This window comes from Carcharhinus amblyrhynchos, chromosome 20, assembly GCF_965287045.1.
Source record: "Carcharhinus amblyrhynchos chromosome 20, sCarAmb.v2.hapA, whole genome shotgun sequence".
Taxonomy (NCBI): domain Eukaryota; kingdom Metazoa; phylum Chordata; class Chondrichthyes; order Carcharhiniformes; family Carcharhinidae; genus Carcharhinus; species Carcharhinus amblyrhynchos.
In genome coordinates this window covers 14,972,071-15,116,249 of record NC_137343.1, presented here as the reverse complement: position 1 = coordinate 15,116,249, position 144,179 = coordinate 14,972,071, and the positions used below count along the sequence as shown (strand labels likewise).

At 43.7% G+C, this 144,179-nt stretch overlaps 1 protein-coding gene across 1 annotated transcript; it reads right to left on the bottom strand.

The window, feature by feature from the left end:
* Positions 1-67,297: 67,297 nt before the first annotated feature.
* On the bottom strand, positions 67,298-134,505 carry ptpn11a (protein tyrosine phosphatase non-receptor type 11a). Its single transcript, XM_080208130.1, has 16 exons — positions 134,260-134,505; positions 127,685-127,807; positions 118,917-119,111; positions 115,805-115,997; positions 112,572-112,688; positions 108,327-108,440; positions 106,740-106,836; positions 103,176-103,255; positions 100,242-100,400; positions 92,349-92,480; positions 92,084-92,238; positions 82,258-82,325; positions 81,321-81,472; positions 78,639-78,754; positions 73,445-73,545; positions 67,298-70,948 (listed from the first exon to the last, which is right to left on the bottom strand). The coding sequence occupies exons 1-15, from the start codon at positions 134,271-134,273 to the stop codon at positions 73,476-73,478; spliced, it is 1,785 nt and encodes a 594-aa protein (XP_080064256.1). The 5' UTR covers positions 134,274-134,505; the 3' UTR covers positions 67,298-70,948; positions 73,445-73,475.
* Positions 134,506-144,179: the final 9,674 nt, after the last annotated feature.

Sequence of the window (144,179 nt, the reverse complement as noted above, 5' to 3'; positions counted from 1 at the left end):
CCTTATGTGCAATTGCATCAATACTCAGGTTAATACTGCCTCCCGCATTATTTTATATAATCCCACCATCTCGTTACTGTATGTCATTGCTCCCAGCTTTCCACTCATTATTCAGTATAATTGCTCCCTGCCTCCTCATACTCAGTACCAATACTCTCTCATTCTCCCCCTCTCCTATAAAAATAACTTGCAGAGCAAAATGTCTAAAGGCTTTGCAGGGGAAATATTATCAAACAAAATTTGACCCTGAGCCACAGAAGGAGGTATTAGCACATTTGATTAAAAGTTTAAAGTTTTAAGTTTTTATTTATTAGTCACAAGTAGGCTTATATTCACACCGCGATGAAAATCCCCTAGCCACTACACTCCAGCATCTGTTTGGGTGCACTGAGAGAGAATTTAGCATGGGCCAGGCATCTAATCTGCACATCTTTGGACTGTGGAAGGAAACTGGAGCACCTGGAGGAAACCCTCGCAGAGATGGGGAGAACACACAAACTCCACACAGACAGTGGTTCAAGCTGGGAATCGAACCCGCTGGACCCCTGGCACAGTGAGACAGGCTTTAAGGAGAAAAAGGTTATAAAATTGGAGGATTTCAATAAATTATTCATTCTAGAGCCCAAGTAGCTGAAGGTATGGCTGCCAATGATGAAATGCTGAATTAAATTCTCTGTATGACAGCCCCTGCCTCTTCTGTGTTCAGCGTGATCCCCTCTGAGTGAAATGGTTCTCTGTTTGATATTGGTTATAATCTCCTTTAGAAAGACAAAAGACAAAGGTATACCAGACTAGAAAATTGGAGTCAGCTTTGCCCAGTTTATTAATTACATAGTAGAAACATAGAATATCTACAGTGCAGAAGGAGGCCATTCAGCCGATAGGGCCTGCACCAACAACAATTTCACCTAGGCCCCATCCTTGTAACCTGATGTACTTAACCTGCTAACCCCCTGACATTAAGGGGCAATTCAGCATGGCCAATCCATGTAACCTGCACATCTTTGGAGTGGGAAGAAACCGGAGCACCTGGGAGGAAACCCTCGCAGACACAGGGAGAATGTGCAAACTCCACACAGACAGTGACTCAAGCTGGGAATCAAACCAGGCTCCCTGGCACAGTACTAACCACTGTGCCACCATGCTGCCCAAGTGTTGTTTAACACAGCGTGAATACACATTGAACACACTGATGTGATACACAGTTTGCACCTTTGATTATGATTTTCTCTCCCTCCTGCCCGTTGATAACATCCAGCTTTGTCCCTGTGTTTGGGTAAAGGGAAAAGACAGGTAGAATGGGTGACAGGTACCAAGTACAGCCCAGGACACATTGTACAAAACTGAAGTGATGGAACAAGAAAATCCAATTACCTGCTGCGGACAATCAATTCCTGGCAGCTCCTGGCATCAAATGAAGTTTAACTGGATGATGTCCAGCACAAGGTGATGTAGGGCAGATCAGGAGAGGTGCAAGGTTAAGTAAAGTTGTAATAACAACTAAATGAAAAATTGCTTCATTCCTCAAAGAAGGAATAAGATGTCACAAACTATGCAATGGACTGAAGAATGTGGAAGAATTTCCTGCTCACAAACTCTAGTTATGCAACACCACTTCCTGACGTTTGAAGTTTTATTTGTGAAGAGAACTCGCTCCACTGAATAAGCTGAGGACTGCAGTACAGCCTCTGCAGCAAATGAAAAATACATGATTAGAATTTTCTATTTTCCACGGAAAGTGAGTTTTTTTTAAAAAAGGAGTCTCATTGATACAACAGTCACACAACAAAGCTTCTCCCTGACACTTGTACCAGTCATTGCAAAGCAGCTAGTCTAATCAAATAGACTACAAAGACAACTTCTGAGTGAGCACGAATAAGGGGAGAGAAATAGACATGTGCCTCAGTATCTTGAAGTTCAAGTGTGAATGGCGGGGGGCACCAGCTGATGGGGGGGGGGGCAGCCAAATCAGACAGCATTTCTGCTCTTCATCAGTAGTCAGGGTTGGCTGTGAAGATTGAGTCTGGCTGTGACATTGATGTGGTAGAATAGTCTGTAAATACTGACTGGGGAGTCTGAAAAACAGGCCACAATCCCAGAATAAGGTGTTGCCCATCTACAGCAAGGATAAGGAAAAATTCCTTCATGCCGATGGTTGTGAATCTTTGAGATTCTCAGGGAGCTGCGGATCCTCAGTCAGGGAGTATATTCAAGACAGACTTTTGGGTACCAAGTGATAAAAGAATAGTGCAGGAAGGTGGAGTAGAGGTTAGAAAATCAGGCATGATCTTATCGAATGGCAGAGCGGGCTTGAAGTTCAAAATGGCCAACTCCTGCTCTTTTGTCCTCATGCAATTCGGTTGTCAGCTCTCTGAATCAAAGTCAGTTCAGTTCCTTCACTACATTTTGCTCCCAGTCGTTTGCCCCTCACACATGGTATTGAGAAGGACGGTACATTCTGAGGCAGCAACTGGAGCCCAAATGGCAAAAGGACTTCATCGAGAAGGAGAAGGGGATATTGGGGAGAATGGCAGTCGACCACAATCAGTGGCAGTTCAGCTGAATGGACCTAAAGGATGGGTCAGCACCAGAAGGAGAAAATACTGGAGAACTTTGCCATCCCTCTCCTTTGCAGTGTCTAACCTAAAGGATGGAATTGTATTGCAGATCACTTGCATTCTGGTGATATTAGCCAGCGAACTTATGAGTTTCAACCACAATATTCACCATTTTGCCCTCTAGAATAGAATCACACAGCACAAAAAGCAGCTATTTGGCCCACCAGGTCTATATTGGCTCATTGAAAACAGCTATGCAATTAGTCCCACTTACCCCTTCTCTTTCTTCACTGCCCTGTTTTCCCTTTTCAAGCACTTATTCAATTACCTTCAGAAAATTACATTTCAATCAGTTACTACTACTCCTACAAGCAGTGAATTCATATTTGTACAGACTAGATATCCTGTTGACATCATGGAGATGATTAATTACCTTGTCAAAATTATTTAGCATTTACCTGGAGTAAGTTTGAAGGTTGAATTCCACATAGCCCTCCAGCCCAATGGTCTTTTGATACTTGGAATTCTCCCAATAACCTCATGTACAATGTAAAATCATGTGTTCAATATAACTGTTACAAAAATTATGGATAGAGACTCGAGTGCAGGGTAAAATCTATATTGCACCTCAGACCTGTCTTAGCGTGAATAATCAGTCAGTGTGGTGAGCTGCTACACTTTGCAGTGACTCTCAAGTAAATATAGATGGTTTGCATTTATGTAATGCCTTTCACAACTACTGGACACCCCAAAGCATCTTACAGCCAATGGGGTAGTTTAAAGTGTAGTCATTGTTGTGATGTTGGATATGTGGTAGCCAGCTTGCACACAGCAAGCTCCCTAAACAGTGAGGTAAGAATGGCCAGATTGTAATGACATTCCTCAAAGAATAGGGGCAGCAGGAAGGAAAGTGGAGTTGAGGTGGCCACAGTGGATTAAATAGCAGAGCAGACTCGAGGGGCTGCATGGTCAACTCTTGCTTCTATTTCTTATCTTCTCATTTGTTTGGCAAATCAGGATAGATACCTTTTAAAATTGATCCCGATGTTGCAGGAAGTGCAGGAAAACTGGTGGAATTACGTAGGGTAGCAACAGACAATGAATTGCTCTCGGCTGCATTTTTCATCAATTTACAAGCTATGACTCATTCCACATTTAACCTTCTCCATACAAGTGACAGATTTTCACAAACTCCAGAAGGAAAGTTCCACACTAAGGACACGGTGCGCATGAAACTTTCGCTGCTGATGTTCTGTGGGGACTATCATCTGTCGTCGGGACAGTTTGCTCATTACCTTCACAGCAAGGTTATTAATAAACCTTGTGGATAGAAAAAAGTTCCAGAACAGATCCGTGTGGGGACTCTACTAGTCAACGCTGCATCAAAAATTTGTCATTTCACAGAATCGTTACAGTGCAGGAGGTTATTTGGCCCATCGAGTCTACACTGGCTCTCCAAGAGGGCATTATAACTTAGTGCCATTTCCTTGCCTTTTGCTTGTACTCTTACACATTGTTTCTATTCAAATAATTATCTAATTTCCTCTTCAATGCCTCAATGGAACCTACCTCCACTACATTTCCAGGCAGCACATTCCAGACCCTAACCACTCATGTGAAAAGGTTTATTTCTCACATCACGTTTCTTTTGCAAACCACCTTAAATCTGTGCCCTCTTGTTCTTGATCCTTTTATGAGTGGGAACAGTTTCTCCCTATTTACTCAGCCCAGCCCTCTCATGGTTTTGAACACAACAAGCAATGATAGCTTTATGGTCTGTGAAGTTGTACGAATGAAGTAGTGGCATGATGGGAAAATTGGTCAAGTATTTGGTACAAGATAAGGAAAACTGACTCTGTATAACCTAAGACATGAATAAGACCAGAGAAGGTCAAGACCTTATAAAGCAGACTCCGCAAAACCTAGGGCTGTATGAGTAAGACAAGGTCAGGGATAAAGGAGTCACTGAACTTCTGTTCTATCAAAGGACAAGCTAAAGGTATGACTGATAAGACAAAGAGTTCTAGGAGGTTTGCAAGTTATACCATGATTTATGATATTGCTTATGACACTATTACTGATCGAATTTCTGAATAAGCTCTGGTCACACAAACTGATAATGATTATGTATAAATGCTGAACTGATTCTTTATGTTAGTGCGGACTTGAGGAAGAATCAGCAAGTCATAACAATGGCTCTCTGGACTCGTTTTTGCCAATACTGCATGCAGTGTTTTGTAAATAAAGACAAGTTATTTTGTTGGAACGAACTTTGTTGAGTCTTTCTACCACAGTCAAGAAGCAGGGAAATTTCCACTCCAACAGGTCGTTACTGAGACTAATTTTCAATTCCAACTTTCATTAATTGAGTTTTAATTCCACCAGCTGCTATTAGTCTGCACCTCTGGATTACCAGTTCAGTGACATGACTGTTATGCCACCATCTCTCTTGTGCCAGATTTTCTTTTGTCAAATCAATTCCCTGCCCAATTTACAACGACACCATTGAGCCGTTGTTTTGGCTATGACTCTGTGAGAAATCTTAGCAAATACTCCCTGAATAGGAAAATCCATCAGTTACCATCATCCACCAGGGCAGTGACATCTTCAATGATAAAGGACATTCTTTGTTCATTACATCCTTCCATATTCACTCTTATTACCTCTGCCCCGCTGCATGATTGTAATTAACTTCATTTGTGACAGATCCCCTGGTTTTTCCTGTACTGATCCTAATCTCATGTTTCCCAGAATCATCATCATAGAATCTTTACAGTGCAGAAGGAGGTCGTTCGGCCCATCAAGTCTACACTGACAACAATCCCACTCAGGCCCTATCCCCATGACCATCTTTATTTACCTTACCGATCCCTCTGACACTAATGGGCAATTCAGCCATTAAATTGCCCATTAGGCCAATCAACCTATCTCACACATCTTTGGAGTCTGGGAGGAAACTGGGGAACCCAGAGGAAACCCATGTAGACAAGGGGAGAACGTGCAACCTCTACGCAGACAGTGACCCGAGCTGGGAATCAAACCGGGTCCCTAGTGCTGTGAGACATTAATGCTAACCAATGTGCTGCCTCCAACCAATCCTGGAAATTGAAATCACGCCGGACATTTTACTGTGTCTGCTATAACAAAGAAGTTGGCAAGCTTTTAGCTGAACCCTTTCTCCCCTTTATTTCTGGGTCTTCTCAGATGTATTCCTTGGGAGCTCTTGTCCTTATGGTCTTGAATTCTCCAAACGTGAATGTGCATCTCTTTTGAGTTTGCTCAAAAGAGCTGGGACAACAGTCGGCATTTGTCTTAGCACGCTGGGGAGGGCTCACAATTAAATCAGCACTGAGTCTTGTGCATATTTGTGGGTGTCAGGTAAAGAGAGGGTTCTCTGGCTGGGCTCTGAAACCCTGCAGCATTGAATATTGTGTTGACATTCTCTGCAGAAAGTCACAGGTGAAGACTATCCACTTGGGGCAGGTATGTAAGGGAAGCTGTTTCCCAGTGGAATGGATCCCATCAGACAATCCAACAACTTTAAGGAAGGCTGCATAGGGACAAACTGCAGAGAAAGGTAAAGTCTAGTGTTAGTACCAGAATAGGAGCTCCTGTGTACATCAGGGATATCTTGAGATGTGCAACTTCACAGGTGTATGTACATCTGATAATTAACAAGCTTGCGTCCGATATCCTACATTCAATTCCTCAGAGAACGATATGGTACTCCTGATTTTGGGGAGTGTTTGGAGTGTCTCCAAAAATACACAAAAATCCTTCAAAACCATTAATTTTATGGAAGCAATTTAAATTTGATTTGCTTTCTTCCAATTTTTTTACTGATTACACCAGGATCTGTGCGCTCTGATAGGAGCCCCTGCTGATTCTGTGATTTTCAATGGAATTTTTTTTTTCAAACAGATTTCATTAATCCTCAAGGAGTCAATGCCTTTAAGCAAATTAGCCCTGAATCAGCAACTTGGGCTTTTCTGAGATACTCCGAATATTACACGGCCTCTTGGTAAAACTGATTTATCTGCAGCTGAGGCAGTTAGGCAGACATCAATAGCTAACACTGCTCTTCTTACTGATCTGAGCAGTATGGTTAGTTTTTCCCCTGCATTAAGCAAGGAACACAGTCACAGAGGCTGCCCAATCCCAAACAGCAGCAGATGAGCAGTGCGTTACACAGGAGTACACAGCCAATCTTTCTGGCCTGGATTTAGCCCCAGTCCATTACTGTACAGGGCTTGGAAATATTCAGTTCTCACCTATGCCTATATATCTTATTGATAAAGTTATTGTGCTTTTTCAACTCCAGACTTCCCAATCTATAACACCAGTCACCTCTGCAGTGGAGACATTGACAGGAATGGCATTGCCATGTCCACAGACATTGCACCATGGCCAACATGTTTCTTCTCTCATCTTGAACTCATAAAATGATTACAGCACAGTTCAAGACTATTTGGTCCATCATATCTGTGCTAGCTCACTTCAAGAGCAATTCACTTCCCTCCCTGCCCTTTATGCTGTAGCCTTGTAATGTTCTTCCTGATAATTCATAGAATCCCTACAATGCAGAAGGAGGCCATTCAGCCCATCGATTCTGCACCAACCACAATCCTAGGCCCCATACCCATAACCCCATGCATTTACCCTAGCTAGTCCCTCTGACACTAAGGGGCAATTTAGCACGGCCAATCTAGCTAGCCTGCAGATCTTTGGACTGTGGGAAGAAACCGGAGCACCCAGAGGAAACCTATGCAGACACGGGAAGGACATGTAAACTCCAACAGACAGTGACCCAAACTGGAATTGAACTCGGGTCCCTGCACTGTGAGGCAACAGTGCTGACCACTATGCCACCATGCCACCCCATTGAATTATCCAATTCAGTAGCATATTTTTAAGTCTGAAGTGATGTAGTCGAAAATGAGTCTTTGTGAAATCGATTTCGCTTTGCCCTATTCCCATCAGTACTGTCTCCCACCCAGGGATTCCTTGCGGGCTCAAAGCTCCACGGTCACACTCAGGATTCTTTCCGACCCCGAATCCACCCAGCCATAACTCTTCCCCAAGCCAGTCGACACTGTATAACACACAAGACCCGTTGTGTAGAGGGGGGTTTAAAATTCAGGTCAGGGTGTGAATAAAGGTACCCAGATATGTAAATATTATTGACACACTCCTTTCAAAACCCACGAGTTGAAATAGCAGCTCAGGCAAAACTCAAATGTGAATGGGCAGGTTTTTCCCTCATTTCAAGCACCCCATTTTCATCAGGCTCAGGGTGGGTTAAAATCAGGGTGAATGCATTTTCCAACCTGCTTCAGGAAGGCTTCTTGTTTTAAATGGTGATTAACATGTCAAAACATCCTTTCCTGTGAGGATATTCAAGGAATTACAGATTTGCTGACTAAATGCTCAAGGGGAAGGGATTATTACAACTCCCTGTCACATTGCTCCTGGATAGCCAGCATTATCTAAATCATGGCTTTTCCCTATTGTAAGAAGTCTCACAATACCAAGTTACCTCATACTCGCTATTGCACAGTGCACACTGGAAACCTCACCCACCACCATGGCTGTCATTGAAATAATGCACAATGGGCATTCAAGGAAAACTAGGTAAGTACATGAGGGAAAAAGTACAGGAGTTAAATGGGAAGAGGTTGATGTGGAGCATAAACATGGGCATGATGAGCTGAATGGTGTTGACATGCTGTAACCAATTTAATGCAATGTTCAAACCAGCTTTACAGATACACGGGTGGCATCAGTGGCAACCTGCACTTCAGGGAATTGAGATGAGTTGCTTTTGGAGGGTCTGCAGGTGATCAGTGCGGGAGGATGGGGGCAATGGAGGCCCACACTTTAATTCTGAGGCCCAGATGAGCATTGTCGGCTCTTCCTGGCCAACAAGGAGACCAGATTTTATTTTAAAACAACATCTGTGATTGGGCCTCCACTAACCCTGAGGCATGTCCCAGAATGCTGGGCCTGGTGGAAAAGGCATCACATCTCAGCCACTCAGGCTGACCTCACAGGGCACAGAGTAAAACTACTGCTACAAGACCACCAGGCCTGGATACCACCAGGCTCTCATCTCCATATTAACCATTGCAAACTGGTTAGAATCCAGTCCGGCTGAAGGTCACACAATCCTGGAGGTTATTTTAACTATAGCAATCCCCACTGTGCACCGCCTCCGCCCCCCACTTTCAGCTAAAAATACACACACACACACACACACACATAAGGGAAGTTCAATCTCAGGTGGGAAGTTGGGGGAGGGGTGATGACATGCCTCCATAGAAGCCCCCTTCTGATGGTTGCCCTGCCCTTAAGACCCAGTGATGCCTGGACCTCCCTATCCCTTCAGCCTTAGATCACTCCCCTCATGAACTCCCAGATGTTCCCAATCCTCCCCACCCTGGTACTCCTGGAGATAGGAATAATGGAGATATTTGTCTCTTTGACAGCCCATCCCAAATTAACCCTGCAATACTTATCTGTCCTCGAGTTCCCTGGACTTAGTGCCAGGCAGCTCCCTGTAGTGCCTCTTCTAGCCACTGCAGCACTGTGCCTGGAGGGACTAGAGAACTTACGCCACTGAGCTTATGAGCATCCATTTTTGACCATCCTTCAGACACTCTGGCAGGTTTCTGTTGGCCGGGGGGCAGGGGGGGGGGGTAGAGATTTTCCTTTCCTAAGAATTGCCATTTCAATGTGACCTTGCCCTGACCCTGAGCTGCCTACTGGCAGTGTGCTGTGCACAAAGACGAACACAGGACACGGTGGACAGAGTACCCTTCGTCATCCGGCACTTCCCTGGAGCGGAGAAGCTATGACATCTTCTCTGGACATGTCATTGATAAAGATGCACATCTTGCCAAGGCCATCCGCACACCTGCACTTCTTGCCTTCAAACAACTGCACAAACAGGCCATTGTTCGGAGCAAACTACCCAGCCTTCAGGAGAACAGTGACCATGACACCACACAACCCTGCCACAGCAACCTCTTCAAGACATGCCAGATCATCGACACGGATGCCATCATCTCACGTGAGAACACCATCCACCAGGTACATGGTACATGATACATACACTTGAAACTTGGCCAACATTGGCCAAGCGTTTCCTTATACGCTGCAGGAAAGGATGTCTCGAGTCATGGTACATTGCAGAGACCATGCAGACGCTACGACAACAGATGAATGAACACCACTCGGCAATCACCAAGCAGGAGTGTTCCCTTCTAGTCAGGGAATGCTTCAGCAATCACAGGCATTTAGCCTCTGATCTTCGGGTAAGCGTTTTCCAAGGCGGCCTTCACCGCACACGACAATGCAGTATCGCTGAGTAGAAACTGATAGCCAAGTTCCGTACATGAGGACGGCCTCAACCAGGATCTTGGCTTCATGTCACACCATCTGTAACCCCCATGACTTGTCTGGGCTTGCAAAATCTCACTAACTGTCCTGTCTGGAGACAATACACATCTCTTTAACCTGTTGCTTAACCCTCTCTCACACTGTCTGCACCTTTAAGACTTAATTACCTGTAAAAACTCTCATTCCGACCATTATTTTGTAAATTGAGTTTGTGTCTTATATGCCCTGTTTGTGAACACAACTCCCACTCACCTGATGAAGGGACAGCGCTGCAAAAACTTGTGCTGCCAAATAAACCTGTTGGACTTTAAACTGGTGTTGTGAGACTTCTTACTGTGTTTTATTTGAAGTGAACATCCTTAATCTTGCAGAACAAAGTGAATTAAACATTTGGCCATAGCTGGAATTACAATTTATTTTCCACACTCCAATGGGCATAACACAGCATCAGACCACAGTTTCTGCTAGGGGTGGGGGTCAGGATTCTCCCCTATATAAACTGGTGACTTTCAGAGTTGATGTGGGAATACTAAGAGAGACCTGAGAGGTGGGATTAACAATTGTTGATGAAGGGCCTGGGATTGTCCACACTTCCACCTTCACTGCAGTGTGGCACAGCTCACTAAGAAGTTTCACAACATCAGGTTAAAGTCCAACAGATTTATTTGGTAGCAAAACCCACTAGCAGGTACACAACGTTGGCCGAGTTGCAAGTGTATGTACCGTGTACCTGGTAGATGGTGTTCTCACGTGAGATGATGGCATCTGTGTCAATGATCCAGCATGTCTTGCAGAGGTTACTGTGGCAGGGTTGTGTGGTGTCGTGGCCACTGTTAAAGCACCATAGGGTTGTTGGGACTTGTGAAACTATAGTTAAAAACAGTTAAAAACTGCAAATGCTGGTGGGGAAATTAAGCTACAACAACAATGGCAGGCAATTGTGTCAGCAAAAATGGAAACAAGGCCTCATTGAGGTCAGTGGTTGCCCATTCAGGAAAGAGACTAATCTAACCTTGTGTCAGTTTCATAAACACTGCATCCCCAGTCTTGGCCACAGAATGAAACAAAGACAAGTTATCGTGACAAATACCAAAAAACAAGATATGTTGACATATTAAGCTAATTAAGGAGATGTTTTCTATTGAATAAGAAAGGGCAAAAAACTATGCTATGATTGGTGGACTATATATGCAAATGGAGGATTAGAAAGTTGCTTGTTTCTCATTTGCTGTTAATTATCTGTATGAATCAACAGAACATCATAGTGAAAATCACTGTGTCTATTACTGGTGGGTAATAAAAGCTGAGGAGATTGACCACTCAGCCTGTGTTGTCTGGTTAATCCTCAACAGGAACATACCACAGCATCAGTCCTCCTGGGGTTGGCAGGAATGTGTTCCCTACTGACTCTTTAGATGGCAGGAATTGAGCACCCATCATCCTGAAAATTCAGGCCACAGTTTCTGCTAGGGGTAAGGGTTAGGATTCTCCCCCATGTAAAGTGGTGACTTTCAGAGCTGATTCAATACTGAGGGAGACCTGAGAGGTGGGATTAGCAATTGTTGATGAAGGGCCTGGACTGTCCACACTTCCACCTTCACCGCAATGTGGCACAGCACACTGGCAGTGGATAGCTCAGGATCAAGGCAAGGTCACAGGGCAGATTGAAATGACCATTTTTAGGAAAGGAAAACCTCTACTACAACCTCACATTCCCCGCACCCACCCTCCAGGCCCCCAGTACCTGCCAGACCATTTGAGGAATGGTCAAAAATGGATGCTCAGAAAAATCTCAGCTTGTGTCGAGTGGTGAGAGAATCTACAGCTTCTAATCTTTCATTCTGACTCTTTGCTCAGACCAGTCCCTCTCTCCCATAGGGCAAGAGTGGCCAATCATTTGTCTTTGTGAATACATGGCACCTTGGGGCTGCATATAAACTTCAAGCCCATGTTCCCATTAATTGGCCTATTTCTCAGGTTGCTAATAGTGACAGCTCTTGGTGATCTGATTAAAGGTTCATCCATCAAGGAGACAACAGTGCTTAAAATATCTCTCTCTAAACCACTAGATCCCACAGAGGGTCAACTGGCAAACAAGCTCAGCTAGGAGGTCCAAGCATACCTCAAGGGCCAGAATGCTAGGGTTCAGAAGTCATTGACATATTCCCCATCATTAGCCAACTGCCTAGAAACATTCCTCTCCCTGAGTTTGGGAAGAAGGGTTTCCAGTATCTCCCACTCTCCTTGTTGTTCTTCTGGATCTTTGCACAGTGCAGCACTCTCACAGTGTGCCTGAGAGAGGAAGTTTACTTATTTACTTATTTATTTGTCATACGTAGACATTCATTCACATTGTAATGAAGTTACTGTGAAAATCCCTTAGTCATCACACTCTGGCGCCTGTTTGGGTACATTGAGGGAGAATTTTTAGGTGCACATCTTTGGACAGTGAGAGGAAACCGGGGCACCTGGAAGAAACCCACACAGACACGGGGATAATGTGCAAGATTCACACAGACAGTGACCCGAGGGAGGTCGGAATTGAACCCGGGTCCCTGGTGATGTAAGGCAGCAGCGCTAACCACTGTGCTACCGTGCTGCCCCATGAAAGTGGGCTGTCTTATGGTTGTCCGACACAGGATGGAGTTCTCATAGAAGAAAACTACATACCATAACGGCGAGAATAATGGAGCGATCGCGTGCCTGACACCCCGTCCCACCCCGCCATCCGTTTTTGGACAGTTTGAAGTTTCACATCAATACTAGCGGGAATGGGACCTAAACATGAAGTGAGTCCAGCTGCAGAGCACCCGGGTGCAGGGGAGGCCTGTTTTCCCTCCCCACCATGGACAACGGGACCCCTCCCCTCACTGGCAGCAACATGTGCCCCCACCCGCTCCCCGACACGGCTTACCGGCATTGGGGCCCTCCCAATGGGTCCCTCATCATGATCCACCCCTGCGTGATCCATCTGCATTGCCAGCCCCGCCATCATTGGCCCACCCTCTTGCCACTAATGGCACACTGGTGGTGTCTAACTGGCACCATCGGGGTGTCCAATGGCCATCCAGGGTGTCTGCTGGGCCCTGTCTGGGGGGCACTGTCCAATAAGCACTCGACTACCTGGGGCTACAAGTGCCTCTGAGGCTCCTGGATTGACCACCGTGCCAGCTCTCCGCTGTTGGACGGCAGTGGCAATTATTGCGCCGCACCCGAAGGCCAGAAAATTCCGTGTGCTGGGTGTTGAATGGACTGTGAATATTCAAATGCTACATTGAATATGCTAATTGGCCGCGCAGCTTTCTGGGTCTATACCATTAGAAAGGGGCCAGGAGAGTCGCAAACTGTTTGGTGCCGGGTACAAAACCAATCTTCAGGCCTGTGCACTATTCTCCAGGATTGATGTGGAGAGGCCAGGGAATCACCCCAATGAGTTACCACAATTTGCTGTGGTAGTTCCCATCAGAAATTCAGCCAATTACCACTAATCTCGTGAAAACCCTTTCTCACATAATCTTGAATCCGTGTCCCTTCATCCAAAGAACACTGTTCTATTATTACAATATGATGTAGGAACGACATTGTTATGTGCGTGTATACATGTTTGTCTAGACTGCTACATTATTCATTAAGATGTTATAGTAAAGAAAATTCATCAATGCCTGTACTTTATCAGGCATCGAAGGAAAATTGGCATGTCTGCTGCAACTCTCACCAACTTCTACAGATGCACCACAGAAAGCAGCCTTTCTGGTTGTATCTCAGCTTGGCATGGCTTCTGCTTTGACCAAGACTGTAAGAAAGTGTTGTGAACGAACCCCAGCCCATCACTAGGTCCAGCATTTGGACAGCTTCAGATTCAGTCAGTCCCAGCGCTCGGTCAGTCCCAGCGGTCGGACAGTCCCAGCGGTCGGACAGTCCCAGCGCTCGGACAGTCCCAGCGCTCGGTCAGACCCAGCGCTCGGTCAGACCCAGCGCTCGGACAGTCCCAGCGCTCGGTCAGACCCAGCGCTCGGTCAGACCCAGCGCTCGGACAGTCCCAGCGCTCGGGCAGTCCCAGCGCTCGGTCAGTCCCAGCGCTCGGGCAGTCCCAGCGCTCGGACAGTCCCAGCGCTCGGACAGTCCCAGCGCTCGGACAGTCCCAGCGCTCGGTCAGTCCCAGCGCTCGATCAGTCCCAGCGCTCGGACAGTCCCAGCGCTCGATCAGTCCCAGCGCTCGGACAGTCCCAGCGCTCGGACAGTCCCAGCGCTCGGTCAGACCCAGCGCTCGGACAGTCCCAGCGCTCGGACAGTCCCAGCGCTCGGTCAGTCCCAGCGCTCGGTCAGTCCCAGCGCTCGGACAGTCCCAGCGCTCGGTCAGTCCCAGCGCTCGGTCAGACCCAGCGCTCGGACAGACCCAGCGCTCGATCAATCCCAGCGCTCGGACAGTCCCAGCGCTCGGACAGTGCCAGCGCTCGGTCAGTCCCAGCGCTCGGTCAGTCCCAGCGCTCGATCAATCCCAGCGCTCGGACAGTCCCAGCGCTCGGTCAGTCCCAGCGCTCGGTCAGTCCCAGCGCTCGGACAGTGCCAGCGCTCGGACAGTCCCAGCGCTCGGTCAGACCCAGCGCTCGGTCAGTCCCAGCGCTCGGACAGACCCAGCGCTCGGACAGTCCCAGCGCTCGGACAGTCCCAGCGCTCGGACAGTCCCAGCGCTCGGTCAGACCCAGCGCTCGGTCAGTCCCAGCGCTCGGTCAGACCCAGCGCTCGGACAGTCCCAGCGCTCGGACAGTCCCAGCGCTCGGACAGTCCCAGCGCTCGGTCAGTCCCAGCGCTCGGGCAGTCCCAGCGCTCGGACTGTCCCAGCGCTCGGTCAGTCCCAGCGCTCGGTCAGTCCCAGCGCTCGGTCAGACCCAGCGCTCGGATAGTCCCAGCGCTCGGACAGTCCCAGCGCTCGGACAGTCCCAGCGCTCGGTCAGACCCAGCGCTCGGTCAGTCCCAGCGCTCGGTCAGACCCAGCGCTCGGTCAGTCCCAGCGCTCGGTCAGTCCCAGCGCTCGGACAGTCCCAGCGCTCGGACAGTCCCAGCGCTCGGTCAGTCCCAGCGCTCGGCCAGTCCCAGCGCTCGGTCAGTCCCAGCGCTCGGTCAGACCCAGCGCTCGGATAGTCCCAGCGCTCGGTCAGACCCAGCGCTCGGTCAGACCCAGCGCTCGGTCAGTCCCAGTGCTCGGACAGTCCCAGCGCTCGGTCAGACCCAGCGCTCGGACAGTCCCAGCGCTCGGACAGTCCCAGCGCTCGGTCAGACCCAGCGCTCGGTCAGTCCCAGCGCTCGGACAGTCCCAGCGCTCGGTCAGACCCAGCGCTCGGTCAGACCCAGCGCTCGGACAGTCCCAGCGCTCGGACAGTCCCAGCGCTCGGTCAGACCCAGCGCTCGGACAGTCCCAGCGCTCGGTCAGTCCCAGCGCTCGGACAGTCCCAGCGCTCGGTCAGTCCCAGCGCTCGGACAGTCCCAGCGCTCGATCAATCCCAGCGCTCGGACAGTCCCAGCGCTCGGTCAGTCCCAGCGCTCGGACAGACCCAGCGCTCGATCAATCCCAGCGCTCGGACAGTGCCAACGCTCGGACAGTCCCAGCGCTCGGTCAGTCCCAGCGCTCGGTCAGTCCCAGCGCTCGGTCAGTCCCAGCGCTCGGACAGTCCCAGCGCTCGGACAGTCCCAGCGCTCGGACAGTCCCAGCGCTCGGTCAGACCCAGCGCTCGGACAGTCCCAGCGCTCGGTCAGTCCCAGCGCTCGGGCAGTCCCAGCGCTCGGTCAGTCCCAGCGCTCGGTCAGCCCCAGCGCTCGGACAGTCCCAGCGCTCGGACAGTCCCAGCGCTCGGTCAGTCTCAGCGCTCAGACAGTCCCAGCGCTCGGACAGCCCCAGCAGTTGGTCACTTCCAGCAGTTGGTCAGTCCCAGCGCTCGGTCAGTCCTGGCACCCGGTCCAGTGCTTGGTCCAGAGCTCGGTCAATCCCGGCACTTGGTCAGACCCAGCACTCGGTCAGTGCCAGTACACGGTCAGTCCCAGCGCTCGGACAGTCCCAGCATTCAGTCTGGCACTCGGTCAGCCCTAGCATTCGGTCAGTCCCAGTGCTCGGCCAGCCCCAGCGCTCGGTCACTTCCAGCAGTTGGTCAGTCCTGGCGCCCGGTCAATCCTGGCACCCGGTCCAGTGCTTGGTCCAGAGCTCGGTCAATCCCGGCACTAGGTCAGACCCAGCACTCGGTCAGTTCCAGCACGCGGTCAGTCCCGGCACCCGGGCAGTGCCGGCACCCGGTCCAGTGCTTGGTCCAGAGCTCGGTCAGTCCCAGCACCTGGTCAGCCTCAGCACTCGGTCAGGCCCAGCACTCGGTCAGTCCCAGCCCTGGGTCAGTCCCAGCCCTGGGTCAGTCCCAGCCCTGGGTCAGTCCCGACACTCGGTCCAGTGCTCGGTCAGTCCCAACACTCAGTCAATCCTGGCACTTGGTCAATCTCGGCACTTGGTCAGTCCTGGCACTCGATTAATCCCGGCATGCGGTCAGCCTTGGCGCTCGGTCAGTCCCGGTGCTCGGTCAGTCCCGGTGCTCGGTCAGTCCCAGCACGCGGTCAGCTCAAGTACTTTGTGTCTAAAAGTGTGATGATTTCAATCTGCTGGGAACCACATGACATTAAGCACAGTCCATCACCCTGGGAGATTGGAGACTGGAGTGTACTGCTCCAACTCCTGCCTCAATCGACTGAAAAACATAAAAATCTGAGAGCATGATGGAGTTAAATTCAATTGTAGTTTTCAATTGAAAATCTAAAGCAAAGGAGAAACATTTGCAGGGCTACGGGGAAAAGGCAATGAGTGGGATGAGGTGAATTGCTCTTACAGAAGGTAGGCACAGACAGAATGGACCATCCTACATGTATAGAAAATAGGAGGAGTGGCCATTCCACATCCAATGCTTCTCCCTGGTCAATACTATTAGTTATATCTTCAAAGAATTCTGATAGATTGATCAAGCATGATTTCCCTGTTGTAAATCCATGCTGAGTTTGTTCTGATTATACCTCTGCTTTCCAAATGTTGAGCTATGAAATCCTTGATAATGGACTCTAGTAATTTCCCAGAGATAAACCCCCTGATATTTACAAAGTGCTGACTGGTAAGGGCTGGATCAACCGATGCAGCAGACAAGATGCCGAGAGTCTTCAACACATTGGTCAGAACTGAAGGTTCTATTCAACTGTGAATCCACCAAATTGTCACCAACTCCACTAATACCAATTTCCTCAGCTCTTCATTCTATGGTTCTACAAAACCATTTCAGCTGTACTGACTTCATCAGGCTGTGTTTTCCCTTAAGCCAGTGTTTGATTTGATTTGATTTTTATTGTAACATATATAATCACACAGTGGAAAGTATTGTTTCTTACGTGCTCTACAGACAAAACATACCATTCATAGAGAAAGAAACAAGAGAGTGCAAAATGTCGTGTTACAGTCATAGCTAGGGTATAGCAAAAGAACAACTTACCACAAGATAAGTCCATTCAAAAGTCTGACAGCAGCATGGAAGAAGCTGTTCTTGAGTCGGTTGGCACGTGACCTCAGACTTTTGTATCTTTCTCCCAAAGGAAGAAGGTGGAACAGAGAATGTCTGGGCTGCGTGGCGTCCTTAATTATGCTGCTGCTTTGTCACGGCAGCAGGAAACGTAGACAGAGTCAATGGATGGGAGATCGGTTTGCGTGATTGGGCTACATTCACAACCTTTTGTAGATCCTTGCAGTCTTGGCCACAGCAGGAGCCATACCAAGCTGTGATACAACCAGAAAGGATGCTTTCTATGGTGCATCTGTAAATGTTGGTGAGAGTTGTAGCTGACATGCCAAATTTCCTTAGTCTTCTGAGAAAGTAGAGGTGTTGGTGAGCTTTCTTAACTATAGTGTCAGCATGGGGGGGACCAGGACAGGTTGTTGGTGATCTGGACGCCTAAAAACTTGAAGCTCTCAACCCTTTCTACTTTGTCTCCACTAATGTAGACAGGGACAGTTTTCTTTGCTCCCCAGTGATGCACGTCATTGACGTTGAAGGGAGCAGAGACCAGACCAGCTCTGGGAGGCCTCAGCTATTACTCCAGCTTTGTACACTCTGGTGTCTCCTGTAAATAGCACACTTAAGATTCGGGCCTGAGCCTCTCAGATGCTGAAGCTGCATTAGTGTTATTAACATTTCACTACTTTTTGCCACCGGACTGATTTACAATTTTACACATTTGTAATTTTTTTTTGTTTCCTCCATTGTATACTTCCCCCAGACCAACAGAACATTCAAGACAAAGGGGTATTATCTGACTGATAATCTTGTGCCCCTCTGCATCTCCATCTCCATTCTGCACATGTCATGTGTGATCAGGGGCTCAGTGTCTCTACATACTGAAAAAGCTACCCCACAGCTAAGCCACCACACTGAAATACCACTTTGTGCTTTGCAAGTTTTAATATTTCACCAAAGCCTTTAGAAAAAAAAAATCAATAGGAGAGAAATGAATCCCCTGGTATTTACAAAGTGATGACTGGTAGGGGCTGGATCAGCGGGTGCAGCAGACAAGATGCCAAGAGTCTTCAACACATTGTTTGGAACTGAAGGTTCTGTTCAACTGTGAATCCACCGAATTGTCACCAACCACTCTGATTTACTAAGATCTTTCAGGAATTGCTTGAGCAAACCCACATGTGATATGCGGCACTTGTAAAACATCTCTCCTTAAACACCATGTCACCAGCCCCGTTTCCTTTTGCATAGCAGAAAAGAGAAAGCTTTACAAAATGAGTCGCTAATTAAAAGAGCATTTTAGTCCTGAGTCAGACTCTATTTGATAACGAGTTGCCCTTTTTATCACAGTATAAAGCTCATTCCTCTGCCTGTGGAATGATGTATGGCATTTTGTAATGTGACTATGATCGTTTGGCAAAAATCTGGTCCTTTCAGCTGCATCTGGGCTGATGAATCAATGTTGGACATTTCCATTTCCATTAGTCCTAAAGGTTCAAATCTCTTTATAGATGGGGGAAGGGGTGGTGGGGCCGGGAGGGGGGTTGCCACCTGCTGTTGATTTAAAGGGACTACCCACTCACTTAATTTGCAAAGCCAGTGAAAGCATTCCGCAGTCCAGTCTGGATGCCAGGTTTATTCCCACCAATATGCTCAACGGGTTTGGAAGCCAGCAGACGCACATAGAAGCGCAGTTCATGCACATATGACTGCTCTGAACTTTGCAATGCTGGTCAGATATTCCTTGGAGAACAGAACCAAAGAGCTGCCCAATGACTAGCACTGAAGGTGTTGACTAGTTATGACAGCTGTGCCACGGACAGAATTTACGGTCAGAATCTTAACGCCATTCATGCTGGCGGGATTTTTTCATCTTACTGCAGAGATTTGGCTCAGTGCCAAATTCTCCGACCTCGCTTCAGTGGGAGTGTGGCATGAATGGCTGGTAAGATTGCACCCAAAGTGTTTTCTTACGCCCTGACTTGATTTGATTTTTGTCACATGTATTAACAATACAAAAGTATTGTTCCTTGCAGGCTATACAGACAAAATATACCATTCATAGAGAAGGAAACGAGAGAGCACAGAATGTAGTGATACAGTCATAGCTAGGGTGTAGAGAAAGATCAACTTAATACAAGGTAGATCCACTCAGAAGTCTGATGGCAGCAGAGAAGAAACTGATCTTGAGTCAGTTGGTATGTGACCCCAGATTGCTGTTATCTTTTTGCCAATGAAAGAACTGGAAGAGAGTATGTCCGGGGTGCGTGGAGTCTTTAATTATGCTGGCTGCTTTGCCGAGGCAGCAGGAAGTGTAGACAGAGTCAATGGATGCGATGCTGGTTTGCGTGATGGACTAGGCTACATTCACGATCTTTTGCAGTTCCTTGAAGTCTTGGGCAGAGCAGGAGCCATACCAAGCTGTGATATAACCAGAAAAGGATGCTTTCAATGGTGCATCTGTAAAAGTTGGTGAGGGTCATAGCCAACATGCCAGATTTCCTTAGTCGTCAGTGGGTTTTCTTAACTATAGTGTTGGCATGGGGGGGGAGCCAGGACGGGTTGTCGGTGAGTAATAAATAGTGATCAAAATGGTCTTGTGTGTGAGGTGGATGTGATTGTCCCAATGTAAATAAATCCAGCAGCAAGCTTTTGTGTGAGTTTTAAAATAACAAAGGTTACTTACCATCCTCCATCTTTAAAAATGCAACATTGCACTCACTGGACTCACATGCTCTGTCACTCACACAAAGATTAGATACAGGTGAAAAAATCCAACATGATTACGGTGTATTATAGTCTCAGACTCTCTTTCATGACAGGCCTGTTGTTCCTTAGCTGAGCTGATGCTTTTAGCTGAAGTGAAGGTCTTATAAGCAGAGGTTTCCCAGTAAGCTGTGACTCTTCTAGTCATTGAATTCCAGGTGGTTGGTTCTCAGGTGAACTTGAGATTGGAACAGGTTGGAGAGAGTCCTTCCACTTGCCCTTGCTGTTTATTACCATGACTGTTTCACTGACAGCAGCTCGATCAATGGTTTTCCGAGAGTCTCTCTAACTCTGCAGAACTGATTCAAATCACAGAGAACCAACATGGCGGCTAAACAATGCAACCTGCTCTGGAGTTCAAAATCCTTTTCCAAATAAGCCAGGTCGATAGACATCCTTTTGTGAGCCTTTTGACAATCAGGGGCTGGAGAAGCTACCATCATAAAACAATGGGTGGTCGATGGGAACTCATTCATATTCATCAAACACACACTGAGTTTTGATGTGTCTATAGTGGAGCAGAAAGACCAATCAACTAGATTGCTACAGCAATTTTGTCAATGCTTTACCTTTAAACAAAGGGATATGTGAATTTCCCACATGGCTGTAAATGTCCATATTTAATTAAGTACTTGCTTGAATCTCAGGACTATTTGGCGTTGATTATATCCAAATTTCATGTGATTTGTAGTGGCTCTTTTAACATTAAGTTTTTGTTCAAAGTTGCATAGTATTGTCTGAAAGTGAATACACACTGGAGTATGACTCCTGCCAGTAATGTGTTATATTATGGAGTCAGTGAATCAAATAGGAAGCAAGATGCTGTTCTTCACCTACAAATGCATGTTTGCTATCTTGGTTCTGTGGGTGTGCTCCTGGTGCAGAATCATGAATAATAGATTCAAGCTCCAAGCCAGGATTGAAATATATAAGAACATAAGAACTAGGAGCAGCAGCAGGCAATTCAGCCCCTCAAGCCTGCTCCGCTATTCAATGTGGTCATGGCTGATCTCAACTCAGCCTCAAGTCCCTTTACCTGCCCATTCACCATAACTCTTCAACCCATCACTAATTATAAATCTGTCCATCATAACTGACGTTCTGTGCAGTACCAAGAGAATGCTACACTTTAGTACATCCTGTCATTTGGATAGAATACCAAACACAGAATTCATCTACCTGTACCTATAGATAACACAAATCCCAAGGCTCAATTTCAAGAGCAGTAGGATGACCTCCTAATGTCAGGTCTCACCTTCTGTCACAATGAGCAATACCTGAAACACTCCCTCAATTTCCCCCTTCCCCAGAATTTTGGCAGCATTTTCTGTTTTTGTTTCAGATTTCCAGCAGCTTACTTTATTTTCTTTTGCAGTTTTTCCACTGTCCTGGCCAACATTCATCCCCCAGTGAACTTCATCTTAAACTGAAAAAGACAAAAGCAGACAAGGTAAGGCGCCATCCGTGGCGACAGAAGCAGAGTTAATGAATGGAATACTCCCAAGCACCTGCCGGCGTGTTTGATAGCAGGCATTTTGGGAGAATATGGTGGGAGGATGAGAAATTGGTGTCATGTTGGCGTAAACTTACAGTAGGATTTTCCATTGGCGCTAGCCATGGCATATTTGAAAACCCATCAGAAGATGGCGTGAAACTCATTAGCATCCCGTTAATGGGATCAACCCCGCTGCTGCCACCACACCCCACCTCCCCCCAGCACCATCGTGCCACATTCTCCACAATACTAATGGGAAAGCACAGCTTGAAACATGTCTATACAACATGGCGGCACTCAGTGAACAATGCCCATGGCTGTCTCCGGAGTTGGCCATTGAGGCCACCCGTACCCCTGGACCACCTTAGCAGTGGGTCGGGTGAGCATCTGCAAAATCAGTGTCTTGGAGATGGTCCATCAACGAGCCTGAGGATGTTTCTGGAGATCTGCCTCCATCCTCAGGAGGTCCATCTTCTGGTCTCAGAGTGTTCCCGGTGATCTATCTTAATTTTCCGTCAGACCACTGTCTTTCTTCAATAGAGGGCCAGCCTCCACAGCAGGAAACTGTCCACGTTCTCGCCCCTGTCCAGGCACTTGGTCTCACAATGGCGGAATTCCACCCTGTGTTTCAAGTCAATAATCTGTCACCAGAACTGGTTCACTTGACTTTACTGGTCATTTATTTCATTGTTGATTTGTCTACACAGCAGTGATGACACTTCCATTGGCTGTAAAGCAATTTGAGGTGTCCAATGGGGGTGAAAGGGGTGAGATAAATGCATGATTCTTCCTTTAAATGAACCTGTTTGTGTAACATTCAGGATTAAACAATAAATTTAATGTGAACATCTGTTATGATGGCCACGAAAGCCTCAAGGGACCATGGATCGATTTTCTCCTGGGCTTCATGGAGTACGAGCTTCCTATTGAGCGAGTGAAGGTTTGCCCAATAGGAACTGTCAATGGGGGTTTTTAAATCTGCTGTTCAATCCAGACGGGCATTGTAGGTCCCAGGGTGTAGACTGTCCAGCTGTCAGCCACAGGTTCAACCCTTCTGTTTGCTACACAGTGAAGTGTCCTTGGTGATGGGAAACTGCCATTCAGCTGAATTACTACATTGGTGACAAGGAGAAGACTTTTTTCTCCATCTCTCCCTACAGACAGTCTCCGTAAGTCAAGGATTCTCTCTGGGAAGAAATGGCCATTATACCTCTTTTCAAGAAACCCTATGACACCAGTGGGGAAGATTGGGCCCAATATGCAGAGCGCACGCGTTGCTTACTTTGTCCTAACAACATTGAAGGAGATGAAAATGAAAGGTGATGACATGCAGGCCTCTGACATTCAGGGCCCAATTTTGCCATCAAGTGGCGTCTGTATTTGGGCACGAAAACTTGGTAAAGTTGGGCGTGAGACAAGTACCGCGATCCATGCCCACCTCCACACAGGTTCCCCCTTTACCAAGGCCTGAAAATGGCTGCGATCAGGACTGCGCCCGAAATGGGAACAAAGGCCATTTAAATACATTTGCATGTATTTAAATTCACTTAATGGGCTGTGCACCCAACCTTATCGGCGCTTCCCCCTTTACCACCGCTTTCACCCATCCAGAATCAGCGCAATACTAACATGCAGTCTAATTCGAGTATACCAGTTAGTGAGGAGGTAAGTGCTGAATGTTCAACGGTGCTCTGCTTGAGATCGGTGGTGGGAGGTGGAAGATGGGTCCAACGGCTCTCTGCTTGAGATCAATGGGAGGGGTGGGGGGGGGGGTAAGGTGGGATCCGCTGCCACTCTGCCTGAGATGAGTGGGGAGGGAAGGGAGGAGGAACCCGTAGTCATTCTGGGTGGAGGGAGTGGGGGGGATAAGGGGGTCAGTAATGTTGTGGGAGTGGGGCAATGTCTATGGGTGCACTATCTGGCCTGGGAGTGAAATGGCAGAGGAGCCACATTCCATCATTTTTTTCTGCGCATGCGCAGTTAGAGGTGTCAATCGGAGCTGCAGGATTTTGGATGTGTTAAGTCTCGCCCACAGGCTTCTGCAGTGCTATTTGGAATCGCTGATGTTTTTTCAGGCAGAGTGCGTATGGGGATGCCTGTGAATGGGTTTAAAAGTCAGATCTGAAACACTTCCAGTTTCAAGTCCACCCAGCACTTAGAATCAAAATGGTAAAATATGGCCCTCAATGTGATAAAAAGTTGATCTTTCCAGATGCCCCAACTCAAAAACTTTTAAATGAGCAGTGGCAGTTGTTTAAGGAGCTATTCCTCAAACAACTAAAATATATCCTAGTGAGGGAGAAAGATTGGTGGGGGGGGGGAGGCGTTGGTGGTGGGGGATGTGTAAAAAAAAAATCCATGGCTAAATAAGAGGTCAAGGACAATATAAAGACAAAAATTAATATACCATATTGCAAAGGCCAATGGCAGGCTGGAAGATTGGGAAACTTTCAAACATACACATTGGGATACTCAGAAAGTAATTAAAAAAAGCTAAGGTAAATTACAAAAGAAAACTAGCCAAAATATCAAGAAGCGTAGTAAAATCTTCTTTAGGCATATAAAAGGGAAGAGAGTCACTAGAGTGAATATTGGTCCGTTAGAAGATGAAACCGGAGAGTTAATAGTAGGGAACACTGAAATGGCAGAGATGCTAAATCAATACTTTGCCTCAGTTTTCACAGTGCAGCACACTGGTACCATTCCTATAGGAACAGGCAAGTCACAGATAACAGAAAGGGTAGAACTTGGAGCAAACATCATCAATAGGGAAAAGGTACTCAGCAAACTATTGGGATTCAGGCCAGATAAGTCCCCTGGGCGTGATGGTCTACGTCCTTGGGTATGAGAGGAAGTGGCAATGGAGATAGTGGATCCATTTCAAAATTCCCTGGACACAGGAAAGGTTCCTATGGATTTGAAAAATGCTAATGTAACATCCTTATTCAAAATGGGCGGGAGGCAAAATGTGGGAAATTACAGACCAGTTAGTTTAACATCTGTTGTTGGTAAAGTGTTAGAATCAATTATCAAGGAAGCAATATCAGGACATTTGGAAAGTCAAACACTATCTATCAGAGTCGGCTTGGTTTTATGAAAGGCAAATCATGTTTGACTAATTATCTAAATGGGGAGAGACTTCGAGGTGCTCTGATGCAGAGGGATCTGTGTCCTTGTTCATGAGTAACAGAAAACCAGCATGCGAGTACAGCAGGTAATAAAGAAAGCAAATGGAATATTGGCATTTATAACTAAAGAAACAGAATATAAAGGTAAAGAAGTATTGTTGCAGCTAAACAAGGCATTGGTGAGGCTGCTCCTGGAGTATTGTGCACAGTTTTGGTCCTCTTATATGAGGAAAGATGTAGTGACATTGGTGGCAGTTCAGAGGAAGTTCACTGGATTGATTGCAGAGATGAGGGGTTTGTCATAAGAGAGATTAAACAGTTCAGGCCAATACTCTCTGGAAGGTAGAAGAATGAGGGAAGATCAAATTGAGATATACATGATGATAAATGATATAGATAAAGTAGATGTGGAGCAGATGCTTCCACTGGTGGGATATCCTAGGACAAAAGGTCATAGTTTTATGAAAAGGGGTAGCAAATTTAAAACAGAGTGAAGGAGAAACTTCTCCCAAAGGGTTGAAAATCTGTGGAATTCACTACCCCAAAGTGCTCTGGATGCTGGGACAGTGAGTAAATTTAAGGAGGAGTTGGACACATTTTTAATTAAAAGCTTTTTTAAAAAAAGCTTTTTTAAATTAGTGCCATAAATAGGCTTACATTAACACCATGATACTGTGAAAATCCCCTAGTTGCAGCACTCCAGCGCCTATTTGGGTACACTGAGGGAGAAGTTAGCATGGCCAATGCACCTAGCCAGTATATCTTTGGGACTGTGGGAGGAAACTCACGCAGACACAGGGAGAAGGTGCAGACTCCGCATAGACAGTGATCCAAGCTGGAATTGAACCTGGGTCCCTGCAGCTGTGAGGCAGCAGTTTGAATCACTGTTCTAGCGTGCCACCCACAATTGGTAATGGGTTGAAAGGTTATAGAGAGAAGGCATGAAAATGGGGATGAGGGGGATATCAGCCATGATCAAATGGTAGAGCAGACTCAATGGGCCGAATGGCCTAATTCTGCTCAAGTTACTTCTGCTCAAGCTAATTCTGCTCTTATGAGCTTATGAACTTAATAGACCTGGTGAAAAACCAATACAAACACCAATACAATCTGAAGCCCTTTGTAGTCCTCCAGAGATATCTCGGGAAGAGATGGCTGGAAGAACTCCTGGGGACCAGTCAGTGAGATCTTGGCTAGGTTGTGGACATTGGTAGAATATTGCAAATTTGGAGCTCCTCTCAATGTAATGTTGCGAGACAGATTGGTATGTGGCATAAACGACCTAATCATCAAAAAGAAGCTGTTGTCAGAACACAATTTGGATTTTAAAAAACCCATTGAAATAGGCTGATCACTTGAGAACGCAGAAAAAAGGGCTCAGGAACTATAAACTGTAAAGGCAGTAATGCCCTCCAACTAGGGGGAGGGTCCTCCTGTCATCAGTCCTCAATGATGAGTTCTTGTGTAAATCAGGTATTAAAGGGCCCCTTTTGACAAAGGAACCCTAATGTCACCAACAGACAGTCAAGGAAAGGCAGTGGCAACCCTGAGTGTATTAGAGAACATAATCCAGAAAGGTGATGTTGCCAGATGACAGACGATTGCAAGCACCGTCAAAGGACGTAGCGAAGGCCAAATTTCAGAAACAGGCAAAATACGTGCTGCCTTGTGAAAAAGCTGAGGCCAGTATCTGAACATACCACACAGGTATCCCCTCTTCCAGAGACAGGGACAATACAACTCAATCGTATCATCACAACATAGCTGCCCGTAATGGTATAATTAATGGTAAATGGCCATTCTTTGAGGATGGAGATGGAGACAAGACTTTTATTCTCCGCTTTCGGAGAGCAGACATGTAAGCTTCTCCAATCTGGCATCCAGCTCCTGAGGTTGGAAGATACGAAGGCCAGACTAGCCACCTACATGGGGGGACCTTTACAAATAAAAAGCCCTAGTAACTTACAGGCAGCAATCAGCTCATCTCCCATTCATTGTTGTACTGGGGCAAGGACCAAGCCTTATGGGGAGAGATTGGCTCCAGTTAGACATGGGGAGGCTGTATGAGGTTATTAGTAGATACCCTAGAAATTTCCAAGAGGTCCTGGGAAAAGTAAAAGGGGTCAAGGCCAAGAATTACACTGACCGCAACACAATACCTAGGGTATTTCAGAGCCAAACCGGTTCCATATTCCATGCTGGAGAAGGTGGAGTCTTGAAAATTTAGCCCATGCAATTTGCAGAATGGGCTGCACCTGTATTCCCTGTTCTTAAGCTCGATAACTCAGATATCTTTGTGGAGAATGTAAACTAACAGTCAATCAAGAGACCATGCCCGAGCAAGTATTACTACCAGCTATGAAGATAGACGCTGCCAGTGTCAGCATTCATCTCAAAGCTGACTCCACGTTAACGCCTTTGGATAGTGGATATGCAGACTCAGAGATGGAGGCAGAAGAAGTGGGCCTCCGGGCTGTAACAGGACCTGAGGAGGAATCCGCATTGGTAATCTGCAACGCTCCCTCTGGAAACAAAGGTTCCCTGTTCAGTTTCCTCCACCTCACTCAGCCCAGCCTTCTACAGACGTCAGACCGACTGCTAAGCTGTGGAAAGGACCTTCTTGCAATGGGGATGCTGGGTGAGACACGGATCTAAGGAGGAAAGGATGTTGAAATGGCTACGAGGGCCACAGGAATCATCGACAGATCGCCATGCAGGCTTCATGAAGTATGAGCTTCCTTATTGAGTGAGTGGAGACTTGTCCAATGAGAAGTGGTCAGTGAGAGTTTTTAAACCTGCTGAACCTAGATCAGGATTGTGTGTCCCAAGGCGTAGACCGTCTACCTGTAAGCCTGAGGCACAGCTTTTCTCCTCATTACATACTGATGGTGTTTGGTGATGGGAAACTGGCATTTGACGGCATTACAACAACATTCTTAATAGATGTCTGACAAATATTCTACGGAGGCAGAGCTTACAGCTCGAGGAAATCTGTCCAACATAATTCAAAAATGATTAATGTTCATACTGGATTTATGATTCTAAATTTATGTGAATCCAGTCAGTTTGCTGGTAGAATATTAAATAAGTATTATGGAAGAAATAGGCTGAATATTAGAGCAGTGTTACAGGGTTATAGGGATAACATGAATATTAAAGCAAGGGAGATAGGAGAAAGTTGGGTACCATGTGGAGATTAAAATCTATTAATGGGTGAAATGGGGTCCAGTGTGAATGTTAAATTTCTGTTAATGGGATAAAGCAGAGTACAGTTTAATGGCCAGCCCTGACAGCCCTCCCACCATGGCCAGCCCCAATTGCCCTCCTCCCTCCTTCCCCCACTGATCCCACTTGCAGACTGGGAGGAGGTTCCCACCCAGCCCCCCACTGATCATCCCCTCAAATAGGCCCTGTCCTCCCAGTATGCCCAGCCCTTTGGCCCCTCACCCTTGGCATTGCCCAGTGCCTGGTGGGTGGGGCCAGGCAGGAGGCACCACCCAGGGGCACCCCCCAGAGTCCACAATGGCCTCTGTCCCCACCAGAGGGGCGAGGATGCCTGTTCCTCCAGGAGAAAGTGGAGTACAATGTGAATATTAAATCACTGTTACTGGGAGAAAATGGGGTAAAGTGTGAATACTAAATCTATGTCAATGGGAGAAAGTGGGGTGCAGTGTGAATATTGAATCTACATCAATGATAGAAAGTGGGGTACAGTGTGAATATTGAATCTACGTCAATGAGAGAAAAAGTGAGGTACAGTGTGAATATTAAATCACTGTTACTGGCAGAAAGTGGGGTTCAATGTGAATATTAAATCACTGTTACTGGTAGAGAGTTGGGTACAGTGTGAATATCAATTCACTGTTAATGAGAGAAAGTGGGGTACAGTATGAATATTAAATCTATGTCAATGGGAGAATGTGGGGTACAATGTGAATATTAAATCACTGTTACTGGGAGAAAGTGGGGTACAGTGTGAATATTAAATCACTGTTACTGGGAGAAAGTGGGGTACAATGTGAATATTAAATCACTGTTACTGGGAGAAAGTGGGGTACAGTGTGAATATTAAATCACTGTAACTGGGAGAAAGTGGGGTACAGTGTGAATATTAAATCACTGTTACTGGGAGAAAGTGGGGTACAATGTGAATATTAAATCACTGTTACTGGGAGAAAGTGGGGTACAGTGTGAATATTAAATCACTGTAACTGGGAGAAAGTGGGGTACAGTGTGAATATTAAATCACTGTTACTGGGAGAAAGTGGGGTACAGTGTGAATATTAAATCACTGTTACTGGGAGAAAGTGGGGTACAGTGTGAATATTAGATCACTGTTACTGGGAGAAAGTGGGGTACAGTGTGAATATTAAATCACTGTTACTGGGAGAAAGTGGGGTACAGTGTGAATATTAAATCGCTGTTACTGGGAGAAAGTGGGGTACAGTGTGAATATTAAATCACTGTTACTGGGAGAAAGTGGGGTACAGTGTGAATATTAAATCACTGTTACTGGGAGAAAGTGGGGTACAGTGTGAATATTAAATCACTGTTACTGGGAGAAAGTGGGGTACAGTGTGAATATTAAATCTATGTCAATGGGAGAAAGTGGAGTACAATGTGAATAATAATTCAATGTTACTGGGAGAAAGTGGGGTACAATGTGAATATTAAATCACTATTACTGGGAGAAAGTGGGGTACAGTGTGAATACTAAATCTATGTCAATGGGAGAAAGTGGGGTGCAGTGTGAATATTAAATCACTGTCAATGGGAGAAAGTGAGTTACAGTATGAATATTCAATCAATGTTACTGGGAGAAAGTGAGTTAAAGTGTGAATATTAAATCACTGTTACTGGGAGAAAATGGGGCACAGTGTGAATATGAATTCTCTTTCTGGGAGAAAGTGGGGTACAGTGCAAATATTAAATCATTGTCAATGGGAGAAAGTGGGGTACAGTGTGAATATTAAATCTGTTGCTGGGAGAAAATGGGGTACAGTGTGAATATTAAGTCTGTTACTGGGAGAGTGGGGTACAATGCGAATATAAAATCAATGTTAATGGGAATAAGTGGGGTACAGTGCAAATATTAAATCAATGTTACTGGGAGAAAGTGGGGTACAATGTGAAAATTAAATCAATGTTACTGCGGGACAGTGACGTACAGTGTGAATGTTAAATTTGTTACTGGGAGAAAGTGGGGTGCAGTGTGAATATTAAATCACTGTTAATGGGAGAAAGTGGGGTATATTGTGAGTATTAAAATCAATATTAGTGGGAGAAAGTGGGATACATTGTGAATATTAAATCACTATTAATGGGAGAAAATGGGGTACAATGTGAATATTAAATTCATATTAGTGGGAGCAAGTGGGGTACAGTGTGAATATTAAATCACTGGTAATGGAGAAAGTGGAGTACAGTGTGAATATTAAATCACTGGTAATGGGAGAATGTGGGGTACAGTGTGAATATTAAATCAATATTTTTTGGTGATGCAGGTAAAAATTATTAGGCACCAAGGAAGCTGTATAATTGCTCCAGTTACTCTGAGTTCTCAATCTGAACGATCTTAGCATCTTCGCCCGATTTTGATAATGGGAGAGAAATCCGTTTCATCTTGCTTATACAGCACAGTTTGTACCGAGCAAAATGTTTACCAATTCGGACAGTGGAATTGCCCATCAAACACTGGGTTCAGATGTTATGCACAACAAGGGAAGGCTTTGAGTTCAGAAATAGGGCTGCTAAATGTTTTGGACAATTCATCAATTAATTATTAAGCCTGACCTATTAAGGCATGATCAAGTAATGCGTTGTGTGCAGCTACCTGAAGTTGACAGTGATTTATTACATGTTGAATGCAATGGATTAGTGTCCCTTCATCTGAATCAATGGGGATTCACTGAAGACCTGGAGCAATAACGCCCACAAACTCCACAATGCCAATCCAGCAAACACCGATAAAGAAAAATTTTCAGCTTTTAAAATCCGCTGCCCACTCCTAGTTAGGGGTGGCACACAGTGATTAGCACTGTTGCCTCATAGTGCCAGGGATCCGGGCTCGATTCCCAGCTTGGGTCACGACTGTATGGAGTCTGCATGTGCTCTCTGTGTCTGCGTGGGTTTCCTCCCGGTGCTCCGGTTTTCTCCCACAGTCTGAAAGACATGCTGGTTAGGTTGATTGGCTATGCTGATTTCTCCCTCAGTGTACTCGAACAGGCGCGGAGTGTGGCAACTAGGGGATTTTCACAGTAATTTCATTGCAGTGTTAATGTAAGCCTACTTGTGACTAATAAATAAACTTTAGTTGGTCAATCACTTTGCATAATTCAGTAAGTAGTTACAGTGCTTGAACATCTTGTCCAAGTCGCTATATTTGAGCATTGCCTATGAGTGCAATGAGATTTTTATTTATCAAGGGGAGTTATAGTAAGTCTGATGCAGGGCCTCACCCAATCTTATACAACAAATCCCAGTTGGTCTAACTGGAGAGCAATTAGGAGCAGGAATTTTATCTAGTGCACAATGGATTCAGGATAGAGATTACCCACAATCAAGTTGTGGGGCAGAGCAAGTGGTGGGGCTGAATGGTCACTCCTCTTCGTAATGTTCATATAGATTCTCCTCTTGCCAATCAGAGAAACAGACTAGCTGCAGCACCCCCAGTGCTGTAGCTAGAGGGGGAGGAGAGGGAGCGACTGCTCCCCCGAGCACATTCTTCAAAAGTGGCGCCTTTTCACTGGGGTGTTCCACACAAGCCCCTCAGATCCCCTCCCGAGATCTGAAGTCCTCGATCCGTGTACTGCAATCGTGGGATGCGATATAGATGCAAGGACTTCAGGCAGCGAGGAAGGCGTGCAATCTCCTGAGAGGGCATGCAAACACGAGGACAATTGCAGAGGCCGCGAAGGACATAAATATGCAGCACCGCGACAAAAAAGGCTGTTGTAGTTGCTTCATACCTTTCTCATATTGATTCGTTTTGTTTTCATTTTACATTTAAAATGTAAAATAATTAAATAACACACGTTTTTATTATGTTTTGATTTTAAATACAAAATAAAAATGTATAATGAATTTAAAATTATTTGACATGCGTCGTGGCGCCTTTTTTATGTGCTCGCTCGCTCCCCCTAACTTTACAACCTGGCTATGCCCCTGGCAGCACCCCAACTGTAACTTGAAAGACCGCAACTGAGCATAAATCAAACGCCTCACAGGGCACCTTACTCATCTCCAGTCTATCACATTCAGTAAAGTTTATCTATTATTGTCACAAGTAGGCTGACATTAACATTGCAATGAAGTCCACAGCATTTTACCAGCTGCTACATGTGGTATATTTACCCTGACAGGAATGCCTCTCCTTCCCTGAAGACTAATCCATCTTCCATAAAACAGAGCTTTCAGAATATTGAGAGAGCAGTGCCGATATGTAGGAGCTGCTGTGGTTTTTTTTTTAAATTCATTCATGGGACTTGGGCGTCACTGGCTGGCCAGCATTTATTGCCCATCCCTAGCTCTCTTTGAGAAGGTGGTGGTGAGCTGCCTTCCTGAAATGCTGCAGTCCATGTGCTGTGCGTTAGGGAGTACCGTTAGGGAGGGGATTCCAGGATTTCTACCAGGTGACTGTGAAGGAACGATGATATTTTTCCAAGTCAGGATGGTGAGCAGCTTGGAAGGGAACTTGTGAAAATCCCCTAGTCACCACAGTCCGGCACCTGTTCAAGCTAATGAACCTACCCAGATTGTGGAAGGAATTCGGAGCACCCAGAGGAAACCCACACAGACATGGGAGGGCAGGTGCAAACTCCACACAGAGAGCGCGGGGAGCAGGCACAGGAGAGAGCATGGGGAGGTGTTGGAAATGTAATCTGTGCAGTCATTCGCTGACCTAACTTGCCTACTTTCCTGCTGTGGTTTTTTTTTGGTATACAGTTACCTGTCTCAGTGTTTAAGTTGCTAGTATATTGCGTGTCAAACACAAAGAGATCACACCCAGTTTCTATTGCATTCCCTAAATCTGAAGTCAAGTCCGCCAGTTGGTTGATTTTCTCTGAGTTGTCAGGGGTAAACTGTTAGTGAGAAGATTCTATTCCCTAACCCTTCAAAAAGACAGATTCGCTTCGATATAATGAGTGGAAAGTACTGGATCTAATGCTGCAACTGAGATGCAGTAAATTATTGAAAATATTTTCAATGAGGTGCTGTCAGAGTGTCTGCTTTATTTGATAGAACTTTAATCCTTTAAGCATCTTTCCCGATTATCCTCAGTGTTTTCTTTTTCAGTGACTTTACTGATTATTCTGCCTTTATAATTCCATGGTGCAGTGATTAATTGGCAGAATCCCAAACTGCACTGTAGGTGGTTTCTGTAATGTTCAGTCATGTCCTTTTGGAAGGAGTTTGATTCCCCTGACCTGCTGCTGTCTATAAGTGATTCCAGACCCCTCACAATGTGGTTGACTCTGAACCGAAATGGCTGAGTTGGTGCTCAGTTGAGGCAAACGGCTACCAAAAGACATATGAAGAATATAAGCAGATTGGTTGGATCACCCCACTTTGACCTTGGCCTCACTTTCAGACATGTCAAAGGCACATCCAGCAGAGGCAATACTGTGGAGGCTTCCTCACGAACAGCTGGAGACGTGTCAAAATTGGGAGTGTTTTCTCACAAAAGAATGGAGCACTAGTACCTTTCAGTCAATGTCCCAAACTTCTCTATATCTTGCACTGGCAGGGCAGACCCTCCAGTGGTATACAGTCAGTAGGCTGTGGCTCTGGGGGATCCTCAACATTCACTCCAGATCCCATGAAGTCTCATGGCATCAGGTCACACATGTGGGCAAAAAAATTCTCTTGCTGGTGATGACCTACTACTCTCCCGCAGCTGATGAATCAGTATTCATCCATAGAGTGATAGATAGAGTCATAGAGATTTACAGCATGGAAACAGGCCCTTCGGCCCCACTTGTTCATGTCGCCTTTTTTTTAAAACTCCTAAGCTAATCTCAATTGCCCACATTTGGTCCATATGTCTCTATACCCATCTTAACCATGTAACTATCTAGATGCTTTTTAAAAGACAAAATTGTACCCATCTCTTTTACGACCTCTGGCAGCTTGTTCCAGACACTCACTACCCTCTGTGTGAAAAAACTGCCCCTCTGGACACTTTTGTATCCCTCTCCTCTCACCTTAAACCTATGTCCTCTAGTTTTAGACTCCCCTACTTTTGGGAAAAGATATTGACTATCTAGCTGATCTGTGCCCCTCATTATCTTATAGACCTCTATAAGATCACCCCTCAGCCTCCTACATTCCAGAGAAAAAAGTCTATTCAGCCTCTCCTTATAACCCAAACCATCAAGTCTTGGTAGCATCCTAGTAAATCTTTCCTGCACTCTTGCTAGTTTAATAATATCCTTTCTATAATAGGGTGACCAGAACTGCACACAGTATTCCAAGTGAGGTCTTACCAATGTCTTGTACAACTTCAACAAGATGTCCCAACTCCTGTATTCAATGTTCTGACTGATGAAACCAAGCATGTCGAATGCCTTCTTCACCACTCTGTCCACCTGTGACTCCATTTTCAAGGAGCTATGAACATGTACGCCTAGATCTCTTTGTTCTGTAACTCTCTCCAATGCCCTACCATTAACTGAGTAAGTCCTGCCTTGGTTCCATTTAGCAAAATGCATCACCTCGCATTTGTCTAAATTAAACTCCATCTGCTATATGTCAGCCCACTGGCCCAATTGACCAAGATCCCATTGCAATTGGAGATAACTTTCTTCACTATCCACAATGCCACCAATGTTGGTGTCATCTGCAAACTTACTAACCATCTCCCCTTTATTCTCATCCAAATTATTAATATAAATGACAAGTAACAGTGGGCCCAGCACTGATCCCTGAGGCACACCACTGGTCACAGGCTTCCAGTTTGAAAAACAACTCACTATAACCACCCTCTGGCTTCTAATGAGAAGCCAATTTGGTATCCATTTAGATACTTCACCCTGGATCCCATGAGATTTAATCCATGTTGGGCACCACTTTGACAAAGCACGAAACATACTCAGAATGGGGGAACTGTTTCCCACCCTGCTTATCTGGCGCCTGCCTTTGTAACATTTCTTCTGCCCTCCATGCAAGCACCTTCCCAAAAAGGAGTTGCTTGGGTATGCGCTCATCTGGCATATGGATGACATCACCTGCCCACCGGGTCTGCGTTCTCATCAGCAGTGTGTGGACTGATGGTAGACTTGCTCTAGAGAGAACTTCAGTGTCTGGTACTTTGTCTTGCCATCTGATGCGTAATAATCTGCAAAGACAAATCATGTGGAAATGACACTCAAGGCCTCCCTGAAGTTGCTTGACATAGACACGACCACCTGGGAAACGCTGGCACAACACCGCCCTACCTGGCGCTGCCTCATCCACAAAGGCTGTCAAGCTTACGAAGCAAGGTGCATTGCTGAAGCACAACTTAAGCACGAGGTGTGCAAGTCCAGAGCCACCAACGCAACAACTATTGTGCCTACACAAGTCTGTCCAATATGTGCTAGGACATTCTGTGCCTGAACTGGCCTGATCGGTCATCTTCGGACACACCGCACCCAGCCTCAAAATGACTAATGGTGTCAAGGTCCTCATTGATGACGATGGACAAACAACATCCGGTGCCTGCCAGCCTGACCACTGAGGCTGAGCACGGGAAGGCCATTAAGTGGCCACTTAAGGGCATTAACCGGGGCAAGGGTGAGCTTCCTGTGTGAAGCCCTGTCCAACCCACTTAGAAATCGCATCTGAATTGGGGGCAGGCTGATCCCAGAGGGAATCCCATGCATGCAATTTCAAGCTCCCCCAATCTGCCGGGAGAGGATGGGACAGGGAATAAGATTGTCTTGCACACTCTTAAATTTTCTTGTGTTGGATCAATATTTGGTTTCCTTTAACCTACTCTTCTCCAGAACATTCAATTTGTAGAACTCCTGACTTCGATCACTCTTCCCTCACCCTTACAATAGATAAATTTTTAATATCTAAGTCTGTAATTCCCTCATCACTTCCTCTTCATTTTGCCTTCCCTTATATTTTTGTTTGAATTCCTTCATGGGATTTGGGCATTTCTGAAAATATGCTCCCCATCCCCAAGTGCCCACTGAGAAGGTGTGGGTAAGCTACGCTTGTCCATGTTATTATAGTTTTCTGCAGCAGTTTGCAAAGGTTGAGTGGGTTGCTAGGCCATGTAAGAAGGCAGTTAAGAGGCAACAACAATTGCTATGGAATCACATATATTCCAGAGTGTGTAAAAGGACATTTGTGAACCAGATGGGCTTTTATGACAATCCAACAGTTTCATGGTTGCCATTACCTCTAACTAGCTTTTAATTTCAGATTTATCTCATTTGCTGAATTCAAATTCCCTGACCCCTGCGGTGAAATGTGAACACGTCTCCAGATCATTTGCCCAAGCTTCCGGATTAGGACAAAAAAAGTACTGCAGATGCTGGAAATTTGAAAGGGGTGCAGAAAATGCTGGAAACACTCAGCCTGTCAGACAGCCTCTATGAAACAAGAAAGAGTTAACAAAAACAGAAAATGCTGGAAAATCTCAGCAGATCTGAGAGCATTTGTGAAGAGAGAATAGAGCCAACATTTCGTGTCTGGATGACCCTTCGTCAGAGCTAAAGATGAAGAAAATAGGACAAGATTTATACTATGTATTTCTCAGGTTGCCCTCCTGCACCCTTGTTCTGCCATTCACACATTCCGATCTCTCGATGGGGTGGCAAGGTGGCACAGTGGTTAGCATTGCTGCCTCACAGCACCAGGGTCCCAGGTTCAATTCCAGCCTCAGATCACTGTCTGTGTGGAGTTTGTATGTTCTCCCCTGTGTCTGTGTACGTTTCCTCCAGGTGCTCTGGTTTCCTCCCACAGTCCAAATATGTGTGGGTTAGGTGGATTGGCCATGATAAATTAACCCTAGTGGTGTTGTCAGGTGGATTAGCAGGGTAAATGCATGGGGTTACGGGAATAGGGCCTGGGTAGGGCTGTAGTCAGTACAGACTCGGTGAGCTGAATGGCCTCTTTTTGTACTGTAATGATTCTATGAATGGATGCTCTTAGCACCTTTATCATTGCCATTAACAGTCCCTTTATCCAACTGCAGCCCCAAATCCACCCCTCCCCCCAAATCCCACCCAAACCCCCCACCCCCCCAACATCTTCACAGTATAAATCTTGTCCGATTTGTCTTTAGCTCTGACGGAGGGTCATCCAGACAGATGCTGTCAGACTTACTTAACTTTTTTCCAGCATCTTCTATTTTTGTTTCGGATTCCAGCATCCACAGTATTTTACCTTCAACAGAGTTAACAGTTCAGTTCAAAGCCCCTTCATTAGAACTGGATTACACGTGCATTAACATAACCTACGTGCTACTGTAACTCTCCCTTTGGGTGGAATCCTGTTCTGCAGGACTTGGCCTTTCATGTAGGCTCTTTATTGTAGAATCCAAACGCTTATTCAGCACTTTGAAAAAGACAATTTGCATTTTGAAATCCTACCGTGGTATCTCTTTTTACATGCATTGTTTAAAATATAATTGACTACGATTTCTACATCCTTATTTTGATGTTGGAAGGAGAATGCTAGACAATAAAAATAAGTGTTCATTGGTGACAATATCTGAAAGGGTCATGTCGCGTGTCCGCAGTGAGATCCCATGCAAAACATTGTTAAAGTATAAAATTTTAGTAACCCAACATTGCATTTCAGAGAGACCAGAAAAACTGCCAGAAAAAGAAGTACTGATTAATCTTTTAGTTTAAGATTCCTTGGCCCTCGCTACAAAAAACCTGCTTGCTAAACAGATAGAATCGATATCCAGCGTAAAAAAGCTACTCTCCTCTTAGACATACTTCGATTTATTTATACTTCTGGTAGTTGAAGGGAGCAAATTTATTTAGTATAAGTGCCAATTTTTTTGAAGGATTGTACCATTATTCTGGTTCGCAGCATCTTGCTTGGAGTGGGTCAGGAAAACTACCTCATTTATTTTCCAGGCATCGTTCAAAAAACACTTACTTCACCGCGCCCGAGCAGATGTCTTCCTAATTTCAATGACAATGTGCATCCCTCCCCTACCCTCAAAGATAAGGTAATTAGGCACATTCCGCAAGGCAGCAGAGACAGGCGGTTACGTAGCTTGGTGGGGTGGGGGGGGAATCACCATGGGTGACCGACCTCCATGAATTCAATCGGCACAGAGACAGAACGCACGCCGCTGGTGTCATTCTGCACCATAGCCTAGCCACTTAATCCCTGTCACAACTCCCAAAATTCCTTTGTACCAGCACAGCCTGTGATCCCATTCCAGATCAGACAGGGTAAAGGAGATCTGATTCCCAAAGGACATTTAAGTGCCAATAATACAGTCGTGACCACGCACCTCCAGTGTCCACATGAATTGTTATCACCCCATAATTTGGAGTTAGCTCATATCCAGACCTTGATGATGCTGCTGGTACAGATTACATGACCCAAAGGGGGTGCTGCATGGGGTCAGTAGCCAAAGTGTTCAGTTGGTGCTGAGTGACATACACCCCTCAGAGAAAGAGTGCACCTCAGGCCTCTACTCAGTTGCTTCACCAGCAATTAATTGCACATTGACCTCAGGTTCCCTGTACATCCACGTTACTCTAATCAATTATTACAATACGAATACTATCCCAGAGAACAAATGGGCAGAGTGTTCATATTGCAGGGGTTAACCTGCCAGGATATAAAGGAAAATCTAATACTCATGATTCCTATTCTTGATTCTTTTTGTTCTCTCTTGCGGGTGACTCATGAATGTAAGAAGCCAAAGATTTTCAGGGATTTTCTTTCCTCCCCTCTGGAAATAGCCGATAATCCAATTTACTCACCAAAGGTTTCATATCCTCAAGTTTCATCTCATTTCCACCTCAAAGATGCACAGTCTCTCTCTCTCATTCGCTCACTCACAGTCTAGGCACATTCTGTTTCTCTCTGTCTCTAAATCAATGCCAATGATAATTATATTCCAGGTCCGTCCTAATTCCAAATAAAGCAAAAGAGTTGTCTTATGAGGAAAGATTATCATACATCCTACAGTGCAGACGGAGGTCATTCAGCCCATCAAGTCTGGACCGACCACAAACCCAACCAGGCCCTAACCCCATTTACCCTGCTAGACCCACTGACACTAAGGGGCAATTTAGCATGGCCAATCCACCTAACCTGAACATCTTTGAAGTGTGGGAAGAAACCGGAGCACCTGTGCAAACTCCCCACAGACAGTGACCCAAGCCAAGAATTGAACCGGGGTCCTTGACACTGTGAGGCAGCAGTGCTAACCACTGTGCCACCGTGCCGCCCACACTCAGCTTATACTGAGTTTAGAAGAATGAGAGGTGATATTAAAATATATTGGATTTTGAAGGGATTTGATATTGAGAGGATGTTCCTCTTGTGATAGAATCTAGAAAAAGGAAGCATAATGTAAAGATAAGGGTCTCTCATTTAAGATGGAGATGCAGGGGAATTTTTCTCTCAGACGGTTGTTAGTTTTCGGAATTCTCTTCCACAGAGAGCAGTGGAGGCTGGGCCATTCAATATATTCAAGGCTGATTTTTCATTAGGGAGTCTAAGGGATATGGGGAACAAGCAAGAAATTATGTTGTGTTAAGGCCACAATTGTACTAGCTATAATCTTATTGAATGGCAGAGAGTGACCAATGGGCTGAATGGCCGACTCCTGACCTGATTCTGATCATCTTATTATGATTTTAAATTTCAGCTTTTTAATATAAAAATAAGCCCCGTAAATCAAACCTGGCTGTTGATTCAGATTCCACAGACAGACCCACTGTGTAAATATACTCTCCCAGTGTCAGACTGGAGCATGGCAGCGTCCTGTTTTATTCTGTCACCAGTTCCTTGCTTATCACAAGGGGGAGGCTGAATTTTATTACCTTGCATCATTCCCTCTGCCTCTTTCCCAACTCAATGGTTGGCCGACCATTCTAATTCCCTCAAGTCATGAGCGCAAGAGCCCATTTCATTTAAATCATCACAGCAAAGGAGCCATTAACCCTTTGCAGGACACTGCTTATTTACGGTATTACTGTGTTTCTGGACAGGCTAAGAATCATTTTAATTTAGCCCTATGTTGAGAAAGTGATGGGGATCAGGGTCAACACTCATCTAACCGCCTCTCCCCCACCACCACCACCCACCCTTGATGACGCTAATGATGAATAATGTTTGTTGGACCATAAACCTGTGTATTTCTGCCTGCCCCCATGTACTTGTTAACCGACCTAGCCACTCAGTAACAAACGACTACAAGGTCTAAAAGGAATGAAACCAGACAAGCCACCAAACAGCGATCTTGACAGTGGACATTCCTACAACACATGGACTGCAGCAGTTCAAGAAGGCAGCTTACCATCCTCTAGGGTCTATTAGGGATGGGCAATGAATGCTGGCCTAGCCAACACCACCCACATCTCGTGAACAAATAAAACAAGACCTTGCCACCCAGCAAATTAGGTTATAGAATCCTGATAGTGCAGAAGGAGGCTATCCAGCCCATCAAGTCTGCACCGACCACAATCCCACCCAGCTCCTATCCCTGTATCTCCATGTATTTATCCTAGCTAGTCTCCCTGATAGTAATTAGCAATTTAGCATGGCCAATCAACCTGACCTGTGCATCTTTGGTCAGTGGGAGGAAACTGGAGCACCCGGAGGAAACCCATGCAGACATGGGGAGAATGTGCAGACTCCGCACAGACAGCGACCCAAGCTAGGAATTGAACCCATGTCCCTGGCGCTGTGAGGCAGCAGTGCTAACCACTGTGCTACCCGTGATTAAATTTCTGAAACGGCCAAATGAGCTGATGCTGCAAATCTCAGTTCCAGTATCTGCCCACTGCATAAATTCACACTACAGCGAATTCTCCCACAACAGACATTGGCCATTGTTATTTTAAATGCTTCTGCTAATCCCGATTTGCTGAAAGCACCTTGGCTTTGGTTCTGTAGCAGCTGGTGTCTCTGGTGGCTGGGCTTCAGGTTCTGAAGTCCAAACTGACATCCTCATATACCAGAAGGCGTCACTGCATGCACCATGAACCATGGCTTATATTCTCCATGGCTACATAAAGCTTCCCAGTGAAAGCTGTTGAATCAGCCACTATTTGAGGTTAAAAGTTGATCAAACTTGAGGTTCATCATTGAACAATCAGAAAAGCTCACAGATGAATGTTTAACATTCTGCATTTATCCAGGCACTACGTTAGAGCAGCTGTTAATATATTTATTCCAAATAGGTTAATATTTGCTTAAATACAGCATTAAAAACATGCAGCACGAACATGAAAATTAACTCTTAGAGTCACTGAGATATACAGCACGGAAACAGAACCTCTGGCCCAACTCATCCATGCTGACCAGGCTTCTTGAACAGAACTAGTCCCATTTGCCTGCATTTGGCCCATATCCCTCTAAACCGACTCCCCAATTCCTCCCCCCTTCATTCTAGCGGGGGCTACCACTAGCTCCCGAAACGTGGGGATCCCCGTCGGAATGAAGTACTCCTGGTGCGATGGGAGATTTGATCGGCACCTAAAAGGTCCTGATGATTAAATCATTTACATACTTGAAATAGATTTTAAAAAGATTTAAATTACTCACCTGCCTTCCCGCCGGTTTCCAACGTGGCCTGGTGGGCGACTTCTGGCTGGTTCTGGGAGATATGCGTACGTTCCCCACACAAGTGCAAATCCCATCAAGACCGCAGATGAGCGTCGCCCACCAGACCAGCCAGAAAAGTGGCGAGTGTGGATGGGAGAATCGTGGTCCACGTGGGTTTGAAGACTTCCCTGGCCAATGACACTGAAGGTGATGGCAGCGCTCAATTTCTTTGCTCCCTCGAGCCTTTTCAGGGAGTGACTAGGAACTTACGCAATATTTCAGTTAGCAATACATCAGCACATCCAGAGGGTGACCAATGGGGGAGACATGATGGCACAGTGATTAGCACTGCTGCCTTACAGCACCAGGGACCTGGGTTCAATTTTGGCCTTGGGGAGACTGTGCAAATTCCACACAGACAGTCTCCTTGTGTCTGCATGGGTTTGCTCTGGTTTCCTCCCACAGTCCAAAGATATGTGGGTTAGGTTGATTGGCCATGATAAATTGCCCCTTAGGGTCAGGCGATTAGGAGTATAAATATTTGGGGTTACGGGGATGGAACCTTGGTGGGATTGTCAGTGCAGGCTTGATGGACCAAATGACTTCCTTCTGTACAATAGATTTTATGATTCTATGCCCTCTATAGGACAGCCCATCATTATGTGAATGCAGCCTGTCAAAGGGTGGAAAAGCGGCAAAGGCCATCATGAACTGTTCAGTGGCACTGGTTGGTGCTGTGACTGACAGGAGAATAGCCAGGCTCAGAGAATCACAGACTTCTCGGGGTTCCTGAAAGCTCAGGGAGCAACAGACTGTACTTATGTTGTCAATGCATCAACAATTGCATACTTTGGCAATTACAGTATTGATCCAATTGCATTATTAAAAGCAGATAATGATCAGTAACGAGCAGAAATGAACAAAGCTGGAAGAACCATAACGAGTTTGGAACTCCACTGAGCTGTATGAAGAATAAACTTTGCTGAAGCAAGCTTCAGTAAGGTCTATGACGTGATCCCTCATGGCAGACTGGTGCAGAAGGTGAAGTCACATGGGATCAGAAGTGAGCCGGCAAGGTGGATACAAAACTGGCTCGGGCAACGAAGACAGAGGGTAGCAGTGGGAGAGTGCGTTTCTGAATGGAGGGCTGTGTCAAGTGGTGTTCCTCAGGGATCAGTGCTGGGACCTTTGCTGTTTGTAATATATATAAATGATTTGGAGGAAAATGTAACTGGATTGATTAGTAAGTTTGTGGATGACACAGAGGTTGGTGGATTTGGATAGTGACGAGGATCATCAGATACAGATCAGTTGGAGACTTGGGTTGAGAGATGGCAGATGGAGTTTAATGCAGACAAATGTGAGGTAATGCATTTTGGAAAGTCTAATACAGATAGGAAATATGTATTAAATGGCAGAGCCCTTAAGAGTATTGATAGGCAAAGGGATCTGGGTGTGTAGGTCACAGGTCACTGAAAGTGGCAATGCAGGTGGAAAATGTAATCAAGAAGGCATATGGCATGCTTGCCTTCATCAGCTGGGGTATTGAGTTTAAAAATTGGCAAGATTAAGAGAACCTTAGTTAGGCCGCATTTGGAATATAGTGCTCAATTGTGGTTGCCACACTACCAGAAGGATGTGGAGGCTTTGGAGAGGGTACAGAGAAGATTTATCAGGATGTTGCCTGGTATGAAGGGTATTAGCTATGAGGAGAGGTTGGAGAAACTTGGTTTGTTCTCACTGGAGCAACGGGGATTGAGGGGAGACCTGGTAGAAATCTACAAGATTATAAGAGGCATGAACAGAGTAGATAGTCAGAAGCTTTTTCCCAGGGCATAAGAGTCAATTACTAGGGGGCATAGGTTTAAGGTGCGAGGTGCAAGGTTTAAAGAAGATGTATGAGACAGATTTTTTACAAAGTAGTGGGTGCCTGGAGCTCATTGCTGGGGAAGATAGTGGAAGCGGATGCAGTAGTAACTTTTAAGGTATGTCTTGACAAGTACATGAATGGGATGAGAATGGAGGGATATGATCCCTGGAAGCGTAGGGAGTTTTGGGTGGTGCAGGCTTGGAGGGCCAAAGGGCTTGTTCCTGTGCGGTAGTTTTCTTTGTTCTTTGTTCTAAACATTTCCCATCCACCTCACTGTCCAAATGTTGTAACTGTACCTGCCTCTACCACCTCCCCGGCAGCTCATTCCATATATGCTCTCTGATGTTTAACAACTTCCTCCCTCCATCTGAAATGAAAATATTTCTCCCCCTCCAGGGAATGACAATTGCGACTGCTGCCAGTTTGAAAACCAACTCCCAAAAGTTTGCAGGACCAATAACTTGGATGACCATTTGTATGGCTTCTCTCCAACACTATAACATACACCAATTACTTGATCAGATTCCCCTCTGAACTGGCTCACACTAACCTGCTCTCCTGTCCTCAATCCAGCAGAACCTGTTTAGAACAGCAAACTGTTTTTCTTCCCTTTCCCCAGTCTGTCTACTCTGGTTACAGAGATTGACTCAGAAACTATTTACTGGTGCGCATTTTATCTATTGAGAGTTTAGAAAACCGATTGGTTCTCTCCCCTCCAACCCACACGCACACACACTTTTATTTCCTTCTGCTGAAGCCATTCCCAGACTCCTGAATCTTGCCTCCTCAACCAAGTGCTTCGTTCCCAATATCAGTTTGATGTCTCATCATTGCATTGTGCTGGGTACAATGACTAAAACTGTATACAATACTCTATTAAAGGCTCACCACTGCACATATATAGACTCAGAAAGCCCCACACAGAAACCTCTAGTGTGTGTTAAGTTGGTTGATGTCAGCCATTGTGGTAAAAGAGTTACCATTGGTATTGGCACCCTTGGTCAGAGAAGTTGAATACGTTTCAGTCAGTGTCATTGCTGCTGATCTTAGAATCATAGAATGTACAGTGCAGAAGGAGGCCATTTGGTCCATCGAGCCTGCACTGACAAGAATCTGCATCTTATTCCATAACCGCATATATTTACCCTCCTAATCCCCCTGATACTAAGGGACAATTTAGCGTGGCCAATCCACCAACCTGCACATCTTTGGAGTGTGGGAGGAAACCAGAGCAGCCAGAGGAAATCCATGCAGGCACAGGGACAATGTGCAAACTCCACACAGACAGTGACATGAGGCTGGAATTGAACCTGGGTCCTGGCGCAGTGAGGCAGCAATGCTAGCCACTGTGCCATCCCATGACTCCTGCAGAGATGGCACGCTCCGACTCTCTCTCTTTCCCTCTCCCCATGAGGACAGTAGTGCTTTATTAAATATATATTTCCTTTGAAGGTCTTTCCATTTTTACAAACACGCAACAAATCCTCAAAGATTGTTCGAGTACAACATTATCATTGTTCCACATTATATGCACAGAAAAAGCACCAACACAGAGGGTTTGGATACTTCATTACGAATGGTGCCTCCAAAGATATAAACAATGAAAGGATATTTCAGCAGTTGAGGGAAAAACAGGATAACAAGATAAAGTCATGAGTAAATGACATAACGGTGCACGCCCGCACTTGCCCCTGCTGGGTGGCATGATGGCATAGTGGTTAGCACTGCTGCCTCACAGTGCCAGAGACCTGGGTTCAATTCCTGGCTTGGGTTACTGTCTGTGTGGAGTTTCTATGTTCTCCCTGTGGGTTTCCTCTGGGTGCTCCAGTTTCCTCCCACAGTCTGAAAGACGTGCATTGTTCTGAACAGGCGTCAGAGTGTGGCCACTAGGGGAATTTTGTGTAACTTTATTGCAGTGTTAATGCCAGCCTTGCTTATGACTAATAAATAAACTGTACTTTAGTTTGTTTACAGGATATTAAAGACAGAGCCACAGAACTTATATTTCAAGATTTTTAAAGTAGCTCCTGCAATTGTATATTCAGCCAAGGAGAATATAGGATATTGGCACAGGCATAGAAAAGGCTGATCAGACGAAGATTCTTGCACCATTCCCAGGCATGAACCAAAGCAGACTTTCCCCATCTCCAGCTATATCTGGGGTGCCATTAGAGTCATAGGGATATAAAGCATGGAAACATGAAGCCCAACTTGCCCATGCCTACCAGGTTTCCTAAGTCATTGATACAAAACAATGTCTTTTCCCAGGATATGTGCTCAGTCTGGAAGGTCTCACCACCAACCAATGGTGAGCTGCCTCTGTCGCTGGATAACACGCCATGACAGGACCATAAAATTCCATCCATTGTGTCCATCCCAGTCTCCAAATGTAACATCTTATTAACTGGGGTGGCACATGCTCTACCCAGTGTAGACAGGACACATTTTCTGCAGAGAGTTGTTGTCTTCCTTGAAAATGGCGCTGGTAAGCGTTCTGCTCACCCAGAATCCTGTGTTAAAGAAATTCGCCACAAATATTCTCTGCTAGTACAAATGAATAAGGACTTAAGTTCAAAGTTCTAGCATGTGTTAAGGTTAAAATTTATTTATTAATCACAAGTAGTTACTGTGAAAATCCCCTAGTCGCCAAATTCCGGCACCTATTCAAAGTACCCTGACGGAGAATTTACAACAGCCAATGCACCTAACTTGCATATATTTTGGACTGTGAAAGGAAACCAAAGCACCTGGAGGAAACCCACATAGGCACAAGAAGAACGCGCAGACTCTGCAGGACAGCAACCCAAACCAGGAATTGAACCCGGGTCCCTGGCACTGTGAGGCAGCACTGCTAACTACTGTGCCACCATGTTGAGTTAGCTACTTGTGGCTGGGCATTGATTAGGTCATTAAATTTGACCCTAGCATCCCTGAGCTGGAGAGGGGGGACAAAGTCCATGACACTTCTGTCACTATCCTGACATCCTAGCGGGAAAAAACACGTGGGGATCAGACGATGCCCCCAGTCAGTGAAAACATCGGCAAATATTACAGTCTAAAAGGTGATCAGGTGGGTGAGGGAATAGCACAGCCTGTCAGGATCCTGCCCCAGCCTGGAGGGAGAGCACTTTCAGGAGGAGACGGGCAATCCAAAACCCTCCAAACAGGTGGACAGACCAAATTGAGGCTTCAAATTTCAACACCCCAGTCACCAGCAGAAACTACAGGTCACGGAAAATAACTGGGCAGAAATTAATCAACAGATTATTTACTAATTAGAACTCAAAGTACAATGCACAGCATCAATTAACTGGCAGCCGTATCAAACCAACCGGCTGCTTTTCAATTTCTAACACAGAAATACATCAAGATTCACTCCCAATAATCCCCATAGCTTTGAAAATCAAAGTACTTTCTATTAATTGTATATTTAACTGCTCTCTGTGTCTATCTGATACAGTATCAGGTAAACTATTTCCCTGCGTTTTCCATTGATCTGTGGTTTAAGCACTCACAAACATTTCAGTGATTTGTTAGTTGTGTGAAATTTATATCCTTTGTGTTGTTGAGTAAATTAATTCCCCCCTCAAAAATTGCAATCGTTTGAAAAAGATAGAAGGTGCAGTCTCCTCCTGGCCTGAGCACTGTCTGCTGCAATTATCGACTGCAGCAGTGGCAGGGAGGGGCGAGCTGCACAGGGTCAGTGCTCACCAGCAGTGGCTGCTCCTGGCTCCAGGAGAATTGCTTCAGTAAAGAGACTGCAGCACTCACCAGTGACAGCATTGCTACAATTAATGCTCCGTCAATCACTGAGCCCCGCCAGCCTGTAATGATATCAATGAGATTCATTTACCACAGGAACAACACAGGGGTCAGCATGTGGTGTGGGAGGGGGGAGGAAGCACACAGCACTAGGTGGAAAGGTGCCATGTGGGGCAGGCACGTGATGTGGGAGGGGAAGAGGCACACAACGCGATGGGAGGCTCATAACGGGATGGGGCTTGTGATGGGAGGAGGGGCTGGCGAGGGGGAGCACATGTCGTGAGGGGGCACATGGTGTGGGAGTGGAAGGAGGCACAAGGGTAAGGCACATGGTGGGGGCACAATGCAGAGGGAGGCACAGGGTACCAGTGGCTTCGTCAAGCCAGGGAACCAACCCCGGTTCAATGAGGAGAATACGCTGGGATGAACACCTGGCAAAATTAAAAATGAGGTGCAAACCTGGTAAAGCTGCAACATGGGACAATAGGAATGGTAAACAGTGGAAGCATATCAGTTCAGAAAGAGCAAAACGATTCCAGAATCAGTGGATCAGACCTAAGCTATGCAGCCCTGTGGCATCCAGTCCTCAATAAATGGTGGACAATTGAAAAACTAACAGGAGGAGGAAGCTCCACAAATATCGCCATCCTCATGGGGGAGCCTAGCAAGCAAGTGCAAAAGACAAAGCTGAAGCACTTGCAACCACCTTCACCAGAAGTGCCGAGTGGATGATCCATTCTGCCCTCCACCCAAGGTTCCCAGAATCAGAGATACCCGTCTACAGCTTATTAAATCGAGTGTGATGGAACAGCAAATGTTATGACACCTGACAACATTCCAGCAATAAAGCAATAATACAGAATAATTGTGCTCTAGAACTCGCCATGTCCCTAGTCAAGGCTTCCATTATAACTGCAGCACTGGCATCTAGCCAGCAGTGTGGAAAATTGTCCTGTCCACAAAAAACAGGTCAAATGAAAATTGACCACTTACCACCCCATCAATCTACTCTCAATCATCAACAAAATGGTGGTAAGTATTGTCAAGTTAATGCAGCAATAACATCTGTCTGACACTCAGTTTCGGTTGCACTAGGACCACTCAGATATGCTGACCTTATTACAACCTTAGTCCAAACATGAACAAAAAAGCTGAACTCCAGAGGTGAGGTGGGAGTGATGGCCCTTGACATCAAAGCAGCGCTTGACCAAGTATTTCACTGAAAAGCCCTAGCAAAATGGGAGTCAGTGGAAATTGGAGAAAAGCTCTCCACGGGTTGGAGCACAAAGGAAGATGGCTGTGGTTCTTGAAGGTCGGTCACCTCAATCCCAGGGCATCAGTGCAGGAGGTCCTCAGGGTAATGTCCAAGGCCCAGCACCATTAGCTGCTTCATCAGTGACCTTCTTTCCATCATAAAATGTGAAATGGGGATATTTGCTGATGATTGCACAGCACTCTGTTCCATTCACAGCTGCTCAGATAACAATATAGCAAGAGCTGGACACCAAACTTAGACTGATTAGTGACATTGGCATCAAACAAGTACCAGGTAATAGCCATTTCCAACAGGAGAGAATCCAACCACCTCCCCTTGACATTCAATGGCATCCCTGGGTCCACCACCACCAACATCCTGGGGCTTACAATGGACCAGAAACAGGACCAGCCAAATAAATACTGTGGCTACAAGAGCAGGTCAGAAGTTGAGAATTCTGTGGTGAGTAATTTGGCTCCTGACTCTTAGAGCTTTTCCATCATTTAGAACACAAAGATCAAGAATGTAATGAAACATTCTCCTCTTGCCAACCATCAAGGAGCTCAACACCATTCAGGGAAAAGCAACCTGCTTGACTGGCACGCAATCCATCACCTTAAACATTCAAGTCCTCCATCACTGGCACACTGCAGCATGTGCCACCTACAAGATGCACTGCCGCAATCTAAAGCAATTTTCTCAACAGCGCATTCCAAACTCATGATTCATTTTATCTAGAAGGATAGCAGTTTTTTGGGAATACCAACACCTACAAATTCATCTCAAAAATCACACACTTGGAACTATACCACCAATTCTTCACGCTTGCTTTGTAAAAGCCTGGAGCTCTCTTCCTACAGCAATGTGGGTGGTTCTACACCAAAGGCAATTATGGATAGACCATAGATGATGGTTTTGCTAGTGACACCCACATCCTGTGAATGAATAGAAAATAAGAGAGCTCAAGATGAATTACAGAATGCACTCTGAATTCAGAGGTACACAGCACAGCACTCGAGGTACATAATACTCAAGTGGAGGAAAGGGTTCCAGAATGACATCTGTGTGGCTGCCTTCCTCCAACCTCTCAGAAGGAAAAGAAGCAAATGTGATGTGAGAAAAAATATTTTCACACCAGTGGTTTGGGTCTGGAACACACTGCCTGGAAGTATGGTGGAGGTAAGTTCAAACAATGCATCCAAGGAGACAGTAGATAATTACTTGAATAGAAACAACGTGCAGGGAAAAGAGGAAAAGGCAAGGGAAGGCCAGAAGCCACAATGCTCATTTGGAGAGCTGGTGCAGACATGATGGGCCTAATGACCTCCTTCTGCACCTTAACAATTCTGTGACCTTGTCCATCTTCTTATTCCGCACCGCATCAAAGCAAATTGCAAAACGCTAGAAATATATTGGAAAAAAAATCACAAATTCTTAGCAAGCTAAATAAAATTAGAAAATATTTAAAATCCAACTTAAGACACACCAGATTTATCAGAATCTGAAACAATCAAAACAGCTTCAAGAGTAATATCATTCCTTCATCCAGGCTGAGTTTCAGTGCACCGGTGTGAACAATAAATTTAATTTTCCCACATTTCTGACAGAATTCCTGATAGGTCTCTTCATTTCTACCGTTTTAGAGCAAAGGCTATTTTGTCTTTCCCGTCTCTACCTTTCAAACACGTGTTCCATGTGATATAATCTTCAGGTAGTATACTTTGTTCCAACATTCCTACATTTTCAATCTAATAACTGAGTCATTGGAAAAATAATTAGTAGATATGAACCTTAAACCTTGCGATCTTTGGTTCTTTGGCCTTTGACGTTGCCAATCGTTGAAAGAGCTTCTCCAGCCACATTTAAAACCTTAAGCTGCCCTTTCTCCTTCAGTCTATTCCATCGCGCCCCCAGCCCCGCCAAGAAAATGCATGCAAGTGTGAGATGTGACCATTCAAATTTGACATCACATAACTAAATCAGTTTCTTCCAATGTTAGTCCATTCACAAATATTTGCAGATTCGTTGTATGTCAGACATACAGCTCATGACAGACCTGCTGTGCACTGAGAGCACTTCCTAGCGTTGTTTATCCTGTTTAGACGGCCAGGTGTCTCCACTTGACCTGATCCATGTGTAATGTGGCGCTATGTTGTCATGGGATGAAAGCAGAGTCCTAGAATTTATCACAAGTCTTTTTTTTTCCGCCCGTTTCAGTAAATGCAGCAAAATTCAGCAAAGGTTTTTACCCATTCATTTACTCAGTGTAACATATGCTCCATTATGCTTAATTTACATGGAAATGTACAATTGATTATAAAATAGTCTCGCTGGCATAACGCAAAAATCCAACTTATCTTCCTGCGAATAGTTAATTCCGTTCGGGAAAATATACTACTAAATTATGGTAATTTGACCTCATTTATGGATGCAAATTAGGCAAGTTCTAACAAGTTTTTTTCCCTTAATGCTTACCAAATAGCTTTCTGAAGTCAACTTGAAAAGCCAGCATTCTTTTCGGGATAATAAATTATTGATTTATGTTAATTTAGTCTAATTTATTTATGCAAATGCAGCAGAAAAGAGTTTTTTTCCGCTCTAAACCTGAAAGGAATCACTGAAGTTTAGGAGATTATAATTGGGACTAGGGGAGGACGGAGATGCAGATTGATGTTTTATGCTAATCAGACCTAGTTCGCAAATGTAAATTAACTCTACCATAACGCAGTGTTATGGTACTGAGAAGTCATTATATGTAGCAACGTATAGCCAGTGATAAATAAATTCAAGCCTTTGCAAACCCCACTTTATTATATTCAATATATACATTTCACAGGTCCTGTATTCAAAAGGGATTTTCCCTCAGCAGCCCGGCACGATGGAAGCTAAAAGAAAACCACAAATGCAGGAAATTAAACAGAAATTGCACAGTGGGTCAGCATCCTCTCAGCCTTTCAAGCGCATAATGAGATCAGGTGTAATGCCTTCTCTTGTCAGCTCGATCTAAGACCGTGAGTAACTACAAAGGATCATGAACGTACCCCAGTCCATCACAGCAGACCAGCCTCCCATCCATTGACTCTGTCTACACTTCCAGCTGCCTCGGAAAAGCAGCCAGCATATTCAAGGATCCCACCCATCTCGACATTCTCTCTTCCACCTTCTCCTGTCAGGAAAAAGATACAAAAGGCTGCCTGCACGTACCAACGGACACAAGAATAACCATCAACATTTTGAATGGACCTACTTTTATTAAGTTGATCTTTTTCTACGCCCTAGCTATGAGTGCAGTACTATATTCTGCACCCTCTCCTTTCCTTCTCTATGAATGGTATGCTTTGCCTGTATAGTGCACAAGAAACAATATTGTATGCTAACACGTGATAATAAATCAAATCAAAAAATGTCTTTCTTGTGGGCACCATGAATTGAATTCAACCTGAATTTGATTTTTTTTGGAGCAAACAAGGAGATGGATGCGGGACTTTGTTCCGTCCATTCTGTACACTGGCTAGTAATTCTGAGAAAGAAATAATATTTTTAATAAAAGTGGGTCAGCCAGTCTCCTGGTGAGGGTGATGTTTTGGATGGGGTAGAAAGCCAAATATTTCTGGCATTTTGTCTTTCTACCTTGGTGGATGTATTTGAGGACAGGAATACTTCAGTATTCTTTCCATCCATCATTAAGTAGTAATTGAATATCATAACAGTTTGATATGATTTAACCATAGAATGATAAAGTGCAGAGGAGGCCACTCAGCCCACAGTTATTGTGATAGCTCTTTCAAAGGGCTATCCAAGGGCTATTCCCCTGCTCTTTACATTAGCTTCCTAATCTACTGCTGGACATGAGTTGAGAAACCTACTGTATTTCTGACCCTGTGCAAGGGAAGATATCTGATATGTTACATTTAGTTCCTTCATCTAAATCATTAATAGTTATAGTGAATAGCAGGGTTCCCAGCATTGATTGTCTTGCAAAAACTGTCTTTCTGAACCAGTGTATATTTGTGTTAACCAAATATATTAATTAAAGATTACTGTCTTAATTAACTATCAGTCAGCAACAGATGGTGGCACAGTGGTTAGCACTGCCTCACAGTGCCAGGGACCTTCCAGCTTGAGACACTGCGTGGAATTTGCACATTCTTCCCCATATCTGCGTGGATTTCCTCTGGGTACTCCAGTTTCCTCCCACAGTCTAAAGAGTTTAAAGTTTCAAGTTTTAAAGTTCATTTATTAGTGTCATAAGTAGGCTTACATTAACACCACAATGAAGTGACTGCGAAAATCCCCTAGTCGCCACACTCTGGCGCCTGTTCAGTACACTGAAGGAGAATTTAGCATGGTCAATGCATCCAACCAGCACATCTGATATGCAGGTTAGGCCATGCTAACTTGCCCCTTGGTATCAAGGGGATTAGCAAGGTCAATGAGTGGGATCACAGGGATAAGGGCCTGGGTGGGATTGTTGGTGGTGCAATCTTGATAGGCCAAATGGCCACTTTCTGCATTGTAGGATTCTGTGTGGGGGAGACATGCTTTTCATTACTAGGACTGAAAGGCATGTGGGAAAGATAGAACTCAGTGACGTGTGGATTCATCTCTGTGGCTGGATGATGCATGGGTCAGACACCAGCCTTCAAACATGAGACTGAGTGATATATACATTGGATATTCTCTTTCTAGGATTGGGCGATGCATTAGACATCCTTTCACCTATGGATCTGGATGTCTTTTCTCCTTTGGTTGGTTCCTGGGTTGAACATTGTCCTATCACCTCTGGGATTGAATCCACAAAAAAATCTCCCCTCTTGTGCTGCTCATATCTGGGGCTGAAATGAAATTAATTCAAGGGAGATTCACTCACCCATTTATCTGCAAGGAGATTTTAAAGCTGCTCTCAAAAATCCAAATATTCAAGGATTCACTTTGGTGCAAGTAAAGAAAAAGTGGTGAAATTATCTTGTTTGGAATTGGTGTCTTGCTTGTTACTTTGAATTTCAAAACAATTTAAGAATTTAACAATCTGTTGCAAACGCCAGCCCTGATTCTGACCAGGATGAGATTGAGGTGGGCAAGTGGGTTTGGGATTGTAAGAATCTCATTGAAACTCATGGACCAAAACTTGCAAACTCTGTTTCAACAACCTTAATCCGTCGCCAGTTTCAAGTGGGAATGAGCTGGTATCCGGTCCTATAACTCATACTAATTGACACAGCATTGGCACACTCACACAGAATATCTCAACAGAGGTGGCTGATGTTTAATAGAACTGGCACTCAGGTAGAGCAAGTGATCATTTTCCTACTTTCTCTTTCTGCATTTTTTTGGAGTTCTTTTCCACTCTCCCTGTAGCACACAATGCTGTGGGTGTTAATCTGAAACTAGCTGATTGGACACAGAGAAACCAGTGTCAAAAAGGAACTGAGATTACAAGGACCACATTAAATGTGGGTAGCATGGTGGCACAGTGGTTAGCGTTGCTACCTTACAGCTCCAGGGACCTGGGTTCAATTCTGGCCTTGGAAGACTATGGAGTTTGCATGTTCTCCCTGTGTCTGGGTGCTCCAGTTTCCTTCCACAGTCCAGAGATGTGTGGGTTGGTTGATTGGCCATGCTAAATTGCCCCTAGTGTCAAAAGGACTAACTGCGTAAATATGTGGGGTTACAAGGATAGGGCCTGGGTGGGATTGTTATTGGTACAGATTCGATTGGCCTCTTTCTGCACTGTAGAATTCTATGATTCTATGAAATACCTGCCACCCCATTATTCCAGGGGATCGCAGCCACAGTCATGGGCTTTAGGTTAAAATCCCATCTGGAGTCGGGTGTAAGGTCAAGGTGCCAGGATTAGGGTTGGCACCTCAGGTTAGGGGTTTCAGCTGATATCAGGCTTTGGGTTAAAATACCAGCTGGAGTTGAGCTTGGGGTTGGGTTCATGTTGGGGTCTCAATTGGTAATGATCTTAGGATTGTAATGGTCATCTAGTGTTAAGCATGGGATTGGGGTTCATGTTGGGATCTGAACTATAATCAAGTTTTAAAATTGCAATGTTAGCTAGAGTCAGGTCTTAAAGGTAGGATGTCAATAAAAGTCAGGGCTTTTGAGTAGAAGCCCAGTTAGATTAGAGGTTTCAGGTGAACTCCCAGTGGAAATCAGGGCTGCCAGTTTCAATCTAAAACAATGTCAATTTAATAAATGAGAAGCTAATTTAAAAGATTTGGAGACTCCGGATTACTCACTGAAAAGGCAACAAACTCTGGTGGCTAATTGAGGTTCAGAAGAATAGAAATGATTGTCCTTATTCTGGATAGGAGGAGACAGAGTGCATCACTTGAACTATAAGAGAAGCAACAAGCAGAAATCTCTACAGCAATTCTAGAGGCCCTAAAGAATTTTCCGTAAACAAGGCAACTCCCACAGGGAACGACACAAGTTTAAATCCATGGAGGCCTGAATTTGTTTTCAAGACAGAAAGAATATAAGAAATAGGAGTGGGATTAGGTCATTCAGTACAATCATGGTTGATTTTCTACATCAACTCCACTCTTCCAGTCCTATTGCCATTGATTCCCTTGAAGACCAAAAAAAATCAATGTCTGTTTTGAATATTATCAAATGCACTCACAGTCCTCTGGAGTTGAGAATTCCGAAAATAAAGTTTTTAATATTTATTTATTAGTGCCACAAGTAGGCTTACATTAACACTGCAATGAAGTTTCTATGAGAATCCCTTAGTTGCCACAGTCTGGCACCTGTTCATGCACACTGAGGGAGAATTTAGCATGGCCAATGCATCTAACTAGCGCATCGCTCGGACTGTGGAAAGAAACTGGAGCACCCAGAGGAAACCCATGCAGATACAGGGAGAATGTGCAGACTCCACACACACAGTGATCAAACTGGGAATTGAACTTGGGTGCTTGGTGCTGTGAGGCAGCAGTGCTAACCATTTGTCACCATGCAACCATAACACAAATTGCCCTTTCAAATTAATCATGTAAGTATTTGAATTAGTGGGTTATGAAAAGATGAATTGAAATGCTTCCAGAAACAATGAACTGAACCTCTGATTCATTTCCCCATGAATCCAAAGATTATATTTATTACTCTTGTTCCATATTTCATCAGCCAAGTGCCAGTTATGCTATTTACAACAAAAGATTTGTTTAAATCTTGTTCTTCTTCCCATAATGTTTATTTCCCTCTCCTGAGAGCTCAGGTTCTTGTTGTGGTACAGCTGCAAGGTAGCAACAGCCCTCTGGTAACTCTCCTTTATGTTTGTTCTTTATGGGTGAGTCTAGGCAGTGAATACTGATTACCTAACTGTGATTCGAGGCACTGACGAGGCCAATTCCAACCATTTAAATGTATCCCTCACTATCCACATCTCCCAATATTATCCAATCCCATTTTCTTCAGCAACCTCACTCCCCGGGGAAAAGAAAATCTCCCCCGCAAACAGCCCACGGTCACATTCTCGAGCTGCCGGTTCCCTTGCCTTTTTTCTTTCCTGTATTAAAGGTTGAGAGAACCCAGATATTTATTTGTGATGGAATCAATATAAAATTACTGGAATATCACCTACAGAGGTTTTGGGGAAGCAACACTGAATGTAATCAAAGGCTGTTCCTTGTAACAGACAAATTACCCAGAGTGAAATTACAGGAAAGGTGGTAAAATTTAACTCCCATCTGGTGATGAGTAGCATATTGCGCCTCAACCAGGATGGGGAGTTTATATAATGTTGATCAATCCCTTATCTTGAAACTATGGCCCAAGTTATAGTTTCCCTATCCAAGGGATTTAACCATGAAAGTCCCTTGTGTGTTTCAACAAGGTCATGTTTCTTTTTTTTAAACTGCAAGAGTATTGGGCTCATTTTACTCAACTTCCCATCAAGAGAGGACAACTCTCTTATCTCAGGAACTGTCTAGTGAATCTTCTCTGCACTATTTCTAATGCCAGTAAATCCTTGGGCAATCCGGATCATAGGGTACTCCAGCTGCCTCCAACCTCTGCACTTGCTAGCGATGGTCAACGGATGGTGATCAAGAGAGGAACAACCCTTGTGTGACTGCCCCTTGCCAGTGTACAGATGTGATCTCCTTGTTTAAGATAATTGCACTGGGGACAGTTCAGAGAAGGCTTACTAGGCTTGACTCCAGGGATGAAGAGTTGTCCTACGAGGAAAAGTTGAGCAGGTTGGACCCATACTCAGTGGATATTAGAAGAATGAGATTTGGCCAGAATTGTACTGTCCCGCCTGCTACAGGAATCGGAGCAGGCAAGGGGCAGAGCATGGGAAGGTTTGTTGACCTTGGACAGGATTTTATGGTTTTGGGATGAGTGAAGCTATAAGATCTTGTCCATTATCTTTTTTGATACACAAGATTCTGAGGAGGCTTGACAAGGTAAAATTTGAGAGGGTGTTTCCCAGAGAATCCAGGACTAGGGGGTACCATTTGAAAATAAGGGGTCTCCCATTTAAGAAAGAGATGAGGATTTCTAATTCTCAGAGGGTGGTTTGCCTTTGGAATTCCCTCCCCCAGCGAGCAATGGATGCTGCGTCATTGAATATATTCAAGGCTGTTAGAAGAGTTTTTTGGGCAATCTTGCCCTTAAAGGGCACAACAAGGGAACCGAGGGTAATGGGGGAGGCAAGGAAGTGGAGTTAAGGCCACAGGCAGATCAGCCATGATTTTATTGGCTATTGGAACAGGCTTGGGGCCAATTGGACTGTTCTGGTGGACATGGCTGCATTCCACACCAATCTATTAGGACGTCTGGAGGTGGAGGAGGAGACAGGTGACCAGCTGGTCTGGGAACATGTGCCATAAAGGAACAGGATTTGACTGGCTTCCTGACAAGAGAGGCCACTGAGTGGAATTGTGAAAAGTGGATCCGAGAGAGAGGGAAAAAAATCACAACGTTTAACGGACATGCATCCACACAAAGTATGTTGGACATTATTTGCTGGTAGCTGTCATTCAGTAAAATGGAAATGTCTGAACCAATAACACAGCTTCCAAATGTAGATAACTCTAGTCTCTTGTCACCACTGACTTTTCCCTCAGGGTGAAGGGTGGGAGGGGGTTGCTAAGTCATGAATTTTCCGGGAACGCCACCATTCTGACGTTCATACTTTATGCTGTCACTTTTTTCAGCCTGACAGACTGAAAACCCAGATTAGAGAGACAGTGTTGAGACTCTCGCTTCAACCTCCCTCTTGGGAGTCTAGCTTCTTCAGCAGCAAATGAAAAACACACAGCTTTCAGATACTGATTCAAGTTGTGCAGCACCACTCCCCAGCTCCGAATGCAGAATAAAATCAAACTGCCATCTATTATTAATACTCACTCCTCCAGCCTTGAACTGCAAAGCTCTAGACCTGACCAGCATGGGGGCAAATGGATGCTGCTCCCAGTTATCACTGACTTGAAGTCTGTAGTTACTGGTTCACCAAATTAACTAATAATTAACCAGCATAATCACATTTTACTGCTGAACGTTGTTGCGTCAAATAGCAATGACAAGTATTCTTCACTTCCCTTTAATGTTTGTGAGGCAAAGTGCCTTTTGAGCTAAGTTGCCCTGATAATGAGTTTATCAGCATTTTGCAGCTAATGTCACAGTTTTTAGTTCTGATGCTCTTACCTTGCCCACCCAGGATGGTTCAGTGTTAAGTCTCTGCCCAGAGCCTCCTCTGTTCACAGATCTCTGCCTCCACAGCTGATTCTCTCTTCCAAGAGTTCTTATATTGTGAGAATGCACACAGCTGTGAGCATGCTCACTGACTGACAGATCCCTGCTGATCACCACCGGAAACCCTGTGCCACACTGAGCCAGTGCTCAGGCTTGTCTGGAAAATTGTTAGGAATTCTTGCAGATGGAAATGGAACAAGTAGTTTTGTTTTCTGGAACACTGAACATTCAAACAGCCGGGACATCAGATTAGGAAAAATATTAATTGAAGCAAAAGGATTACAGCTAACAGTGTGTGTGTGTGTGTGTGTGTGTGTGTGTGTGTGTGTGAGTGTGTGTGATTTTATTAATTGTTGGAGCGTGGCTTGTTGGCTAGGCCAGTATTTATTGCCCATTCCCAATTGCCCTCGAGAATGGGGTGGTGAGCGGCCTTCCTAAATGGCTGCAGTCCATCTGCTGTAGGTTTAACCAAAGTGCTAATGGAAAGAGAACTCCAGTTTCTTGATGAAGCAACAGTGAAGGAACAGTAGTTATAGCTCCAAGTCAGAATCAACTTGCAGGTGGTAGTGTTCCCATGTGTCTGCTGTCCTTGTCCTTCTAGATGGTCAAGGTTGTGGATTTGTGTTGGGGTAGAGAAGCGTTTATGTAGCTTAGAATGACATAAGACAAAGGCCGCAGTTATAAAAAAAATCTTGCATTTCATGTACATGAAAATGAGTCATCCTACCCATTCCTCCACAATGCATGAGATACAAATACAGAGAAATGAAAATATCTTGTTGCTGTGGGAAGAGGGTTTATTGGCCAGCCTCCCTGGGGACTGCAGCTGACCCTTCATTTTTTTAATCCCTTTTGAACATGCAATGTGGAGACACTTTAGATATAGGCACTCTAAAGCCCTGTACAGTTTTAAGTTTTTTTACATAGAACGTACAGCACAAACAGGCCCTTCGGCCCACAAGTTGCACAGATCATATCTCTACTTACTAGGCTTCCCTATAACCCTCAATCCTATTAAATCCCATGTACTCATCTAGAAGTCTCTTAAAAGACCCTATCGAATTTGCCTCCACCACCACCGACAGCCGATTCCACTCACCCACCACCCTCTGAGTGAAAAACTTACCCCTGACATCTTCTCTGTACCTACTCCCCAGCACCCTAAACCTGTGTCCTCTTGTGGCAGCCATTTCAGCCCTGGGAAAAAGCCTCTGAGAATCCACCTGATCAATACCTCTCAACATCTTATACACTTCTATCAGGTCACCTCTCATCCTTCGTCTCTTAAAAGGATAAAAGACCGAGCTCTCTCAACCTATCCCCATAAGGCACGCCACCCAATCCAGGCAACATCCTTGTAAATCTCCTCTGCACCCTTTCAATGGCTTCCATATCCTTCCTGTAATGAGGTGACCAGAACTGAGCGCAGTACTCCAAGTGGGGTCTGACCAGGGTCTTATAAAGCTGCAATATTATCTCCCGACTCCTAAACTCAATTCCTCGATCGCTGAAGGCCAGTACATCATACGCCTTCTTAACCACATTCTCTACCTGTGAAGCCGATTTGAGAGTCCTATGGACTCGGACCCCAAGATCCTTCTGATCTTCCACACTGCTAAGAGTCTTACCCTTAATATTATATTCCTTCATTCCATTTGACCTGCCAAGATGAACCACTACACATTTATCCAGGTTGAAGTCCATCTGCTACTTCTCCACCCAGTCTTGCATCCTAGCTAAGTCACGCTGCAACTTCTGACATCCTTCCAAACTATCCATGACACCTCCGACCTTCATGTCAACTTACCAACCCATCCCTCCACTTCCTCATCCTGGTCATTTATAAAAATCACAAACAGCAAGGGTCCCAGAACAGATCCCTGGGGCACTCCACTGATGACCAACCTCCATGCAGAAAAAGACCCATTTACAACCACTCTTTGCCTTCTGTGGGCAAGTCAGTTCTGGATCCACAAGGCAATCTCCCGTTGGATCCCATGCCCCCTCACTTTCTCAATAAGCCTTGCATGGGGCACCTTATCGAATGCCTTGCTTAAGTCCATATAAACCACATCTACTGCTCTTCCTTCTTCAATGTGTTTAGTCACATCTTCAAAGAACTCAACCAGGCTCATAAGGCACAATCTGCCTTTGACAAAGCCTTGCTGACTACTTTTGATCATACTGTACTTCTCTAAATGTTCATAAATCCTGTCTCTCAGAATCTTCTCCATCAACTTACCAACCACTGAGGTTAGACTCACCAGTCGATAATTTCCTGGGCTATCTCTATTCCCTTTCTTGAATATAGGCACCACATCTGCAATCCTCCGGAACCTCTCCTGTCTCCATCGATGACGCAAAGATCATCGCCAGAGGCTCTGCAATCTCTTCCCTCGCCTCCCACAGTAACCTGGGGTACAGCCCATCCGGTCCCGGTGACTTATGTCTTGATGCTATTCAAAAACTCCAACACATCCTCTTTCTTGATGTCCACATACTCAAGCTTTTCAGTCCACCACAAGACTGCAGTACAACCTCCCTGATCTTTTTCCACTGTGAATACCGAAGTAAAGTATTCACTGAGCACCTCTGCTATTTCTACAGGTTCTATACAAACTTTCCCACCGTCACATTTTATAGGTCCTAGTCCTTCACATCTCATCCTTTTACTCTTCACATATTTATAGACCGCCTTAGGGTTTTCCTTAATCTTACCTGTCAAGGCCTTCTCATGACCCCTTCTGGCTCTCCTAATTTCCTTCTTAAGTTCCTTCCTACAAGCCGTATACTCCTCTAGATCCCTAACATTACCTAGTTCCCTAAACCTTTTGTACGCTTTTCTTTTCTTTTTGACGGGATTCGTACAACTTTCGTGCACTATGGTTCCTGTAATCTACCAAAACTTCCCTGTCTCATCGGAACGTTGACGTGCAGAACTCCAGACAAACGTTCCTTGAAAAATCTGCCACCTTACTTCGGTACTTTTCCCCGAGAATACCTCCTTCAAGTTTATGTCTCTAATTTCCTGCCTGATGGCTTCATATTTTCCCTTACTCCAGATAAACACTTTCATAGCTTGCCTGGTGCTATCTCTCTCCAATGCTAGTGTAAAGGAGATAGAATTATGATCACTATCCCCAAAATGCTCTCCCACTGAGAGATCTGACACCTGTCCAGATTCATTACCCAACACCAGATCGAGTACAGCCTCTCCACATACTTTCCAAACACAAGAGATCCTCCTCTCAGCTTGCTCCGAAGAACAATGAATTTTATTTGTATGTGTCACAAGTGGACTTACGTTAACACCACAATGAAGTTATTGTGAAAATCCCCTAGTCACCACACTCCAGTGCCTGTTCGGGTACACTGAGGGAGAATTTAGCATGGCCAATGCACCTAACCAGCACACTGTGGGAGGAAACCAGAGCACTCAGAGGAAACCCACTCAGACACAGGGAGAACATGCAGGCTCCACACAGACAGTGACCCACACCGAGAATCGAAAGTTATGGGGAGCAGTTCCCCATCACGTTGCGCTAAGGAATCAGCACAGTGGGCTGGGAAATTTAAGCGGTGCCTGAGCCACGATGGGCATCCTGCCCCAAGCGCATCTCTCAGCACCGGATTTCCGGCACTGTCAGCTCCACATCGGAAACAGGCACGGAGCTGCATTATACACGCAGGGGGCAATTTAAATATATTTTGAATATCATTAGTGGACCCTGGACTGAGGTCTCCATGCCCGCTAGCCTCTCCCCCACCCCCCTCACACCTCGCCAGGAGTTTTTCACTCCAGCAGAGTTTACAGTAGCTCCCCGCTTGTGGGGGGTGCCCCAAGCATTGGCAGCTTAGCAGTGCCAGCTTGGGCTCCTGGCACTGCCTGAGGGGCAAAGTGCCAATGCCCAGAGGCATTTTGGCATTGAACGTAAGAACATAAGAAATAGGAGCAGGAGTAGGCCATCTAGCCCTTCGAGCCTGCCCCGCCATTCAATAAGATCATGGCTGATCTGAAGTGGATCAGTTCCACTTTCTCCCCATAACCCTTAATTCCCCTGTCTATTAGAAACCTATCTACCCGTGACTTAAATATATTTAGCGAGGTAGCCTCCACCACTTCAACGGGCAGAGAATTCCAGAGATTCACCACCCTTTAAGTGAAGAAGTTTCTCCTCAACTCTGACTTAAACTGCACCTCCCCTTATCTTGAGGCTGTGCCCTCTAGTCCTGCTATCCTTTCGAAGCGGGAAGAATCTCTCTACCTCTACCCTATCCATCCCCTTCATTATCTTATATGTCTCTATAAGATCCCCCCTCAGCCTTCTAACTCCAACGAGTACAGACCCAGTCTATTTAGTCTCTCTTCATAGTCCAACCCCCTCATCTCCGGTATCAGCCTAGTGAACCTCCTCTGCACTGCCTCCAAGGCCAATATATCCTTCCGCAAATGCGGTGACCAAAACTGCACACAGTACTCCAGCTGCGGCCTCACCAGTACCCTGTACAGTTGCAGCAAGACCTCCCTGCTTTTATATTCTATCCCCCTCACTATAAAGGCCATCATTCCATTCGCCTTCTTGATCACCTGCTGCACCTGCAGACTGGGTTTTTGCGATTCGTGCACAAGGACCCCCAGGTCCCTCTGCACCGTAGCATGCTGCAGCTTTTCGCCTTTTAAATAATAATCCCTCCTACTATTATTTCTGCCAAAGTGGATAAACTCACACTTGCTAACATTATACTCCATCTGCCAGGTCCTTGCCCACTCGCTCAACCTATCCAGATCCATGGCAATGCCTTATGCCTGGCAGGCAAAGGGAATAGGGCCTAATGGGGAGGTTCTGCTGCCTCTCTACAGGCAGGGAGAGAAGCCAGCAATCAGGAATGGCCATGTGTTGGGGGTGGGGGGGGGGGGCAGCTGGTACTATGAGTGGGAGGGTGCTGGAGATTGGGGCGGACACGTTTGGGGAGGGGGCTGCAATCATGAGGAGGTGAGAGGACTGGTGTAGGAGGGATCGCAGGGCTGGTCGGTGTTCAAGCTGGCCTGCAATTGGAAAGCCAGCAGATAGGGGCCACTGCGCATGTGCTGACCTCAGTACGGACAGACCGGCGCATGCGCAGTGGCCCACTCAGCGCCATGCTGCTGGCCTCTCCAGCAGGAATAGGCCCTGCCCACTGATCTTTTTGTGAATCACACTGACGCACGCTGCAGTGCACAAAATGTGGGAGCTTCTTCTCTGAACTGTAACTGAAAAAAAGTGTGATGTATGCCAGTTTTCATGCAAATTCGACACTTAGAATTCTTTTGGGAGAATCCTGGCCTTGGACTGGCAGTTTGTTCCAATCTTGTCCAATTTCTGCTTATTGGGGCTGCTTCATAAAGGGGTGGCTTATAAAAAGCTCAGAAAAAGGAGGTTCAAAATGTCAGGTAGAAGAACAAAGGAGTAGAGTTATGGGCCATTGAAGAAATGCATGGGATTACGAAGACAGTATAAAAATGCAGAGTAACCAAGGAACAAAGTTGCGAGAATGTGAAACAACAATGGAACTAATTATATTCAGGAATGACTGTGGGGTTGTGGAAAAGCTGATAAGTCTGAGGGAATGTAGCAAAGGACAATATCCAAAGAACATGGGAGGAAACTTGTCTACATATTAATTGCAGTATATATGGGTTAGATAAACAAATCAAATTGATTGAAGGCATATTTAAGTTAGGCATTAACTCCAAATATACTATCATCATAGATGAACAAGCACTTCATAGCAACAGGAAAAAGGCAATTAGTCTTTTCTACTTTTTCCATCATTCAACAAGATTGCGGCTGAACTATGTCCTAATTCTACATCCTTACCTTCCCACACTATAAGGATGTGGATGCTTTGAAGAGGGTACAAAAGAGGTTTACCAGGATGTTGCCTAGTCTGGAGGATATTAGCTATGAGGAGAGGTTGGATAAACTTGGTTTGTTCTCATTGGAATGTCGAAGTTGAGGGGTGACATGATAGAGGTCTTCAAGATTATGAGTGGCATGGACAGAGTAGATAGCACTTGACTTTTTTAACCATCTGACTAAGGGACATAGGTTTAAGGTGCATGGGGAAAAGTTTAGAGATGTGCAAGGCAAGTTTTTTTTTTACACAGAGGTTGGTGAATGTCTGGAACATGTTGCTAGGGAGGTGGTGGGAACAGGTATAATACTGGCATTTAAGGGGCAACTAGACAAATACATGAATAGGATGGGAATCAAACGATACAGACTCCATAAGCGCATACGGTTTTAGTTTAGGCAGGCATCATGATCAGTGCAGGCTTGAAGGGCCAAAGGTCCTATTACTGTACTATACTTTTCTTTGTTCTTATCCCTTTAAACATTTGGATATCAAAAATGTTTCAACTTCAGCTGCGTTTGTGTTTTTGAATGTACCTCCTGAAAGGCCTGGCACTATTCACCCATTATATCTCATCTCAGGTCCGATGCAAAGCATAATCATATTTAGGAGTGCTTAAGTTAGTCAATCAGTGGGACAATTCTATATTTTCAGGCATATCCCTCTCTCCCAATTATTCGATTCCCATTATAAATATAAATATTTTGTAAGGCTATTAAAATTATCTATTCAAAGATCATGTGCCAAGTGAGTCAGAATCCTTGTATAGCAACAATAATATCCATGCATACGACATTTATTATTTGGGTGCTGTGATGAAATCTGCAAGTGATATGTATATAGTCTTTATTTTATGTTTCAGAATATTTTAAAATTAAGCTTCTTCCTACAGGTAGTCAGTATGTTTGGAAGGAATACAACTCAGATGCTGGGAGAGCAGGAAAGTTACTTATTTCAACTTTGCAAGCAGTTAAGTGGTTAATGAGTTTTTGTTTACTTAGGTTCCTCTGGGATTTCAGATTAGAGTGATTGACAGGGTCACGTGATGTGTTTATGTGCAGTCTTGGATCTGTAGCAGAAAAAACAGGTTTTTGCAGAAAGAGTTTTACAGGCTTTTGAAAGCTCTATACATCTCTGAAAACTCTAAGTCAATCTACATTCATGATAGCAAATATATTTGTGATTACTAACTATATTTGAAGTGGGTTTCAAATCTGAAAGAAGAATGTTGCTTATTTGGAACAGAAGTGATTATAAGTTAGAAATTAGAGTTGTTTCTTTTCATGCTTAAAGATTGTTCAACTTTTAAGAGTTAAGCTGCTTTACAAGAGAGTTTACTTAAACTGTTTTATGAATAAAGCTTGATTTGATAAAAATGATCCCTAATTTGTCAGTGGAATTACTCCTGGAGTGAAGCATCTCTTCCTTGCATTTATACCAAAATAGAAAAATTGTTGGGGTCTTGCCTGGCTTCATAATATACCTTGAGGCTCTGGTTCAGGAGCCTAACATACAGAGACATGTTTAGCACATTCTCTTAAACTTCCTACATAAGCAACCTCAAATAGTCTAATATTTGTAGAGACTCCGAGTTATAATAAACAATCCAAATTTGTCAAAAGATTCCTTGTTAACATTCAAGAGGATTTTCTTTCTACAAGTTATGGTGGAACTTTGGAATGTTGTTCCTCCAAAGGCTGTAAACACTAGAACTACAGATTGCTGTTAGCAAGGGCTTCAAGGGAAATGGATCAAAGCGAGTCAAATTGAGCTGATTGAATGAGTTAAGGGCTAAATATTCCACTAATATATGCAAATGATTTACTTTCCAGGGCATTATCAGGGGAGAAAGCTACTTTCAAACAGTGACTGATCGCATTGGAATTGAGTTAGGCGTTGGGGAGAGTAAGTTTACTGTCATGTAAGACATGGAGGATTTAAGAAGGTACAACAAATTATTTAGAAAGCAGCGACTCCTGGGTGGTAGAAAATGAGTGAAGACAGCTGCTGGCACCTGTGGTGTAATGAGGTAGAAATTAGATTGATTATATTCATTTCTCTCCTCTCCTGAAGGCATCAAGTTGTATTGCAGCAATGAGTCAATGAGTACCAGCAGGATTTGGTAACCTTGCTTAAGTAGATTGACAAATGTTGGCAGTGTGCTTAGCTATGGAGCCTCAATCCTGTGCTACGTAATTTCACATTCACACTCTCAGCAAACAGCACTAGATGGCAATCAGGTACAGAGGTTTTCTCTACCATGGATGTGTGGGGAGATCAGGTCTTGCATGTCTGTATGAATCAGTTCCATACTGCATATTTATTCATTAATCTCAATTTCTTATTACTTATGAAAACTTATTCAGAAAGCTTAAGTGTTTACAGAACCTTGAAAATGTTTGTCACTGTCTCTATGGAACTTCAGAATCCCTACAATGCAGGAGATGGCCATTTGGCCCATCGAGACTGTACCGACAACAATCCCACCCAGGTCCTATCCCTGTAATCCTACCTATTTACCCTACTAATCCCCCGACACCAAGGGGAAGTTTAGCATGTCAAATCAACCTAACCCGAAATCTTCCGACATCTTTTAATGCAGAAATACAGAGGAGTCATGTATAAGTCAGTGCACATCTTGATTTACCTAGAATTGAAAGGAAATTTATTTTCCCCTCAAGTGAGTCCAGGAATTTACTTACTTGTTAACATTCCTCGGTCAGATCAAGTACCCAACATATCCTCAGGACTAGGACTGTCAAAGGATTCCCCTCACATGCATCATCATTATATTTATCCCGAGAAGATCTTTCAGTTGAGAAGCAGGAATGTAAAACCGTGGTTAGGCAATGCTAACTTTTGTTTTCCAAAGCTTTGAGGAGGATTAATCCAGTAGGAAAGGAGTTTTACATTAGGCTCTTCCTCATTCTCTCCCAGAGCCTCGAATATATGAGCAGAAGGAAGATGTTATTCCTTTGAAGGAACAATGCAGATTGAAATGTTTGAACAGGAGGAGCATTCCTCGTGTGCCGGAAGCAAATAGCAAATTCACGCCAACCTAAATTCAAATCTGTGACTATTCATTTGAGTTTTACAGGATAACTTGAAGTGCACATGTATCACATTATCAGTCCCCACTTCCTGGACAGCGACTCCAGAAGCAACGGGGAGAGAACAAATGAAAAACTGATACTCAGCTTATATAAAATGACTTTATTTCTAATTTTTGATCTGATACATTACAAATACATTTATACTCTGATATCAGCTTATGGAGCTTTAAAATCACAGCATGACTAGCAAAAAAAGAAATTGACTACCACCCTTATATACTTTTATAAATATAGGAAAATCATTTATGGTGTCTGTACATAAACTAGACATCTGAATGGTGTGTACTTTGACAAAATGTGAAATTATCGGATGGATAATAGAAAGCAGATGTCACTTATAGTCATTGCACCCTTATTCTGATCATCTACAATGGGTTATTCAATTTGTGATTCTGCAGGTGAACAAACAGCCCATGTAATAATCTGAAGCAATAGAGCAATTCAATTCACATTAAAAGGCCAACTGGTTACATCCAGAACTTTCTAAAGTTAATCTCCCCTCCACACCCCCAGCTTCTTTTTATATTATCTATTGAGTTTAAGTGTTGTGAAGTTGAAAGCTCATTACCAAGAAAATCAGCTCCAGATAAACACATTCATGAACCATGCGCAGAATTCCAAACTTATGAAGACTCCCTAATTAATGCTCAGCTATAAAACACGGAGTCACTATGTAATGGTGGCATGCGTTAGAGCACCAACATGAAGAACGTGAGTTCATTCCCAGGCCAGGACTTCCTGGTGACTGGCACGTTGGCACAAGGAGAAGAGCAGAGGCCAGAATCCTCCACATAGCTGGAGGCTAGGAAGCAACAGGCATACCGAGGAAGGATACTCATTGCTGGGGTGCTCTCACATGGCTTCTCGCAGTTTGTCTAATGGTAGAGGCCTGGGAGTGGGTCACAAAACCACTCCCCCCTCAGGCTATTCAGTTACAGGTGGTGAGGAAATTGAGAGGGCAGGAGGAAATAAAGGATTGATAATGACACAAAAATATCACAAAATCCTGATTCAAGCATAAAATCCTCCAAACAACTCCAGTCAATAGAATACAACGTCACATTTCAGACATCTAAAAAGTTTCACATAAACCGTTTTAGGGAAAATTGACTCCGTCGAGTTTACTGCAAATGCTAATATTTAGATTCCTATTTCAAATTTCAAAATTCTTTTGATATCCTCAGCATATTTAGCTGCAGACTGATACAGCAGCCTCACAGGATGATGATCCGGGTCACAGGCATCACTGCTGGGGGGGGCAAGCTACCTGCAGAATGCGGCCAGCAGAGGGCAGGATGGGTGGAACAGAGCTCATGCATCCTGTCAATTTAACAATAGATTTGGCACGTAGACTAAAATACTAGGACAATGGTTCAAAAGTATCATTTGCACATTGGAAAATTCTGCTTACACACCACTCTCTGGAGACACTACTTAATCATGTGTTTGAGCCTGTTCCTGATTTTTTTTAAAGCCCAGGCCAAACAATGGTTCTTGTAGTGGTTTTTGACAGTTATGCTCCTGGCACTATTATAGTGGACATAGCAATTTTCTCATTTCCCATTTAATCCTTTCTCACATAGAAGTCCAAATGCAAGAAATTACAATGAATCACCTGCTCCCTTAAGGTTACTTTAGCTATGTCAGATTTAACACGGTCTAATCAAGTAGCTTACCCTCTTCTATTTTTCCCCATTTACCCCTAAAACCTTAAATCTGCTTCAGCAGCTTAAGAGTCTCACTAGAATCTGAACATTAACTGTTTCTCCCTCCATGCATTTTGTGCTTGGGATTTGGCTTATTGGCAGACTGTCCTACAAATGTATATGGTTCTAGAACAAAATTCTATTTAGGAGGAAGCAGGGGAAGGTAGCACCATCTGTACCCAAACATGGTTACAGGAGACCCAGGAGAGTTTTGGTTAGGAATGCACAGGCTTGCTTATTCGTAACTTGGAATAGAGGTCGGTGTTGTCAGGAATAGACGTGCAGAGGATGAGGATTTTGGTCCACTCCTCTCTATTGATTTCAACTGCATTTGGCTCAAAAAAGGTCCTTCTTGCCCTGACTTTTATTTCTCACCTCTCCTTAAATGGGACAAAAGGATTTTTTTCCTCTTGTAACTGCGCTGCACCTTGAGCTCTGGTGGGCATTTTAAACTCTAGTGCCACAAGCTACCAGAGTGTGGCAACCTTGCCTTTCCCAACCCAAAAGAGAAAATGCTGGAAAATCTCTGCAGGCCTGGCAGCATCAGTAAGGAGAGAAAAGAGCTGACATTTTGAATCCAGATGACCCTTTGTCAAAGCTGCCTTTCCCAAGTTTCAAGAAACTACCAAGCATAGTTGTGCCGTGCTCAGGGAGTTTAGTTTCCAAAGTATATTTATCCTTAATCCATTATCTCCTTGAACATTAGAAATTCAACATTCTGTTGAACATGTTAATTTGTGCCCCACGGAGGGCTTAAAAGTAGAGTTTCATATAAAAGTGCAAAGAACATAACATCTAAATTTACATATAACATGTTTAAACCAAAATAGTACGTCTTTTCATGACTCAACTACCTTATGCGGAACGTGCACATGTTGTAACCCATATCAAATGGAGAGAAACTCAGGTTAACAGAGCTGCATGTGTGTGGATGGGGCGGGTGGCAGGTTTGGTGGTGGGAACATGTAGGCAGGCATCGAATTTTACAGGCATGGCAGAGGAAGATCACTTGTTTCTGGCTCAAGATCTTTTACAGGAGATTGGCACACCCTTGACTATCCCAGACCTACAACTTGTCTTACTCTGAATACTGAAAGAATGAACTGTTACAGACCAAAGACAGTCAAATTGGTCAGCTCAAGCTGTTGCTTTGAGGGATATAAATGGAACCGTAATCTCTCAATGTCCAGTTGCCTAGTGAGCAGGTCCTACATTCAGAGCTCAACTGGACTGAGGCTGCTGAATTCTCTCATTATTACCCAGGAGAACAATCTTCTTGGCACAGAATAAAAATGAATTTAAAAATGCCCGATGTGAAACAACAAACACTGAGGGATAGCACACATCTAATCTCCAACACAGTATCAACCTAACAGCGAGGCTATGGCCAGTGAATCTTTTTCTTACAAAGACATGAGTTTAAAGTTTTTAAAAAGCCTCAATACTTTCAGCAACTTAACAGGGAGAGGAGGAAAGAGAAGGGAACATCCCGTGTGCAAATTCCAACAATCCCTTTTTTTTTAAGCTGTTAATAGTAAAAAAACAAGGAAAGGCAAATGTACAACACAACACTCAATGTCTACGTCATTGTTATGGGACTTGTTGCTAAAAGCAAACTATTCTTTCAAGATCCACATTAATGTATGATTTTCTACTCAACGTCACCGGGTTTCTTTTTAACTATTCTGCATTTAAACAAAGAATTAAAATGAGTTCAAGTATGTGAAGTAAAAATGACTGCAGAGAGGCTGTGACTGTAAAAAAAGGCACTTGGGTTTCACGTCAGTAAAACACTGAAAAGCAAATGATATAAAGTGTGGGTGATGCTTCATTTTATAGCACAGAACGTTTTTTGCTGACTAATGACGATGGTTACCGTTCACTTAGTGTTTAGATCGGGGAGGGGTGGGAAGAGGAAAAGTTCCACAATACTCTGGACTAAGCCTTCGACGGTCATTTTACATCCCACTCACACCTGACGTGTTTTCATTTTGCCTCTGATTTTCACAGCCACCTCGCTTGTTCCTGAGGGAGGAATAAAAAAATCAATTTAAAAATAATTTTTAAACAAAGCTCTGCATATGTTTGAAGCACGGAGCCGATTTCACTTAAGTACTTACCCAATAACGGAATACAATTGGAGAGACAGAAAAGTTGCGTTTCAATTTGTGGCCATTGTATTCAAACAACTATTACTGAATCAATACTGACTCGTGATACTTGGATTCATCTAAAATGTGCTTATTATGCATTTAATAAAAGAAAGATGAATTCTTTGAGAACAAACTTTGTATTTATTCAATCATGAAATATGGGCATCACCCAGCCATCCAGCATTAATTGACCATCTTGGATTGCCCTTAAGAAAATGATGGTGAGTCATGTCCTTGAAACATGGAGTGTCTTGTCAGAGGATGGTTAAGGGTCAACCACATTGCTGTGGACTTGGAGTGACATACAGACCATACAATGATGTTAGATTTCCTTCCCTAAAGGACGTTAGTGAACCAGCTAAGTCATTCCATATTCACTATTATCGATCCTTATTGCAGATTTCATTGAAATAAAATTCAGGGTAAAAAGTAAAAGTTTATTTATTAGTCGCAAGTAAGGCTTACATTAACGCTGCTGTGAAGTTACTATGGCATTCGCCACATTCCTGCACCTGTTCGGGTCAATGCACCTAACGAACAGATCTTTCAGTCTGTGGGGGGAAACCTGGAGCACTCCACACAGATCCAAGTTGGGAATTGAACCCAAGTCCCTAGCGCTGAGAAGCAGCAGCGCTAACCACTGCTGGAATTTGAACATGTCTCAGGATCACTAGGCCAGGCCTCTGGATTACTAAACCAGTAACGTAACCTTGATTTTAACACACACCTATAATGTTGTCAGGATCAGTTTTTGGGATCTGCTGTTCTAATTGTCTAACCCACACTGTAGTTAGCATCTTTAGAAAAGAAAATCATAACTTGTGAAATTGCTGAGAAGAGTCATCCCTGTGGCTGAGAAATATGGTGAGATTGTAATGAGGCACTGCACAAAGTTGGACCAGAGCTCTGCTCTGTTCTTACAAATTGCCCTTCTTAGCTGGTTACTGGAGAGACACAAGAGCAGCCAAGCTCAATCACCTTAAACCAACAGCTGTCATCATAAGCATAAGAGGAAATTTCAATGCCCATCCTTCAAAACATACCAGTAATAATGTAAACTTCACTGTGCTAGTACACAGATAAAATAAAACAAAACATGATTTACAAATCATGTGAGATTCTCTGCTGATTTGGTAAGTGACCTGATACTCAACCCTATAGAACAGAAGGACAACCAGGTTCAGTTTTTAACTATGTTAAGGATACAATATTTTATACGGTGATGTCATCTTGGGACAGTCTCTTTACTGGAGGGTTAAACAGGGGAATGAAGGTGGTGGAAATCAGCTTTAGATTCTGTCCAACAAGAAGCCTGGGTAATTTGGTTACTGTGAGGACAGAGGAGTTCACGTTGAGACTCACTGGGAGTAAAGTGTAAAAAGACTTCCAGTCTGGAAAGTTTTAGACCTTAAGAAAGGAGAGATGGAGAAAGGTCTCTCAGACTAGAATGCTGATGTGGTCAGCAGAGAGAAGCTGCTGAGAATTCTCACCAGTTACCTGGGCAGAATGTGGGAAGGATGATCTCTGGCTGAAGACACATCCTATAGCAATCTAAAAACATCTGGGAGAATTGCTCTGCCAAGGCTGAGGGGAAATAAAATCAGGATAAATCTTATCCCAGTAATCAGTCTGGAAATAGAGGAAACAGCTTTGCGACGGTCACAACTTTACGATTTGGTAAATGGGGAGACATTGGAAGCTGGGAGTGGCTTTGGCTTGTTCACTATAAATACTGTAATGCTGTGGTGGGCATGTTTGTTATAATATATATGCATGCAGCAAAGGTTATCAGTTGCATTAAAACATTAATAAAGATCAACTTTGTGTGCTTTAGAGTATTAGTTACTTACTAGATGATTAGTTGGTACGGTAAAAGTCTTAATTTGAAATCTTTGCATAATCCATTTAAATTAGTCACTGGGAATTGAATTCTTTGTTTTAAAGCTATCAGTCTCAATGGGGTATGTAACTGTCAAATGAGCTGCTCTCAGCTACATAGCGAATACAGCTGTATAACTGATCCATGGCTCAGAGGGGGAATGAACAAACAAGGCTCCTGCTCCATATCAGTTTTCAATTACATTTTTTAAGCAAATGCTCACGTTTGGAAGAGCACAGGATTAAGGTTAGATTTGATGTCCCACACGATGGGAGGAGGTGATTAGTGGCTCTTCCTGCCTGAGGATCTATAGCCCAGTCAGGAGTCAATATCTTCTGAAGAAAGGAAGCATTTTTACATTGCAAAAGTTGAAGGTTTTATTTGTTGTACCCTCCATCCCACCTTGGGGACACCTGCTCAGGAGATTTGAAAGGCAAGTCAATAAGCATCGTTTTATTCAACAGGGGAGATAAGTAGTATAAATCTTACCTTTTGTATTCTGTAACACCCTGGCATCATCTCATCTGTGGCCCTTTTGCGCCTGCATCAAGCCAACGTTTTCATAGATACGACCACCCTCATCTTTCATCCTGCACCAGAAGATAGTGTTGAGTAAAATATGTTCACCACTGAGTGTGTACACACCGCTATCATAACCAGTCCCTGGGTCTTTGTTGGTCCATCTTACCATCCATCTCCCTCTACACACATGATTCTGTGAGAGAAAAACAGTTGGGGTACAAACTCCATACCCCAACACTAAACTAATAATTTGTCTCAACTCCAGCTGTGTCTGGATTTGTAGCAACAGATTGGTTTTACTTGTGGTTGGTACCTGCACCTGCAGGAGCTGCACTTTATCCCAGAGAAAACAACTACATAAACACTAGTAACACAACATTGCACTGTCATTATATACAGCAGGTATCATCTATAATGTGTGACACCCTTTGGAGCTCATGTGGGGGTGGGGGGAGAGATTTAGTACAGAAAACCATCACAAGATCACAACTAACGTTTCACTGCAATTTTCACTGCACCACACATTCAGGAATTCTTCATTCAAAATCAGCATGTGGTTACGAACTAGAAAGCTAATTCATTGCCACCATATCATAAGACAATCCATTAATGCATTCCTGACCACTGGTATTATAAATATTCATCCACTACTTCTGTGGTATTAAATGCATGCAATGTCATTTTGCACAGTAATATTGCTAAGTACAATCTTAACAACATTGTGGCACTAAATTATTACAACAATAATACCTGATTTTGTGCAGGTGTTATTAACACAGTCCTCATCACAATAACATTGGTAAAATATACGAATTAAAACAATGCTATAGTTCAGGATTGGTTTTATTTCTTAACTACAGCATGTTGCTACGAAGAGGACACAACCAGGCATCATTTTCAATAATTCCTTGACAAACAGTATTGCAGGATGTTAACAAAATGAAATTACGATACCAAACATTTCCATTAAAAAAAGCATTCCAATTTCGCTCGCAATATTTTCCTTAAATTGATCGCTGAGAGATTAAGTCAGCAAATGCATTTGACACCACAATTCGATACTTTTCCCCAGCTCACTTTACCGAGAGTCTAATCAGCAGGACAGCACTGTTCCTATGATGGGAATTTTTCATCTCATGAGAACTCCCATTATGAGCCATGGAATTAGTGCACTCCCTGTGGAATCATAGGACCATTTACATGTTTGAACCAAATACAAATAATCACCCTTCGCCCCCACACTACAGAAAATCAACCTAAATAAAGCATTTAAAACCAAGTACAAACAGGACATAAGAACATAAGAAATAGGAGCAGGAGTAGGCCATCTAGCCCTTCGAGCCTGCCCCGCCATTCAATAAGATCATGGCTGATCTGTCGCTGCTCAGTTCCACTTTCCCGCCCTCTCCCCATAACCCTTAATCCCCTCTCTTATCAAAAACCCATCAACCCGCGTCTTAAAAATATTTAACGAGGCAGCCTCCACCACTTCAACGGGCAGAGAATTCCAGAGATTCACCACCCTTTGAGTGAAGAAGTTCCTCCTCAACTCCGTTCTAAACCGCCCCCCTTTTATCTTGAGGCTGTGCCCCCTAGTCCTACTGTCTTTTCTGAGCGGGAAGAGTCTTTCCACCTCTATCCTATCCATCCCATTCATCATCTTATACGTCTCAATGAGATCTCCCCTCATTCTTCTAAACTCTAACGAGTACAAGCCCAGTTTATTCAGCCTCTCCTCATAGCTCAACCCCCGAGAGTAATCAGATAAAAGCTGTCTCATCCACGTGATACAGTACTCTAGTGATATTTATTTAAGAGCCCCAATAAATTACATGCACTGCAGCATCATTACTCACCCCCAACGCCATGTACCTTTTCAGCACAGGTAAAGATTTTAAAGCTTAAATAAACCTAAAATCAATTTCTGTTTTGACACGCCAAGGAGATAAAAAGGTCAAAATTTGTTGTTAACAGGGCATCTGCCATTTGAGAGAGTTGCCCTGCACCTTTCAGCTCAGAATAGTTTTGCCCAGAAGATTGCTGGAAATGAGCTGACAATGGCACAACAAAAGAAAAGGGCATCTGAAATTTCAAATCAACAGGGTATCTCCTGAGGGGAATTGCTTGATAGAGCAGACGCAGCACGGTTTCGTTAAGGGGAAGTCGTGTCTGACAAATTTATTGGAGTTCTATGAGGATGTGTCTAGGGCGGTGGATAGAGGAGAGCCGGTGGATGTGGTCTTTCTTGATTTTCAGAAGGCGTTTGACAAGGTACCTCAAGAGGTTATTGCAGAAGGTAAGGGAGCACGGAGTTGGGGGTAGGGTGTTAGCGTGGATAGAGGATTGGTTGTCAAATAGGAGGCAGAGGGTGGGGGTTAATGGGTGCTATTCGGATTGGTGGTTGGTGACTAGTGAAGTACCCCAGGGGTCAGTGCCGGGGCCTCAGCTATTCACCATTTATATAGATGATCTGGAGGAGGGAGCCGAGTGTATGGTGTCGAAATTTGCTGATGACACCAAGATTGGTGGAACTGCAAATTGCGCGGAGGGTGTGGAGAGTCTGCAGAAGGATCTAGATAGGCTGGGCGAATGGGCCAGGAACTGGCAAATGGAATTAGCGTTGGCAAGTGTGAGGTGGTCCACTTTGGTAGGAATAATGGTAGGAAGGACTATTACTTACGTGGCGAAAAACTGCAGCAGACGACGGTGCAGAGGGACCTCGGGGTCCTTGTGCATGAGTCGCAAAAACCCAGCCTGCAGGTGCAGCAGGTGGTCAGGAAGGCTAATGGGATGCTGGTCTTCATCGTGAGGGGGATTGAATATAAAAGTAGGGAGGTCTTGCTGCAGCTGTATAGGGCATTGGTGAGGCCGCAGCTGGAGTACTGTGTGCAGCTTTGGTCACCGCACTTACGCAAGGATATTTTGGCCTTGGAGGGAGTGCAGAGGAGGTTTACTAGGCTGATACCGGAGTTGAGGGGCTTGAGCTATGAGAGGATGAATAAACTAGGCTTGTACTCGTTAGAGTTTAGAAGAATGAGGGGAGATCTCATTGAGACGTATAAGATGATGAATGGGATGGATAGGATAGAGGTGGAGAGACTCTTCCCACTCAAAGGACAGTAGGACTAGGGGGCACAGCCTCAAGATAAAGGGGGGAGCTGTTTAGAACGGAGTTGAGGAGGAACTTCTTCACTCAAAGGGTGGTGAATCTCTGGAATTCTCTGCCCGTTGAAGTGGTGGAGGCTACCTCGCTAAATATTTTTAAGACGCGGGTTGATGGGTTTTTGATAAGCGAGGGGATTAAGGGTTATGGGGAGAGGGCGGGAATGTGGAACTGAGCCACGACAGATCAGCCATGATCTTATTGAATGGCGGGGCAGGCTCGAAGGGCTAGATGGCCTACTCCTGCTCCTATTTCTTATGTTATGTTCTTATGTTCTTAACCAAGAATGAGAAATAAACAAAAGGAGCTGAGGAGGATGAATTAATGGGGGCGAATTCAACAGTTACAGAAAGAGAAATAGGGATAGAAAGTAAGAATGGATTGAAAGAAAGACAATAAAGGGGGAATAAACTTTTATAATCTTCCCCAAAAATTAAAAACCTGATGGAATGAGACTCCACACTTGTAATAGTGTATTTTTAGCACTGGCAGCCAATAACACTTATCACATCATTAAAAAAGATAATTACACTTAATTAGACTTAACTTTCTGCTGCAAGTTTAATGGGCAAATAAAACAAGTTGTAGCTAAAATTGACAAGGTTGAGAACACAAAGCTGCTTTCCCAAAGCCAACAGTCATGTGGTACAATTCTGCAGCAACTTTTAGATATTTACATTTGACCCTGTGTTTGCCTGAAGCTGCTTTACATTTGCCCATAAATAATAGTGAGAGCCCATTACTCTTGCTGTTATTTCAACAGAAAACTCTGGATCAATATATTTCATTGTGATTTGAGTGGGCATGCAAGTTAGAAATTACAGGTCCCCAGTGTTATAGTCGGTGATTACCCTGGCTAGGTTCAGGGAAGCATACACACTTCCAGTTTCGAGAAAGGCTAGATACAGATACCAGTGTTACTAGTCTAATGGTGGTGACAATCGTACATTAATAAAGGCAAAGTACTGTGGATACTGGAGTCTGAAATAACAGAAAATGCTGGAAAATCTCAGCAGGTCTGATGGTAGGAAGCAGAGGGCGATGGTTGAAGATTGTTTCTTGGACTGGGGACCTGTGACTAGTGGTGTCTTTCATCGATCTGTTTCGTCCCTTGTTATGTTACTATTATAAATGATTTGGATGTGAATGCACAAGGCATGGTTAGTAAGTTTGCAGATGATACTAAATTAGGAGGTATCGTTGACAGCGAAGGAAAATTACAGGGGGATCTTGATCAGTTAGGGAAGCGGGCCGAGGATTGGCAAATGGATTTCAATACAGATAAGTGTTAGATGTTGCATTTTGGTAAGTCAAATCAGGGCAGGACTTGTACAGTGGAAGGGAGTGCCCTGAGGAGTATTGAGGAACAATAGGTTTAAGTGAGAGGGGAAAGATGTAAAGGGGACTTGAGGGGCAACTTCTTTATTCAGAGTAGAGCATATATCAAATGAACTGCCAGAGAAAGTGGTTGAGACAGGCTCAATAGCAACGTTTAAAAAGCATTTGGATAAGTGTATGGATTGGTAAGGATTAGAGGGATAGGGGCCAAATGCGGGCAGTGGGGCTAGTAAAAGGCACCATGGTCAGCATGGTTTTGTGCTGTATTGCTCTATGACTCTAATAGAGCCAATGTTGCGAGTCTGGATGACCCAAAGCCTAAAGATCCTGTCTATGAAGTAAAGCTGCTTCTATTTTGCCTCAGCTTCAGAAGGGGATCTCGTAATGCACCACATGATATTACATTTCTCCAACCTTCATTACGGTTTGCGATTCAAACTCATTTCCCTTTGAACTCCTGTAGCCAGTACAAAAGATGCATTTCCCTCTCATTAGTCTGTGCTGCATTCAAGCTCAGATCAGAGTTAAAATAAACCATCCACTTCAACCTCTAGTCAATCTTATATAACCAGTGGGAGCAAAGAGTTAAGACATGCTTGAATTACACCCTTACAGCAGGAGTGGGGATATTATAAAATTATGAAGAGTAGATGTACTTACTCGGTGCATGCTGGGTTGGGTGTGCAGGGTGGGAAAGGACTCTGATCTCCTCCACACGTCAGGTCCGATAAGGAATATTTGATGTTTGTGTATTCACGGCCTTTTATCTTGCTTTTCTGGAAAAGTCAGGGACCTCATGAGATACATCTGACGCAAGAATTTGTTCAATACAGGCAGAATTATTTTGGGAAAGAATTATGTCATTCTAATCTTCTGTCTTTAATAAAAACATAACAGGTTTCTCCTCCCCTTACAAATCCAGAGTGTACTCTGCTGCACAAATATGTAATGGAGTTCCTTAAATATTCTACATCTGACTTTGGAACAGCCATTTAGCCCCTGTCCCACAATTCAATTAAATCGTGATTGTGATTGAGTCTATGTAAACACCCTGAAGACTTTTGGTTAACAAAAGTCTATCCATCTCTGATTGAGAATTAACAATTGATGCAGCATCAATTGCTGTTTGTGGGAGATCATTCCAAAGCACTATCATCTTGTGTGTGTTTCCTGGCTTCACTCCTGAATGGTCAGTCTCTAATTTTTTGACTATGCCCCCCATCAGTCCCAGTCTCCCCGACTAACGGGGATAGTTTCTCTTTATTGTTCTGTTCTTTATTATATCTTGGAAACCAAACTAATCACCCCTTAACCTTCAAATTCCAGAGAATACTACTTTATTTTGTGTAAAATTGTGTAAAAATTGACTAGCACCAAGATGGCACCCGACCGAGGTGACTTCGTGCAAGCTGTGCCCAGCATACCCTCTAATTCTCTTTTACTCTCGTTCTACGTTTCTAAAACTTCATTCTAACTCTTTTAGACTCTAACAAAGCTTTCATTCAGACTTTTTAATGGACCTACCTTGCTTAAGCTGATCTTTCTCTACACCCTTGCTATGACTGTAACACTACATTCTGCACTCTCTCCTTTTCTTCTCTATGTACAGTATGCTTTGTCTGTATGGCATGCAAGAAACAATACTTTTTACTGTATCCCAACTCATGTGACAATAATAAATCAAATAACCTCGCCTTGTAATTTAACTCTTGAAATCCAAGTATCAATCTGACAAATCTAGGCTGCACAGGCCTTAAAGCCAATATGTACTTCTCTAAGTATGATGCCCAGCACTGCTCACAGCATTCCACGTGACTTAAGACTTTGTATAGCTGTAGCACAACTTCTGCCCCTTATATTCCAGCCCTCTAGCTCTAAAGGCCAGAAGCATTCTGCCGTCTTCTAAATTATTTTCTGGACCTGTTCATGACCAATATTCCACTTACCTGGACCCACAAATAGCTTAGAATCTGCACTGTTTCCAGCTGCCCATTTAGAAATTATCCTGCTTCATCCCTATAGATCTCAAATGGATGACTCATTTGCCTCAAATTTCCAGTTTTATCTGTTCATATGATCTATTAATATCTCTTTGCAGTGTTACTATTGTGCTTCCACCTCTAGTGCTCACAATGCCACCCAGCTTTGTGTCATCACCAAACTTTACTATGTGGTCTTGTATCCCATTATCCATACTGGTATCCCTACAGTGCAGGAGGCAGCCATTTAGCCTATCAAGTCTGCACTGACCACAATCCCACCGAACCCCTATGCTTGTAACCCCTCAGGTTTACCCTAATTCCCTTGACACTAAGGAGCAATTTAGCATGGCCAATCCGCCTAACCTGCACATCTTTGGACTGTGGGACAAATCCAGGTCATTAATAAGTGCAGCTCTGGAGTCTTGTCTCTGAAGAGCACTTCTGTGCAGGTACACATTCTACCAGCCTAATTCCAGAGCACACTGGATTAATTGAAAAAAAATGGCAAACCTTATGGTTTATACTCATTAAAGCTGAGAGAGAGCTTCTTCTCTCTGCATTGGGCCAGATATTGTTTTTCTCTCCACTGAAATCTACTGACGGGAGAGGGAAAATAAACCCAGCTTTTTCCTGCGTGTTGGATATTAGAGATGTATCTTCCTTCTCGCAACCTTGATCTCGGTTTAACACAGCCCTGTTTTTCCTCTGTGTTGTAGCTATGCCTAACTGAGCCCATTAATTTATTTGCACCTAAAACAATATCTGAGAATCATTGAATCCCTACTGTTGCTGGAGGCGGCCATTCAGCCCATTGAACCTGCACCAACAACAATTCCACCCAGACCATATCCCCATAACCTCACGTATCTACCCTGCTAATCCCCCTGACACTAAAGGGGCAATTTAACATGGCCAATCAACCTAACCCACACATCTTTGTACCAGGGAAGGAAACCGCAGCACCCGAAGGAAACCCACGCAGTCACAGGGAGAACATGCAGATTCTGCACAGTGACCCAGGCTGGGAATTGAACCTGAGTCCCTGGCGCTGTGAGGCAGCAGTGCTAACCACTGTGCCAATTATAACTGAAGAATGACAGCAAATGTTTCTCAGCTACCTGTAACAGTCAGGATCTCCCTATGAGGACTATGCAATTTATTTACACATTCAATATGATAAAAACACATTACCCACTCAATCTCCTTGGGTGGAAGTCAATTACTTGTCTAAATCTACACAAATTGTTGTCGTAATGAACAACTAGCTATAAACAGGGCAGTGGAAAGAGAATTGTTTGTGGAAAAAGAACATATTAAATAGTACTAGTGTTAACATTTCTGCTCACTGAATGTGTTGTACCTGCTCCTCCTCGATCCGACGCTGCAGTGTTTCGATATAGTGCTGAACAGCCATGTAAATGAATCTGTACTGAGCCTCTGTCTGAACCATCCCAGAACGCTGCGACCGCACCATCTGGATACTCTTTGGGACATCAATGTCACAATCTACACCTACAGTGCAAAATCCCACATTACACATCATATCCCCACTGAAGGATCTGCATATCAAGCCACTCCCAAAGCCTTAACTCACAAAGTATAATTCAACAGAGCCAGGACAATACCGACACGAACACGTTTTAGATCAGGCCATAGAGATATGCAGCACGGAAACAAGCCCAACTCGTAGGTGCTGGCCAGGTTTCCTATACTAAACACATACAAAAGTGTCCAGAGGGGCAATTTTTTTTAGAGGGTGGTGAGCGTCTGGAACAAGCTGCCAGAGGTAGTAGTACAGATGGGTACAATTTTGTCTTTTAAAAAGCATTTAGACAGTTACATGGGTATATGAGCCAAGTGCTGGCAATTGGGACCAGCTTAGGGGTTTGAAAAAAAAGACAGCATGGACAAGTTGGGCCGAAGGGCCTGTTTCAATGCAGTAAGCCTCTATGATTTATGAACATGCTTAAGAGTTGTCCCACAAACTGCTCCAAATGCTCATGCACCAAAACATGTTATTCCCTACCACTCACGTAGGACAAGAGAAATTTAGAACTATTTGATTTAAAAGCTATGCCAGATTGGTCCTGCTTTTGCATTGATGATGCAGACTGCACACAGGAACAGCAAATCAGGCTATGTTCAATAACTGAAGCTCTTGTCAATTTGGATATCAATTTTATTTAGCACAATTCCAAATGATTGCATTTCTACAATAGTTGGAAAAGAATCACTTCTTTTGTGGAAAGATGATTGGCAGAAGGCTGCTGTGAATGGACACCGGGTTTCACACCTACCTTTCTCTCTAATGATATCGATGAGGATGTCGATCACAATAAAAGTACCTGTGCGTCCAATCCCTGCACTGTTGGTAGAAAGAGATTGGATTTTCAAGATTATAACCCAAGGATTACTTCCCAAAGTAATGAAGTTACGACTTCAATCAGATTAAAACTGACAATTAAATGCGCATTGACAGGGATTATTCTGTTGTCAGGGCTAAGGCAATCCTGGAATCCCTGCAGTGCAGAAGAGGCTATTTGCCCATCATGACTGCACCAACAACAATCCCACCCAGGCCCTTTCCCTATAACCCCACATATTTACCATACTAATCCTCCTGGCACCAAGGGGCAATTCAGCATATCCAATCCATCCAACCAGCACATTTTTGGACTGTGGAGGAAACCCATGCTGACATGGGGAGAACATGCAAACTTCACACAGGCAGTCACCCAAGGTCAGAACTGAATCTGCGTACCTGGCTCTAACCACTGTGCCACCATGCTGCATGTGCATCATGGGAGTAAAGTGTTGCATTCTCATGTCTGAGGTGGCAGTGTTTGATGCTGACAATGAATTCATAAAGTAGGAACTCTATAAACCTTTGATGTTTAATGAACAGAGGGAAATTTACCATTTAGGAGGGAAACAGTGAGGGATCAAGGAAGAGTGGAGCGAATGGAGGCGATGGTGAGATATAAAAGAAAATGAGTGTGTTCCCATTGTTAACTCTGTTGGAAAGAGTGCGAATGAGCAAGGACAGATCTGGACTCTGATTTGATGTCCACTTGGTTATATATAACCTGCTGATACAGCTTTTCAAAAATTGCTCACTTCAGATATTGTGAGCCAAATGCTTCAGTTAGCCCGTGAATCGGCAGAAGTCAGAAGAAAATTGCAAGAAAACAAAAAGGGTTTAAAAAGTAAATTCAATCATTCATCCTTTTGCTCTGCAGGATGTTGCTGCAACATTATTATTCTGGAGGATTTGCAAATCCACAGTTAAGATGAGCAGTGATTATTTTTTGCCTGCTTTCTCTTCCAATTGGGGGAGGGAAGGAGGGAATGTAAATATTAAAATGCACCATTAACTCCATCAATGTTTCAGTTTACCCTTTTTAATTGACTTGAAGGTTAAAGCAGTCATCACCATGCCAAAGGATTACTGTCAGTGATAAAGTAGCTGTTTGTATCTATAAACCCACATCAGACTCAAGCATGGTCCAGTGACCAGCTTTTGGCAGAAGATGAAACCTCACTTCAACTGCCACCAGCTCTGCATTGGAATCTCGAATTCATAGAATCTTTAATCATAGAATCCCTACAGTGCAGGAGGCAGCCATTCAGCCCATCGAGTCTGCACCCTCCACACTTCCACCCACCTATATTTCCGTAACCCTACATCTGTTAGTCCCCCGACACTACGGTCAATTTAGCATGGCCAATCAACCTAACCCGCACATCTTTGGGCTGTGGGAGGAAACTGGAGCACCTGGAGGAAACCCATGCAGGCAATGGGAGAACATGCAGACTCCACACAGACAGTGACCTGAGGCCAAAATTGAACCCAAGTCCTCTGGTGCTGTGAGGTAGCAGTGCCAGCATGCCGCTCTTAAAGTCACATAGGCCAGGGTATTACCAGATTCCATCCTTAGCCTGTGTTGAATTCACTCATCTCTACATGGACGACAGTAGGGAAGCTATGCTAGTCTCAAGTGTTGGCAAATTCTAGAGACTCTCCGAACTGGCACTAAAAATGGACACTGGCTGATGATAGGATCGGGTTGTGATTGCTTCAGGTCAAGCAACACATTAAAAAAAGACAATCCTTAAGTTGTGCTGGTTGGGTGCACTGGCCATGCTAAATTCTCCCTGTGTACCCGAACAGGTGCTGAAGTGTGGCAACTAGGGGATTTTCACAGTAACTTCAATGCAGTGTTAATGTAAGCCTACCTGTGACACTAATGAACTTTAAATTTAAAAACTTGAGTGATCAACTGGATTCCCCAGCTTTAGGACAGGGTTGCTGAGGGGTGATGTTTAAAAGAAACACATGCAAAAGTCACTTTACATGCTCTAAAACAGATCCCAAATATTTGTGAATTAAAATAAACATTTATTATAAACATTCAAGTTAAGACAAAAGAGACTTGCTCCCAGCTCTTTGTGACATGTTGTAAGCAGGTTACTACAAGTGCATCTTGGTGACTCTGGGGAATATGTGAAGGGCATGGACAGATATATCATGCTCTGCTGCTGTCTCAGAGAAAGTTTACGATTGCAGGGCTAAGTTCTGTACCCTTCTGACAACTCGCATTAAGTTGATCTTTCTCAACACCTGAGCTAACTCTATATTCTGTACCCTCTTCTTTCCTTCTCTATGAGTGTTATGCTTTGTCTGTATAGTGTGCATGAAACTACACTTTTCACTGTATTCTAATACATGTGACAATAATAAATCAAATCATAGACGATATTAATTTAAACCCAGAACAGGGGAGATACAAGGCTTTTGGAAATCATTTTTCAGGATATTTATACGCAAGTTTTGCCAATTAGGCAGCAGAGGAACAGCTACTGGAATGTTCTGTGCCATAAGGCAGGTCCCATTGGGACCATTCAAGCTTCAAACCAATGAAGTGTAGCCAATTCTACAATCACTGCTATGCTCCTTTCTGTAATAGCAGCTTGATACAAAGACCTTTCCTCAGACTGCCACCTTGGTGTGGTGGAGAGGTTTGAACAAGAGAGATGCTGTCAGGAGTCTGAACCTCCCAGCTGGGTCACCCATGATAATGTCAGAGGTGGAGAAGCCAGACAAAGCACAATCCAAAACAAGCCCTCAACGGCGGATCAGGCAGAAGATACTCATATGATTGGCTATGATGACGGATGAAGGCTGCAGGGGGGGGAAGAGAACCCCCGTCGTTGAGGCCCCTTTGTTATTGGGACTGGACCCACCCTCTGTCAAGGACTAATGTTTCTGCTGATGTACTACGGCATACCCATGTTAAAAGATGTCCCAGGTATCAACCTGGAGGAAACCAGCACACCCACACAGACAGCTCCTGCAACAATGGGCAAGAGGTGATGGGGACAGGATCGTGAGACCTGGAAGTCTCTAGCTTTGGACTGGTACATAGGCAGTGGACAGGAAAAGATAGATCAAAGAACAATACAGCACAGGAAACAGGCCCTTCGGCCCTAAAAATCTGTTCTGTCTGCAACTTGACTGGAAAACCACAACCAGCAGCTCATCTACCTGCAGCCAGAAAATCAGGGTTAAAACATGGCTTTGGAATTTGGAATGTACAAATCCTTATGGACAATAAGCAAAAGAATCGACCGGAACAGAGATCTGCCTGCGAACTCAGGCACTTTAACATTGATGTCATTGTTCTGCAAGAAACTCAAAGACCAGGCGAAGGGCAGTTGTGGGAATATGGCTGTGGTTACACTTTCTTTTGGAGAGAAAAACCCGAGGACCAGCCCAGGATGCATGGAATTTGATTCACTATCAAGAACAAATTTATCAAATGACTCTCGACGCTCCCCGTCAGCATCAACAAATGCCTCATGACCATCCGACTACAAGAATCAGCAGGCAACAGTCGTGACTGCCCACACCCCAACCCTTGATGCCAATGACGAATCCAAAGGAGGCATACTCTCCAACATTCCCAAGGAAGATAAGGTCATCCCCTTGGAGGACTTCAATGACAGGGCTGGAAAGGAACCATTTGGGAATTGCAACTGCACTGGGATTCTCCTGCCCACCAAAAGCACAGAACACCAGCTTGTCATCACCAACACACTCTTCAGCCAAAAAGACAAGTTCAAGACTTCCTGGACACATCCACAATCAAAGCACCGGTACGTGATCAACTTAGTCATTGTCTGATCCAGAAACCAAAAGGATGCCCTCATCACCAAGGCAATGAACAGTGCCAATGACACTGGCTCATCCACACCTGGAGAGAGAGAGAGAGAGAGAGAGAGAGAGAGAGAGTGTGAGAGTGAGTGTGTGTGTGTGCGTGCGAAAGCGAGCGAGCGTGCGAGAGAGAGAGAAGAAACAGCTCAAAGAAAAATATCAAAGTTAAATGGCTTCAAGAGCCAACTATGCAAGCAAAATTCCGACAATGTTTTCGCCAAGATCTCGAGTGTTCATTTTAATAGAGTGGAGTAAAAGTGAAGAAACCTTTGGCTACAAGACCTGGAAACAGCAAGACTGGTTCAGTAAGAATGATCACACCATCCAAGACCTCATCAACAAGACAAGGAAAAGCTCAGTGCACCTGGCAAAACCATACATCCAGCAAATAGGAGAGCTCACCCATCAGTAAAGGCGGAGGTATAAAGAACTAAAGATGTCAAGAACCAATGGTGGACTCCTCACCAACAAGCATGGCACCTAGGGAGTTCTTCAGTGCCACCAAGGCAATGTATGGACCCAACACCCTAAGCCTCAAACTGGTACGAGTATGGACAGAACTTGAGACAGAGAAAACATCAGCTTTCGATGGTGAGAACAAGAACTCCTGAACCGTGATACAATTATACAAGAGAATGTGTTTGAGGAAATTCCCATAGTTACCAAAGATGACGTGAGACTCCCACCAAGCACAAAGTCGAAGATGCCGTTAAACACGAAGAATGGAAAGGCCGAAGGAATGAATGGAATTCCAGCAGAGATTTTCAAATTTGGAGAAGAGATCACCTGTCATCTCCATCAGCCGTTGCTGAAAATCTGGGAGACAGAAGTAATTCCCGCCAATTTCAGGAATGCTGTCATCACCACCATCTTCAAGAATGGAGATAAAGCAGACTACCGAGGAATATCCACTTGCCATCATAAGAACATAAGAAATAGGAGCAGGAGTAGGCCATCTAGCCCTTCAAGCCTGCCCCGCCATTCAATAAGATCATGGCTGATCTGTCGCTGCTCAGTTCCACTTTCCTGCCCTCTCCCCATAACCCTTAATCCCCTCTCCTATCAAAAACCCATCAACCCGCGTCTTAAAAATGTTTAGCGAGGCAGCCTCCACCACTTCAACGGGCAGAGAATTCCAGAGGTTCACCACCCTATGAGTGAAGAAGTTCCTCCTCAACTCCGTTCTAAACCGCCCCCCTTTTATCTTGAGGCTGTGCCCCCAGTCCTACTGTCTTTTTTGAGTGGGAAGAGTCTTTCCACCTTTATCCTATCCATCCCATTCATCATCTTATACGTCTCAATGAGATCTCCCCTCATTCTTCTAAACTCTAACGAGTACAAGCCTGGTTTATTCAGCCTCTCCTCATAGCTCAACCCCCTCAACTCCGGTATCAGCCTAGTAACCTCCTCTGCACTCCCTCCAAGGCCAAAATATCTTTGCGCAGGTGCGGCGCCCAAAACTGCACACAGTACTCCAGCTGCGGCCTCACCAATGCCCTATACAGCTGCAGCAAGACCTCCCTACTTTTATATTCAATCCCCCTCGCTATGAAGGCCAGCATCCCATTCGCCTTCCTGACCACCTGCTGCACCTGCAAGCTGGGTTTTTGCGACTCATGCACAAGGACCCCGAGGTCCCTCTGCACCGTCGCCTGCTGCAGTTTTTCGCCCCGTAAGTAATAGTCCTTCCTACCATTATTCCTACCAAAGTGGACCACCTCACACTTGCCAACATTAAATTCCATTTGCCATTTCCTGGCCCATTCGCCCAGCCTATCTAGATCCTTCTGCAGACTCTCCACACCCTCCGCACAATTTGCCGTTCCCCCAATCTTGGTGTCATCAGCAAATTTCGACACCCTACACTCGGTTCCCTCCTCCAGATCATCTATATAAATGGTAAAAAGCTGAGGCCCCAGCACCGACCCCTGGGGCACTCCACTAGTCACCATCCGCCAACCCGAATAGCACCCGTTGACCCCCACTCTCTGCCTCCTATTTGACAACCAATCCTCTATCCACGCTAACACCCTACCCCCAACTCCATGTCCCACGACCTTCTGCAATAACCTCTTGCGAGGTACTTTGTCAAACGCCTTCTGAAAATCTAGAAAGACCACATCCACCGGCTCTCCTCTATCCACCGCCCTAGACACATCCTCGTAGAACTCCAGTAAATTTGTCAGACACGACTTCCCTTTAATGAAACCATGCTGCGTCTGCTCTATCAAGCAATTCCCTTCAAGATGCCTCGCAATTTCCTCCTTAATGACAGATTCTAACATTTTACCTACCACAGACGTTAAACTAACCGGCCTATAATTCCCCGCCTTTTGCCTGGCACCCTTCTTAAACAACGGCGTAACATTAGCCGTTTTCCAATCATCCGGCACTTCCCCGGAATCCAGTGACGTCTGGAAAATAACCACCAAGGCATCCACTATCACCTCCGCCATTTCTTTCAGAACCCTCGGATGCATTCCATCCGGTCCTGGGGACTTGTCCACAATCAGCCCCTCCAGTCTGTCGAGCACCGCCTCTCTAGTAACAGTAATGTCATTAAGACCCTCCAGTCCTACCACCTTTCCATCGCTAACACCTGGCAAATTATTCACGTCCTCCTCCGTGAAGACAGAAACGAAAAAGTTATTCAATACCTTAGCCATATCCCCATCCCCTACCACTAGGTCCCCTTTCTCATCCTCTAAAGGACCAACATTCACCCTAGCCAGCCTCTTCCTTTTTATATATTTATAAAAACTCTTGCTATCCTTTTTTATATTAAGCGCTAGCCCAGCTTCATAGTTTCTCCTAAAATCATTGCCAAATCCATGCTGATGGAATCCTTCCATGCGGCACGGTGGCACAATGATTAGCACTGCTGCTTCACTGCACCAGGGGCCTGGATTCGATTCCAGTCTTGAGTAACTGTATGTATGGTGTCGGCATATTCTCCCTATGTCTGCGTAGGTTTCTTCCAGGTGCTCCAGTCTCCTCCCGTAATCCAAAGAGGTGTGGGTTAGGTTGAATTGTCCCTAGTTGGTTTTAAAGGTTACGGAGAGAAGCCAGGAGAATGGAGTTGAGAAACATATCAACCATGATCGAATGGCAGAGCAGACTTGATGGGTCAAATGACCTAATTCTATATCTAATGGTCCTATGGTCATGGGAACCTACTTTCTCCCTTCACAGTATCTTGTCTCAAGAGCAATCCCAGAGTTTCTGTCCCAACTATTCTCCCCTGGATATCACTGAATGAAGAAGTTGTTTTCCTGTCATCAATTCTGAACTTGCCTTATCAAATCCATTGCAGTTGTGCAAGCTAAAATTGTACTCAAGAGTAACCAATTAATTCCAATTAGTATCTTATAAACAAATAAAAGGACCTTTGTTAAACCAAAAGAGAAAATGCTGGAAAATCTCAGCAGGTCTGGCAGCATCTGTCAAGGAGAAAAGAGCTGACGTTGAGTCCACATGACCCTTTGTCAAAGCAGTCCTTCTTAAATGCCTCACAAAGGTTGAGTCCAAATTTTGCTAACTATTCTAATTCCTTTGGTCCAACTACAGAAGTAAGTTTATTTATTAATCACAAATAGGCTTACATTAACACTGCAACAAAGTTATTGTGAAATTCCCCTAGTCACCACACTCCCGCGCTGGTTTGGGTCAATGCACCTAGCCAGCACATCTTTGACTGTGGGAGGAAACTGGAGCACCTGGAGGAAACCCATGCAGACATGGGGAGAACGTGCAAACTCCACCCAGACAGCAAACCAAGCCAGGAATCAAACCCAAGTCCCTGGCGCTGAGAGGCAGCAGTGCTAACCACTGTGCTGCCTCCATGGTCTTATGGCTCTTTACTGTAATACTTTCAGAGCTTGAATATTTTTATTTTGCTTTACTGCTCAAAATGGAAATAAATTTGAGACTTGTGCAAGCTCTAAAGTGCTTCAGCATGACAGCGTCAGATTTATACTCTGATTTACCAATTCAGCTCAGCAATGTTTGCTTTGTTGATTGCTGCTTTGAAATAACTGGACGTGGTAAGCATTAAATATGTTATCACTCTCAGATCTCCCCTCAATCTCTTCCCTGGCTAGTCCAACACCATTCAGCTTAAATAATGAGCAATGACAGTGGAATCTACAGCAGGTGTCCAATTGAATTGTTGTAAGATCATCACAAAATTACCTCCCGTTTATATTCACTGGAATTTATCCATTTACATAGAAATACTTTTAGGTAAAAGGCAAGGTAAAGTCGCCATTGCCCCAGATGACCATAGGCTGGTGGTGATTTAACCTGAGGATCATCACATCTCAGGCAAGGGGCAAGGTTAAAAAGGGGGTTTTCATGAATAGCCTCAGCCGCTATGAGAATTGAACCTGTGCTGTTGGCATCACTCTGCAGCATGAACCAGCCGTCCAGCCAACTGAGCTAACCAACTCCCGAAATATCTTAACTAGTGACACGATGTGGAAGCTTTACCACATTAAAACAATTTTTCAAAAATAAAAGTACCGTTCTGGACTTTGAGCGCAAGGTTATGAGATAATTGGATTTCTGGGCTGGAACAGCACTTTAAAATAAAATCTAACTTTACATTGCCTGCTACATTTACAGTAATGGCATGTAATCCTTCATAACTCTTTTCTCACTGTGGATAAATAATGGTCCTGTACAGTCTTACTGCAGACCTGAACCAGGAAAGTCTGACTTCTGATTTGTACTGAATTAGCTGGAGGAACAGGAGGACTCTTGCACGTGGCTTCAGCAACCCCAGATAGTGGGCAAGCCCCGTGCGTGTGTGAGGCAGGGGTGTTAAAAGATGGGCATACAGAATTCGAGAGAATTGAAGTGGACTCAGCACTGATGCAGAAGCAAAGTAATATTGTTTTGATGTTAAAGCTCCCACATGAATAGCAGCCACTTACTGAGATAGCGGATGCAACTTACTCAAGTTTGTATCTAATGAGCACTTAACATCTTAAGTTGGAGTTTGTCGGGGCGGAAGGTGATAGACAAAGAATAAAAGCCACATTTAGGTAAGCAATCTCAGTGTGGAGACAGGTACAAAAAGCTTTCTGATTGCAGAACCTTTCATGTTATGGAGTGGATGACAAATATTTCTCAGGTTCTAACAGGCCAGGGCTTCCGCTAGTCCACCAATCAATTTGCCAATCCTAAAGATCTGTTTAATGGCAAGAGGTGACACCTCACCATAGGGGTGGCACAGTGATTAGCACATTTGCCTCAGTGCCAGGAACTTGGGTTCAATTCCAGCCTCAGGTGACTGTCTGTATGGAGTTTGCACGTTTTCCCCATGTCTGCACGGGTTTCCTCTCGGTGCTCCGGTTTCCTTCCACAGTCCGAAAGATGTGCGGGTTAGGTTGGCCATATTAAATTGTCCTAGTATTAATGCGAATTAGTAGAGTAAATAAGCTGGGTTACAGGATATGGCCTGGATAGGATTCTGGTCGGTGCTGGCTTGATGGGCCAAATGGCCTCCTTCTGCACTGTAGGGATTCTATGGCCATTTTCTGAAATCAGTCACCCTGGTGCAAACTCTACAATAGAAGCTGTCAATTTATTGCAAAATGGGGACAGTGGATTCACACGCACTATAAATGGAATTACACAATCACTATTTCATGTCAAAGCTTACACTTAACAGGAAAAAGGGCATTCCATCCCAACCACAGATGAAACGGGTGCTGTAACCAGAGGAAGGCATGCCTGACATTTGGTGCACCTCACAGATGACCATCAAGAACAATTATAGCAATTCCTTTTCAAAGTAACAGAGTTAGATTATTGGCTGTTTCAGACAAGACTCTTGTCAAAAATGATCAAGGTGGACCGGTTATCGAAGTTAAACCCACTCCTCCAAACCCAATCTATTCTTGTACCTGCAGTGAACGACGATAGGCCCTGTTTCTGGGATGTTCTCCTGTTTGATATTTACTTCTTCCAGAAAATCCAGGACACCGCCCGGATCGCTGGGGACACCATGATCTGGCCACGTTTTGAAATGATATTGCCACACGGTCCTTTCAGTGCTCCCCTAAAACAGAGATTTACATTCATATCTGAAACTGGGAGATATTCTCGCCACTCTAGTATTATTACAAAGACACACACTCTACTTGTGGCCGTTCTTACACCCACTCTTACCTGTCCTACTTTAGAGAGTTTGAGCTCCCTCAAGATATAATCGTGGGCTGGGCTCTCACGAACATTCCTGACACGCATACCACCATATTCCTTCAAGGACATTTCGTCTGGCCAGTATTTCACACATTTGCTCTGAAATAGATGCATTCGTGTAAAAGGTTTACTTTAAACATGAGGATGTACATTACAAGCAGGTAATAAGACATAAGACATAGGAGCAGAATTAGGTCACTCGACCCATCAAGTCTGCTCCACCATTCTATCATGGCTGATTTATTTTTTTTCTCATCCCCATTCTCCTGTTTTTCCCCATAACCCCTGATCCCCTTATCAAGAACCTATTTATCTCTGTCTTAAAGACACTCAACGATCTGGCCTCCACAGCCTTCTGCGGCAAAGTGTTCCACAGATTCACCACTCTCCGGCTGAAGAAATTTCTCCTCATTGAGAAGAATGTATAAAAGTTGTGCTGTGAGGCAGAGCATTCAGCCAACTTCACTCATGTTCAGATTTTGATTCAAGGCTCAGCACTCAGCTGGTTCTGATGTTCTGTGGTATACTTACATTTTTACTGCAATTTCCCCTTTAAATATTTATCTAATTTTTCCTTAAAAGCAATGGTCTCTGCGTCAATCACTCCCTGGTGCAAAGGATTCCATGCTCCAACAAACCTCTGTGCACAAAGTCATCTCTCCCAATTCCTCCTCTACTCAGTGATGCATTTAAATGAACAATTCTTCATCACTGACTTTGCAGAGTCTTTTCCTTTTCTCTATCCAATTTCTTTTAATAAAACTTTTCAATTCTTGGTCTCCTCTGGCTCCAGTGGAAACAACATGCACTTCTAACACATTTAATTTATAAAACATCAAGGTGCTCACTGAGGCATAATAAAGCAAAAGGTTGGTGAAGAAAATAGTCTCCACATTTAATGACAGGAGTTTGTCATGTAGCTCATCATGCTGGTGTCAGAGCAATCCAAATCAAAGTGCCTATAAAGTTAGCCTTCAGTGTAAAGTTGTACATTTGGTTGGAGGTTTCTCCTGTCAAATTAACACAATGATCACCTGATAGTTCTGACCTATTATTAACTTTCCATTCTGTCCCCCACTGCCTGCCCCAATATATAATTCATTACATTTCTATCCCCCTTAAGTTCTGTAGAAGGGTCACCAGGGGGTGATTCTTCGACCACACCGGGGCAGGGTGTGGGGTGTGGTCCCTGAGGGCGGTTGAAGCATGGCCAGGCAGCACCGATCAGGCAGTGCACACTTGGCAGGGCCATGTCAGGGAGCATGATGGGGAGGGAGGCATATAGAGGGTCAGACAGGGGATCCATTAGGAAGGCTTGGTGCCTGCGACCCGTGTCAGGAAGGGGAAGTGGGAGAACTTGCCACTGAGGAGTGGGGGTCCCAATTTCCACGAGGGATCAGGGCCCCCTTGCGCAACAGTGCCCAGTGATCTGATGCCAGGCTCACAATTGTGTTTAAACACCAAACTCTGAAAGAGTATGGGTGGATTCAGGGCAGGGCACGCCTGACAGACTAGCGTGAACCTGTCCATTATTCTTGCTTTTACGCCACTTCGTTTTTTTCTGGGAGAGTTCTGCCCATTAACTGTTTCTCTCTCCACAGACGCTGCCAGACCTACTGAGATTATCCAGCATTTTCTTCTTTTATTTCAGAATCTACAGTATTTTGCTTTCATCATCTGATGGTTAAAGTTTTGGGTAGGGCCCGATAAGGTGAACCATCTGAAAGATTATCTATGTTTCCTCAGAGATATTGACTCGGCTGCTGCACATACACAGCATTCACAAATGGATATTCTGAGCTTGGGAGTAGATGTAACCTTTAAGGTGGTTTTGCCAAATTTGGGATTGGGGCACAAGGAGGGAAAAAAAGAGGTCATGAAGTAACAAGCAGCAGAGAGGAAGAGGACTTGGAGCAGAGTGCAGTGGGGTGGAGGTGGGGAGCAGACAGGAGGGTTAAGAAGTCAGGAAGTATAAGGTGAAGGTAAAGTCACCATATGATCACAGGCTGCGACTGGTGGTGATTTAACCTGAGGATCACCAGGTGAGGGACAAGGTTGAGAAGGCAGGCATTCGTGAATGACCACAGCCGGTATGGGAACTGGAGCTGTTCCACTGGCGTTGTTCTGAATCACTAACCAGGTGATGGTCTAATGGTATTATCGCTAGACTATTAATCCAGAAACTCAGCTAATGTTCTGGGGATCCAGGTTCGAATCTCACCATGGCAGATGGTGGAATTTGAATTCAATAAGAAATATCCGGAATTAAGAATCTACTGATGACTGTGAAACCATTGTCGATTGTCGGAAAAACCCATCTCGTTCACTAATGTCCTTTAGGGAAGGACATGTGCCTTTCTTACCTGGTCTGGCCTACATGTGACTCCAGAGCCACAGTAATGTGGTTGACTCTCAACTGCCCTCCACGGGCAACTAGTGATGGCAATAAATGCTGGCCAGCCAGCGACACTCATGTCCCAGGAATGAATTTTAAAAAAGCTGTCCAGCCACTGCACTAAACTGACGCCTAGCCCATTCAAATTGCTTTAATTGGAAATTCTGCACCATTGCCTTGACAAACGATTCATCCGTGTCTCTCTCTCATTGTGTGATGTTAGCATCACTGGAAAGTGGATAATCCAGTACCGATTTTCAATCTCCTAACCTCAGTGAAGGAACATCTTACTGAACTTTGGAACAATACTTAGTTTCCCTGTGGTTTCTTCATTGCAAATCTCTCTCATCCTATCGCTCTTTTACTGTAAGAATCAAAAACGGCAGTGTTTCAAATTCCTTACCATGTTGTTAGTGCGTAAAATAAACCAACCCTCTGCATTCATTTCGAGTTTGCTAATGAAATATGTCACTACTTAAAAAGGGGGAAGTGAATCCAAGTTCCTTTCTGTTTATGGATGGGTGGGGATTGGAGAAATTAATGCTGTGTAAATTTCCTCCCCTGCTCCATCCATAACAATGTACAGTGAGGTGCAATGCATTAATTATCTGCAAAACCAAATGGCAACACTATGTTAGCAAAGGAACTCAAATATGTTTTAAGAAAAGGACACGCCACATTTCTGAGACACAAAAAGTACATATTAAAGGGGAGAGTCCACATTTAACCTGCCTTTGCCAATCAAAAGGAGTTGAATTCAATGAATTTTGCAAGAAGCAAACTGTGACCTGCCCTTTCTCCAGCTCCACCACTACCAACAATTCAGCCATATAGGAGGCACTGACGCTTGCTGGATATATCTTAGCAAAAAGCTTGGGTGATATAAGCAAACATTTTGGGTTGCTTTCAATTTTGTTTGCACAAATTTGAATTCTCAGTATCAAACCCATTTCATTCTGCGCCTAGTGATATTTATAAAGCAACACTGAACCAGGCAATAAATCTCAAGGGAAAAATTTTACATCAATTGATTTTTCTCTGGCAGCCGCATTGTCAATTAATCACCATCACTTGCTGCCAATAAGGAGACACCTTTGCCACGCAAGAAGATATTACAATTTATTGATAGGTGCTTTGAGTTCACAAATTTCCTATTAAAAAGGAGCAGCACAATGTTCTGCAAGGACAACAAGCTTTTATCTGAACTAATATACAGGCTTTAAGGTATTTTGACCAGTCACATCTTCCTAGCCTGAAGTGTAAGTGCCATGTCGTTTCTTTAATTTCCCCCAATTAATTAAACTACAGATTTCAGTTTCTCATTGGGTTACTGCACCTGTGGTGCTTCAGGGACACAGATACTGCAGAGAAAGGGTAGACTAACCCTGGGGCCCCCAGCCTCCTTGATTTCCCCCCCCCCCCCCCACACACACACACACACACACACACACACACACAAGAGAGGTAGTGCTTGATCGACTAGCAGGACTGATGGTGGACAAGTCCCCAGGACCAGATGGAATGCATCCCAGGGTTCTGAAGGAAATGGCAGAGGTGATAGTAGACACCTTAGTGATTATTTAGCAAACTTCACTAGATTCCGGGGAAGTGCTGGAAGATTGGAAAATGGCTAATGTTACGCTGTTGTTTAAAAAAAGGTAGCAGGCAAAAGACAGGGAATTATAGGGCGATTAGTTTAATGTCTGTTGTTGGAAAAATGCTGGAATCCGTCATCAAAGAAATAGCGAGACACGTTGAGAAGAATTTTGATAAAGCAGACGCAGCATGGATTCGTTAAGGGGAAGTTGTGTTTGACAAATTTATTGTAATTCTATGAGGACGTGACTAGTGTGGTAGACAGAGGGGAACTGGTGGATGTAGTGTTTCTCGATTTTCAGAAGGCGTTTGATAAGGTGCTGCACAAAAGGTTGCTTCAGAAGGTTAGGGGGCATGGAGTTGGGGGTAAGGTGTTAGCGTGGATAGTGGACTGGCTGTCTAACAGGAGGCAGAGAGTTGGTATCAATGGGTGCTAATCTGATTGGTGGTTGGTAACTAGTGGAGTGCTGCAGCCTCAGCTATTTACCATTTATATAGATGATCTGGAGGAGGGGGCTGAGTGTAGGGTGTCGAAATTTGCTGATGACACAAAGATGAGTGGAAAAGCAAGTTGTGCGGAGGGTGTGGAAAGTCTGCAGAGGGATCTAGATAGGCTGAGCAAGTGGGTGAGGACCTGGCAGATGGAGTACAATGTTAGCAAGTGTGAGGTTATCCACTTTGGCAGGAATAATAGTAGGAGGGATTACTATTTAAAGGGCGAAAAGCTGCAGCATGCTACGGTGCAGAGGGACCTGGGGGTCCTTGTGCACGAGTTGCAAAAACCCAGTCTGCAGGTGCAGCAGGTGATCAAGAAGGCGAATGGGATGCTGGCCTTTATAGCGAGGGGGATATAATATAAAAGCAGGGAGGTCTTGCTGCAACTGTACAGGGCACTGGTGAGGCTGCAGCTGGAGTAGTGCCTGCAGTTTTGGTCGCCGCACTTGCACAAGGATATTTTGGCCTTGGAGGGAGTGCAGGGGAGGTTCACTAGGCTGATACCGGAGATGAGGGGGTTGGACGATGAAGAGAGACTAAATAGACTGGGTCTGTACTCGGAGTTTAGAATGATGAGGGGGGATCTTATAGAGACGGTATAAGATAATGAAGGGGATGGATAGGGTAGAGGTAGAGAGATTCTTCCCGCTCAGAAAGGACAGCAGGACTAGAGGGCACAACCTCAAGATAAGTGGGTGGGGGGGAGCAGTTTAGAATGGAGTTGAGGAGAAACAACTTCACTCAAAGGGTGGTGAATCTCTGGAATTCTCTGCCCGTTGAAGTGGTGGAGGCTACCTTGCTAAATATATTTAAGTCACGGGTAGATAGGTTTTTGGTAGGCAAGGGAATTAAGGGTTATGGGGAGAAAGCGGGAAAGTGGAACTGAGCCACTTCAGATCAGCCATGATCTTAATGAATGGCGGGGCAGGCTCGAAGGGCTAGATGGCCTACTCCTGCTCCTACTAATGTTCTTACGTTCACTCCAAACGACAAAGACACAAGTACAATTAAACCCACAGAAATGGTGCGTCATCAATATGTGAAGCAGTTGATTTTTCTATTGATTCGCCAATTGTTATTTTGCCATCTGCAGTTTACCCACCCCCAGGTGATACAATACAATGACCCCAGTAAGTAAACTCTTCAGGAAAAATAGTTAGTGAACCAAGGATACAATTCCATAACACCATAAGACATAGGAACATAATTAGGCCACTCAGCCCATCAAGTCTGCTCCTCTGTTCGGTCATGGCTGATATTTTTCCCATCCCCATATTAATCAAGAACCTATCACTGTCTTAAAGACACTCAATAACCTGGCCTCCACAGCCTGCTGTGGCGAAGAGTTCCACAGATTCACCACTCTGTCTGAAGAAATTCCTCCTCCTCTGTTTTAAAGGATTGTCCCTTTAGCCTGAGATTGTGCCCTCTGGATCTAGTTTTTCCTACTAGTGGAAACATCCTCTCCACATCCACTCTATCCAGGCCTCACAGTATCTTGCAAGTTTTAATAAGATCCCCCCTCATCCTTCTAAATGCCAATGAGTACAGACCCAGAGTCCTCAAACATTCCTGATATGACAATTCCTCCACAGGGAGCTAAGGTGGTACAGAAGCTTTAGCACCAGATGTTTTAAATCTTCATTATCAAATTCCTTTGCAGATACATGATGCAGATCAGACACATTAGGATATATTTGGACAGTTAATTTCACACATTGGGTTTTGCAAAAGAAAATGAAGTTGAGCATTCCTGCTTCAAATCATTCCGATTATTGTCTCTTGTTCTACAGAACTATTTTATGCTGAAGGATCATGCTTTGAGGTGAGGGGAAAATGGATGGGTGGAACAAAGAGGCATGGAGCTCAAAGTCCCTACACATTGACTACACACAACCATCCAGTATACCAGATCGCATACAAAACTTCAATCCTGGAATGACAGGATTGTTGTTCGAGGAATGATTGGGTTGACTGGGCATGTATTCACTGGAATTCAGAAGAATGAGGGAATACCTAATTAAAGTATATCAAATTCTGACAGAGCTGGACAGATTTGCTGCAGCAATGTTGTTTCCTCTGGATTGGGGTGTCTGGAACAAAGGGTCACAAGTTTCAGGATACAGGATAGACCATTTAGGATTGAGATGAAGAGAAATTTCTTCAATCAGAGGGTGGTGAACCTGTGTAATTCCCTACCACAAAAGGTTGTGGAGGTAAAATCACTAAACATATTTAAGAAGCAAATAGATTTCAAGACTAAAGGCATCAAGAGATATGGGGAGAGAATGGGAGTATGGTGTGGAGACAGAGGGTCAGCTCTGAGTATGCTCAAAGGGTCAAGTGGCCGACTCTTGCTTCCTATTTTCTATGTTTCAGTGCTTCATTCACAGTGAAGTAGAGTTGCCATCTTGGATTCCACTGCAAAGAAACTAAGTTCCAGTGAAAAAAAATAGGTCAACAAATTATCTTACAATATCATGTACAAGCAATAGGTGTAAGGAATTCATTGTACTTCTTATAGATTAATTAAAGAAACTTGATGGGGTTTCCAAGCAGATACACTTGCAACAACACTTTTTATTCGTTCATGGGATGTGGGTGTTGCTGGCGGGACCAGCATTTACTGCCCATCCCTGAGGGCATTTAAGAATCAACCATCTTGCTGTGGATCTGGAGTCACATTTAGGCCATACCAGGTAAGGAAGACAGATTTCCTTCCCTAAAGGACATTAGTGAATCAATTGGGTTTTTACGACAATTGACAATGGTTTCATGGTCACCATTAGATTCTTAATTCCAGATTTTTTATTGAATACAAATTTCCATAGTGGGATTCAAACCTGGGTCCCCAGATCATTACCCTGTGTCTCTGGATTATTAGTCCAGCAACAATACCACTACACCACTATCTCCCTACTGTAAACTACTTCAACTTGGCCAGCTGGGTTATGTGGTACATCTTGCTTGAAATTAATATGTAGAAACTGATTGAGTTCAAAGTTGGCTGCAATTTTTTTTTGGTAACAGTTTACCTGCAATTACCCTCACAATCTGCCATGTCCCAAGTTGTTGATATTCACTGAAGTATCACAGGATGACTGATGCACCTTATTTTAGCAAGCTGAGTCAATGCTTTCACAAAAAAAAAAGAATCAATATAATAGATGTGAAAAATGCAGTAGCCAATGCAGAGACAGTTCAAATGGCACTTGATACAGAGTATCTGTCCTGCCAGGAAAGTGTATGCATCAAATGGTGAACATTATGTCTCCAAATCCTCATTCATTAATCTGGTGTCATAAATCTACAAATTAACTAACGTCAATCTGAACAATTCAAAAACAAACATTCCGAGGATCAACAAGACTCACTTTTCCGCGTTCCACTTCTTTTGTAGTCATGACAATGACACTTGAGTTTTCTTGAAAGACCATCCTCCAGAAGTCATTCACTGTGTTCTGTAGACAGCCCTGCGTAGCAATGTAACTCTTCTTTGGCTTGGAGGTGCTTCGGTTGCTTTCAATGTCATGCTGAGTTAAACAGATGAACACGATGTATTAACGAGTCAGTCTTGATTTACAGCTCTGTTTGGTTAAAGAGCAAGAGTCACCAGCAAGATTCAATTATTCTTGAAGATCAGTTACAAAGTTAAGATTTTGTTGATTGGGTTTCTGTTCTATAATGCGCACCTCCACCTGAGAAGGCAGCAATCTTGCTTCAAAGGCTTTCGGACAATGCGGATCTATGCCCAAATAAAGCAAGAGGGGAGTGAAAAATCACTTTCATTCCATTAGTCTGATAACTAAAACTACATTTAATATTTCACCTGTGTAAGATGCAACTACAGTTGTCATTGTCATTTAGGCATAGAAGAAGATTAAAAGAATTCTTATTTACATACTGTAGTTCCTTCTTCTCATTGGATGTGCCAAAATGCTTCTGGTCAGCGAGTTACTTTAGAAGTTCAGTCATTAATTAAACAAATGTGAATTTGCATACAACAAACAGCCAATGAGATAGTTAGTAAATCTATTGCTGAATGTAGGTTCAGGAAAACATCTGGCTGGGGCACCAGTGCTATGAGATCTTTCTCCCCACATGCCCCCTCTCTGAAAACACTCATTTTGCCTCATTACCAGCAACATAGCATTCCAGACTGTGGGGGCTTTCCATAAATGTCTCTCATCTCTGTGCAAAATTCAGCTTCTAACCAAACTTCTGCCCACCCCTTTGTCTTTCCTGTAATTGCTTAGCAACCTGTTAAGTATTTTGGGACTTTTTCTACTTCAGTGGTGCTAGAATTTAAGTTTGCTATTGTATAAGGAAAACTAAAATGGCCTACCAGTGGCCCTTGGGGTATATAATTTCTTCATTGTAAATAGGCATAAATTTGAACTCTTACCTCACAATTGATAATTACTCTCTCTATGCTACTATATTCCTTCAAACCCCAAACATCTGACTTTTTAAACAAACTTCCTGAGACGTTAACAAATTATTCATGACATTAAGGCAGCATTTGACCAAGTGTGATATCAAGGATCCTTAATAAAATTGAAGTCAATAAGAATTGGGTGGTGGGATGCAGGGCAAACTCTTAACTGGAATCACATCCAAGACAAAGAAAGATAGTTGTTGTCAGAAGCTGATCTCTCAGTCTCAAACTTGGCAGGGGTGAAACCATGATCACCCTGGTGATGAGGCTAGCCCACTGCACTGGGGTGGGCTGATGCCTGCGATGGTGGCTTGGCCAGGCTAGGGAAGAGTAAAGGGTAGCCAATGAGGTTAAACCAAGGCTTTAGCTGATGCAATTTCTCAAAGCCATCTTGGCCTTTTGGCTAAGAGAAAGCATTAGTTCAAGCCCAGGAGGAGGTGCAATGCCTCATCTGTTCAGCTTGGATCTTGTTTGTCCCTTACAAAGGTACAATGAATGGGATTCAATTTGGTTTCTGGATTGGAAAAAAATTTGGAAAAGGTTGATCTTTGCAGGAGTTCCTCAGAGTAGTGTCCTAGGCCCAACCATCCTCAGCTGCTTCATCAACTGCTTTCCTTCCATTATAAGGTCAGAAATGAGAATATTTGCTGTTTATTGCACAATGCTCAGAACCATTCGCAATTTCTCAGACAATGAAGTAGTCTGGGTTCACAAGACCTACTGAACATGCCAAGCATTGGCCAACTCAACCTCCCCCTGACATACATTGGCATTATCATTGTTAATGGTGAGGGATTTGTCATTCTGGGGATCACTATTGACCAGAAACTTAATTGGATCATCCACATAAATGCTGTAGCTAGAGAACCAGGTCAGAGGTTCAGTATTCCAATATCATAGAATCCATACAGTTCAGAAGGAGGCTGTTTGGCCCTTTGAGCCCACAACAGCAACAGTTCCACCCAGGCCCTATCCCCGTAATCCTGCATATTTATCCTGCTAATCCCTGACACTAAGGGACAATTTAGCATGGCCAATCCACCTAACCTGCACATCTTTGGACTGTAGAAGGAAACTGGGACACCCAGAGGAAACCCGTATAGACATGGGGAGAATGTGCAAACTCCACACTGAGTGACCCGAGGCTGGAATTGAACCTGGGTCCCGGCACTGTGAGGCAGCAGTGTTAACCACTGTGCCACCATGTGGCGAGTGACTTACCTCCTGACTCTCCAAAGATTTTCTACCACTTAAAAAGGTACAAGACGTGTGATGTGAAACTTGCCTGGATGACTGCAGCTTCAATAACACAGGTTTAACTAGCCAGGACAAAGCAAACTGCTTCCCATCCACCACCTAAAGATTCACCCCGTCAACCACTGGTGCACTGTTGCTGCAGTGTCTACCAACAACAAAATGCACTAGAAAAACTTGCCAAGGTTTTTTTTGATAGCACCTCCCAAATCTGCAACCTTCAATTCCTTGAAGGTGAAGGCAGCAGCACATGGACACATCACAATCTGCAAATTCTCCAAGCCACACACCATGCGGACTTAGAAATATATCACCATTCCTTCATTTCTCAGTAAAATCCTGGAATTACCTAACAGTACTTTAGAGTATCTTCACCACGTTGACTGCAGTGTGTCAAACCCACCACCACCTTCTCAAGGCCAATTATGATAGCCAATAAAAACTGACCTTCTCAATGACACCTATATCCATCAAATGAACAAAGAAAGAATTATATCGAATGCGTTTTGAAAGTACATCTATATCAGGACCCAGTGACTTATCTGCTGACTTCTACAATACTTTCAAACCAAATCTTTCTTTTTCCAGTGAACTATATACATCACTGAATAGTTACCGTAATGAAGTTGGCATTGATGTAATCAGAACCAGATTCATTCACATCTCCATCATGTAGGACTACTCGAGTGTGATCAACTAGAAGGAAGAAATAATTGATATTAAGTGTCAAACTACTTAAGAGGAGGAATGTTGTAAATGCTTATGAGGCAGTTTCCTCTTCTGAGAGAATTAAAAATGATTCCATATTCTTTTAGACAATGGCATACTCAGAATGCAGGTAATGTCCCCTCACTCAATTGCTGCTTCCTGAAATGTCTAATGTGTGACCAGTTAGCTTCTAAGACAACATGAAAGACTTTCCAAAAAGGCAATTTACTGCTGAAAGACAGCTGGTTTGGAACTGGCAACTAGTCTATGGTATACAAGTCAGTAGTCACAAAATAAGTTACAACTGTAGCTAACATAAGTGGGAGTGAAGAAAATGCTACATGATAATTAAGTCAGTCAGGGCTTGGGAGTCCGTGTTCAAGATTCTCTTAAGATTAAGATGCAGGTTCAGTCGGCAGTTAGGAAGGCAAATGCAATGTTGGCATTCATGTTGAAAGGTTTAGAATACAAGAGCAGGGATGTACTTCTAAGGCTTTATAAGGCTCTGGTCAGGCCCCATTTGGAGTACGTTGAGCAGTTTTGGGCCCCATATCTAAGGGAGGATGTGCTGGCCTTGGGAAGGGTCCAGAGGAGGTTCACAAGAATGATCCCTGGTTAAGGACTTTGGGTCTGTACTCATGGGAGGATGAGGGGGGGGTCTTATTGAAACTTGCAGGATACTGCGAGGCCTGGATAAAGTGAATATGGGGAGGGTGTTTCCACTAATAGGAAAAACTAGAACCAGAGGGCATAACCTCAGGCTTAAGAGACGATAAAACAGATGAGGGGGAATTTCTTCAGCCAGAGAGTGGTGAATCTGTGGAACTCTGCGAAAGGCAGCTGTACAGGGCATGTCATTGAGTGCCTTTAAGACAGAGACAGATACGTTCTTGATTAATAAGGGGATCAGGGGTTATGGGGGAAAGAAAGAATGGGGATGAGAAAAGTATCAGCCATGATTGAATGGCGGAGTGGACTCAGTCGGCTGAGTGGCCTAATTCTGCTCCAAGTCTTATGGTCTTATTGTTAGGAAACAAAGGTAATTTTGAGGGATTTACTCTTTGGGAAAACATTAGAAACAAGGTATAATTTTAAGTGGGTTTAATTTAATGTTTGTGTGCCTGAAAAAGTAAAACCTATAGTTAGGTCCATGCCAGACAAATACCTTTGTATGTGTGGAGGTGGGTCTCATTAGAGCCACAGCGCAAGACAGCACGGAAACAGGCCCAACTGGTCCATGCTAACCATGATGTTCAGCTTGTCTCAATTGCCTGCGTCTGGCCCATATCCCTCTAATCCTTTCCCATCCACGCACTTATCCAAATGCTTTCTAAATGTTGCTATTAAATCTGCCTTCAACCATTTTCTCGGGCAGCTCATTCCATATACGCACAACCCTCTGCATGAAGATGTTGCCCTTCAGGTCCCTTTTAAATCTTTTCCTCTCACCTCAAACCCTACATCATCTAGTTTTCAATTCTCCTCCCCTGGAAAAAACTGTTTATCTTATCTGTGCCCCTCAATAAGGTCACCCCTCATTCTCCTATGTTCCATGGAATAAAGCCATAACTTGGCCAACTGCTCCCTATAACTACAGGGTAACCAAAACTGTACACAAAACTTCAAGTGCGGCCTCATTGATGACTTATACAACTACAATATGATATCCAAACTCCTAAACTCAATCCCCCGACCAATGAAGTCAGTGCTCTAAATACCTTCTTTGCCACCTTGTCTATCTGTGATGGCGCTTTCAATGAACAACTTGTACTCCAAGGTCTTAGTTCTTCAACACTCCTCAGGGTCCTACCATTCATTGTACAAGTCCTACCTGGTTTGACTTTCCAAAATGCAGCACCTCACACTTATCTGTACTGAAATCCATTTTCCAATCGTTGGCCCATTTCCCTAACTGATCACGATCCCCCTGAAATTTTTGATAACTCTCATCACTATTAACGATATCTCCTAATTTAGTATCACCCACAAACTTACAGTCATACCTTGTATATTCACATCCAAATCATTTATAAAAATGATGAATAACAAGGGATCCAACTCAGACCCAAGGCACACCATTAGTCACAGGCCTCCAGTTCGAGAAACAATCTTCGACTGTCACCCTCTGCTTCCTACCACTAAGCTAATTTTGAATCCAACTTGCTAGCTCTCCCTGGATTACATACATGCTAACCTTCCAGGCTAGCCTTCCATGTGGGATCTTGCAAAAGTCCATATAAACAATGTCTGCTGCCCTACATTCATCCATCTGCTTGATTACCTCTTCAAAAAAACTGAAATTCAAAACTGAAGTTCATTACATGCGACTTGCAATGCACAAAGCTGTGTTGGCTAACCCTAATCAGGCCTTGATTGTCCAAACATTGGTAGAGTCTGTTCCTCAGAATCCGTGTCTCCACCCCACGAATAACTTACCTACCACTGGCGTCAGGCTGACCAGACTAATTCCCTGGCTTGTCTTTGCTACCTTGCTTAAAGAACGGAATAACATTAGCCATCCTCCAGACTTCCAGAACTTCCCCAGTGAAAGAGATGAAGTAAGGGCCTCTGCAATTTCTTCCCTAGCCTCCCATATCTGAGGATGCACTCGATGAGGCCCAGGAGATTTAGCCACCTTAGTATGCTTTAAGACTGAGATACCTTCTTCCCAGTAATGTGCATGTGGCCCAAGATATCACCATCTGTTTCCCTTATTTCTTTAGGCCCATGTTAACTGCAGCAAACACCGAGGAGAAATACTCATTAAAAATCTCACTCATCTCCTGTGACTCCACACACAGACGACTATGCTGATCTTTAAGGGGACTTGTTCTCTTTGTAGCCACCCTGTGTTTCTACTGCATTTAGAAAGGGTTACGACATGAAGATTAAATAGTAGTAGTGGTTGCTTAGCAGCCTTTTGGCTAAGATCAAGTGTAGTATGGACATGCTGCACTTGGTTGAAGTCATTAGATTACATTTCAGCTTCATTTGAAGCAATTTTTTTCAAGTGGCATCTCGGCTTTTTGGCTAAGATGCAAATAACAACAAGCCTTGGAGGTGAAGCTACACCTACTCCAATCAGCTTGGATCATGTAGGTCAAGCCCAGGACAGGAAGCGAGAGCCCTGTCTTGTCAGCCTGGGTAGGGAATGTCCCAACTTGTTGGGACTCGGAATTGGCTTTAATTTGACTTGATTGGATTGGAATAAAGTAAACAAAAAAAAAAGTGGTTGCTTAGCTGCTGGGGACCTTTTAAGGAAGGAAGGCTTTTCAAGTTTTAGTTGGATATATTGCAGTTGAAGCCATGACATTGAGGAGTGAACATCTCTCAATTTTGCCAAAGACTGGACAGGACCAGGGAGCTGTAAAGAGGCAGGTTTCCCAGAAAATCTGATACAGTCCAGATAAGCAGGGCATTGAGACAAAAAGAATGACTGAAGTTAAGAAAACAGAGACCGAGATAATCTTACAGGGCAGGATGTTCTTGTAGCGATTCTTGTTCTTGTTTTCGGGTCGCTGTCCTTCCTTTCTGCTGTAGAGAAGTTTACACTCTTGCTGCTGTAGTGTCTGCAACAGAAGAAGTTTGGATTGAACAGTCACCATTTTGAACAATGGCAGAACAGAACCACTAATGACCGCAGCTCCTTTTGGTGTGCAGGGATTGAAAAGAAAAACAGATAGCCATAGTTTCTATTAATTGTAGAAAAACCCTGCACATGTTGGAATGCCAGATGGGGCTGAGATATTCACTCAGGGGGTGCAGTGCATAACTGGCACCAGTGGAACCATATCCAGAAATTGAGGGGAGGAAAAAAAGTCAGACCTCAAAATTCATTGGGGTTTTAAAATTATTGTATTTTAGATTAAGCGACCAGGAGCTCATTTTAGCAAAATTATTAAAAATGGCAAACAGTTTGATGGCGCAGGGCATGGCAGGGCTGTAGATAGTTTGACAGTGGATAACAGCTGGCTGTCATTCACAAGTCACTCCAGGGATTGTTGAGCTGACAGAATGCTCAGAACATTGATGATCTTGAACTCAAAAAAACATCTGCGTTCTCTGTAATGTCATCCAAAAGGTAAAGAAAACTGACCTTTTAAAATAAAAATGTGTACACAGCAGTATGGATCTGAACATATGCAACACTGCTCAGTGTGTTGAATAAAGAGAAAATGCTGCAAGTGTACTGTAGTTGGCCAGCTCCCGTGGGACATGAACATTTGCTTGAAAGGTCCTTACTTAGGATCATGGAGGATATGGCACCCAAAATGTTCATCTATGTTTGCTCTTTACAGCCGATGACTTTGCAATGCCAGCAATTTCTGTCTTTATTTCAAATTACCAGGAATTTCAATTTTTCTAAGCAGAGTTTTAACCGCCAGCAGCTGAAGGGATAAGTATCTGTTTGCCAGTGGACAATTAGGAAATAGACTACACTGCACACTGAAAGAGATGGTTATTAATTTTACCTGACACCTATTTATGTCTCGTCACTGTATAATGCTCCATGTAAAATGGACTGGATAGAAAGAATTAACATTCACTTTTCTCCCCTTTCCAGTCATTTTTTTAATTCCCTATTTAAAAGGAGGGACTGAAGATATCAGCGAATGATTTACTGACCCTGACAAGTCAAGGATGCCGAATTAACAAGAGAGATTAAAATGGCAAAAATCTCAATCACAAACCAGCGGGTGATTTTAATTGGCAATTCGTTTCCCGACACTGATGAATTCGACGACCTCTAGCCAGCTCGTGAAGCCATCCATCAGAGAATAGCTATTCAAGCATTTAAGGAAAAAAATTACAAAGAACAGCCAATTCACTAACATTCTGATCTTTGACAACAGCCCTAACAGCCAGTAAAATCCTTATCTAAGCAAGCAAAGTTCAATTTTAATTCATTCCTGATCCTCAGAGAATTGGTTTCCATTTCACCAGCCGCAGCAGAATAAAACCCAGGTGCTAGAAATGAATGGGCCTTCCACTAATCCAATACATCACTCGTTCCTGGTCCAATTTATCTTCAACCTCCCAAGTGAACAGAAATATTTACCTCAAACTCTTCCCAGAATCCTTGCTTCACCTTGTCCATCATCTCAGCTGGTTTGCTCAGTTCTCTCACACGGCTTTCAATCTCGGCTGCATTTATTCGTGTTGTGTTCAGTGGCTGCAGGAGAACAGAGGAAGACCGAATTCAATTTGCAAACAAATCATTCCAACCCGCCTCCCCCCCCACCTGCCCCCATCTCCTTTATTCTACAGCTCCCTGATATATGCACCTTTCCTCCCATCTTCTAGGCTCCCTCAGCCATGGCCCAGTTCAGTGTTATACCAATAGGAATATACTGGCTGCTTAAGTACACTGAATGAGGAGGCGGGGGCAGGAATTTAATGAGCCAGTCATTGCGCTGGGAGCAAATTCTCTTCCACACCCATGGAGTTGGAATGGATTTCCATAAATTTCACAATGCAAATTCCTTTCAGTGCAAGATTGATAACTGGTCCATTTGGTGCTGGTCTTAGAATCATAAAGTTCCTATAGCACAGAAGGAGGCCATTTGACACATCGAGCCTGCACTGACAACAATCCCACCCAGGCCATACTCCCTATCCCCATGTATTTAACCTTCTAATCCCCTCTACACTAATGGTCATTTTGGCATGGCCAATCTAACCCACACATCTCTGGGGAGGAAACCAGAGCACCCGGGAGAAACCCATGTAAACTTGGGGTGAACCTGCAAACTCCACATAGAAACATAACAGCACAGTACAGGCCCTTCAGCCCTCAATGTTGTGCCGAGCTATGTCTGGTCCCAAGATCAAGCTATCCCCTCCCTATAATTCTGCAGTGCTCCGTGTGCCTATCCAATAACCGTTTGGAAGTTCCTAAAGTGTCCGACTCCACAGTCTATTCCACACTCTCAACCACTCTGAGCAGAGAATCTACTTCAGACATCCCTCTTCTCCCACCATGAACTTTATCGTTATGTCCCCTAGTAACTTCTACATCCATGCGAGGAAATAGTCTCTGCACGCCCACTCTATCAATCCCTCTCATCATCTTATAAACCTCTTAAGTTGCCTCTCATCTTCTCCGCTCCAAAGAGAAAAGCCCCAGCTCCCCCAACCTTTCCTCATAAGGCCTACCGTCCAAACCAGGCAGCATTCTGGTAAATCTCCTCTGCACTCTCTCCAACGCTTCCACATCCTTCTTAGTGAGGTGATCAGAACTGCACACTATTCCAAATGTGGTCTCACCAATGTCCGGTATAGTTGCAGCATAACCTCACGGCTCTTAAACTCAAACCCTCCATTAATAAAAACTAACACACTATAAGCCTTCTTTACGGCGCTATCTACTTGAGCGGCAACTGTCAGAGATCTGTGGATATGAACCCCAAGATCTCCCTGTTCCTCCACATTCCTTAGAACCCTGCCGTCGAACCTGTAATCTGCATTCAAGTTTGTCCTACCGAAATGAATCGCCTCACACTTATCAGGGTTAAACTCCATCTGCCACTTTTCAGCCCAGCTCTGCATCCTATCAATGTCTCTTTGCAGCCTGCAAGAGCCCTCCATTTCATCCACTACTCCACCAGTCTTGGTGTCGTCAGCAAATTTACTAATCCACCCTTCAGCCCCTTCTTCCAAGTGATTGATAAAAATCACAAAAAGCAGAGGATCCAGCACTGATCCCTGTGGCACACCGCTGGTAACTGGCCTCCAGTCTGAACATTTTCCCTCCACCACCACCCTTTGTCTTCTATGATACAGCCAGTTACTTATCCAATTGGCCAAAATTTCCTTCTATCCCACACCTCCTTATCTTCTTCACGAGCCTACCATGGGGAACCTTATCGAGTGCCTTACTAAAATCCATGTATATGATATCAACTGCTCTACCTGCGTCCACACACACCTCAAAGAATTCAATCAAATTTGAGAGGCAGGACTTACTCCTCACGAAACCATGCCGACTATCCTGGCTTAAACTGAATCTTTACAAACGGTCATAAATCCTATCTCTCAGGACCTTTTCCATTAACTTACCGACCACCAAAGTAAGACTAACTGGCCTATAATTACCAGGGTCATTCCTATTTCACCCGAAGCTGGATCCCAGGCACTGTGAGGCAGCAGTGCTATCCACTGTGCTGTCTTGTCTGAAGTCACATTTTAATTTAAATATAAAAACGTAAGTAATGCACTACTATAGTGACCTGATGGGCACAGCACTAATCATTGCATTTGGAGCAACATGACATTAATAAACCCTTCATCAGCCATGCAATTGGAATATAATCCAATCAAAGTGAGGACACAGACTGGCTTATTAGGAATCAATCTGTACAAAGTCCCTGAAGCAGCGCACTCATTATACTAAATCTAAGCTTTAATTGGAAATCATTGTTGCCATAGAACACATCTATTCATTTAGATATTGAATGCACTGAGAAAAGCAGAGTAACAAAAGGCTCATTATTTGTTGGTGGGCATGACACGTCCAGAGAATGCAAACATAATTAACGCCAACTGGGAATGTATCTTGCTGCAATACCCCATGCACATTACAGCCTTTTCCTTCATTTGCTGCCACAAGTATTTTTAACATTCTCTGTATGGATATTGCCGGTGAGGCCAGCATTTGTTTCCCATCCCTAATTGCCCATGAGAAGATAATGGTGGACCACACTCTTGTACCGCTGCAGTCTGCTTGACTTTTTAATAGCGGATTTTTTCTACAATGGTCATCAGTAAATTCAAAATACCAGATTTTTTTAAAATTGAATTCAAATTCCACCATCTGCTGTGGCAGGATTCAAACCTGGGTCCCCAGAACATTAGCGGAGTTTCTCTATTAATAGTCTAGCGATAATACCACCGGGCCATCGTCCATCTCAGTATACTGGAATTGTTTGCTGGGCCATTTCAAAAGGCAATTATGAGGTAAGCGCATTGCTATGGGTCTGGAGTCATCTGCAGACTAGATTTGGTTCAGGACAGCAGACTGTTTTCTCTAAAGTATATCAGTGAACCAGAGGGGTTTTAATGACTGTTCCATGGTCACAATATCAGACTAGCTTTCAATTCCAGATTTATTCAGTAATTGAATTTTTAAATTGAATTTAAAATTTCACCCATTGCCATGGTGGGATTTGAAACCCATGTATCCAAAGTATTAGCCTAGGCAACTGGATTACTAGCCAAATGGCTTTACCACTATGCCATCATCTCACAAAAACAAAAGGAATAGAAGGAGCAAACCATATGGTCCAACATGCCTGCTCCACCATTCAAAACAATCATAACTAATCTTGGGCTTCAACACTTTCCTGCCCACTCCCCCTATCCCTCAATTCCTTGAGACACTGAAAATCTGTCCATCTCAGCCTTAAACGTAACCAAAAATGAAGCATCTATTACCCTCTGGCGTAGAGCATTCCAAAGATCCAGAAGCCTGTGATTGATTAATTCCTCCTTATCTCAATCCTCAGAGAGAGAATGCAGACAGCTTGCACAGAGAGTTTGGTCATGATACCCACAGCTGACCAATAAAATTGCAAGAGAGCGTAGGTAGGGCCAATTTTTTTTTTATTCATTCATTCATTGGACATGGGCATTGCTAGCTGCCCAGCATTTATTGTTCATCCCTAGTTGCCGTGGCTCTGGAGTCACACGTAGGCCAGACCAGGTAAGGACAACAGATTCCCTTCTCTACAGGACATTAGTGGGTTTTTCCGACAATCGACAATGGTTTCACGATCAGTAGGTTCTTAATTCCAGATATTTTAAAATCAAATTCCACCATCTGCTGCAGTGGGATTCGAAACCAGGTCCCCCGAACATTAACTGAGTTTCTGGATTAACAATGTAGTAATAAATACTACACTAATACTGCTATCGCCTCCCCCTGTTCCGAGTTGTAACAATTCTGATTCCCAACATTCCATTGCATAAGTAAAAAGATACCATGTCTATTTACGTGTTTATCCCTTTAGCTGCCTTATAGATCAGGAAACCAGGATTAAGCTGGGTGGGAGTCTTGCAGTCTTCACCGTAAATGTGAGTTAACACAGTAAACCGTCATCACTGGAACAAGATTTTACTACTAACAATTGGTGCCCTCTAGTGCCAATGCCACAGTAATGCAATGCTGAGCAACACACTGAACAAGACAACTAACGCAGTTTAATCTTTGCTCTCCAATGGAGACAGCATTTCTTAGAATAATACCAGATACTTTGCAAATCACAACATCATATGTAGCCCTGTCCTTGTCCGGGTGCCTCATTACCTGTTTGAGCTGCAAGACTGTGCCCAAAGTTTCCACCATGGGATTCTTTTTGTAGTGTTCCACCAGGTCCGTCAAGGAGTCAAACTTTTCCCCTCCACCAACATCGTATTTCCCATCCTGGGTGAAGGAAGAGAAAGAATAAGTACACATTTTGTGTGGGCTGCTGAAAATATTACACAATCAACCTATTTAGTTAGGGCCTAAAGACCAAAGCTGAACTCTTTACAAAACCAGAAAATGCCACCTCTGACGAAGGGCCATCCAGATTCAAAACATTGACTCTATTCTCTCTTCAGACACTGTCAGACCTGAGATTTTACAGCACTTTCTGCATTTATTTCAGGTTCCAACATATGCATTAATTTGCTTTTATCTGAGGCTAATGGCTCAGAACATGAAGGGGGGGGTGGGAAGAGAGATTCAGACCCTGTAAAAAATAGCAATGAAACAAAACAGAATGGTCAGTCCCCCTGTCTCTTATATTTGGTGGAGTCTTCTTTGACCAGGACACACAGTAAAAATACTTGTAGAACATGGTTCCCCTCAAGCTTCACTCTCAGGTTACATTACCCCAATACTAATTGGAGAGTCGCTATTCCCTGGTATCACATGAGGTAACAATGCAGTGATGTCCATGAGCATTAAATTGTGATAACATTATTCATATTTTTCACTCTCTCACACACACACAAAAATCATGCATGGGGATCTTGAGTTGTGTTTAGTATTGCAAAGCTTTTTGTCGAGTGGGGAGTCAAGGACCCCCACAATGCATTACAATGATATCAGCAGAATAAGTATGTCATTTAAAGCAATACACTTGGTGCCAGTGTATATGTATGCTTTATCATTCTGATCACGTCCTTAAGGAGACTGGAAGCGCTGTAGCATGGAACAAAAATAAATGCTTCAAGTTAAATTGGCAAATTTGCTTGCCTGCTGTTCTGGCAGTAATCCGAGCACTAAATATCAATTTATTTTGTGAACATGCCATTGAACAGCTGGATAATACCAGGCTTCAGCAGACAATCAGCCTGAACAGGACAATGCTAATGAGGAGGATTCAGGTCTGTCCTTCACTTATCGATGCAGAGTGTCACTCTATATCCACAGTTTATACCAAACTGGGTTTATTAAAATGTGATGAGCAGCTGAACCAAGGGATACTGTAAAACTACCTGCTCATTGTCGCTTGTAATTATACAGATATCACTGAGAGTGATCAATTCAAAGCATCCAGAGAATGCACCTTGGTGAGTGACGTGCAGAAAGGGTAGATTTGTGCGCTTGAGAGCAGGAAGATGAAGACTCATTCTTCCAATTTCAATAAGAGTCACAAACTAACTCCAATTTAAACATTCTACCATTTAAATTACAATGGATCACTTCTGGCTTTGTCCACAACACAGAGGTGATCTAGCTATAATGTTTTGTGTGTTTTTTTTTCTGCTGTTAGTAGTTCTTGTAGAAATCTGGACAACTGGAGTGGAGACGAACTTGCAAACTATAGACTCCAGAATAGAATGCCATTCGGTCCATCATGCCTACGCCAGTTCTTTGGTAGAATTGCCCAATTAGTCCCATTTTTCCTGCTCTTTTCTCATTGCCCTGCACGTTTTCCTTTGAAATATTTATTCAATTCTCTTCTGAGCATTACAATAGAGTCCGCTTCCACCAAGCTTTCAGGCAGTACATCCCAGATTACAACTCGCACTGTAAAAATGCTTTCTCACATCGCCTTTGGTTCTGTTCCAATCACCTCAAATCTGAGTTACGAACTCTTCAGGAAGCAGTTTTTTCCTTATTTACTCTATCAGCGTCCATCAGAAATGTTGAACAGGTCTATCAAATGTCTTCTTAATCTTCTCTGCTCGAAGGAGAACAATGCCAACTTCTCCAGTTTCTCCAAATAGCCAAAGCCCTTGATCTAAGTTCTGATTCCAGTAAATCTCTGTCAAGGCACTGGCATCCTTATCAGAATACGTAGCATCCAGAATTAAACAAAATATTACAGCTGAGGCCTAAGCAATGCTTCATAAATGTTTCACGTAACATTTTTGCTTTTAGATTTCATTCCTCTATGAATAAAGCCAACATCCCAAGGTCTTTTCGAAAAGAAAAAACTGTCTTCGCAACTTGTCCTCTTACCTTCAATGATCTGTGCACTCTCCGGCTCCTTCAATATTGTAAAATTTACGTTATACTGCCTCTCCTCATTCCAAAACGCATCACTTCACACTTAGCAATGTCAAATTTCATCTGCCATCTGCCAGCCTATTTTATCTGTCAATGTCTCCCCGAAGCCTGGTACTTTCGTTCTCATTGCTTACTACAATTTGGCATAGTGAGATTTGCAATGTCGAAATTATGTCCTTTACATCCAAGTTAAATCTTTACTATTTTTGACATATGCAACACATTTTGAAATCATTGTATGATTAATTATTAGGTAATGTGTATATTATACTTGGGTCTTCATTTTAGGGGAAGTTGCCCTCCTAGAACTTATGGAGTCACTGGACAGCCTGATTGCATGAGGAAACAAATGAAATGAGGCTGGAAATGAAAATGCTGTGAACCATCCAATCCTTTTGATTAGGCTGTTACTTCCTTCCATGTTCCATTATGAGATACAATTAAGGCAGGAGATATTTTCCAAGCTGTACACTGCAAGTACTGCCAGAGGTTTGCAGTTTGGTGTTTTGGAAATTTGATCAAACACAATACGGATCTGTTCTGTGAAGTTTCATTAGTCTTATCCATTATCCCACAATGAGATTACGAGTCATAAATCTGGCTAAATATTTGCTAGATGCTGAATGTACGGCCCTCTATCTCAGTATCGATAAAGTGTATTCGTTTTTATAAAAGAGATTACTATTTTCTTTGCCAGGGCCTGTTTTCGCCCAATAACGTTAATGACCTACAGTACGTACAATCCAACTTAAACTCAGCACTTTTACAACAAATTTTTAGCAATTTCAGTCACACTGCAACTAAGTTACACAGATAACATTTTAACTAACATCTTAGTCACAACACTAGACAATCGTTCGAGAGCACATGGAGATTAAAACAGACCTTGCACCATGGATAAACATCTTGAATTTTAAGCATTTCACATTTGATGCACAAAAAATCATAATTGCACAGGGCAATATCCAGATAACATTAAGAGCAAAAAGAAATCCTTACTAACAGTTGTTATATGAAGTGATGCCACTAAACTCTACCTGGCAGCGGATCATTACATGTGTGACTTTTGGTTTCCCCTCACTGCTCTCCCCTTTATCGTCTCCAGTCCTCACAGACAGAACAAAATCTCCTGGATGGCTCTGGCTCTCTCGCACGAGGAAACTTCCTGGCTTTCCTTTCTCGGTCAGCAGTTTCTCTGCCTCTTTTCCCGAGAGGTGTCCATGGAACCACCTTTTGCAAAAAAACAAAATGTGATTAGGTTAATTGAAGCAACATCAGCTTACACAGCAACTCATGAACATGGTATGTTCAAGACAATAGTTAAAACTCAATAGCAGTTGGTCCCAAGAGCCATTTCCTCCAAACTCAAAAATATCATATTCAAACAATTTCAGAAACTAAATCTTCCTTATCTAGCTCTTCCATTGTTACAATAAGTGATTCCACACTACTGGAGAATACGTTAAGATGTCAATCCCAAGCAATGCCTCTCAGATGAAGCATAAAGTTTAGGCAACTTTCAACAGCAAGAGGAAAATAACCAGAGGATGAGTCGTTGCGTTTTTCATGGCAACTAGCCACAACAGCACTGACAGGTGACCAGGAGCAAGAAGGGTGGCCAGCCACATCTCAGGTCAGGATACACTGCACTAAATGAGAAGACCAAAGTGGGGAAGACTCATATTTCTCCCTCTGTTGATGGTGGGGAGGAATGATCTTTTTAAAAAAGGTTGTGGGGAGGAGGTTAAAATGCACAATTGTTAGCCCATGATCAGCCTTGGCTCAACAGTAGCACTCTCACCTGAGTCAAAGAACTCAAGCCACACCATAGAGACCCGTGAACATCACCTATGCTTACATTTCAGTGCTGTGCTGTCTGCTTGTTCTGTTTTATAATCAGCTGTAAACTCCAGAACATACGCCCCACAGTCAAATATGGATCAGTGATATGTAAAAACAAATAAACAACGTTCCTAACACTGATCACTGCAGGAACATTATAAACTCCCGATCTTCCTTTAAACCGTCGCAATGTCTTGCTGAGCTCGAGAAATCCCATGACACTATTCAAGGAAGAATTTGTTTGAGGGACCAAGTTGTGCACAGGTTGATTGCTACGATTGTCCGCATTATAACAGACTAAACTGAAAAGTACTTTGTAGGCTGCAAAATTGTTTTTGAAAGATACCATGTAAATGCACATTTCTTTCCTGTCTCCCTTCTCACATCTCAGATGTGTATGTGAATCCAGCTGAGACTGAAGACTATAAAATCAACTCTGTCAGCTACAACTCTCTGATACAAATTAAAGTTGGGCTAGTTTCAGCCCACTGGAAGCCTAACTACAAACAGGAGCTGTCACTAATTAATAATTCTAGATTGGGCATAATAATGGTTGGTGCAGGAAATTGGATGGTCACAGTGTTACAGGAGGGTTCATCTTCAGAGGTTGACTGTTTAAGTCAGATTGCTGATCAAGCTAGATTGCTGTGTGGAGCACTTATATGCAGGTGGGTTTGTGTTTAAACAATAAGTTCTTGATGCCAAAACCTGGCAGTGAAAATGGGGAAGCCATCTTTTCCAGCACCCTCATCCTTTACTTTAACACTGGGTGGGGGAGAAAACTTGGGCATGTATTATCTTTTGTTAAAAAAAACATAGCAATACTGTTGTTTAGCTGGTAAGCTATAAGGGGTGGTATGCTACTAGCTTTTGGAGCATGGCTTCTTCATCAGGTGAGCGGGATTTCCCCACTCAGCTTGTGCTACCAATTAAACCTCTTGGACTTTAACCTGGTGTTTTGAGTCTTCTTACTGTGTTTACCCCAGTCCAATGCCAGCATCTCCACATCATGCTATACCACACAGTGACACATTCAGGACAGCCTCTCAATTCCCCACATGGCACAATCCTAACTTTAGCAGATATCATAGGATGGGCACTTTCAGACAGGAACATGCAATAAGGTGTCCCAATGTTCAGCTGCCTTCTCACATTTGGGATTCTATCCCAATGACTGCACAGATGGAAGATCCGACTCCAACGTGTCACAGTTCCAGTTGGTATATTCAGCGCAGCAATATCTTATTTTTCTTCGAAATGTGCGGCCGGCAGTTAGTGCCCATCTCAAGTTGCCCTTGTACAAATAAGTGTTGGCTAGCAAACCAGGCCAGTTCAGGGGGCAGTGAAGAGTCGCTTTGAGATCAGATGAGATAAAGACATCAGGTTTCCTCCCCAGAGCACATTGGCAAACGAGATGGGTTTTCAGTAACAGCTAAACAGGTCATGGCATTTTGACTGTTCTCAGCCTTTAACTGCGGGTTTAAGATAAAACTAATTCATATTCCTAAACTGCTTTGGTGAAATTTGAACTGAGGTTCTTTGGGAGCACAATGGTTCACACTGCTGCCTCACAGCGCCAGGGATCCAGGTTCAATCCTAGCCTCAGGTGACTGTGTGGCATCTGCACATTCTCCGTGTCTGCATGGGATTCCTCCCACAGTCCAAAGATGTGTGGATTAGGTTGATTGGCCATGCTAAATTGCCCCTTAGTTTTAGGGAGATTAGTGGAGTGAGTACATGGAGTTACTGGGATAGAGCCTGGGTGGGACTGTGATTGGTGCAGGCTCAATCGACCAAATGGCCTCTTTCTGCACTGGAGAGATTCTGTGATTCTAAAGTAGTCCAAGAGCGTAACCACTAGGACCCCACCCCTTCAACACAGGAATTAAAAGGGTGAAGTAATAGTATTATTTCTCACATCTCTCCCCCACATCTAGATATAGTACATATACAAACTGCCTCCTGAAAGTGAATGTAATGCTTCTTTCATTTTCCTGGAATCATTCTAATTTATTAAAATAGATGTCAGAAACAGAAAGTAGCATTAAAACACCCTCCGGACGTAACCACCCATTTTACACAGGTGCTATTTTTGGTTTAAACCGTTAGTGACAGAACATAATTCACTCTCTTATAGCAGAAGCGCAATAAAAAAAGGGGGGATTGCTGATTTCAGTGACACAAGGATCCACGTAATGGAGTTTTGTACCAAATACAACTTTCAAAGGCAACACTCAAGATGACTCAACAGCCTTCATCATCAACAAAGCGGATTTCATACGGGGTTTAGCAGCAGACCAGGCTTACCTCTCGGAGGTGGGGTCAGCACAGTTCAGCGGATACTTCAGTTCAATAACGTCGCCATTCTTCTCCTTCAGCTGCCCATGGTGCTCCATGTAGTACTGTACCAACTCAGCCAGTGTAGCAAACTTCTCACCTCCATATAAATCATAGTAATCACCTGTATTCTGAATTTTGATGTGTGTAACAGCCCCATTTCGCCTAGGAGATCAAAACAACTGGATTACAGCATGTCACAATGACATTTATGTAAAATATATATTTTCTTTTCCCCTCCCTTCAAAACACAAAGTTTTCCTTGTTTTAATTACTGCGTGGCCTTTACCCATCTTTATCTCTGAACCTGCTCCAGCCCCAGAACCTTCTGAAATCTCTGGGTTCTTTCAAACTGACCTCTTGCCCATGGCCAATAACTCTGCCACTGGTGGTCATGTCTTCAGCTTTCTGGGCTTTTGAGCTCTGGAACTCACTCCATCTGCCTCTCTCCCCTCTGTTACAGTGTCCCTTAAAACTCAGCTTCTTTGACTAAGCTTTTGGTTATCTCTCCTAATATCATCATGTGCCTTGGGTGTCAAACTTTGCTCCCGTAACACTCCTACTGAACACCCTGGGGTGTTTTGCTTTGTTAAAGATGCCAAACGATGTTTCTGTTTAAAGAGTTAGTAACCTGTTCAAACTCTTTGCTAATACTACTATTCAGTGGCTACAATAATGGGCATTTACGTCTGTGTAAATGAGTTCTGAAACATCGATGTGATCACGTCAGTTTTATTGCTACAAGGACGCATCAGGTAGTGACCGCAAAAGTCTCAGAGGAAAGGATATCAAAAAAGTGACATCCCAGGACAGTTGTGCCAGGTTACATGGCTCCTCTGTCTCACTAACACCACATAAGAGGTTTCAGCTCTAGCCGCAAGAAACTATAAAAGGCTGTGAACGTATCCCAATTCATCATGCAAACCAGCCTCCCATCCATTGTCTACACTTCCCACTGCCTCAGCAAAGCAGCCAGCATAATTAAGGACCCCACACACCCCGGACATTCTCTCTTCCGCCTTCTTCCATTGGGAAAAGGATACAAAAGTCTGAGGTCAAGTACCAACTGACTCAAGAACAGCTTCTTCCTTGTTGCTGTCAGACTTTTGAATGGACCTACCTTGCAATAAGTTGATCTTTCTCTACACTCTAGCTATGACTGTAACACTATATTCTGCACTCTCTACTTTCCTTTCCTATGAATAATAAGCTTTGTTTGTATAGCACACAAGAAACTATACTTTTCATTGTATGCTAATACAAGTGACAATAATAAATCAAATCAAAATGGAAGTAAGTTGCCCATGAATACTGTAACTCCAGGTCTTCTTCCTGGTGCTTTTACAGTGAAGCAGGTTAAGTTGGAGAAGGCTGTGTGTCTGCTATTTCTCCTGAATGCATAACCAAAACCAGCACCCAAGTTACTATCTCATTCAAAACAGATCTCTGCAATCCCTTCATACTGAGATAGAGCAGATAAACTAAATCAACCGGCCACAACAACATATGCTTTTCTGGACATATTCTGAAGTACAGCTTTTCATATTGAATTCTGCTTTTATTTCTTGAATAGGTAACTAAAGTAATGAACAGGAGGACGTCTATGGACATTATTTATAAGGACTTCCAGAAGGCATTTGATAAAATCTCTCACAAGAAGCTGGTAACTAAAGTTGAAGCTGGTAGCTAAAGTTAAAGTGGAAAAGCTTCTCTTGCTGGCAGAACGTGATTAGTGACGTGCTAAAAGGATTTGCGTTGAGCCCTCAAATCATTTTCCATATATGTAAATGCCTCAGTGACAGGCAGTGACCTCCACCTTGCTATAGGTTTGAGATGTGGATACTCTATAGCAGGCACCTCAAAGCACTGGAAAGATCCTCCAAATCTGGTGGCAAGGAAAGCAGTCCAATAGCAGCATCCTTTTCCACGCAAGCATGCCCAGCATCAAGGTGCTAAATCACTCAAAACCAGATCCGCTGGGAGGGTGGCAAAGTGGTTAGCACTGCTGCCTCACAGTTCGATTCCTGGCTTGGGTTACTGTGAGGAGTCTGCACGTTCTCCCTGTGCTTGCATGGGTTACCTCCAGGTGCTCCAGTTTTCTTCACATTCAAAAGACATGCTGGTAAGGTGCATTGGCCATGCTAATTCTCCCTCAGTGTACCCAAATAGGCACTGGAGTGTGGCGACTAGAGGATTTTCACAGTAACTTGCAGTGTTAATGGAAAGTCACAGAATCCCTACAGTGCAAGAGGCAGCCGCTCAGTTGAGCCTGCACCAACAGCTGAGGCCCTATCCCCATAACCCCACATATTTACCCTGTTAATCTCCCTGAAACTAAGGGGCAATTTAGCCTTATCCTAACTTAACCCACAAAGCTTTGGAATGTGGGAGGGAACTGACGCGGAGAACGTGCAGAATCCACACAGACAGTGACCCAAGCCGGGAATCAAATCCAGGTTCCTGGTGCTGAGACGCAGCAGTGTTAACCACTGTGCTAGTGCTGCCCTACTTGTGACACTAATAAATAAACTTGTTTCTAAACCTGACACCAAACCCTGAAACAGCTGTGCTTCTCAGAACTTGGTCCCAGGAGAGCAGAATGCTTCAGGAATATCCTCAAAGTGTTCCTGAACGGGGGGCACACATGCCAGTGCTACTCTTGGAAATCCCTGCCTTGAGACTAACCAAAATGGAGAAGTTTCACTTGGGAAGGCAGCCAACAGAGATTTCACCAGGAATGTGCAGAGATGAAGTTGAGGTGCCGGAAAGAACAGACAAACCCCCAAATAACCCTTCTGCCCAACCATCCAAGCACCAACTACCTCATGTGGCAGAGTTGCAAATCAGATTTACTGGTCATCTCTGAAGCCAACAAACCAGAGTGCAAGCGAGTAATCCTCGATCCTGAGGGATTGCCCCAAGGGGCTAGTTCTGGGATAGAAACTCTCATATCCAAATGTGTGGAAGACAAAAACAGATGACGTTGTCTACAAGTCTTTCTTGAATTGTAAGTAGTACAGATAGAAGCAAATAGAATGAGGTGGGCAAGCCTGTAGTGCATGCAGTTCAATACAGGCAAAATTGAGGTCACCCAATTTGGAACTGAAAAGGATTGAATGGAGTATTTTCTGAATGGTGAAAAGCTAGAAATAGGAGAGGTGCATAAAACCCTCAATATCTCTTGATCCCTTTAGCCACAAGAGCTATATCTAATTTCTTCTTGAAATCAGACAAGGTTTTGGCCTCAACTATATTCTGTGATAGTGAATTCTACACATTCACCACCCGATGAAGAAATTTCTCCTCACTTCAGTTCTAAACAACTTAGTCTCTTGTGATATTGAGCAGGTACAGAAAATATTCAAACATTTTAATGGAATGTTGCCTCTTATATCTCAAGGACTAGAATATGCAAGAATAGAAGTTCTGTCTTCAGCTACACAAACCCCTACTCAGACCACACCCAGAATATGAAATAATTCTGGACACTACTCCTTCAGAAAGATGTATTGTCCTTTCTGGGACTGCACAGTAGATTTACCAGAGTGATACTGGACACCAAAAACTAGAATACAAAGATAGATTGGTACATGTGATAAAAAAAATCAAGTGATCACACAAACGAAGGTTGTATTCTCTAGAATTGAGATGGTTAAGGAGAAATTTGATTGAGGATTGAAGATAGTCAGGAAAGCACACAGGGTAGTTTGAGAGAAACCAGTTTCTTTGGCTGGTAAGTCTAGGGCTAGGGGGCTAAGAACTAGAACCAGACCTTTGAGGATTGAAATTGGGAAATACTTCCACATAAAGAGAAGGAGATGTTTAACTCCCTCTGTAAATGGACACTGATGCTAAACTAATTGCTAACTTTAGATCTGAATTGGGTTAACAAAAATTTATCAAAGGTGTTAAGGGATGTGGGATAGAGAGTTACGCATCAGATCAGACATCATCCCATTGAATGGCAGAACAGACTTGTGGGGCTAAATAGTTAACTCCTGGTTGTATGGATTAATCCACATTTCTTTCTTGTAATGAATATTACATAGTGGAAAATCAGCCTCAAGAGGGTGCAAAAAAAAGGAACTTACCGAAGATTTCCACATGACCCTAAATAGAGATGTATCATTCCCGTACCCCTTTCAAAATACAGTCAGAAATTTTAATGAGATGGAAAGGGTTGATTTGATTTATTGTCACATGTATTGGATATAGTGAAAAGTATTATTTATTGTGTGCTATACAGGCAAAAACCACATATGGGAGAAGGAAAGGGTGCAGAATAGAGTTGCAGTTACAGATAAGGCGAAGAGAAAAATCAGCTTAATATATAATAGGTCCATTCAAAAGTCTGATGGCAGCAGGGAAGAAGCTGTTCTTGAGTCGGTAAAACGACTCAAGAACAAACTTTTGTATTTTTTTCCTGACTGAAGAAAGCGGAAGAGAATATGCCTGGGGTGGATGGGGTCCACGAGTATGCTGTCTGCTTTTTTGAGGCAGCGGAAAGTGTAGATGGAGTCAATGGATGGGAGGCTGGTTTGTGTGATGGACTGGGCTATGTTCAAACGTTCATAGTTTCTTGCAGTCTTGGTCAAAAGGAGGAGCTATACCAAGTTATGATAATCCAGAAAGAATGCTCTCTGTGGTGCATCTGTAAACTTGGTGAGAATCGCAGTGGACATGTCGAATTTCCTTAGCTCCTGAGAAAGTGGAGGTGTTGGTGTGCTTTCTTAACTAAAGCATCAGTGTGGTGGGAACAGGACAGATTGTTGGTGATCTGAGCATGTAGAAGCTTGAAGCTCTCTGCCATTTCCACTTCATCACCGTTGAAGAAGACAGAGGATGTCCCCACTATGTTTCCTGAAGTCAATGACTATCTTCTTCGTTTTACTGACATTGAGGGACAGATTATAGTTGTTGCACCAAATCACCAGATTCTCTATCGCTTTCCTGTACTCTGCCTTGTTACTGTTTGAGTTCCAGCCCTCTACGGTAGTGGCATCAGCAAATTTGAAAATGGAGTTTGAGTATAATTTGACCACACAGGATTAGAAAATGCAACAGATTATAAACAACTATAGCAGAATTAAGTAGAGCCACGCGATATAAAAGGCTACTGCCAGTTTAGAAACAGAATCCTCAATCGAATTATTGTTCTCAGTCAATATGTAATATTGAATATGTAACATTGAATATGTAACATGAATTTCAGCCAGGCAGCAGTGGTGATGGTGCTGCAATACTTTAATTTAGGAGATGATTTTCCAATATTTAAAAATTGAGAAACTTGGAAAAGGCATGCATGACATGGGACAACCAAAGTTGGAAGGGAATGAGATGAGGTAAAACAAGGTACAGTCTCAACAAAAGGAAAAGAATAGTCACTCCTCTGGGATAAGAAACTAAGTTAAAACTGTTAGGGTTCCAGCTTGAAATCAATAATTCACACATCTGCATAGATGCAAGGACAGAATAAGGCTGTGTTACATTGCTCTGTATGGTAAAGGAACTTACTTATTTAGATAGACAATAAATAGCCTCTTAGAAAAGCTGCTTCTCAATGTAGCCAAAATTCAGCGAAGACCGCCAGCTTCAGAAGATCAATGATAAACTGAGAAAACTGAAAAGGGGAAGAGGCTGAATGGGTAGGAGAGAACTAACCCAACGCCTGATGCATGGATTAATGGCTGTTCTTGTGCAAGACTATGTTTCGAACTAAATGTTATTATTGAGTGACGATTTCAGAGCCCTTGCCAGGGTCAGTGCCAGCTTAGTTCAGTGATACACTTTCGCCTCAGGCTGAAAGCCAAGTGCTCACACCCCATTACAGTAACCCACATCTTTAGCACATTAGTACCGAGGGATGCTACATTGTTGGCAGTATTGTCCTTTGGATGAGACACCAAGATTTCACCTGCCTGCTTAAATGGATGTCAAAAATCCTATGGGACAATTGCAAAATGAAGATGTTCTTCCTGTACCCTGAAAAACATTCACCCTCAACTAACATCAAAACATTAACTGGATATATGTGGTTTGGAGAATCTTACTTTGCATAAGCTATTGTCACATTTCTCTACATAATACCATTAACTGCACTTTAAAGTTGTGCAGCTGTGGTTGTGCATTTGTGCAATGTCTGTGCTAATTTCTTTTAAAAATGCAATATGTGTGTAAGTACACAAACCATTTCAGATGTGTCAAAGTCCTTTATTTTGGAGAATAGCTCTGCCTGTGCGTACATGCTCTACAAAGTATATAAAATATATTCACACCATTGGAAAGACCACACTTTACGTAGAAAAATAGAAACTAGAAGGAGTTTCTGGAAGCCATTTGGCCCTTCAAGCCTGTCCCGTCATTCATTTTGATCTTGGCTAATCATCAAATTCAACAACCCGATTTCCCCCTTCCCACCATATCCCTTGATCCTTTTTGTCCCAAGAGCTATGTCTGATTTCAAGAAGAAATTAGGTAATACTTTGGCCTCAACTACTTTCTGTGGTAGTGAATTCCACACATTCACCACCCTCTGGGTGAAAACAATTACTCATCTCAGTTGTAAAAGGTTTACCTCTTATCCTCAAACCATGACTCCTAGTTCTGGACTCCACCATCATTGGGAATATCTTTTCTGGATCTACCCTGACTAACCTAATTAGAATTTTACAAGTTTCCATGAGATCCCCTCTCACTCTAATAAACTCCAGTGAATATAATCCTAACTGGCTTAATCTCTCCTCAGATGACAGACCTGGAATCAGCCTGTCCTTTGCTGGACTCCCTCTATAGCAAGAGCATCCTTCCTCAGATGAGGACACCAAAACAACAATCCAGGTGTGGCCTCACCAATGCCCTATACAATTGCAGCAAAACATCCCTTATGCAAATCTTCTCTCTATGAAGTCCAATGTACCATTTGCCTTCTTTACTACCTGCTGTACCTGCACGCTTACTTTCAGCGACTGATGCCCGAGGACTCCAAGGTCTATTATATACCTCTCTCAATTTACACCCAAGTAATAATCTGTCTTCCTATTATTGCTACTAAAATGGATAACCTTACATTTATCCACATTATACTGCATCTGCCATGTACATTCCTACACAGTAAGAAGTCTCACAACACCAGGTTAAAGTCCAACAGGTTTATTTGGTGGCACAAGCCACTAGCTTTTGGAGCGCTGCTCCTTTATCAGGTAAGCAGGAGTTCTGTTCACAAACAGGGCATATAAAGATGTCAAGAAGATTGCACATATTGAGTGTCTTTCTATGCCTTGTTTGTGAACACAACTCTCACTTATTTGATGAAGGAGCAACGCTCCAGAAGCTAGTGGCTTGTACTACCAAATAAACCTGTTGGACTTTAACCTGGTGTTGAGAGACTTCTTACTGTGTTTACCCCAGTCCAATGCCGGCATCTCCATATCATTGCCACACACGCAGTCTGTGCAAATCACAATGAAGCATCTCTAAATCCTCCTCACAGCTCACCCTCCCATCCAACTTTGTATCATCTGCAAATTTAGAAAAAGTATAGTCAGTTCCTCTTTCAAATCATTAAAATACATTATACAAGTAATAATATATAACCCCCAATGTTTTTGCCCCTTGATTCTTAACTCAACCCACATAGATTCCACATCATCTATGCTAATATGTTTCCTCAATATTGTATCAATATCATCTTTAAATCAACAATGCAGCTCCTTTTCCTTTCCATCTGTCGTTTCTAACTACTGTCCTTAATGTTTAGTTCTTGCTCAACATGGAGCCACATCTCTGTAATGCCAAATCCATCATACCCCTTTGCATCTGTGTAATCATTTTGTTTTGAGTGCTCCTAGCATTCAACTACAAAACCTTTGTGAGCTCTTAACATTCTTTTCCCTCTCCTACTTTTTTTTTTAAACTCGGTCTTTTTCTGACCCTTGATTTCTCTGTCCATTTTATTCTCCTTACTGTCTCTTCCTCCTCTTTTTAATTCCCCCTGCTTTGAATCCTTGCAATGGTTCCCACGCCCCTGCCATATTAGTTTAAACCCTTCCAGTTGCTTTAGAGAGTTTTTTAATAGAACTAAAGCCTGCTATGACTCTGCAGAGGAGGCTAAAGCCACAGATAGGACAGACGAGGCATGTTTTCCTTCACTGCACCCTGCACACACATACCAGCTTTCACTGTTATTTTTCTTGCGGGTAGCTACAAATAACAAGATTTATCAAACTGAATTTCACAGTGAGATTTAAGTTCTCAAGCTCCAAGTTGTTCACCCTGAACTACTACTCTGCTGTAACCATAATCCCTTTGATGGCCAAGATCATATGCTCATTTGACACCACTGAAGTGCTTTTTTTGCATCTCTTCAGGAATACTCATACAACTGGATGTGCATTCACTGACAGTGGCCTTTGCCAATTAGCAGGCTAACTACCTAAGCTCCCTATTTAAGGGTAATATGTGGTACAAATCAGGTGAATAATAAGCTTCAGGGTTTTGTTCCGCATCTTGTTTCTGCTACAACAAAAATGGTGGAACACTGAATGAGTAGCTGAATGACTTAAATGTTGATTACTGAGGTGCAAACTTTCTTTCTCTGCAACCAGTATTTAGAAACATTCTGAAAACATATTCCAACTAAGAAAAATCTCTTGGTGCAGCAAGGTCAATTTTATGCAATATCAGGGCCACCCCACCATTGCCACAGGTTCGGTTTTGTACACCAGTAACTTTCCTCTTACCTCACTGAAAGCGTGAAGTCACCAGGATTGCTCTTACTCGGTCGTGCCAAGAAACTTCCGTCCACCCCTCTGGTTAGAAGCAAGTTCTCTGCCTCCACTCCAGTGATATTGGGGTGAAACCACCTGGGAAAAAGAAACAAAATGGAAACTTTGAAACTGTTTCTATCTTTTTAAATGTGTTGCACTGTACAGCTAGCTCTAATCAAGCTAGTAATTGAAGAAATTTTCATATATACCAGCACTTGTTCTCTTCCTCCGGACTGGTCTCACATTACACAGATAATGCAGTGGAAATGGCACTGTTAGATTATCTAACACCACAACCATTATCACCGACTGATCATATTACCCAAATGGATCTTGTATATTCCTATAATCATCTTCAATCACATTTTCCAACCAATTACCTCTTCACAAAAAACAAACATGTTTTTGATTTATTTTAAAAAGAGAAAATATCTTTAGTCTTGCTTGAGCAATCTTATAGTTACGCTGGCTACTGCTCCTATCATGGTTGAGGGTAAATAAACTGCTAACATCCACATTAACCTATATCTTTTCAATAATGTTAAATACCCACACCACACCTAATTTGAATCATTTTCTGTAGTGAGCACCAGTTCCCCTCCGTTAATGTTTTAAGGGCTGTACCAAATCTTGATAGGAACCCCAATGGTCCAATGAATTTATTCAGACCAGAACTGAATATACACCTGCAGGTCCCTGGATAAAAGCAAATTACTGCGGATGCTGGAATCTTTGTCAAAGGGTCATTGGGACTCGAAAAGTCAGCTCTTTTCCCTCCTTACAGATGCTGCCAGGACCGCTGAGATTTTCCAGCATTTTCTCTTTTGATATCTGCAGATTTGATCTGTCAACAGGAGGTGCAAAGTTTTCTAATTTTAGCTGCGTTAGTGCAGATAAAATGGGCCTCAATATCCCTGGATAAGGAAGCTGAAATGCCATCACTGCTCCTGGAAGTGCTTGGTGTAATGCTCCCCCTCCTTGAAAATGAATATTGTTAAACATGAAACTGGCCACTGAGGCATCAATGCACAACTTGCTCATCTCCTCGCTCTGTAGTTCTCATGTGAGATGATGGCATCTGTGTCAAAGATCCAGCGTGTCTTGCAGAGGCTGCTGTGGCAGGGGTGTGTGGTGCCGTGGTCACTGTTCTCCTGAAAGCTGGGTAGTTTGCTGTGGACAATGGTCTGTTTGAGGTTGTGCAGTTGTTTGAAGGCAAGAATTGGGGTTGTGGGGATGGTCTTGGTGAGATGTCCGTCTTCATCAATGACATGTTGAAGGCTCTGGAGACGGTGTCGTAGTCTCTCCGCTCCGGGGAAGTACTGGATGAGAGTACTCTGTCCACCGTGTCCCATGTTTATCTTCCGAAAGGTTGGTGCGGTTTTTGGCTGTGGCGCGTCAGAACTGTCGATCGATGAGTCGATCGTCATATCCTGTTCTTGAGCGCATCTTTCAGTGTCTGGAGGTGTCTGTTGCAGTCCTCCTCATCTGAGCAGATGCTGTGTATACGGAGGGCTTGTCCGTAGGGGATGGCTTCATTAATGTGTTTAAGGTGGAAACTGGGGAAGCGGAGCATCATGAGGTTATCCGTGGGCTTGCGGTACAGTGAGGTGCTGAGGTGACTGTCTTAATGAAGATGTGTGTCTCCAAGGATGCAACCAATTCCTGAGAGTAGTCCACAGTGAATCTGATGGTGGGATAGAACTTGTTGGTGTCATCATATAGTTGTTTCAGTGACTGTTCACCATGAGGCCAAAGGAAGAAAATGTCATGGGTGTGTCTTAGTGTATAGCATCGGTTGAAGGTCCTGCGTGGTGAAGAAGTCTTGTTCGAACCTGTGCATGAAGATGTTGGCATATTGAGGTGCGAATTTGGTCTCCATGGCTGTTCTGTGTACCTGGATGAAGAACTGGTTGAAGGTGAAGACACTGTGGTCCAGGATAAAGTGGATGAGTTGTAAAATTGCATTTGGAAACTGGCAGTTATTGGCGTTGAGTACTGAGGCAGTTGCACAATGCCATCATCGTGGGGGATGCTGGTGTAGAGTGCCGTTTCTGTTCAGCAGTGCTGCTGTCTTTTTATCCCAGTGGTATTTGGCCTTCTATTTACCATTTCACTTTTACATCTACAAATTTGCTCAATGATACCCTCACCTTTGATGTCCCAAAGTATGCTTGCAGCTCCCTTCAAGTCCAAGGCATGGATACCATGAGTGGGTATGGCAGAACTGGTGCAGCCATTCATTGCCAGCTCTGCTTGGATTCCAATGTACAAGGTCCTGCTCTTGCCTGCTAAAAGCTCACTGTTCCAGGGTCACCTGGAATACAAAAATAATCCAGCTTCTCTTCTCTACTGGAAACTACCAACTTGCAACTCCCTGCCTCCCCTATCCTCACTTTCCAAAAAGTGCAAGATTACCATGGAATCTTTGTCACCATGAATGAGACCAACCAATCAGCATTTGCCTCCCACCCTCTGCCAAAACCCAATGAATTAAATATTATTTAAGGTACCTAACCCACCCAAGCATCTTTTAGCAAGTTATTTTCCACATCTCCTCTCCCATCCTCTCCAAGCTCATCTTATCCATGACCCTTTGCCACCAGCAGCCCCTCTCCCCTTCTCCCCCTTCCTCAACCCTATTCCACTGAAATGGCTAATCACCCAGTTACCCTTTCCAGCCCATGTTAGTGGATATTATTAAAAATTCTCTCTCACGTACTGTCTTCCACTCAAAAAACCCAACCCTTGTGCTGCTTCAACATCTCTCCTCTCTCCAAAGTCCTTGAATGTGTTGTCACCTCCCAAACATAGCCATCTTTTCTGGAACTCCACATCTGAATCCTTCTGGTTAGCTTCCCAGCCTTGCCACAGTACCAAAACGCCTCTTATCAAAGTCCCGAATGACATCCAGTGTGACTGTAACAAAGGTAAACTGTCCCTCCTCCTCTTCTCAACATGTTTGTAACCTTCAACAAGGTTTGAAGAGAAATTTTCTCTAATTAAAGACTGGAAAGACCAAAACCATTATCTTTGATGGCTGCCACAATGTCCACATTCTAGCTACTGACCCCACCTCTCCCTGACAGTTGTCTGAGGCTGTACCAGACTGTATTCAACCTTGATACTGTATTTTACCCGATGATGTGCTTGTGACCATGTATCCACATGATTACTAACACTGCTCATTTCCATTAGTTTGCCCAGCTCTACTTCAACTCCAGTTCAACTGCTGCTGAATCTCTCAACTGTACATTTATTGCCTGTAAACTGGACTGTTCAGCACACGAATGGCTGGCTCCCTGTATTCTACCCTCTGTAAACATGACATCATCCAAAACTCTTCTGCCCATTTCCAAATCCAACTCATTCATCACCTCTGTGCTCTCTGACATACGATGGCCCTTCTCCTCCCGATGTCTGTAATCTTTACAATCCTCTGACATTAGTGTGCTTCTCCAACTCTGGCCTTTTGACAGCCCCGATTTTAACATTCCATTGTTGATGGTTGTGGTTCCAGTAGCCAAAGGACTAAGTTCTTATATTCCCATACCAAATCTTTGTCTCTTTTTTCCAACCTCTTTGGCCAAATGTTTGGTCATCTACTGTAATATTTTCTTGGGAAACTTTACTATTTATTTTCTTTATTCTTTCATGGGATGTGGGCATTATTGGCTGGGCCAGTATTTGTTGCCCATCACTACTTTCCCTTGAACTGAGTGGCATGCTCAGCCAGATCAGGTAAGGAGGCAAATTTATTTGCCTCAAGGGCAAGGCACTTACATTAAAAGTGCTTTATGTAAGTTATTTTGCTTATACGCTATAATTTCTTTTCGTTCATGGGATGTGGGCATCGCTGGCTAGGAAAGCATTTATTGCCCATCCTTGAGGATATTGCTATGGATTTGGAGTCATGTGTAGACCAAACCAGGTAAGGATGACAGATTTCCTGCCCTAAAGGATATAAGTTAGCCAGATGAGTTTTTACAACAACCAACTATGATTTCATAGTCATCATTAATCAGTATGCAGGTACAGCATGTAACAAAATAGGCAAATGGGATGTTGACATTTATTACAAAGGGACTGGAGTATAAAAGTAGAGAAGTGTTGTTGCAATTGTGTAGCGTGTTGGTGAGACCAGATCTGGACTGTTGTGTCCTGTTTTGGTCTCCTTATTTGAGGAAGGGTGTGGTGGCTTTGGAGACAATTCAGAGGATCTTCACCAGATTAATTCTGGAGATGAAAAGGTTAATTTGTGAGGAGAAATTAAACAGTTTGGGCTTCTACTCACTGAAGTTCAGAAGGATGAGAGGGGATCTGATTGCGATATAAAATTTTTTTTAAGGGATTGATAAAGTAAATGTAGACTAAATGTTTCCCCTTGTGGGGCAATCTAGAACTGGAGGGCACATATAAATTTAGAGGCGGTAGCTTTAAAACTGAGATGAGGAGGAACTACTCGCAGAGGGTGGTGAATTTGTTGAACTCACTGCCCCATAGAGTGGAGTCTGAATTGTTGAATGGTTTCAAAGAGATAGATATATTTCTAATAAAAAAGGGATAAGGGACTATGGGGAGGTGAATTTGAGACTGGGGAAAGACCAGCCATGATCTAATTGAATGGTGGAGCAGGCTCAAAGGGCTGAATTTACCAACTTCTGCTCCTAATTTCCATGTTCCTCAAATTTCATCATCTGCCATGGTGGGATTTGAATCTGGGTCTCAAGAGCAGTACCCATGGTCTCTGGATTATTAGTCCAGCAACAATACCACTACGCCACTATCTCTTTCCACTCAGTGTAGTGTCTCTTCCCTCATTACAACATCACGCAGTCATCATCCCGTTAGTCCTCTCGCCTTCAGCAGGATCTGCTGACTGCAGTCCCTTAACAATAACATCTGAATGTTGCATTTGCTCAGTCATGTTTTTCTACATGCCGTGTCATTTCCTTTCACTGTTGTCTTCTTCTTTGCCTACACTGTCTGGGTATCAGAACTCAATGAAAATAAGTGGGTCTGCTTTGCAAGTGCAAAGCGCTGAATCAACCCACCACTTCCACTTCCACAAGCATTGTGCTGTCAAGGCCCTGCCCAATTGAAGTTCCTGTGCCAGTTCACTTTAACCACAGGCAATATTTCCAAGAAGTAAAATCTGAAAGTTCATCCTGTTGCCTTAAGCAATGGAGCAAAATATCCAAGAGTTGAATGGACAGCGGATTTTACTCAAGGCCACACCTCAAAGAACATTCCTATGGCCTGAGGTTTATGCCTTCTATAAAGTGCCCAATTATTCTTATCTCTCCTTGTTCCAATAACTCTACATGTTCAAATCTTTATCCATTCTGATACTGAAGGAATTCAGGTGACACAGCAACCATGGCTTCCAATTGCAGTTTACAGTGCAGACCTATTAGCTGACTGGGGCACAGGAAGTAAGGAGTCTCCTTTAAACCACTGGACTCATGAATGCCTTGTTAACTTTCAAATGTTGTTTTCTAGTCTTAGATTAAACTATATGTGTTCATTTCATCTTTTAATTAAACCCTGAAGTTATTTAACTTCCTTTTCCCTACAATCCATTCAGTTAATCAATGTCCTTGGCCAAAATCTTCACATAGTGAACTAACTAGGGATCTGAAAATGAGGCACCTGTTTTCAGAATAACTAGACATTACCTGCCCAGCCTTGACCAGAATCCAAAGTATACAGCGTGATTGGATACATTCATGTGAATTTTGAAATTCACATCTAAAAATCATTGTCTTAAAATCCATTAGCCCTGAAGTTTACATGTCAACTTTAACACACAATTCCCTTTATCAAGTACAATTTCACATTAATCACATTCAATTCAATTTGCCATATAAATCCACATCTGTCAGTGTTCTGACTTTTATCTGATCACATGGTTGGTATGAGGAAGTTTTATGAACTGCTAATAACCTTCCTCCTCAACTTAGTGAACGTCAAGCTCTGGAACAAAACGTACCCCAGTTCGTTTTCACAGCACTCCCCACTATCAATCAAACAAGTATATTTCCTCTAATTCACATCTCTTTTCACTTCTGAATATCAGAAAAACATTGGATTCTCTCTAGCCTTTAAGAAAAGTATTTACTTTAAAACACCATAACGACAAAATAAAATTTCCATATCAGCAATTCCAGCTGCTTAGTTGTTGTGACATGATCACCCACCCTTAGGTTTACTGTTCTGGGTGTATATCTTGTACATTCACCAAGTGTCGGGTGCCTGTATTCTGCACTGTATACCTGTCTTAGACAGACAATTTGTATCTCCAGGTAGATTATAACTGGAGTCAGTGAAGGCTTGTGCCCAGATGCTGCATTCCTATTGCTGTCTCTGCTCACTACCTGGCCACAGTCCATGAGTGATATTTCCCTCCCTGCCTTTGGCTGCCCAAGCCCAGGTTATCGCCGAGTGTCAGTGCACCCTCTCGAGGAGAAAGGGGTAGGGGTACCTCTACCTCCCTCCCCGCGATTCCCCAAGAGCGCTGCGGCCTCCCTCTCCCTCCTTCCCCTTCCTACCTTCGGGATGTCATGGTGACGGACAGACGGAGGGCACTCCCTCCCGCACCGGCCTCCGGTCGCTCTCTGCCTCCGCCAGCGGGGGGGCGGTGGGGGGAGACGTTCTGAGGGCCGTTTCTCAATCAATCGCTCCTGCTCCGGAGAGCCGGACTTGGAGCTCAGACCGCTGCCGCCCAGCGCTTCCCTCCGGCTGGGGAACTAAAGACCAACCGCAGAGCTGCGGCGCGGGGGGAAAGACGTCACAGCCTCTCGACCCTCCCCCCCTGCTAGCGGCGCGGCAAATGTATGTCATCGGCGCCCGAGTCCCCAGCCGCGGCGCGGAAAATCTGCGTCATCGCCACCCGAGCGCGCGCGTAGAGACGTCATCGCCGCTCTCCCTCTTCACAAGCGCAGGTGCAGTGACCAAGTAGCAATAAGCACCCAAATAACATCAAGGTACTTTCACTCTAAGTCAGAATTAAGAAGGTTAAGAGGAAGTCTGACAGAGAATTGATTCGAATAAATCCAGAGAAACTATCCTCACGGTTTTAACGGATTGGAAACTCAATATTACCGTTACCACCACAAAAGTGGGAGACCACCAGAGGGTTAGCACATTGTCTCTGACAGGGAATTCATTCATGACAGCAGCATCGATAGTAACTTTTAAAGAATGGTGGTAAAATCACAAATATAGAGGACATGGAAAAGGCACAAGGAAGTGAGACTAAGTAGCAGCTTTAAATAACTTAAGGAGAGGTCACAAGGCAGTAATGACTGGAATCTTTATCAGGAGTTTTGGTAGTGATGCTGAGAGGAAAGAGTGACTGGCTCTAGTGCAGAGTTAGCCAGACTTGGGTAGGTGTTTTTTTTAAAAAGGGGAAGTATTTAACTCGAATACTGTGACAGTTTTTTTCTCATATGCTTGAAAAGAAAGGTAAATGCTTGAATAATTCACCTTTGCTATATTGTATATTGCCATATTTACTGTTACACCATAATGAGGTACTGTGAAATATTGTATCACTCAGAAGCCCAAAAGGACTTGGGAGTCCTAGTTCAGGATTCTCTTAAGGTTAACTTGCAGATTCAGCACCCAAACATACCCATCTACGTATATAGGACATTACAGCACAGTACAGGCCCTTCAGCTCTCAATGTTGTGCTGACCTGTGAAAACCAATCTAAAGCTCATCTACCCTACACTATTTCCAATATGTTTATCCAATGACTATTTAAATGCCCTTAATATTGGCGAGTCCACTACTGTTGCAGGCAGGGCATTCCACATCATAGATCATAGAACCCTACAGTGCAGAAAGAGGCCCTTCAGCCCATCGAGTCTGCACCGAACACAATCCCACTCAGGCTCTACCCCCATATCCCTACATATTATACCCACTAATCCCTCTAACCTACACTTCCCTGGGTACTAAGGGGCAATTTCTTAGCACAGCCAATCAACCTAACCTGCACATCTTTGGACTGTGGGAGGAAACCGGAGCACCCGGAGGAAACCCACGCAGACACAAGGAGAATGTGCAAGCTCCACACAGACAGTGACCCAAGCCAGGAATTGAACCCAGGACCCTGGCGCTGTGAAGCAGCAGCGCTAACTACTGTGCTACCATGCCACCCCTTACTACTCTCTGAGTAAAGAACCTATCTCTGACATCTGTCCTATATCTATCACCCCTCAATTAAAAGCTATGTCCCCTCATCCTATATATACACATAGACTGGAAAAGATTGTGATTATAAAAGTAGCATGCATTTAGGTCTTAGGATTACAAGAATTCTCTCTTATACTTGCTTCCTGCTAGAATGAAGACATGAAAGAATGCAGGTCTGTGATCCATTTTTGTCTACTGAGAAAAGGAGTCTGATAGGATGATGGGTGGATTTGCTCTTGATTTATGTTCTACTTCAGTAAAAGGTGCAATAGTAAAGTCCTGGTATGGTTTCTCAGGTAGAGTGTTCATGGCCTACATGTGGTTTTAAAACTGGTGGTAGTAGGTGGGTTCTTTTCTCTCCGCTGGTATTGATGTTTCTGTATTGTCTGCTCAGAATATGCATTATTAAATCTCCTTATCAGAAACCTAGTTTCTGTCCTGTGACCAGAGCATCTCCTGCCATTAAGATAAAAGCAAATTAATGCACATGCTGGAATCTGAAACAAAAACAGAATATGCTGGAAAATCTCACCAGGTCTGACAGCATCTGTGGCAAGAGAGTAGAGCTAACATTTCAAATCTGGATCAGGGTCAGACTCTAAACGTTGGCTCTTTTCTCCCTTTGCAAATGCTGTCAGACTTGCTGAGATTTTCCAGCATTTTTTGTTTTTGCATCTCTTTCCATTGTCCTCAAACAGTTTCTAATGGTTAGGCCGAAGTTCACATACATTCTTGATAAGATAGAGCTTTTCATTCCTTGTTTCTGTGTTTTAATATTGGATTCAAAATTCAATATTGGTTGAAGAAATTCCTCCTCACTCAGTTCTAAAGGGTCGTCCCTTTAGTCTGAGGCTGTACGTTTGGTCCTAGTCTCTCCTACTAATGGAAACATTTTCCCCACACCCACTCTATCCAGACTTTTCAGTATTCTGTACGTTTCAATCAGATTTCCCCTCATTCTTCTAAATTCCATTGAGTACAAACTCAGAGTCCTCAAAAACTCCTTATACATTGAGCTTTTCATTCCTGGGATCATTCCCTGGACCCTCTCCAGGGCTAGCACATCCTTCCTTAATCATACGGGGCCCAAAATTGCTCACAGTATTCCAAATGTGGTCTGACCAGAACCTTATAAAGCCTCAGCGGTACATCCCTGTTTTTGTGTTCTAATTCTCTTGAAATGAATGCTAACATTGCATTTGCCTTCCTAACTACCAACTCAACCTGCAAGTTAACCTTCAGAGAATCCTGAACTAGGACTTCCAAGTCCCTTTGCACTTCTGAGGGATACAATACTGCACAGTATCTCGCTATAGTGCAACAGTAAATGTGGCATGAATAATACAACATTGTGGAGGTGGAATATTCAGAAAGGAGGAAATAGCAATGGAAAGGATGGATGGCAACGAAGTGAGAATGAACGAATGGAAGGGGAATTCCAGAAATGAGGAGGAGTGCTTGGAGAGAGAAATGTGAAGGACCGGTAATGGGAGAGGAAGCAGAATGCCAGCATTCACTCAGAGGGAGTTGTGAAGGAGAGCATCAGTTTCAAATGGAGTATGAGCACTAATTTGAGACAGAGAGGGAAGAGTACCAGTCTGAACTGGCTGAATGTTCATGGATAATTACCTAGGATACATGGCACAGAAACAAAGCATTCAGCACATCCAGGCCATGCTGGTATTTATATTCCACTCAGATCTCTTCCCAACTTTTCTTATCTAAATATACCATTGTACCTCCATTCCCATCTCCATCATATGCTTGTCTCGTTTTCCCCCAAATGTATCGATACTAATCACTTCAACCACTCTGTGTGGTAGTGAGTTCCACATTCTCGTCAGTCTTTGAGGGAAGACATTTCTTTTGAATTCCCCATTCTTGGTGACTATTATATACCACACTTGCCTCTGGTGGGCAGATTGCTGACAGCCTTCTGTGCTTGGAAAGCATCTCTGTTCTCACCATGGATCCCTGAACCTCTTCGCCCACCTGCTCACTCTTTGTGCTATCTTTCTGCTGGATATGTAATTCCTCCAGGGTGGATGTCCCTGAATTTAAAAAATATTTCACAGGGTGCGACTGCCGCTGGCTAGGTCAGCATTTATTGTCTGTCCCTAGTTGCCCAAAAGTGGGGTTAAGCTACTTTCTCAAACTGCTGCAGTCCATGTGGTGTAGGTACATCCTTAGCACTGTTAGGAAGGGAGTTCCAGGATTATGATCCAGTAACAGTGAAAGAATTACTGAGCTTACCCCAGTCCAAAGCCGGCAACTGCACATCATATAGTTCCAAGTCAGGATGGCGTGTCGCTTGAAGGGGAACTTGCAGTTGATGATGTTCCCATACATCTGCTGCCTTTGTCCTCCTAGGTGGCAGAGGTCAAAGATTGAAGGTTTGATAATACCTACCTCTACCTCAGCACTGCCTCTCTTGACCTCTGCATTCTCTCTAAATGGTCAGATTGCTTGAGTTACATACAGTACAGATGAGCAGATTTTGAAGGCTGCTGTCGATGGAAACTTGATGATTGGCTGCAATGCATCTTGTAGATTGTACACATTTCACTTGTACATTAGTGATGGAGAGAGTGGAAGTTGAAGGTGGTGGATAGGCTGTCAATCAAGCGGGCTGCTTTGTCCTGGATGGTGTTGAGCTTCCTGATTGCTGTTGGAGCTGCACTCATCGAAGCAAGTGGAAAGTACTCCATTACTCCTGGCTTGTGCCTTGTAGATGGTCAGGCTTTCGGGAGTCAGGAGGTGAAATCCTTTGGTGTTGATCAAACAGGAGTTCTTTCCTGGATGATGTTGAGCTTCTTGAGTTTTGTTGGAGCAACACTCATCCAGGCAAGTGTGAATAATCCATTGAAATCCTGACTTGTGCTTTGTAGAATTTGTACAGGCTTTGGGAGTCAGGAGATGAGTTACTTTCCACAGAACTCCCCGCCTTTGATCTGGTCTTGTGGCTACAATATTTATATGGCTGATCTATTCAGTTTCTAGTCAAAGGTAACCCCCCGCCCTGGATATTGATAGTGGGGTTCAGCATTCAGCAATTGTAGTGCCATTGAATGTCAAGGGGAGCTTCTCTCTTTCTTGAGATGGTCATATCTTGGCAGTAGAGTGGCATGCATGTAACTTGCCACTTACCAGCCAAAGCCTGAATGTTGTCCAGATCTTGCCACACATGGACACAGGCTGCATCAGCATCCGAGGAATCACGAATGGTGCTGAACATTGTGCAGTCATTGGCAAACATCCCCACTTCAGACTTTATGACGAGGCAAGAAAAGCAAAGCAATAACAATAACTTGAATTTCTATAGAACCTTTAACATGGTGAGGTGATTCACAGCTGTAAATCAGCTGTGATGATTGGACTGGGTTAATTGCAGTGCCAGGATGCTGTAAGGACTGTCACCTCTTTCTAAGGTGCTACTGATGGCAAGGCCTGGGGAGGATTGAATCATGTGTTGTGAGGAATTGAGTTGAGAGTACTCCTGTGCTGTACAATGGAAACCATGGTTTGAAAGCTTATATTTTTTGAGACAGACCCTAATTGGAACTGAAACGGAAATTTCATCTAATTGAAAGAGAAAGAAACCTTCAGGTCTCCAGGAAAAGTGACATTAGATGAAGCTAGATAAAAAGACACATCTATTCAAGCCCAGAACCCAAAGGTTCAGTATAAGCAGCCTGAAGAGAACAGAGACTGGATCCATAAACTGGGAATAGGCAAATACGAAGTTGCTGCAGCTGTTTCTATTCCATTAAGTTATCTTTGGTTGATTCATACCAACAAGCCTGTTGTAAGTAGAGTTCAGGAGTTTCTGTGGACATGTGCCTTTCTAGTGAAGACCTGTGCCTGTGGAACTCCAATTGGTTGATGCTGGTGTGGATTTTGGATAAGAGGCTGAATCCTCAAAGAAAAGGGAATGGAAGTTTTACCTGAGGAGGTTCAGTGCTTTAAAGGACCTTGTGGCTGGAATTGGTGCCGTGTAGATCTGAGAGATCTGTCCTTGTATCTGCTATTTAAAGTGTAATTTATGGTTTATATGGTTTACACTTTCCCATTGATTCATTCATGTTTAATTTACATTGATTTTGGCTTGATTGTTCAGTAAAAGGTGTAAGAGATTAAATCTTGTCCATTTGTTTTCTCATTGGGATTATTCAGTAAACTTGGCTCTTTTGGTTTTTGGTCTCCATGGGGATCATAACACCTGGCATAGGCAAAGACATGGCATATTGCAGCACTGTGTGAAAAAAGGATCCTTGAGGTACTATGGCATCTCCAGCTACCTGTGATTGTCAACACTGAGTGTTGAGGGACCTTCTCCTCAGTGAGCTTCCCAGCATAGACAGTTCTTATTTACTGCTATTTTCTCTTGTAAGTTATGAAGCACGTGTGAGAACCTGTCCATGTAAAGGAGGTGTGAATCAGGTGAGATTTCTTATCAGTGAATACCAATGCAAATGCTTGACTGAGAGGAGGAATACAGTGTAAAGCAGGTAATGAAAAGTGACATCTGGAACATTTGTACATCAGTGATCCAGCATCTACTCTCTAATGGAGATCTTAGTCAGCTAGAGACATACCTTATCCCTATTGGCAAGGTCATGGAACTTTTTCCTGCACTATATGTTCCATCCAGTACTACTAGGGCACTCGGTGACCACTTGTCACCCTTTCCAGCCCACTGCTTTCGACACATTTTCAGGAAACAACATTGCTATTGTACTGTCTGTGAGGACAGATCGATTCTGTCAACATCAACATGAGGTTGATCAACATGGTTTTTCACTATCGCAGCCTTGTAGAGTAGCAGAAACAGTCATAGTGGAAACACGTAAAAGGGAAGAAAATGCATCGCAAAGAATTTGCATTTATACAGTGCTCTTCGTAACCGCGGGATGTCTCAAAGTGTTTGACAGCCAAGAAAGTACTTCTGAAGTGCAGTCACAGTCATAATGCGCCTAATTTGTACACAGCAAAGTCCCATAAGCAGCAACAATAAGGAGGAGGTGATGGCCTCGTGCTATTATCACTAGACTATTTATGCAGAAGCTCACCTAAGGTTCAGGAGACCTGGATTCAAATCCTGTTACAACAGATGCTGGAATTTGGATTCAATAAAAAATATCTGGAGTTAAGTATCTACTGATGACCATGAAATCATTGTTGAGAAAACCCATCTGGTTCACTAATGTTCTTTAGGGAAAAAAAATCTGCCATCCTTACCTGGTCTGGCCTACATGTGACTCCAGCAGCAATGTGGTTGACTCTTAAATGCCCTCTGAAACAGACTCGCAAGCCACTCAGTTCAAAGGCAGTTGGGGACGGGGAATGAATGCTGGCCTAACCAGCACGTCCTATGAGGGAATTTTTAAAAATAATTTTAACATAAATAATGGAATCTTTCAACAGCATCATCATCTAGTGCCCTAGAAACACACCACCAATTGTTTGCCTTCAATATTTGGATTTCATCTTCAATCTTTCATATGCTTACTTTTTTTCCCTCTTCAGTGTATGTGAAGGAATAATGTGCATAACTATAGCTTAAGCTAAAACCTTCATTTTCAGACCATCTTGAATTGCTGGCTTTTTGGAACTATTGATCAGTTTTCGGTAACTTTTCTAAATTAGTATATGTATATTATTGGCCATATAAATATTTATGACTTAACAAATTGAGGAAAAACTCTAAGTTTTTTTTAAACCTACTAAATTTATGCATAAAATCCTCCATTTCATGTTCACGATGCCTCAGAGAAGTTTGTGCAGCTTGTCTCCTGTCTCCAAAGAACCGGGGCTTAAGGTCCTGTGCATTTTCCTTGGCTCATGAGTGAAGCAACTCAACCGAGTTTGGCAGAAAAGCAAAATATTGCAGATGCTGGAAACTGGGTGGTAAACTGGTCAATGTAATCTGTTCACCTTTGTGGATTTAGGTTCTTAGAGAGCATGTGTATCAATGGATATCATAGTATCACACATCACAAAAGGAGACCATTTGGCCTGTTGCAACCGTGCCAGTTCTTTGAAAGAGCCATCCAATTAGTCCCACTCCACCAATCAGTTCCCCACAGATAATCTCTGCGTTTCAGGTACATATTCAATTCCCTTTTATAGAAGATAGACCTCGTAGAATCCTACAGTGCAGATGTGGCTATTCAGCCCTTCAAGTCTGTACTGAACATAAGAAATAGCAGGAGTAGGCCATCTAGCTCTTCGAGCCTGCCCCACCATTCAATAAGATCATGGCTGATCTGAAGTGGCTCAGTTCCACTTTCCCGCTTTCTCCCCATAACCCTTAATTCCCTTGCCTACCAAAAACCTATCTACCCGTGTCTTAAATATATTTAGCGAGGTAGCCTCCACCACTTCAACTGGAAGAGAATTCCAGAGATTCACCACCCTTTGAGTGAAGAAGTTTCTCCTCAACTCCATTCTAAACTGCCCCCCTCTTATCTTGAGGTTGTGCCCTCTAGTCCTGTTGTCCTTTCTGAGCGGGAAGAATCTCTCTACCTTTACCTTATCCATCCCCTTCATTATCTTATACGTCTCTATAAGATCCCCCCTCATCCTTCTAAACTCCAACGAGTGCAGACCCAGTCTATTTAGTCTCTCTTTATAGTCCAACCCCCTCATCTCTGGTAGTGAACCTCCTCTGCACTCCCTCCAAGGCCAAAATATCCTTGTGCAAGTGTGGCGACCAAAACTGCACACACTGCTCCAGCTGTGGCCTCACCAGTGCCCAGTACAGTTGCAGCAAGACCTCCCTGCTGTTATATTCTATCCCCCTCGCTATAAAGGCCAGCATCCCATTCGCCTTCTTGATCACCTGCTGCACCTGCAGACTGGGTTTTTGCAACTCATGCACAAGGACCCCCAGGTCCCTCTGCACCGTAGCATGCTGCAGCTTTTCGCCCTTTAAATAGTAATCCCTCCTATTATTCCTGCCAAAGTGGATAACCTCACACTTGCTAACATTGTACTCCATCTGCCAGATCCTCGCCCACTCGCTCAGCCTATCTAGATCCCTCTGCAGACTTTCCACACCCTCCACACAATTTGTTTTTCCACTCATCTTTGTATCATCAGCAAATTTCGTCACCCTACACTCAGCCCCCTCCTGACCACAGTCCCACCTAGGCCCTATTCCCATAACCCCATGCATTTACTCTAGTTAGTCCACCTGTCATTAGGGGGCAATTTAGCATGGCCAATCCACCTAACCCATACACCTTTGGACACATCTTTTGAATGCTAATCATATGAAAACTGCCTCTTTAAACACACATACCAATTTCCCAACTGGTCAAAGGAATGCTGTTTTACCTGCACCTTCTTGATTGGAAAGCAAACATAAGGATATAACATAATCTCTTGTAACATGTACAGCACCCAGTTCTCTGCTTTTCTAGAGCAATTCAACAGGCAAGCCTTATGTGTGTCACAGTTCAGTGGCTTTCATTTTGAAACGTACTCAGTTCAATTGTCCCTCACACAAGTCCCATCTCCATCTATACTCCATGTCCAGTTTGCACTTGGACCATCACAGCTCTGCTCCACATTATCCACGTGTTAAGGCCACAGAGTATTTTCAAAAAATCTGACTTTTGGTTTGTGATTACCATTTTAGAAATTGCCAGTTATATAAAGCATCTGGTTATCCCATTTAGAGTAGTGCATTCTGTGCTGGGCACCACATCTCAGGAAACTTGTATAGACCTTTGGGGGTACAGCAAAGATTCTCCAGGTTGATACTGGTGCAGAAAGGGTTAAATCATGAGGACAGGTTGTTTAGTCTCAGTTTTTATTCCCTTGACACAGAATATTAATGAGTGATCCTGTTGAAGTGTTTTTTAAATGATTAAAAGATTTGCTCGGTTAAATTGTGATAAATTATTTTATTATAAAATTTAATCTCATTTTAAAATTCGAGCTAAAGAATCCAAGTTTGGTGTCAGGAAACACTTCTTCACACAATGCACAGTTGAAGTCCAGAACTTTTTCTCCCTTCTGAGTAATTGAACAATCGGAGGCATTCTGATTAAAATTTCAAAGTTGAGATTGATAGCTTTTTGTTCGGCAGTGATATTCAGAATCGTTTCTTTCCAATTATTCTTTATTTGGCTATGCCAGCACTTCTTGTGCATCCCTAATTACATTTGAACTGGATGGCTTGCGAGGTCATTTCAGAGGGCATTGAAGAGTCATATGTAGGCCAGACCAGATAAAGATGGTAGATTTCTTTCTCTAAAGGAC

What these genes read in the sequence shown, in the direction of transcription:
- ptpn11a (XM_080208130.1), bottom strand. An exon ending in GACTTCACGCTTTCAGTGAG is followed by an intron (nt 119,112 to 127,684) that starts GTAAGAGGAAAG and finishes TTGATCTCCTAG; the next exon opens with GCGAAATGGGGCTGTTACAC. An exon ending in CCTATCGTCGTTCACTGCAG is followed by an intron (nt 82,326 to 92,083) that starts GTACAAGAATAG and finishes TTCTACCAACAG; the next exon opens with TGCAGGGATTGGACGCACAG.